At 43.6% G+C, this 144,179-nt stretch overlaps 1 protein-coding gene across 4 annotated transcripts; it reads right to left on the bottom strand.

Annotated features, from left to right (window-relative positions):
- Positions 1–23,504: 23,504 nt before the first annotated feature.
- LOC121284020 (periostin-like) lies at positions 23,505–125,099 on the bottom strand. Of its 4 annotated transcripts, XM_041198945.1 has the most exons (23): positions 124,816–125,099; positions 124,445–124,543; positions 97,220–97,284; positions 93,932–94,089; positions 87,636–87,800; positions 79,282–79,428; positions 76,495–76,636; positions 72,825–73,037; positions 68,608–68,742; positions 66,209–66,357; positions 64,656–64,792; positions 59,361–59,491; positions 58,466–58,596; positions 57,459–57,561; positions 54,572–54,639; positions 45,673–45,718; positions 38,496–38,573; positions 36,237–36,317; positions 32,614–32,664; positions 29,071–29,157; positions 27,505–27,591; positions 26,738–26,779; positions 23,505–24,541 (listed from the first exon to the last, which is right to left on the bottom strand). In XM_041198945.1, the coding sequence occupies exons 1-23, from the start codon at positions 124,932–124,934 to the stop codon at positions 24,474–24,476; spliced, it is 2,502 nt and encodes an 833-aa protein (XP_041054879.1). In that variant the 5' UTR covers positions 124,935–125,099; the 3' UTR covers positions 23,505–24,473. The 4 variants fall into 4 exon arrangements, with proteins under 4 accessions (XP_041054879.1, XP_041054881.1, XP_041054880.1 ...); XM_041198947.1 differs by lacking the exon at positions 29,071–29,157 and having other exon boundaries at positions 124,816–125,098; XM_041198946.1 differs by lacking the exon at positions 38,496–38,573 and having other exon boundaries at positions 124,816–125,097.
- Between the last annotated feature and the right edge of the window lie 19,080 nt (positions 125,100–144,179).

The following is a 144,179-nucleotide window of genomic DNA, read 5'->3' as shown; positions in this document are numbered from 1 at the left end:
TGCCTTTAGTTCATGATTTATTATTACATTTTAATTTCAGATACTTCTAAATGCTTTGCTAAATTAGTTTGCATTTAACTGATACATTACCCATTCAGAGGCAGTGGACTATCATTGTAATTTATTATGGCTTACTGCATGTGGTAAGTGCCTTGAGCTGATTGTCATAGCTGGATGAATTTTGGTGCAGCACACCCTTTCTCTATATTTTTCCCCCCAAAAAGTTGCAGTGCACCCTGCAGAGAATTTACAAGGTTTGCTTTGTTATCATGCGATTGGGTTAAGCAAACAAAGCTGTAAGGACATGTTTGAATTTTCCAGCCCAATCCCTGCTGCTTTAACCTGTTCCATTTAATGTGAAGTACGCAGCCACTACCTCAGTTATGATGGGCTGTTTCCTTTCATTCCCGAAATCTAAGTCAGGAATTAAGAAGGCAGCACACAACTCCTGGCTGCACTATATAAGCATTAAATACTATTTACATTTAATTTTGTCTGTAATCCTGAATGCTATTATAAAATAGGCATTCTGAAACACAGACGACCTGCATTCCAGAGCAACGGAATTTGTATAAGCAGCTCTGGTATATCACTAAATACACGCTGAACAAGAGCTCTGCACCCATTTTGGACAGGCGTTCCAAATGCCACAGGTCTCATCCACTTGAAGACGCTCTGGGACACAAACCCTAGTGGACTTCCAGCCAGACCATTCTCTTCTGATTGCCCCAGCATTGCCCAGGCTCGGGCATTGTAGGAAAATTGTGTCCACTAACTTTGCCTCCACTAGATTATTAAGAGATAATGACATAGTTCTCAATTTAACATGAGCCAGTTAATAGCTACTCTGATTGCCAATACTAGCATTAGCTCTCCTCAAGTCTCAAGAAAACAAATCCAGTCATGCACTTAATTAACTTTTGCTGACTATTTTGTGGGAAATTTTCATTTCTCATGTATGAGTGTGGAGGAGGAATATTTTCCCAGTGATCTGAAAGACACATGAGAAGAGGCAACTAATTAAACCAACAATATAAAGAAGAGAAAGGAAGAGGGGGTCACTTCAGAAAAGTGAACTACTCAACAAACAAGTATGTGCTGAAATTTTCACATGATATACCAGAAAATTAGTAGGCAACCCAAGTTAGTTACTTAGATCTCACATAACATCAATCTAAGTCAGGTCCAAGCAGAAAAGTACATAAATGCTAAATGTCTTTTATAATCCCCTGGAAAAACAGGTTTACTTATTTTGCTCTGGGGACTGTGGACAGATCACAGGACTGATCAGAATCCCACCTGCCGCAAGCAAATGAGATTTAACCAGTTTGGATTTCCCTCCTTTACGACATATAGCCCTCTTCAAAAAATTCATCTTTCTTCCTCTTCACTTCCCTCTGACCCCATCGCTTCCTCCAATTTCACCCTTTGCCATGTACTCATGATACCCTCTGACCTTCCTCTCCCAGACACTGAATGATCCGGCCTGAGCAAAGGTTCAGCAGCTCCCTTTATGCTTAACTTCAATGAAGTTTGAGTTCAGCACAGTGTTGAGCTCTCCCTCCATTGCCTTTGCCTCTGTGCTTACTTCTTTGGTCAGGACTCTTCCCCATGCACAGCATATCCTTTTAACAATCTCCAGTATTCTGCTTCCTCCTCTAGGTGTCTTACCTTCTTTTGAGCCTTTCATTCAGAACTGCCAGCATGCCAGCTACCTCAATTTCTCTGCTCCCCTCACTCACTCACTCTAACCTGCTCCCACTGAACTTGCTGGACTCCATTCTCCAATGTCCAATCCTAACACTGTCATCAAACTTTAAGGATGGTGTTGAAGTTGCCTGGTGAACGATCTCTAACTTGCAGCAGCTGAATATCAATTTTTTGATACTTCTTCCTACCCAGAAGGAAAAAACAGTTCAGACTAGTACTGTTATTTCCCAGTTTTACTGGCATTCCATTTTAAGGTATACAAGACCAGTTTGGACCAGTATTTTTATTTCCCAGTTTTTACTGTTTTTTCCCTTCTGGTTACCTGCCCCTGGATCATGGCTCCACCACCACCATTGTCTCCAGGACTGTCACTGACTTTCTCTCCTCTGGAGATCTTCCCTTCACAATCTTATGGACTCCAACCCTGGACATCCCTCTCTACCTCCTTCCCAAATCCGGTACTGTCCTGTTAGACCCATCATCATCGTGCCCCACTGAACTATTTTCTTCCTATCTCAACCCAATATTCCCCCCTAACGAGCCTCTTCGTACCTACATCTATGACTTTTCCCATATGCTGTCTGTCACTGTAACAGTTTCCAATTACCTGGCTCTAACCATTTCCTCTTCACCATGGATGTCCAATCTCTCTACACTTTCATCCCTCATCTGCACGCTCTCTGCTTCTTCCTTGAATGGAGAGCCTGTCCATCTCCGTCCACCACAACCCTTCCCACCTGACCAAACTTGTTGTCGCATTGAACAACTTCTCCTTCAACTCACCTGACTTTCTCCAAATAAAAGGTGTTGCTATAGGTACCTGCATGGGCCCTAGCTATACTTGTCTTTTTGTGGGATAACTGGAACATTCCTTGTTCCACTCCTACTCATGTCCCTTCCCTCACCTCTTTTTCCTGGTACATTGATTCCTGCACTCACCTTGAACTGGAAAATTTCATCAACTTTGCTTCCAATTTCCAACTTTCACTGGCCTCACATGGTCCATCTCTGAATCTTCCCTTCCCTTCCTCCACTTTTCTGTTCCCATTTCTGGTGATAGTTTATCAGCTATTATTCACTGTGAGCCCACTGACTGCTGCAGCTACTCTAACTACAATCCCTCACACCCTGCTTCCTATAAGCATTCAATTCTATTCTCCCAGTTTCTCTGTCTCCTTTTCTATCAAACCTGTTCTGATGATGCAACCTTCCATACCAACACTTCTGATATTTCATCATTTATCCTCAACTGAGGATTGCTACCCACCGAATTGACAGGGCCCTCAACAATATCTGTCCCAGTTCCCACATTTCTGATCTCATCCCTTCCCTTCTCTTCCAAAACCATGATAGGGTTTTCCTTGTCCTCACTTTCCACCCCACCAACATCCTTGTTCAATGGATCATCCTCTGCCATTTCCGGCATCTCCATGGAGGTGCCACCACCAAGCATATCTTCTCCTCCCATCCCCTTTAAGCACATTGTAGGGACCATTCCTTCCACAATACCCTGTCCGCACTTCAGTCATCCCTAACACCCCCTCCCTTTCCCATGGCATCTTTCCATTGCTCAGCAGGTGCAATACTTGCCCTTTCACTTCCTCCTGCCTTACTGTCCAAGGTTCCAAATGTTCTTCCAGGTGAAACAGTGATTTATGTGTGCTTTTTTCAATTTAGTATATAGTATTCATCATTCACAATACTGCCTGCTCTATACCAGAGAGACCAAATGCAGATTTTGTGAACACTTTTCAGAACACCTAGTTTGCTCCATAAGTATAACCCTGAGCTCTCTGTCATTTTAGTTCTCCATCTCGCTCTCATGCTGAGCTCTCTGTTCTCAGTCTCCAGCAGTGTTCCAATGAAATGCGACATAAGCTCAAGAAATAGCACCTCATCCTTCAATTAGGTACTTTAGAGACCAGACTCAACATTGAGTTCAACAATTTTAGACTGTATTCGCTGCTTCCCTTTTGTTTTCTTTATCTTGTCAGGTTTTAGTTTTAGTCTCATTTTTGCTTTTGGACTGCATTCAACGTTCTGACATTCACACCTCCTCTAGACACATCTTTTGTTTCTTTACTTTATTACCACTCCCTTTTGGCCTTGAGTCACTAACCCTTTTGTCATTTATTCTCTCCTGTGTTACACCTTATTACAGACCTTCCCTTTTATTCTTTTCCCGTCCCCGACCTTCACTTGCTAAACACCAATTACAGTTCTAATTTTCCCGCATTCGAATAGAAGATCATCAACCTGAAACATTAACTCTGATTCTCTCTTCACAGATGCTGCCAGAACTGCTGAGTATTTCCAGCATTTTTTGTTTTAATTTTTTTTTTAAATAATGCCTGGTAAAATAGGTGTTCATGTTTGATAAGCAGTAATAGACAGGTGGAAATACTGCTGAAGGCTTTCTGAATAGTATATCTGGTCAAACCTTGCTGCCAAAGAATTGTGCGTTTTTTGCTAAAGTTTTGGGGCTTTTTGTATGAAGCCTACAAATAGCTTTGGCGTTATTGTTGGTCCTGTGAAGGGTTTATTTGTGCCTTCAGCCATAAAGCACAGAATGTAATGTTGTTTTCATTAAGAATTCTCTGGAATACTGAAGCTTTGACCTGGTTTCGAGTAGAATGCGAGAGGTTGGTTGGGAGTTACTACTGTTGAAGTCAAGTTAGACAATAACCCACTGATGTGAGGAAATGTGGTTTTTCATTATTTGCTTTATTATTATGCAAAGACTGATTCAATGATGTGAATCTGAACTTAGATATTGCTTTGCGTGTTTACTTATGTGCAATAAAATACTTGAACCATTCACATCTTGTCTTGCCAAGTGTTTTTTTAGCTTGACTTTGCGTGCGGGTAAAATGGTGTCCTACCTACTGACAAAAATGGCAGGTTTTCACGTCTTATTGTTCCAAGCTCGCCTCTTTCTTTATTCATTCCTGAGAAAATCGTCATTTCCAGGGCGGGCGGTCTCTCGTTTGCCTGCCCGCTATCACCCTGCTATTGCATCACGCCGGTGGCCATCTTTAAAAGGCAGCAGCCAGCAAAGCACTTATCACCACCAGCTCACCACTGCTGGCTGGGAGACACGGCCAGCAAAGGAAAAAAGACTGCAGCCCCCCACTTCAATGCCAGATCCCTCGAGTGACTGATGGATGCTGGGTCTTCCTGCCAGGATGTGCTCCACCCCTGTCTGGTCATAGGATGGGCAACAAAGTCACCAACCCGGCTTGGGATGAGGTAGCAGCGGTGGTCACTGCAAACACCCTGCAGAGGAGAACAGCCACCCAGAGCTGCAAAAGGATGAATGATCTCCTCTGTTCCACTGGGGTAAGTCATTATTTTCATCACTCCCAACTCACACTCACAAACCCATCACACATCCACAGGGCCTTCACTCACTGCCAGTGCAAGGGACATCACCATTGACACTTTCACATATACCATCATTGTCTTCATCCTGTCCATGGGACCACTCACCACCCACACAGGCTGGGCATACTTATCATCTGACCCAGCAGGCATCCTGATACACTCTCCCCATCTCTATCCATGCAGGACAAACTGCCTCACAACAGGAGGGAAAAGTCGCAGACAGGTGGAGGGATGCTAGAATTCAACGTTCTGACAGAATTCGAAATCAGAGCCATCCAGCTGGCCAGTGAGGATCTGGACCAGTCCTGTGCTGATGGTGAGGTCGGCGCTGCTCTACCAAGTGAGGATCCAGCACTGCAACATCCATCAGACAACCATGCTGTGAGTGATGTGTCCTCTTTCACAGGGCATTGCCATGCACTAATTATCTCCCCTTGCTTTCGCAGGCACACGTGCCAAACTATCGACAGAGGCCATGACCCAGGGCCTCCAATCAAACCCCGAAGAAACCTCTGAAGAGGAACCTGGAGGCATCCGCCCTGAAGTCCCGTCACAGCGCTCACTCACACCCTCCACCAGTGTGCATAGACACACACCTCGGTGGGACCTAGCTTTAGAGTAGCCTCAGGATCACAATCTAGTGAGTACATGACAGTGTCTGATTCACAGCAGATAGAGGCAGGGACTTCCCAGTCCCCGACACTTGGAGGACTGCTGGAGGCCAGAACTTTGCTGAGTCCAAGTCACATGACGCGCCTTTGGACTCAGTCATGTCACAGTTGCTGGAGCTGAAAAGGCAAGCTCAGGAACAATAGGAAGGGATGTCCGCTGCACTCCTCAGATTGCAAGGTATGATAGAGGAATCCATCCATCTTCAGGCTGAGGTGATAGCGCTGGCATTGCAACACACTGAGGTCAACACTGGCAGGATGGCAGCTGCCATGGAGACCTTGGTCCAGGGCATCACTCCTGTTCAACTGTATGGGCTTAACTCCATCGATGATGCCATAGTTGGCCTCCAACATTGTGTACGCGAGAGGGGTGCTGGACAGCTCGATCTCACTCCAGCTACTCATTCCACGCAAGGAGTCAGCCAGGGGCCCTTGGGCACCCATAGGCAGGAGGATCAGCAGGTGTATGCTCCGGGGTCATTCACTCAGGTGACTCTGGGAGTGACCAGCCCAAATGAATCCCTTCTTTCTGTGACCTCAGCAGCTTCAGCTTCACAGGCCAAGGATGGTGAAACTGCCACACAACAGGACCCCAAAAGCAGGCCAGGGCCTTCTAAGTCTCAGCCCTCCAGTGGACGCCTGCCAAAGTCATCACAAGCAGGGCGTCACAGTCAGCAGGTTGCCTCCAGCTCCGCTGTGGATGTCCGGGGAGCAGCAGGGTTAGGAAAGTTAGGTAAAAGTAGTTGCACAGCCTGGGCACGGATGTTGATCACTTGTACACACTGTTCACTATTGTCAATAAACTCCTTAGAATGTCTCCCTGCCTGTGGCTCCTTGTTCTGATGAGCAGTGTTCTTGACACTCAGATGTGAAACTTTTCTGCGCAAAATAAAAGGCAGGTGTCTCAGTCCAGGACTTCTACTCTGTGCTCTGTGCAGTCTTCAGACCAAAGTGTTGGGCCAACCTCACACTCTATAAGAACATTACAGATGCCTACACCTCAGCGGTACTTGTCTTTGCTGCCAGAATGTAGTGGGCAGGCACCACAGAGTTCTCTCATACTCTCTGTGTGCTCTCAGCACCTTTAAGGTGGGGCTGGCCCCCATCACACTAGCATCTGCAACCAATGATGCTGTAGACCAGCTCCTGAAGGGTTGAGTTGCTGAAGGCGGACACAGCATCAGATGCGTCTAAAGTTTCATGGCTGTGTCTCTGAGATGGCCCTGATCATGGAGCGCACACGAGCTGCCCTCAGCCAGATAGGAGTCAGACATTCTTAGAGGCTATGTGAAGATCTATGGAGTGTCCTCATTGCATGTTGTCATCATCCTCCTGTGATCGAGCGACTATTAGGGCCTCCACTGCATCTCCATGACAGGAGCATTATCACAGACGGTATTGGCACTGCCATAAGTCAGGCTGGAGTCAAATGTTCACAACTGCAATGTGAGGATCTATGGGGACACCTCACTGCATGTTGTCATCATCCTCCACAGATCTGGCGGCTATGAGGGCCTGCACCAAGTGCGCCTGCCTTGTCTAGCCAGTACAAGAGCCTTATCCCCTTCATCATCACCACCGAGGACCTCCTCATCCTCATCCCTGTCGGCATCCTCCTTATCTGAGGAGACTTCCAGCTCCTCCATCTCCTCCTCAGCCTGTTCATCTCCCCGTTGCAGCGCCAGGTTGTAAAGGGCACAGCAGACGACGGCGATGTGTGACACCCTCTGTATGGCAGGGCTCCACCAGACCGGTCCAGGCACCGGAACCTCATCCTCAGCATCCCCATGGTCTGCTCCACCAAGTTGTGAGCTGCTGCATGAGCCTCATTATAGCGTCGCTCTGCTGCAGTCTGAGGCCGCCCCACGGGTGTCATCAGCCACAGCCTCTGCAGGAAGCCCTTGTCCCCAAGGAGCCAACCCTGCAGCCTCTGTGGCCCCTGGAAGACTGCAGGGATCTGCGAGTGTCTCAGGATGTAGCAGTCGTGCACACTCCATGGAAACCATGTGCATACCTGCAGGATGTGTTTCTGATGGTCACATACCAGCTGCATGTTCAGTGACTGGAAGTCCTTGTGGTTGATGAAGTCCACTGAGTGTAGCAATGGAGACCTGAGCACCACATGAGTGCAGTCAGTCGCACCCTGCACCTATGGGAATCCCGAGGTCAAGGCGAATCCAATGGCCCTTGTATCCTGGCTGTCCCGGCCCTGGGCAAAATGTACAAATCTGTGTGCCATGGGGAAGATGGCATCTGTGACCTCATGGCATAGAAATTGAGCACCATGGTCACTTTCACAGCCACTGGCAGTGGATGCCCTCCATGCCTCCTTGGCACCTTGCAGTGAGTGGCAGATGTGAGCCTCCAAGTCCCTAGACATGGGCAGACATTGGCGACACTGGTCCTCAGTCATCTGCAGGAATGACAGGCGGTGTCCATAGACCCTGGGTGTTGTTAGGCGTTGACCAGCCACAGCGTGGTTATCATGGCTGTACTTAGCACCTTTCCTGGCCCTGTGTGACCGTCCCTTAACACTTTCTGGAGAGTGCTGGTTATCACAGGGGACACTGGTCCAAACTGGGATGCTGAGATTGCAGCTGGTGGTGGGCGCCTCCAGCAGTGACTGTTACATGGCCAGCGTTGGAGAGGAGATTGTACAATGTGTACAGTCCAACTGCCCCATTGTCCAATAAAGTGGTGGCGGACTCAAAATCTGTGCCGGGTGTGGGCGGGGTCGTGGGGGTAAGGTATGGAGTGCTTGGTGGCCCTTTGATGCCACTGTGTTCCTTGCATGGGTGGACAGGCTAGGAGCCCGACCCCAATCATATCACTGTGGCTGCACCTGATCTGTCTCAGCTGCAGAGGCATGGTCAGTTTATACAGGGGATCTTGCTTACCCTGACCCCCACCTCGGTTGCCTGTGCGCAGGATGCAGCACCAGGGCAGCACTTGACCACCACCCGCACTGACAACGGTTGCCTCCGAGGCTGGCCAGCACTTGTCCCCAGACACCCACCAGTCACCTCCGGGGCCAGGCATCAGTTCCCCCCGTCCCCCAGCGCCCCTGAGGCCTGTAAACAACAAGGGAGCAGTAGAACACCGCTGCTCAATCACCTCCATTCCCCCAAAGTGAAGGCTGCTAAGTGCACATCGCCTGTGTGCTGTTGTGAAACACGTCGGTGCGCTTTCCCGTCGACATGGATGGATAATACTGCAGGGTTCCCAAGGCCTGGCAGTATGGCCTTTTAATTGTATGCTAACGTATTACAATTAGCTCCCTGCTGACGTATGGTGGGAAACGTGGCCCCCCGTCGGTAGGTGGAGCGGATGATCGCGGCCTGCCTTCGTGCCATCATGAACAGGTCATACCATGTTATCCACGCATGCCAGCTATCATGCCCACCTCCAGCGGGCTCAGAAAATTCCACCCATTGTTTCCTCAAGGTGCAGTGGGTCTCCAACATTAAGCAGCTCATTATGCATGTGAATGTACAGTAGCCAGGATGCTGCCATAACCCTTTTGCTTTAAGCCAATACACAAACCTACTACTGTTCACAGATCAAAGGCAGCCATCTGGTCAAAGACCAAAGCTAATCTCCATAGCACTGAATCATGATGCTGTTTGGAATCCAAAAACCCTTGAAAACACCATTACAGTGACATCAGGATTGACATTAAGCAGACTGTAGGATTTTAAAACCTTTAGAAGTGCCTGGATAGATTCATGGGTGCGCTTCACTATAGTCCTACTGAGATTTCCTGTATCACTGTCGCCTGCTTTGTGTTACACAATGTTGCCATCTGCAAAGAACTGCAGATTGATGTCCGAGAGTACAAAGTGGAAGATGACCAAAATCTAAAGCATCAGCAAGCTGCTGAAGCCTTGTTTGAGGCGGGCTCTACATGAAGAGGATGATCTATATCCCCTTTCCCATTGCCAGAGCAAAGTAAGGTTGTGGAGAACCAAGCTTCCCCGAATGGCAGGTTTTCTCAGGGTGCAAGGTAACATAGACTTCACCCATAGTTTTTCATGTTCCCATTGCCAGTCTGACATTTTTATGAGTAGCAAGGTGTCTTGTTTTTGCTTCTTTTTTCAATAATGCATACGGGCCGTCGTCTTTCTAACTGAGCTAACTTTATTGGTAATACATTTTCCTACATGAACACATATCTGCAGTGTTTGAATTCTATCAAGACAGGCTCCAACATGTGCTATCTGATCTGCAACACCTGGTCAGGCGACCCCGTGTATGGTTCGGAGTACCATATATTAGCTAATACTGGAGTCCACAACAACAATCAGCTATTATCATAACAATTCCTTTTTTTAAAAAGAGCTTTTATACAACTCAAGTACACAAAGCCTTTTATCTATTCTTTCTCACTCTGTTTTGGTCAGTCTGTTTTGTCTTTCACTCTTCTCTCTATCTCTGTGGATTTTTTTTCACAGTTCTTCCACTGGATCTTCCGAATGGTGACAGAGGTGATTTTGAAGGACAAGGGGCCTTCTCCAGCTCTGTGTCGTGTCGCTATCACTCCTTGGATAGTTTTCAGGACTCCCAGGCTTTGTCTCATTCTGTTGCTTCACTGGTACATTCTTGTTTCAGAGTAGGGTTATGTTTCATTTGTTTTCCCTAAGAATTTACGGTTTCTCCCGTACTGTTGCCTATTTGGAGTCTGCGCTATGTAAGACCTTGGATCTCCTGTGATTCCTGTGACAATAGCAGGATTCCAGATTCCTTCATGCTCAATCCTCATTGTCTCTCCCATGCTCAGGTCAGGCAAGGATCGAGCAAAGTAACTGTTTCTGCTTCTGCTGTCTCAGTTTGGGCAGGTCCTGCACTGGCTGTGGAAATAACAGTTGAGGCACAGTTGGAAGTTTAGTTCTTAGTCCTCTCCCCATCAGGAGCTGTATTGGAGATGATCCAATGCCCTCTAATGGAGTATTCCTGAAACCCAGCAGAGCCAGGTAAGGGTCTCTTCCGTCCACCTTTTCCTTCTTCAACAGGTGTTTTAAGGCCTGCACGGTATGTTCCACAATTCCATTGGATTGTAGATATTTGGGACTTGATGTAGTGTGACAAAGCTCCCAGTCCTGTGCACATTTGAGAACCTCAGTGCCTGGGAATTGTGGACCGTGGAGAGCAAAAATGGATTTTAAATGATTTATTACAGTGATGTTCTTACTATCATTTCTCAGCAGCCTGTTGTCAAATGTGAACAAGTTCACTCCAGAGAAAGGTTACATATTTGGTCTTCTAACTCCCTTCCACTATTTGGAGGTCTATAGTACACTCCTTTCAGTGTGGCTGCCCCTTTTTATTTCTGAGCTCAACCCATATGGCCTCATTTGATGCCTCATTTAGCGTTTCATCCCTCCTCACAGCTGTAATTGATTCTTTAACCAATAATGCTACTCCCCCACCTTTTTTTATCCCTCTCCCTTATCCTGCCTGAAAACCCTATATCCAGAGATGTTAAGCTGCCATTTTTGCCCCTTCCTAAACCAGGTTTCCATTATAGTGATGATATCATGTTGCCATGTGCCTATCTGTACCCTCAGCTCATCGAATTTATTTGCTATACTCCTTGCAATTATATATATACCTTCCAACACTGCCAAACTCCTGTGCTGTACACTTTTGAACCTGAGCTTCTTCTGTCTTTCAGAGTCATTCACTAATTATCCATCTCCTGTTCCCTGCTCTGACTTTGCCCACAGGTTCCCTGTCAATCTAATTTAAACCGCCCACCCTCCCCACCCCCAACAGCACTAGAAAACCTCCCTGCAAGGATATTCATCCCAGTCCTGCTCTCCGGCTTGTACAGGTCCCACCTTCCCCAGAACTGGCCCCGATACCCCAGAAATCTGATGCTCTCCCTCCTACACCTGCTTTCCAGCTACGTGTTTAATCTCTCAGCTTTCCTATTTCTATACTTGCTTGCTTTTGGGACTGGGAGTAATCCTGAGATTACTGCTTTAGAGGTCCTGCTTTTCAATCTCCTTCCTAGCTCCCTAAAGCTTGCTTTCAGGACCTTACCCCCATTCCTGTCTAAGCATTGGTACCAATGTGGACCACGACCCCTGGCTCATCACCCTCCCCATGTTGGGTTTTTTATGTGTCTTTTCGGGGTGTTTGCCAGACCCTGGTTGAAGGATGTGGGAGGATAGATTGCACCTGCATGGCGTGTGGCGCAAAAGGTTGCTCAAGTGACTGGGGTTTTGGTGCGAAAACCCACCATGGGATCTGGGGACAGTGCATAAACTAACCCATGAGAAAGGACTCAGGCAAGCAGTGGCAGTCGTTAGCTGTGTGCAGATAGAGGAGTTTGGGCACAGAAAGGCCTGTGAGGAATGGTCGTCTGCTCAGTGCAGCTAGGGAGATGAGATTCTGCCAGTGATTAAATGTTGGGGTATAGCCTGCCCAAGCCAGTGGCAAGCAATATTGGGTAGAGAGATTGAGCAGCTGGAAGGTGAGCAGTTGTTGGGGCATTCTGAGTTTGAGTCTTGTGGCCTGATAATTCATTGCGAGCAGAAGAAGCAAGAACAGCTCCAGGCTGAGTTGGGACTGCTATTGAAGGGAAATAAGAGTCTAAATCCACAAAGCAGAGGAGCTGAAATCCCTCGTAGGGAAGAAAACATTGGAAGGACTTTGTGACTTAAAGTGATCACTGACGTCTGGACGGGCTGCTGAGAAAATTCATGCTATATGTCATGGTTGTGTCTGCCAGTTAGCGTGCAGTTTGCGGCTTCTGTTTAACCACAGTTTGCCAGTTAGTTCATGTTTGGCTTATGTTAATTCTGGACGTTAGAGTATAGGATAGATAGTGTTGACTGTTTGCTTTGTTGAATCTTGTGTGGTAAAAATCATCTGTTTGTTTAAAAACATGGAATCTTGTGGCTTTATCCTCTTAGTAAGTACCTGGGATTTCAAATTTTGTCTACTTTAAACAAAAGTTACTGGTCCCCAACTGGATGATAGCAATAGGAATTGCCTCACCTTTTCTAAATTCATTCTGCCACATCTCATCAATGATAAAAACAGATGCAGTGTTTTACAGTGTTTCCTCTTGGTACCTATATTGTGCAGGCTTTCAATGCTCACCACTTGCTTCTTTTCAATGCTTCCTCAGTAACGTGATTTTGAAGTGTCTGGCAGAGGCTTTTAGGGCAAGTAGCAAGTTGTCACTAGGCACTGCTATTGTGCTGATGAAGCATCTCTGCAGCTGGATCCATTTCCCTGACAGGTAACGGCCACTTAAAGTTGATTACATTGACCCTCTGGGGGTTCTGCTGATCTGCAGAAGTTACTGCATGTGATTGGGAAATCCCCCATATACGTTCAAAGTCAATGGAGGGAGTATCAACTACCTTCACCAGCTTCGAGCAGTGTCTGAATTTTACAGAGATGCCTGAAGCCCCCCTCCAGGGTTGGAAGCTGGTTCTAACTTCGCATTGGCTGGCAGTGGGAGCTGGGCAGGAATATTCCCAGTGGTGGCCAATTAAGTGGCTACCAGTGGGGCTGCCAAGCTTATGAAGGATAGCTGTCTGATCCCAAGAGCTGCTGGCCCAATCAGAGGACTGGCAACTCAACTGCCTCAGCAGTGTCACCATTAGCAGTGGCCATTGCTGATGCTCCATGGACAGGGTACCTCAATGACCTCAAAGAGGGCTAGGTAGTGTCGGGGATCGTCGGGGCCAGGCAGACAGGCCTCAGGGATCGGGGGTGGAGGGACTCAGTGCAGCCATTGTCACCAACGGGCCCCTCCATGGGCCATGGAGTGCCCAAAAAGAGGTCGTCCCTGCCAGAAGATGAACTCCCCTTGTGACAGCGGGCTGCCCAGGATGCTGGCAAAATTCCCTCAGAGGCAGCAAGAGACACTTCATTGACCACTCAAGTGGCTCATTTTGGCTCCCTCCAGCAGCATACCTGCCCAGCCACTGGCAAATGGCATTGTAGCAGGGAGGCGCCCTGGGGAGGGGCATGTCCTCCCCACTCACCCACCTTCCCATGCTATTTTGCTAACCTTTGTGCCTCCCAGCCCATTGCCAAAAGGATGGTAACATTCTGGCCCTGGAGTCAAATAGACCATGGAAAATCTGGAATCTTGGAGTCCCCCGTAAGCTGTAATGTTTCAACTCCACAGCATGAGTGTGGTATTAGTAGCATTATTGATAGGTTCCTCATCCCAAAGTCAGCACCACAGAAGCTGGTAGGTATGTCTCCTAACTGATGGTGGGGTGAGGGTGGGGATAGGGGGCAGTGTGGCTGATTCTGGGTTGAAGGATGTCGGGGTGGGGGAGGAGGGTTCCTGGGTGAAGTGGGAAATGGGTGGAGGCCAGTGACAGGGGACAGATGCCTTGGGGGGAAAGCAGGCCTCAGTGGGAGAGCGGGGGCCTGGTTGTCGGGGAGGTTGGAGTCAGGGGAAAATCAGAAGTGTCAGCAAGGTGGTTGAGGTCCGGACAACAAGGGTTGTATTTCAAATGGTGAATGCAAATGAGGCACCCGGCCTTATTATACTATTTGAAATACAAGTGGTTTTTCTGTAACCCACCCCGCCTCTGTTAAAGAAGTTGCTTTTTTTAATAGGTTGGTTGGAGTCAGGTTTCAGACTTTTAACATTTTAAACCCCTCCTACTCCACCCAAACCCAGATGATCTTTGGTATCAAAACTACTCAATGGCCTGAATTTTTCGCTCGTCGGGCGCGTGCGATCAGCGGGCCCGGGAGCGGACGGGATAAAGGCCCTCAACCACAATCGGCCCCCGACCGCAATTTCACACTTGCTGGTCAGTTAACGGCCAGCCAGCGCGAAACATGCGCTGAGAAAGGCTCAGCATTGCTGGTGGGTGCTGGTGAGCATTTCCGGTGAGCTCGCTGAAGGTAGACAGCTGCCTCAGGGAGCTGCAGACCTCCGCAGAATAAACTGAACAACAAAAATGCTGCAAAAAAATCGCTTTCAACTGCTTCCTTTATGGTCTTACTTGCCCGCTTAATTGTCAGTGGGCGTGCTTCTGACTGCTGTGCATGCCTGCTGAGCGAGGTATCACACGAGATATCGCAGGAGTGTGCGATGAGGTCAGGATGCTTGCCCGATGTCACCTCACGCAATTTCGCGGCCCAACGTAAAATTCTGGCCCATGTCTCTTCTGACTAAATTAGCCTACAATGAATATTTCACCAACATTGACTGAAAACAAATGAGACCATCGATATGGGTGGCCAAGATGATTTCCAGTTGCATGATCATTTCAGATCTCGCAGCTCAATCGTGGCCAGAGCTTCCCCCACTCCTCAGTCATGTCTAAAGCCTCATCTCTCTGCCAGGAATTCTACATCTTCCCCCACTGTCCCTCGATCCAGATTCCTGAGCTTAAGGCCAAAACAACTGGAGACACAGCCGCCAATGGTGGAGTGATTAAAACTGGGAAAACGCAAGAAGCACAAACATCTCAAAGGCTTGTTGGACGGGGGAAGGGACCATGGAGGGATTTGAAAACAAGGATAAGGATTTTAAAATTGTGGTGTTGTTGGACACTAAGTCAGGGAAGGTCAGCGAGCATAGGGATGATGGGTGAGTGACATTTGGAATGAGTTAAGCTATGGACAGCAAAGTTTTGGATAAGCACAAATTTATAGAGGCTGGAAGGGTGGAGGATGGCCAGGTTGGAATATTGAAGTCTAACAACTCATGGATATGTGTTTTAGCAATAGATGAGCCGAGCCAACGTTGGAGTCCAGTGAATGTTACCGAGGTGGAAGCGGACAGTCTTGGTTATGGCGCAGATATGAGGTCCGCAACTTATCTCAGGGTCAAACAAAACACCAAAGTTGCAGATGATCTTGCTCAGTTGAAGACAGTTGTCAGGGATGGAAATGGTTACCAGCGAACAGAATTTGCAGTGGGACCCACAGACAATGGCTTCAGTCATCCCAATATTTACTTGGAGGAAATTCCTACTCATCCAACATTGCATGCTGAACAAGCAGTGTGACAAATCTGAGGCAGTGGGGTGGTCCAAAGAGGTGTTGATGGATAGAGGTGAGCATTGTTTGTGTACATGTGGAACCAGATACTGGCCTGGATTTTTCCATGGCGGGCAGGCTGGGCAGGAATGCCCGTGATCGGCTGTGCACTGCCATCTTATGCGGACAGGACAATTAAGGCCCGCCCAGCGTAACGCGTGGCCGATAGTGCTGTGTGGGCCGGGGTAGGAGGGAGAGTTGGGGCATGCGCTCCTCCGCGCCTGTGCAAATGAGCACAGCAATTTCCCCGAGGCATGGAGCTGCCTCAGGGAGATTGAATAGACAATAAAACAGTTCAATAAATGATGTAAAAATGTATTTAAACATGTGCCCTCATGTGGCAACGTCACATGAGTTGGGACATGTTTGTAAAGGTGGAAAAATTAATTAATTTATGTTATAAAAGCTTCAGGAAAGCTCATCCCGCCCGTGGATGAGGTTTCCTGAGAAATGTGAAGGCCGCTTGAGCTTTTGCCTGCCCGCCAACCTTAAGGTTGGACGGGCAGCTTTCTTACGTACTTTAATTAATCCCTTAATGGCCTTAGTAGGCCCTTAACATTTCGGTGGGCGTGCAGCTGACTCCGGTGCATGCCCGCCAAACGAAACATCACGATGACGCGCAATGATGTTGGGAAGCATGCCTGATGTCATCACGCATCATTTTACACGTCAATGTGTCGGGCCAGCCCCCCCACGCCGACTGGAAGATTCTGCCCATTGTGTTTTCAGGTGATACTGCCGAGTGTAGCATGTAGTAGAGAAATCCATGGGGAGCTCCAGATGTAACCGAGCAAAAGTGAGAAGAGAAGCCATTGCAAGTGATTCCCTAGTTTTGATTAAAGAGATAAGGGTGGGGAAGTTTGTCCTGAAAAGCTAGGGAAAAGGGAAGAAGCAGTAGAGGAAGTTGAGCAGATTATCAACCGATCCTACAGCACCCCTATTTGCTCCTTTGTGGGCACTTAATTACTCCTAAAGAACTGCCCACCACTACCTGGTGAGTAGCTGATGCCAGTCTCACCCTGCCTCCGACAAGATCACTCAGAGGCAGGAGTGCATCAGCTAGACAATCTGACACACATATTTCATAACTTATACGCCCTCCCACCTCCAAAACCACCCTTGTGCAGCTGATAAGATTCCATCCAACAACTCAATGAGAAATTTGAAGTGATATTTGGATTGGTGATATAGAACAGGGATTTTAAATGAAAGACCTGAAAGGTGCAACAAGGTGAGATGCTCAAAAGGAAGTGAAGTTGCCAGAGGAATAAGGAGACAGTCCAAGGTGTGACTTGGGCTAGATTTTATGGCCCACAGCTCCTCATTATTGTCCAGACTTGAGTTGCTAGATCCGTTTGAAATCTATCCCATTTAGCACAGTGGTAGTGCCACACAACTCGATGGAGGGTATCCTCAATATGAAGGCGGGACTTGGTCTCCACAGGACCTGTGCGAAGGCCACCCCTACCCATACTGTCATAGACAGACTGTCATAGGTAGATGCATCTGCAGCAGGCAAGTTGGTGAGGGTGAGGTCAAGTATGTTTTTCCGTCTTGTTGGTTACCTCACTACCAGCCGCAGATCCAGCCTAGCAGCTCCGCAAGTCATGTTTTTGGTGGGGTGGGGAGGCAGGTAAAATATGAGGGGTTACAAGCTCGCCATGTTCCCGCTCACCCCTGACCCAGTCCCCATAATATGGTGGGTGGGCAGGAGCTGAAATCAGCTGCCTTCCCACCATTTAAAAAAAAACAATTAATGGACAATTAAGTTTGTCACAGAGCCAATTAACTCATATTTCACATTGCCTGGCCATAAATTGTTTACATGGGCAGGCTGTTGGGGGTGGGGAGCATACTTTTGAAAAATCTTTTTGAAACGCGGAAGCAGGGGCACAGCTGTCGGGCTCGTTCCCTTTGTTTTTTTTTTATGCAATCATTCATGGGGTGTGGGAATTGCTGGCTGGTCCAGCATTTATTACCCATCCCTAATTGCCCTTGCGAAGGTGGTGATGAGCTGCCTTCTTGAACCGCTGCAGTCTGTGTGCTGTAGGTACAGCCACGATGCTGTTTGGAAGGGAGTTCCAGGATTTTGACCCAGCGACAGTGAAGGAATGGCGAAATATTTCCAAGTCAGAATGGCGAGTGGCTTAGAGGGGAACTTCCAGGCGGTGGCGTTCCCATCTATCTGCTGCCCTTGTCCTTTTAGATGGTAGTGGTTGTAGGTTTGGAAGGTGCTGTCTAAGGATGGTTGTTGAGTTTCTGCAGTGCATCTTGTAGATGGTACATACTGCTGCCATTGTGCGTCAGTGGTGCATGGAGTGAACGTTTGTGGATGAGGTGCCAATCAAGAGGGCTGCTTTGTCCTGGATGGTGTCAAGCCCTCTTGAATGTTGTTGGAGCTGCACTCATCCAGGCAAGTGAGGAGTATTCCATCACACTCCTAATTTGTGCCTTGTAGATAGTGTACAGGCTTTGGGGAGTTAGGAGGTGAGTTACTCATTGCAGGATTCCTAGCCTCTGACCTGTTCTTGTAGCCAAAGTACTTATTTGGCTAGTCCAGTTCAGTTTCTATTCAATGGTAATCCCCAGGATGTTGATAGTGGGGGATCCAGCGATGGTGATGTCATTGAATCTCAAGGGGTGATGGTTAGATTCTCTCTTGTTGGAGATGGTCATTATCTGGTACTTGTGTGGTGCGGATGTTACTTGCCACTTGTCAGTCCGAGCCTGGATATTGTTCAGGTCTTGCTGCATTTGGACATGGACTGCTTTAGTATCTGAGGAGTAGCAAATGGTGCTGAACATTGTGCAATCATCAGCGAACATCCCCTATTCTGATCTTAGGATGGAAGGAAGCAGCTGAAGATGGTTGGGCCTAGGAGATTACGCTGAGGAACTCCTGCAGTGATGTCCTGGAACTGAGTTGATTGAGCTTCAGCGACCATAGCCATCTTCCTTTGTGCTAGGTATGGCTGCAACCGACAGAGAGTTTTCCCTCTGATTCCCAATGACTCCAGGTTCGCTAGGGCTCCTTGATGTCATACTTAGTCAAATGCTGCTTTCATGTCAAGGGCAGTCACTCTCACCTCATCTCTGGAGTTCAGCTCTTTTGTACATATTTGAACCAAGGCTGTAATGAGGTCAGGAACTGAGTGACCCTGATGGAACCCAAACTGAGCATCAGTGAGTAGGTTATTGCTAAGCAAGTGCGACTTGACAGACAGCACTGTTGATGACACCTTCCATCACTTTACTGATGATGGAGGGTAGACTGATGGGGTAGTAATTGGCCGGGTTGGATTTGTCCTGCTTTTTGTGTACAGGACATACCTGGGCAATTTTTCACATTGTGGATAGCTGCCAGTGTTGTAGCTGTACTGGAACAGCTTGGCTAGGGGCGTGGCAAGTTCTGGAGCACAAGTCTTCAGTACTATTGCTAGCATATTGTCAGGGCCCATAGCCTTTATAGTATCCTGTGCCTTCAGCCATTTCTTGGTATCACGCAGAGTGAACTGAATTGGTTGAAGACTGGCATCGGTGATGCTGGGGACCTCTGGAGGAGCCACCTTTGGCTGAAGATCATTGCGAATGCTTCAGCCTTACGTTTTGCGCTGATGTGCTGGGCCCCCCCATCATTGCGGATGGGGATATTTGTGAAGTCCCCTTGTCCTCTAATGAGTTGTTTAATTGTTCACAGCTATTCATGGATGTGCTAGGACTGCAGAGCTTAGATCTGATTCATTGGTTGTGGAATCTCTTAGCTTTGTCTATCACTTGCTGCTTATGTTGCTGGCATGCAAGTAGTCCTGTGTTATAGGTTCACCAGGTTGACACCTCATTTTTAGGTGTACCTGGTTCTGTTCCTGCCATGTCCTCCTGCACTCTCCATTGAACAAGGGTTGATCCCCTGTCTTGGTTGTAATGGTAGAGTGAGGGATATACCAGGCATGACGTTACAAATTGTGGCTGAATACAGTTCTGCTGCTGCTGCTGATGACCTATAGTTCCTCATGTTTGCCTGGTCTTGAGTTGCTAGAGCTGTTCGAAATCTGTCCCATTAAGCATGATGGAGAGTATCCTCAATGTGAAGACTGGACTTTGTCTCCACAAGGACTGTGCGGAGGTCACTCCTACCGATTCTGTCATGGACAGATGCGCCTGCGACAAGCAGGTTGGTGAGGATGAGGTCAAGAATATTTTTCCCTCTTGTTGGTTCCCTCAACACCTGCTGCAGACCCATTCTAGCAGCTATGTTCTTTAGGACTCAGCCAGCTTGATCTGTAGTGCTGCTACAGAATTGCTCTTAGTGGTGGATATTGAAGTCCCCCACCCAGCGTACATTCTGCGCTCTTGCCATCCTCAGTGCTTCTTCCAAGAGGTGTTCAAAATGGAGGAGCACTGATTCATCAACTGACAGGGGTGGTACATGGTGACCAGCAGGTTTCCTTGCCCATGTTTGATGCCATGAAACTTCATGGGGTCTAGATTCAATGTTGAAGAATCCCAGGGCAACTCACTCCCAACTGCATACCACTGTGCCACCAACTCTGGTGGGTTGGTCCTGCTGGCAGGATGTCTGGGACATTTTCTGTAAGGTATGATTTCGTGAGTATGACTATGTCAGGCTGTTGCTTGACTAGTCTGTGAGACAGCTCTCCAAATTTTGGCACACATCCCCAGATGTTTGTACGAGGGACTTTGCAGGGTCAACATTGTCTTTTCCAGGGGCTTGGTCAATGCCGGGTGGTCTGTCTGGCTTCATTCCTTATTGACTTTCTAGCAGTTTGATCCAACTGAATTTCTTACTAGGCCATTTCAGAGGGCATTTAAGAGTCAACCTGTGGGTCTGGAGTCACATGTAGGCCAGGCCAGGCAAGGATGGCAGATTTCCTTCTCTAAAGGACATTAGTGAAGCAGATGGGCTCTAAGGGCAATCCACAATGGCTTAATGGTCAGCATTAGACTTTCAATTCCAGATTTTTATTGATTGAATTCAAATTCTACCATCTTGGACAAGGTTTAAATCACTGCTCAGCCAGGTCTCCATCAAGGCCATAATAATCAGTGATCGTCCACAATAAGCTCATGGATGGCAAGGGCTATATTCACAAGTGAACGTACATTCTGGGTGGTGATGCAAAGTGGGGCAGTGACAACCGCTATATTGGCAGAATCTGCAGTGTCAGAGCAGGAATACTGATTGAAAGTGCTGATTGCTCAAACTCCAGTGAGAAATGAGTTCATAGTCAGCACAACCCGTGAAATAGTGGCCTGCAACCTCAGGTTTTCAGCCCACTTAAATGATAGACAAAAAAAGTTTGGACTTCAATTCCACAATGTCCAAAGCACCATTCCTTGCATATGCTGCTCTTCCCAGAGTGTGCCCAAACGGGAAATCAGTTCTTAAATGTCTTACAGCTTTGTAAGCAATACCTCTATTTATGAAGCCCAAGATCCTATATGCTTTGCTAACCATGCTCTGAATATGTCCTGCCACCATCAAAGATCTATTCACAGGAATCTCCAGGTCCCTCCATCCCTGCACACTCTTTAGAACCCTGCCACCATCAAAGATCTATACACAGGAATCTCCAGGTCCCTCCATCCCTGCACACCCTTTAAAACCCTGCCACCATCAAAGATCTATTCACAGGAATCTCCAGGTCCCTCCATCCCTGCACACCCTTTAGAACCCTGCCACCATCAAAGATCTATACACAGGAATCTCCAGGTCCCTCCATCCCTGCACACTCTTTAGAACTATGCCATTGTCTATTTTGCCTCTTCCTATCCCTTCTGCCAAAATGCATCACCTTATACTTCTCTGTATTAGATCCCATTGTCACTTGTCTGCTTATTCTGCTAGTCTATCTGTTAGCTGTTGCAATTATTTGTTGCACCCTCACAGTTTGCCATTCCTCTAAGTTTGGTATCATGGACAAATTTCGAAATGTTACTTTGTATTCCAATATCCAATTCATTGATTTATCCAAAAAAGCAATGGTCCCAGCACTGAACCTCGGGGAACACCACTGTCCACAATTCTCCAGTTTGAAAAACAACTATTTACCACAACTCTGTTTTCTGCCCTTAAGCCAATTTTTTGATCCAAAGTTGATACTGACCCTTCAATTCCATGAGCTAAAATTTTGTTAATCAGCCTTTTCTGTGTTTTTTTTTCCAAATCATTTCTTAAAATCCATATGGACAACATCCACTGCATTCTCTTCATCAACCTTCTCTGTTACATCATCAAAAATGTAATTAGATTAGTCAAGCATGATCTGCCTTTTACAAATCTATGTTAATTCTCCATAATTACCTCAAACCTCTCCAAGTGCCAGTTATTGTTTTTTCCTGATTATTGTTTCTAAAACATTATCCACCATTGATGTTAAACTGACCATGCTGTAGTTACTAGGACTCTCCTTACACCATTTCATAAGGGTGTTACATTTACCACACTCCAATTCCCGCACTTTCCCTGTTTCTAGGGAAGAGAGGAGGTTATGGCAAGGCCTTCCAGTTGCAATCTTATAAACTCAGTACTGACCATCCCTACCATTGGTGTACTATGGCTGCAATGTGTACTAGCAACAAAATGCACTGCTGCAATTTGTCAAGCTTACTTTAACAGCAGGTCAAACAGCATCTGTGGAGAGAAACAGAGTTAATGGCTGGGATTTTCCAGTCCCGCCAGAGGTGGGCATCGTTGTGGGAAGAACAGGAAAACCTGGAGAATGGCAAAAGACTAGAAAATCTCATGGAATGTTTCAACTTGTGGTAACCCTTCATCAGAACCTGCAACATTGGGCTGGATTTTATGGCTCCCCGTCCAGCGTATTTTCAGTCAACGAAGGTGGGGGCACGTAAAGTACGAGGGGTGCCCACCCTTGAGCTGTCCCCCATTAAATAGGTGGGCAGATACTGAAATCGGCAGTCCGCATGGCTTGTTGCCAAGCCAATTGGCTAGGATATTAAACTTCCCACGCCATAATACGGTTGACATGGGCAGGCAGGCAGGACTGGGCAGTATGTTTTTTAAGCCTGAATTGCGAAAGGGTGTTAAGAAAGGGGGGCACATCATTTGGGAGTTGACCTGTGTGCATTGGGGGTGTCCCTCCCGTTTTGTTCCTCCCCACCAAAACCCAGACCCCCAAACACCTCTACACCCCTCCCTGGGCTCTCAGATCCCACCCCACCCTAAAAGCCCAGGATTTACTTGTCTTTGGCAGCCATCGCTCTTCCTCTTGCTCCTCCTTGCAGCTCCGGCAGGGCCCTCTACTGAGCTCTGGTGCTGTTGGAGCTGTGAGAGCTATCAGCTAATTCCTCCCACTGAGAGGTGGAAGTCCCACTCTCTCTTAGTTTAGCCCACCGGCAGCGTGATATGGCTTCAGGGCTGTCTTCCTCCTGATTTCCTCCAGGGCTGTGAACAGTTCTCCCTGCCATAAAATCCAGCCTGTTTACTCTGGTTGTCTCCACAGATCCTGTCTGATCTGTTGAGTGTTTCCAGCATTTTCTGTTTTTATTTTAGATTTCCAGCACCTGCAGTGTTTTATCTTTGTATACTTTATCAGTACCTCCCAGACCCAGAACCATTACTACTGGGAGTGGCAATATTCTGGGCACGCCATTACCATCCCATGGAGCCATTACTACATTCAAATGCATACACATGAGAAAACAGAGTTAATTAAAATTAAAACCACATATGAGCAAGTACTCTTTAATGAATAATTGTTTCTCAGGGAAAATACAGAAAAAAAAGCACCAAATTCAGCAAATTTTCAGGCATGTAAAGTCTTGGTTTCCCAAAAATAGCAACAAGGTAAGATTTAAACTGCAAAAAAGCAGGAACAAAGAACAATGATACAAAACTCGAGTTATAAAAAAGTGTTCAGAAAAAAGATAATACCATTCAATTTACAAAAGTACGAACAACTTGAACTTGTTTGTGGACTGCAAAGCTTTTTATGTCTTAGTACAAAATACATGTTAGAAATAGCCCATAGCCTCACTAGAGCAAGCACTAACTTTAATATTTTTTTCTTCTTAACCACATGGACATATCAGTTTCCAAGCATTGGCCAAACCCCCACTTGTAATTTATTAAGCCCAGCTTTAAAAATGGAAACAAACATATAACATAAAGCAACTTTTAATCTTTTTAAACTGTTTACTTTGAAAAAATTCTAATTGTTATGTCCTAGAATAGATTCCTGTTGAGTTTATGATAATCTCAATACTGGGAAAACCAGAAGATACGTATTGATTCAATTTTTCCAGATATACCATGATTTAACCTAGCAAAACCAATGGCTGTTCCAGGGAATAAATGGAACAAATAAATTTGACTGTTTAGTAAATTATTCATTTTATATTCTAAAAGATCCCTGACTTAATTTTCCAATAGTACCAAGGAAATGCCTCCAGAATCCACCCAATTTTGATTCTCAAATATACTAGCATTCAATGCGAAACATAAAGAAATAGAAAGTTAATATGCTTTGACTTTTCCTATTCAACAACCATGTAACCTGACAAGAGTCTGTGACATGTGCAAAACTGACATCCATATCATTTGTGATTGCCATATGCCAGGCCTCAATTTTAAATTAAACCATTTGTCTTTAGTGGGATGTCCTGCATTTTCAGGAAGCAAAATGTTTCAAATCCTCCTCAAGCTCGAGCAGGTTTTCTTTTTACTGAAAGTCTCTTCAATGCTTGTCTTGCCCTTCTTGATCCAGCTGAATGCAGAAATTATAAAAATTAGTAAATGCAGCACTTAAACTTCTAGGACATATTTGAAAACAAAACAGTTAAGTGTGTGCGAACTATGCACTAGGGAGCTGTTTGTGATTCTTTGACCTGTTCTAATTAATGTTATAATTATTCTAAGAACTGTTCATTGAAAATTCATTTGGATGAGAGCTTTTATTAACAATTTAACTGCCATATCTCTGTTAATCTAGTGTCAGGATGTTACACTTATTGCGATAATATATTCCTTGAATATATAGTTTGCACACTGTAACATGCCTTTTAAGGAAATTTCCTTCAGCACCAAGCTCCCTCATCTGAAAGGCTGTCTCTTGAGTGGACCCTATCTTGGCAAGACCTAACTCAGCTGGAGTGATGACAGACATCCAAGTAAGCTACAATGTCAAAATAAATACTGCATGGACCCTAGCCACATGAACTTATTGAAAGGAGAATCGGAGGTATTATAGATAATTATAAGTATTATAGGTATTATAGGGCTGGTGGGTATTTTCCCCCAGGAGAGATAGGAGAAGGAAATGAGTGTTTGTTGAAGCAGATGGAGGTCGACTGTGGCAATCAGGGACGAGGAGGGAGAAATCTATGATAGATGAACACATCCCAATATTGGATGGAGTGGGCTTGATGAGTTGTACAGCTTTTATATTCTTTGCTTAGTATTAACCAGAAACTAACAGGTGGAACAATTTAGATAAAAATCTAATTTTAAGCCTTCTATTTTATGCTCGAAGGGAAGGTGATATAAAGATCTGGCTTTGTGGCCTTGAAATTTGATGGCCCTGCCTTTGTTTTTCAGCTGCAAAACAGGTGCATGAGCACCCAATTTGGTGGGTGGTCCTCTTGTTTGTTATTTGCTGGAAGTGCGCCACTGACCACATTGACAAAGGCAGATAAAACAGTGTCCTGAGCAGACATCTGAACCTTTGTTAGAACATTTGCATATTCAATTAGGGCTTCCAAGATCTTTTTTTGAGGCCCTTGATGCAAAATTGGGTTCCTCTGAATGCAGCTGGTACTGATCTTGAAAGGGATTGCTGAGGCTGCCACAAGAAAGCAATTAAAAATAATACTTTCATGAGAGAAGTGCAAGCGCAATGCTGTGTAGATAGCTGTACACACTTCTTATTATCTTACGTGTTAAGATTTATTTAGAATCTTCTGTGAATTCACACTACCTTCAACAGTATGGATTGCTCCCAGTAACTGATAGATAGCTTTTAAACACAATTTGTAAAGATGCCAAAAAAATGAATCCTGTTTCTGGAAAATGCTCAAGGTAATCACTTCATAATATATATTGAGCCCTAAAGATATCAGTTATGTTAATGTTAAAATATCTTAAAATGAGATGAGCAAAATGTCTGAGTCAGGTTGAGAGTCATTATTCAAAAACAAACACTTTTTGCTTATTTTATGCGCAGCTCATAAGCTTGTGTTTCTTATGAAATTTGATAATGATTTATAGCACAGATTTTCAAACTGGGATTCTGGAACTTGAGGAAAATTCCAAGGGGGCCCCTGAAGGTATTTCATTTCAGTCCCTCTGACAAGCAATCTATTAATCTTTTGGCTTATCAGGTAGCTATTTCTGATCTAGTATATTACATAGAATTAAATTAAATTTACAGCATAGAAATAGGCCATTATTTTTATGCTGGTGGCTCGTCCCAATATATTCACTTCATGTTACTCGCATAAATTGTCCACCTATTCCTTTCTCCCTCATCTAGCTTCCTGTTAAATGCATCTATACTGTTTGCCTCAACCATTCCACTTGGCAGCGAGCTTCACATTCTTCACCATCACTTCAAAGCATACTGGGAAGGGTATATAATAGGTGACAGATGAGGTTAGGCCCACATTGCATTATCGCCCATAATGAATTTCTAGCTCATTCCCTTTTGGAAGTGAGGGTAGGGAGGGTTCTCAGGAATGTGAAAATAATTGCAGAAAAACCTATGGATCACTAATCTATAATCTTCCCACATTTACTAAATAGCATAAACTGCCTTGAATCACCCGCCTCAAATTTCCAATGATAAAGCTGGTGTCTCTGTTACAGTTGGAAAACCCAGGCATTATGTCCAACACTGAAAAGTTATCCAGGTGGTAATTAACTGAATGCCTCACATCTTTATAATAAATAATCAAGTCTAACATACCTGTCATTCGTCTGTTACCATGACTGACTCTCCATGATGGTTCTTTAAAAAAATACATTTTATTAGAAATAAAAACGGAAATTCGGGAAATGTACAGTCAGTCTTGAGCCATAAAGAGAAAAGGCAAGCAATTTTATACTCATCATTAGAATTTTCTACTGGTGTGCTTAATTGGGTTAATCTAAATAGCTTCAGGGTGTAAATATAGTTGTCCCTCTACATTGAAGATTTATTTATAAATGAAGTTAACCGCACAAGAATAATATCACCGCAGTTCATGCTGTGACAGATATGACATTTGCTTTATGTGAGTCCTTGCCAGCAGTCACTGTGATGGTTCTAGTGTGTAGTTTTAGAGCCAGTTCAGCTTTCCTGAAGCTTCAACAAACTATAACCAGGCCTCAGTAAAAGGTCTGGAAAAACTCAGCAGGTCTGGCAGCATCGGTGGAGAAGAACAAAGTTGATGTTTCGAGTCCTCATGACCCTTCAACAGAACTGTTCTGCTGAAGGGTCATGAGGACTCGAAACGTCAACTTTGTTCTTCTCTGCCGAAGCTGCCAGACCTACTGAGTTTTTCCAGGTAATTCTGTTTTTGTTTTAGATTTCCAGCATCCGCAGTTTTTTGTTTTTATCTTAGTAAAAGGTCATTATGCAAATAGATCACAGCTGTCGCCATCAGTATAATTTTGTTTCCTGTATCTTTCTAGGTTTGATAAATGAGTAAATGCAATTGCTAACATGGTGTGATTTTCAGAGGATGCCCTTACCTGAACGAATAAGCTTTGTGACTTCTTCTTCATGCTCACTCAATGGTTCACCCTCAATCATAATTTTAGTGAATCTGGAAGAGGAGCCTGCGAAAGTAGCAGTTAATGGCAGCATTAGTATTTGGTACACAGCAGGTGTCAATACAGGAGTGTACCACTTCCTTTAGGAAGAATTCTGAACCAAGCTATGCTTGGTTGAATGTCAAAATATCCACATTTATTCCATGAAGCACGGTGTGCCAGTTGTTTAATTATTAAGAGTTAATTAACTAAGTTTTCTGCTTTCCACTGCAATGTTACTGGAAAGATTGAAGCTTCCTTCAATCAGATATGTTTAACATAACACAAATTTGTAATGAGGGCATTTTTATGTGCATCTGAGATATAAAAAACCCAATCATGCTTGGTGAACACTGCAGCCATTTGAAGACGACATAAATTTGTCAATATTGGAAATCTGTGAATAACAACTTGGTGAAATACTTTAAAACCTCAGAAGGCCAAATTGTATTCATGATTGTTTGAAGTGCTTTATGAGATCAATAGACAATGAATGGATCTTGCAATCTGCAACATGTTCCCTCTAAATAGAGCACTGCGTTGCTAGCTATGGTAGATGACTTGCGACATCACTTGTGAACTTGAGCAATATTGCCAGCTCACACTGTGGAATAAAAACCATATACCACCACTAATAACCATGTACTCTCTAAGTTGACCATGTTTGGCATCATGATATCTCGAATACAAATGAAAGCGCCCTTAGGCTGTTAATGGGAGGGGAAGAGGTAGGGATGGTTATTTGCTATTCAGAACACAATAATTTTGATGCCGAATATAAAGATTGCTAATGAGGAGGAAAATGCAGGGGAGGAGGTTTCCACTGGCTGCGTTTGAGTATCCAGATCTCCACGGAAAAGAACCATCATGATTAAGGCAAAAGGTTGTACCCATTGATAAGGCTGGGAAGGGGGTCGGGGTAGGGTCTACAAGTTGCACTTGAGGTGACTATCCAATATCAGTTGTAAAACACCTTTGCTAATGAATAAAAGTAAATTCCCCTCCCCCCTCAGTTCTTCATCAAGGGCAATGGTGGCCTCTGGAAGTTGTGTTCTCCACTGTCCAGAGTAAAAAAAAACCTTATAGCAAACACAGGAAAATGTTTCCCTCTATTATTAATTAATTGGAGAATACAGATAAAAGAAAGCTTCCTCAGGTGTGAAGTGGACATAAACAAATGCAACCTTGGATTGTTAATGAAGGTTAGGCAGAGTTCTTTTAGGCTGGATTTTGATATGCGGCACCAAAGAACTTTTCCGAGTAAACACAAAGAAGTGTTTCCTTAGATTGTTAATGAAGAAGAGGTCTTTAAATGTTGTGTTTGAGTAACAAATGTCCAGAGAAAAATAACTAACACTGGACACAAAATATGATGCGAATTCACATGTAGGGTGACATAGGGATGGGAAACACAGGCAATTAGTTGGTTGGAGTTGTAAATAGGGAATGAACATCCTATGAGTCCATGCCTCAGGAGGCAAAGGGCAGAGCCACCAGCTCACTAACCTCCGTGAAGGAGTTTTTGGATTTCTTCATCCTCAAGTAATTTGGGATCACCCTCAATAATCCTGGTAACCTTGGTGTACTGTGTTCCTGACAAGATACATGTCAATGGTGAATCTTAAATATTTTCACTACTTCCATCACAGGAGGACATATTTTATGTTTAGAAAATACAGAAAGATTATTGGATTCAATGATTGTAATTACCAAGATGTTTAGTGAAATGATTTTTTAAACCGTGTCTGATGAAAACCACTTTATTAGCCTGAATATTTCTTAAATCAGATTCATACATTTTATTAATGTAATTGAGTGACCAAGACACAAAACAAAAAATGTTATGTGATATTATTTAAATACTTAATATGTTCATATTAAATTCCTGTAGCATATTTTAACAGGTATGTTAACCCAGTTATGTTAATAGCTTTAATGCCTCCATTAAAGTACTAGACAGAGGGCTTTGAGACAATTACATGAAGTATTTATACGATAGTATCTCACTGGATAATTTCTGGGTAATCATTTTGGTTGAGGAAATGGAACAATTTTCAAAATAACCAGTTCCTCCTGTGATCTTTATCTAATCATCAAGCTAAGAGCTGATGGAAGCATTCCATCTTTTTAATATGCTTCTGTAGTTTTAGGGGAGTTGATTCAGATTTGTCCTCTGAACTTACATCAATCTCAAACAAAATTATCTAATTTAGGCTCCTAACAGCTGTCAGAGCAGAGAGGATTTTATCCCATCAGCTTGAGTCAAATAAAAATCCACAATTCAATTGTCCAATGAGCACTTCTGATCTTATACCACATAAGGCACAGCCCTGATATATTCACAGAGGAATATGTTCGAGACTGCAATGCTATTCTTCACTATAATGAGCCATTTCCCCATGATTATCATAACGCTATAGTTGTTCTTTGAGACAGTGATGCACATCAGCAGAGTTCCACTGTTTCTGAGCAAACCTCAGGGAACATTTAAAAGAGTAGTGTTTTACTAATTTGTTGAAGTAACTTTTAAGTAGAATTTTGTCTTTACTACCTGAAAATTAGGCAGGTTTGGACTTCACTTAAATATTTGGTGCCTGGTCAGCGAGGGAAATTCAAGCTGGCTAGGCCAAGGACCTGAAAGAAAAGACTCCTTCAGTCAAGTAGGTGGTGAGGGAGTGGGAATCCAAAGGTATTCAAAATCAGGGCATGGATAGTCTGGGTGGTAAGCCTGGGCCGAAGGAGGCGCAAACACTCCTAATACTCAAGGTCTACAAGGAAACTCCAAAATAAAATTAAACTTTCTGGATGTCCTCTAGCCCTTGATCCAGCTCTGGGCAGGTTTGACCTGGAGGGAAAGCCACAAGTGCTTCGTTGCCAAGGCCACTGGTTGAAATCACAGATCCAGCCCTGAAGACATCATCAGAGCCTGACCAACCTGTATAAAGAGGATCCCACCAGCCTGGGGTAGGTGTGCAAGCCTCCTTCAATTTGCAGTCAGTCAGACTTGGGAGGTAGCCAAGAGTGATTAAGTCCCCTATTCCATTTTAGCTGCCACCCCTACCTGATAGGGGGAGATAAAATTGAGGACATTAAGTCAGGTCTCTGCCCACTTTATGTAGGCCTAGCATTTTTGGTGTCCAAAGCAGAGTGCAACTGTGAAATGGGTGGAAGAACAGCTAATGAGCTGGGCGTTCCTGGCTTCCTGCCACTGTTTCCTGCAATTGTGAACATTGATTAGCTAAAAGGGGCAGCCAAAAGGCTGGTATCTGGTTCGCAACTGGGTGCCTCCTTCAACCTGAAGCGTGTCCTGAGCTTCAGAAAGTGCTGCATGCCACATGCTTTACTTGTGCCAGATTCTGTGTGAGTGGGAGAGGGGGGCTGGGATGTGAGCCAGAACATTAATCCTAACACTTGCCCCTCACAAGCCAACATTAACAGAAACTTTTAAAGCAAGTGATAAGCGCATGCTGTTGGATTAAACCTTACATATCTAGCTCACAAGATATTATTCTAGCTCATTGGCAGCTTGTTCTCTGAAATGTCTTTGGATTACATTGTTCCCAGTCACTGCCAGTTGCACAATTGTTACCAACTGTACCACCACCTCTGATAAAATCAGGCCATTGCCAGTTTATGGTTTCTTTTCTTCACCCTTTCTAGTGCCATCATTAAAGTTTCCTTGGCAACAGAATTCTGTGTATAAATGGGTGCGTATGAAGGTTGAGATAAGGATTTTTACCACTGTCAGCAAAGGCAAGACTAGTTGAAAGCTTATCAAGTTCATGAAAATCATTTCCTTTACCGCCTTACTTTTGTTTAAGAGCACTGTAGCCTCAGATTGCTGCTTTTTGCTATTTACAATTAATCAAACAACTAACTTATTCAAATTGCATTCCCAGTGGTAATTGATAATAAAGGCAATGCATAAACTCTAATAATCAAGACCTTCAATTTTTACCTTTTATATTTGTCGCTTCAATGTTAAAACAACTGAGACTGGCCAAAAAGGGGTATTCCATTTGCACCATCTGAGTTAAATTTACTGTAGAATACTTTTTTTTTATTTGTTCATAGAGTGCGGGTGTCACTGGCTAGGCCAGCATTTATTGCCCTTGTTCAGAGAGCATTTGAGAGTCAACCACATTGCTGTGGGTCTGCAGTCACATGTTGGCCAGACCAGGTAAGGACAGCAGATTTCCTTCCCTAAAGGACAGTAGTGAACCAGATGGTTTTTATAGCAATGATTTCATTGTCATCATCTGGCTTTTAATTCCAGATTTCTTTTTTGATGTCAAATTCCACCATCTGCTGTAGTGGGATTTGAACCCAGGACCCCAGAGCATTACACTGGATCTACTGGATTATCCAGTCCAGTGACAATACCACTACGCAACCACCTCCCCAAATGCTTGCATGAATAGTTAGCTCAGTGTTATACTTGCAGAATAATCTAATCACCTTGTGAGGGAATGAGGCACAATTATCAAAATAGAACCTTCTTTTTGAATATCATTTGACATGCTGCTCTGTAAATATTTAAAAATTTAAATATCACTGAACAGGTAAACAAATCTGCAGAAATAAACGCCCCTTTATTAAAACGGCCATAAAGGGTTATCAAGCATTCCTAGGATTCTGGGGTCTTAGGAATATTTGACAATGTAGAGGGCAGCAGATCCCCTGGGAGAGGGGAAATACTCAATTTGAAGGTTGGGGAAACTGGAAAATCTCTCCTACTGCCTTAATTAATCAAAACTAGTCCACGATGTTAAATCAATCCCAAGCTAGTTAGTGAAGTATGAAACTAGACATTAATATTTTTCTTGATAATAGGTGTATTTAAAGAATGCAACATTACATATGTCTGCTTCCTACCACTGTATCCTAGCAGTCTCTCTTTATAAGTGTTCTAGGTGTTTAAACAATATCCTTCATTTTTGTATCTTAACCAAACAATTAATATACCATTGACACAGGACTCCTGCTTGACTGTCAACTATAGAATTACAAAATTTCTTGTAAATGTTTTTAATAATATAAACTACAAACCTCCTCCTTCAATAAACTTGGTCAAGGCCTCAGCATCACCTTCAATTGTTCCTGAATCACCAATGAGAGAGAGAATAATTAGATTATATTAAGTCTCTGCTGAAAATATATCAATACTGTTTTAGGTATTATAATGTTGTAAATCAGCCAATATACACAATTAGGAAATTCATTCTGAATTTCACCTGCTTTCTATTTCCAATCTTGGCATATCTATCATCATAACTTTAAACTGTAGATAATAATTATTTAGAGTAAAACATTAGTGATAGATATGAATTTATACTGAATGATCCCTGCACTGAAACAGGTAAGCCTGATCCCCACCTAATATTGATCAACTAGCCTCATTTACATGATAACAGTGAGCTGGACGTTTCTAGGTAGCTTGCCTAGTGAGTTGAATGTCAGCCCTTTGCGTCAACTGCAGTGTCCCAAAGGTAGATCTAGTATGAGAGGGGTAAACAATTGGGAGGGAGAAGGGCAAGAGGGAGAGGGTAGAGACAGCAACCGGCAGGGGGAGGGAGGCAACAATCATTTTTTGGGGTAGGGATGGCTGTGTTTTTTTTGGAAAAATATACTTCATTCATAAAATATCTGGAAGAACATACCAAACCATTTCAAAATCACCATCACAAAAGTACAATCAGGTTCAACTTTTACAACATGTATCACGAAATGCATCAATACAATAAATGAATATTACAATCATTTGCAGACCTTCATTTTGAGCTGTACAGCCCAAGGGGTTCTAAACAGTTCCCAGTCCCTCGGTGCACTGTGACAGAAAGGTCTTAGACAGCGATCTTTCACCATTGCACCTTTGCGGTGGCTGCCCCAAGCTTTAGTGCGTCCCTCAGCAAGTAGTCCTGGACTTTGGATTGTGACAAGTCTGCAACACCCGGTCGGGGACAACTCTGCACTGGAAGACCAACAAGTTTTGGGCAGACCAAAGAGCGTCTTTCACTGAGTTGATGATCCTCCAGCTGTAGTTGATGTTTGTCTCTGTGTGTGTCCCTGGGAACAGCCCGTAGAGCACAGAGTCCTGTGTCACAGAACTGCTCGGGGTGAACCTCAACAGAAACCACTGCATCTCTCTCCAGACCTTTTCTTGCAAAGGCACAATCCACAAGGAGGTGAACAACGGTCTTGTCCCCACCACAGCCACCTCGAGGGCAACATGCCGAGGGGGTGAGACTCCTGGCGTGTAGGAAAAATCTGACGGGGAGGGCCTTTCTCACCACCAGCCAAGCTATGTCTTGGTGCTTGTTGGAAAGTTCTGGTGATGAGGCATTCTGCCAAATAACTTTGACAGTCTGCTCGGGGAACCATCCCACAGGATCCACCCTCTCCTTTTCCCACAGGGCCTCTAAGATGTTACATGCCGACCACTGCCTGATGGACTTGTGGTCAAAGGTGTTTCTCTGCATAAATTTTTCCACGGGGTAGGGGTGGCTGGTGGCTGACAGCAGTCCATGGTTTTAATGTTGAGCCGAGAGGAGCAGTCCTGCACCTCACGGTTTCATATTCAGTTAAGTATTTTTAAGTACACATACTTTATGGTAGCAGGCTGTACTGGTTTCTTGAAAGACGGCTGGTCAGTCTGCGCCTAGACCTTGGGTTTTCCTAAAAGCTGCTGCCAGCTATGTTCAAGGCAAACAACTTTTGTAAAATAGGCATCATAAAGGCATTAGGACCCTTATTTGCTTACGCAAAGGGCCTAATATCTGCTTTGGGCCCGTTCCTTGATCAACTCTTTTGAAGTATATCCCAATTAGGCAGTTGGCATAAAAATGTGCCATTCCTATGCCTCTAAGGCAGGCATATCATTGAATTTGTAGGCCAAGCAAAGATGCCTGGTGATAGCATGGCATTGCTGAACCCCAAGACATACATTATCCACTTATAATACTAACACATTGCTGTGTTAAACAACAGATAAATGACTGATAATAAAAAAAATCCTGAAATCTGTTTAATATTGTTTAAATGCTAATTACCATTAGCTTGGCAAAATTAATATAAGCTTTCAAATAAAGTGGCTTAACATTTAAAAAGTAATTTATTAATTTTCTACAAAAGCTGATCTTATCAGAAAAGCTTCAGTTTGCTTCTGTCCTCATCAAGATATATGGTGAATGGAAACTTTTTTTCTATTTCTTGCACTCTCAGTTTGGTATATTTTGGATCAGATGGATGGGTGGTGGGCTGACAGGATGTGTGGATGAATACATGAAGCTCTCTGTGCTTTGCCCCATCAATATCCTTATGCTAACCTCAGATCCATAAGAACACTGAATCTAGTAGCCTCTCAGATTATTAGGTGGTCAATTCAATGGCAAATGGTCACTAGGTAATAACATTAGTCCCAATCTGTGGGGACCATTTCTTTTGGGCTCCCTTGTCCTGGTCAGGATTCTTCAGCAGCATGACCATTGAGGTAAGTATTTTTAAAATATATAAACTCTTCCTGGGGAGCCGCAGGAAAGATAGGGTTGTCCTCCTGACTCCATAGTGGGTCTTGAAGCTCACTGCTGGACCCCTTCCCATGACCTACCTGCAGGCCACAGCTGCAGTGACCCATAATTGTGTCTGCTTCATTGATGAGCTACCGGGGGACATGCAGTAGGGGATCTGTGCTTCATGTGTCTATAATTTAAATAAGACCCGATTTCAATCAGCTCTTTGGCTTATGTGCTGTAGTACATGGATTGTTCCCTGCACACAGTTTGCACTGGTAGGCCAGTGCTATGCACTTTCTGCCCTGCTTTACTCACTATTATTTTCCATACCGATCTCCAAACACCAGGTAGCAATATTGCTAATCCAAGGTCCCTAATTTAAGCATGCTACCATCTTTTCCAGTCCAGCTACTGCTGAATCCAAATTCATCCTCTGTTTCCACTTTGTCCACTGCTGTGGTTTAAAAGTTCCCTCCTTTTCCCTGTCACTTCCATTTGTTCAATGTTCACTCCTCTCCACCTTGGCTCAGTGTCTTCTTCACTTTATTCCCTGCTAGTCTGCAGCCACTATTCCTGTACTGGTCCCTGCTGCTCCCATTGCCCAACACCCCTCAACCATCTTGCAGAGTTTGATCTCCCATTCACTTCCTTCGGGTATCTGTAGCATGCTATTTCTCTTTCTGCTGCTCCGACTGGCCTGATGTTCCAGTCCCCCCTACTGACATAAGTGCTACAGCCTCTGTCCTATTCCCAGTCTCATTCCCACCTAATGTCCCATTGACCATAGCCTCTTCTTATGCCTCCTCTTCACACCTCACAGAAATTGCAGCTGGAGGTCACTGTCCTCAGCTTTGTCCCCAGCATGCCCGCTGGACTGACGTTTGAGTCTGCTTCTGTTCTGGGTTCTCTTCGCCTACTCATCAACTTTACAATTGCCATCAACACGTCTCTTCCTCTCTAGCGCCATTCATGAGTTACTAATTCATAATTTACTTTCATGCAGCAACAAATTGAACTGCACTCTATCTAACATGTATATATGAATAAGTGTATGAAATAAATGTTAAAAACATTTTTCAATTATATTAACTCATGAAAACTGCTTGTGAGAAAGGCACATAACTAGATAAAAATAATCATGATAAATTATGAAGAACTCACCGCTTTGAATAACCTTTCCATGAAGTACTTTTATTTCTGGTTTACTTGTAATAATTCTTGTGATTTCTGTGACCTTAGTTTCTGAGAAGCAAAGATATTTATGCTGTTATTTAACTAGAATTCACTCCTTCAGATTCAAGTCTAGTGGACATAAGAAATCTTGAAAGTGATAAGCAAATGAAGGATATCCTTTGTTGAATTGAGCCTAACATAAAATTGAAACTTCCTTACAAAATACAGTGTTACCATTCATATATTTGTATCAAATTCATTGGACCACTACGTTATAAGCAAATGTGAACTCATTTAAAATAGCTTTCCTAGTGTCAACATCTGGAAAACCAATTGTTTTCTGTGGGTCTTAATCCCTATCTGTACAGTTGTGCAACTCAGTTCAGATTTGCAGATTTACTGCTCATCTCTTGATTTTCCATTTCTGAAAGGTCAACTGAGGTAAGGGAAACTATATACTCGTTTTATTTTTAATCATTTTAGTTTTTAAAACATGCAGATTGGTTGCAATCCTGTGCTTACCAGGACAGGCTTCCAAATGGAAATTCAAATGATATTGGGGTTTAGTTGCAACAAATGAATTGGGCGTCAAAATGGAATCTGCCTTCTTATTACTGCCAACTGTGTTTCTGTCCTGAGCAGTAACAGGAGATTAGTTGAATATTTAATGTTTTCATTAACACTAGGCAAAGCAGGAGGTGGTAGAAATGTAAGGCTTTAACCCCTATCCTACTTCTCACCATGGCTGCAGGAGCGTTTGTTGCTTTACCAGTGTAACTAGGTAGCTCAAGTACAGCTAACTTATATTCAGCAGGTGTGAAATGGGCAGAAAGCATATTCATTTACGAGTAGGATGCTATGCACCTAATCTGTTCAAGCGCTAAGTTTCAGATGTCTTAAGCCCTTTCCAACCACTGCATCTGGCACTTACCTGAGGGCCATTCTTCAATTAGGTGAGTGAGCTCCCTTTGGAGATATGATGAGGATCCGAGGATCAATTTTCATTGATTCTCATGCCTCTTGGTTTGGTCTCAGGCTGTTTTGTAGTGTCGATTCTACTCAACGGACCCAAAACAATGATGATTCCATCAGACACAATTTTCAATTGCTTCCAGGCAGTTATTCAGCAAAATCTGAAACTGATGATTTTGCAATGCTGCATAGCCCTTGAAGCTGCTGCAGCCACCAGATTCCTGCTGCAGCAGCCAATTTCCTTAACTTCAGCGATGAGGTGCAATACATAGATGGGTATTTAGGCTGGAGGCTGCTGAAGTTATGATATTAACCTGACACCTGGAAATACATCAGGGCCAACACTGACTACAATGGGTGAGGGACAAGACCAGAACCCCCTTGCCCCACTTCCATCAGCTTAGATACTGGCAATACAAAATACAATACAAAAAGTAGCTTTTTGTTTATAATGTCATTCAGATTTTTATAAAAATACTTTTCATGCTTTTTTTCAAGTTTTGACATAAAAAGGTGTCCGTTCCATTGAAAATGTACCTTTTCTCACTGGGTTAACATTGGCACAGGTAACTTAACAACTTCACATTCCCGGCGCAAATCGATGGTCTGCTGCGTGCAAATATTAAACATTCAAGTACATGCTCCTCACGATTTTAGATCCGTTAATCATTCCTTATGCTTGGGCAGTCAAGAACTGGGGGGGATTGTCATTATTGTAACATTGTTATTGTGAGTAAGAATAGAGGTTAGAAGAAATTTGTTTACACAGAGGTTATTGGAGAATGTGATGCTATGACACAGGGAGGTAGAGGCCATAGCATCTTTTAAAGACAAATATTTGAAGCAGTGGAAGATACAGGGCTATGGGGAAAATGTGGGGGCAGTGGAACTAGTTTGAGTTTTCTCCATCAAAGAGCAGCATAGACAACAGACACTGAATCTCCTGTACTGTAACTGTCTATGGCCCCATTGCAGGCAGGTGAGGCAGGCAAATCCTCACTCCTTAGATCGCTGCCAAGATATGTGACCCTTTAACACAGTAAAAGATCTTATCAATGCATTATTTGGCATTCATTTGCACCACAAATATCTGATGGTGCTTTATAGCCATTAGCTAAGAAGGAAAAATAATTCAGTAGCTCACACCTCCACAAAGCCCAGGTCCCATTGGCTTCAAGAGACAAGGGTAAAATGAGGAAAGATTAGAGGAGGAACAGTTAGGTTAAAAATACGGAACAGTTGTTGCAAATACAGTGCATGTGAATGTGTATCTACCATATGGAAGCACTCGAGTAATGGTTGTTCCAATCTCTCTGGTAATGTTTGGCTGAGAAATGACCTTGATAATACGAGCTGAAAATGCAAGGACAATATGATTTAAATGCAGGTACCCTCAAGCTATAATACATTAATTGATCATCACTTCCTCCAGTTTAACGACAATCTGTGATCTGCGTTATATTCCCATGGCTGTGGAGAGACAGCTGTAAAGTGATTAAAATGCAACAAACTTTGTAGTGATACATTTCTGTCTCTGCAATTAAATGGAATTTAAGATTGAGTTTGTTGTTCTGCAGAAGTCACTGTCATAAAATAAATTCTGAATAAATGATTAGCTTGTAAACAGTTGCACCATATTTTATCAGACTCATCATCATATTGGATGCCCCTCTTTTGCTGCACTGATTACTGACGTAAGCTGATTTAATTATTTATTTTTCTGCCCTGCACAGTAATTCTGCATGGGATTTCAGTGGACATTTAGGCTGGGATTTTCTAGCCCTGCCACGGCGGCTTTCCCCGCAGCGGATGTGGTGGGTGTGGTGAGCCATTCAAAATTCTGTTGACTTCAGCAGGGCCGGAAGATCCCACCCTTGGTTAAGTAATTATGTGAGATAATTGTCAATCAGTAGTTATCAGAACCAAGAAGGCCAAAGGTACTCTAAATTGTGCTGGCATGCTCCAGTCAGCTATCTTCCATTGTCCTCCATTCTGGTCTTCCATTACACAATCTCTTTGTCTACAAAACCACTTTCCATCAAACTATGATTACTTCTATTACCTTTGGTCCCTTCCATCAATCTTCAGCCATATGGGACACATGCTGTAGCCAACTCAAATCTCTTGCCATTATTGATTCTCTCTGGCATATCATTGCTTCTCATTACTTCTTAGCTGATGATAGTTATCTTCTTTGCACCATGTGCTCCAAAAATTTCTTAACTTGCTTGTCCTTTTGGCAGGGTCCACCTTTCAGCACCATAAACTAGCATTGCTCATTCTCCTTTCTACTTCCTCACACATCTATCTTCCATGGTCTGTCAAAAAAAAACGTCCCTCACCACATTAATTTATTTCTTCAATATTTTGTAGTATCTCTCTTCATCTTTGAAGGCATATAACTCGCCCACCATTTCCATCACCTCACCACTGATGTCCACTTTTTTTAGACTTTCTTCAACCTTGTACTACCAGTATAGGTCTATAGGAAGATGATGCTGAACCCTCTTTCTTTCACTGCAATGATGTACCATCGTTATGATGGTGCCAATCGATTCCAGCCATTGCTTTTCACGCCGACTTCATTTAGGATCCTTACTTCACATTGCCTCACTCATAATGTGGCCCATGACAATACTGAACATGATGGGTGATGTCAATCCAGAAGGGAAAAATAGTTCAGACTAGTATTCTTATTTCCCAATTTCTGCTGGTGTTCCATTTTAAGGTATACAAGACCAGTTTGGACCAGTATTCTTATTTCACAGTTTTTACTGTGTTTTCATTCTGGGAAAGAGTACATTGATTTTGATTTCAATTCTCAAGATAAGTGGAATAGTAAAGTGGGAGGAGGACACAAAAAGGCTACAAGGGGACCCACAGACGGATTGAGTGAGTGGGCAAGAACGTGGCAGATGGAATATACTATGGGCAAATGTGAGGTTATTCACTTTGGTAGGAAGATCAGAAAAACAGAGTATTTTTTAAATTATGAGAAATTTTTAAATGTTGATGTTCAGAGAGATGTAGTTTTTTTTTTAAAAGAAAAACAGCTACAGCAAGCAATTAGAAAGGCAAATGACACTTCATTGCATGGAGGCTGGAGTGCAAGAGTAAGGCAGTCTCGCTATAATTGTACCAGGCTTTGATGAGATCACATCTGGAGTATTATTCAATTTTGATCTTCATATTTAAGGAGGGGTACACTTGACTTGGGAGCAGTGCAGCAAAGGTTGATTCCTGGGATGAGAGGGTAATCCTATGTCGACTGGTTAAGTAGATTGGCCTATGGTCTCTAGAATATAGAAAAATGAAAGAAGTTCATCTCATTGAAACAGATAATATTCTGACATGGCTTGACAGGGTTGATGCTGTGAAGTTGTTTCCTCTGGCTGGAGAATCTAGAATAAACAGACATAGTCTGACGATAAGGGCTTGATCATTTCAGACTGAGATTAGCAGGAATTTCTTCTCTCAGAGGGTTGTAAATCTTTTGAATTGTCTACCTTAGAGGGCCATGGATGTCCAGTCATTGAATATGTTCAAGACCAAGATAGTTAGCTATATTTTTGGATTCCAGAGGAATCAAGGGAATATGTGTATTGGATAGGAAAGTGGAGTTGAAGTCAAACAGCATCCAAGATTCTATTGGATGACAGACCAGGTCCTATTTCTTATGTTTTTATGTACTCAAACTGATAAGTAACGAGAAACTTTTTTGATCACTTCCCAGGTATGGCGAGAATTATTTGGTGGACGCATATGATAATTGAATTAGGCATGCTTCATGTGTGTCACTCAGCAGTGATTAAGGGTTGGTGCCAGCATGGCCCTCAAGATGGATGGTATACATATAACCAGTCTAGAGAAGAAGAAAGGGTGAAAGAAATCACAGAACGACTGAGTCAACAGTGGAACTGCCATTGGGAGGTGGCAAGCCCTGGTTACATGGAAAGAGTGCTGTATGGGAATCGAACTATTGGTGCACGTGTGGAGGAAGGGAAGGGTCTTCAGATAAAATGCATCTGTAACGGGAATGGAACAGCAGTAGGGATCCAGTGGCGGTGGTTTCAAGACGAATTTGGCATGTTTGCCCCTTCAGTAGGGGATGTTGGGGTGCCATATAAAGGAAAAATATCCCAACAACCTGATGGGAAGAATGGCCTGATACTAATTCAAACATTAAACTGGCCCCAGTTCTGGGAGAGGCACAGCGGTAATGTCCGTTGTGAACCAAGTGATGACAGTGCCTATGGCAGCTCTCATGTGAGGTTAGAGGCTATCAGGAAACCAGATAAAAATGCTGCCAGGAGTCTGGGTACCCCTTGCCCCATGTTACTCAATAATCCACAAACAAATGGGTTAGAAGTGATGGAATCAGGAAATTTTTTATATAACGATGTGCGCTTTGAAATTGTTCCGGTTGTTTTTAATCTGACCTCTCTGCATATGCCAGACGGATTGTGCCATAGTAGCTATCTGAATTTGTTTCACCTCATGTTGAAGGAATTGGTAGGAGACTCGCAGGCGAGGAACCAAAGGACAGATTGGCAGAGCCCTGACCCAGACACGGATGATGGGCTGAAGACCCTACGCAAACGAAGAGGCCTGGCTGAATGGGTAGGGATAGGAGCTACTGCAGGTGTGGCTGGCTTGAATCGTATAGATGTCGAATCTATGTGGGAACATGATGAAGTCATGCGGAGGCAACTGAAGGGGCTTTTGACTAAATTAAATGACCAAAGTGGGGACCAAATTCATGAGCAGGGTAAAACTCTGTTATCCACCCAAGAGATTGTGACAGCCATGCAGACCATTGCAAATAAGGTCAATGAGATCATTGGGGAAAACAATCAGGAGTTTGCACAGCAGAACATCTCCAAAGCAGTCACCTGTAGTATGTATGGAAACTTTATGCTCACATTACTGCAAAAGGGATTATCTGACCTTGAATCTAATCGCATTCCAGCCTTTGTCAAGAATCACCACTTGGCCGTGTGGTTAGGGGCCAATAAGACAGAAGAAGAATATAATCGAATCAGGCGGCATGGCCTGGCCTTTTTTGCCTCTCGGGCTCACTCTCAGGATACTGATGGCCAGGTCCCAGTGATACTGGCAGTCCCAATTGTCATGAACTTCACAGCCCCTCCTGTGCGATTGTATAAGGTAGAATCCATAGGAGTCATTGAACTTTCCAATGACAATGCCATCTTTAAGGAATTTAGGGACCATCCTCGATGGCTGATTAACAAAAAGGGCACATGGCTGGCCCCAGACTTAGAATGTTGCCGACAAGTTGGAAATGAGTGGGTGTGTAGGTGTGATGTGTACCAGCATACTACACCCGCGTGTGGGTTCACACTGGATGAACATTCGCCAAACTGCACAGTCGCTGTAAACCAATGGAGCCCTGGGCAGGCAAGATCTGCCTACGTGGGCAGGGGAAGGTACTGTGTTACAACCAGTGCCTCACACCTACATCATGGGGTAACGTTATGCCCGATTAATACCCCTATGTTTTGTCTCTCCCCAGTTGAACCAGTCAAAGTTGGAGGTAAAATGTTATTACCGGTTCACCTGCACAATGTTACAGAAATACAGTTGGAGCTGCCTCTTCAGGAGGAAGCTCTAAAGTCAGTGGTCCATTTTGGACACCCAATTCCCCCTCTGTCCATTAGTCTGAAGTCAATCCTTCAACGTACAGCTACCTCGCAAGAACATTTAGTTCATATGCAACAGGATAATAAAGATATTGAGAAAGGAATCAAAACCTTAGGAGACCACAAATGGTGGGACGTAGTATATAATGTGGGACAATCCGTCTGGGCTCGTATGGCCTCTTATGCTTTCTTAGTCGTTCAATTTGTGTTGACCATTACAGTCATTATTACTTTGATATATTTTCGTGGCGTTTGTCACCGGTTGGAGAATCAGCTGCATGAGCGGCAGGTTCTGCCTATTTATATGGGCCTTTTGGAAGGTCCCCGTGAGTATGTATAGCTCCCATAAAATTAACAAAATCCACAAAATTATCAGTAAATATGGTGTAATTTTTAAATTTGTAAACTCAAGGTGAAAAAGCTGGGAGGAATGCAATTGGAAGGGAAAGGGAAGAAAAGAACCAGAGTTTAAAAACTAAAGCTCATTAGGAGGAAAGGCTAGAATTTGCTTTGTGCCAAATATTCCATCAAAGTTAATCAAACCTTGAGGACATTGTCCAATTGGGATGTGCTAATTTTGGAGAGTAGTTGGGTCAATGGGAAAACAAGAGCAATCACTCAGATCAGCAACATTCCATGTGAGATGTTAATATCAGATTGGTCAGAACAGTAGAGACTCTGCAGCTAGCATATGGACTATCAACCATCTGGAACAGTCCAGGGATCTTCTTTATAAAGTCAGAAAGCAAACAGGTTAAATCGATTAGCAGTTAAACCATGTCACAATCTGGTGGTTTTGTGAGAAGGAACCTCACTTCAATATAAATTTTGTATGACTTGTGTCATTTATGATTTACTTTAGAGGGGAAGGTCCTTTAAAGATACCTGGAAGGTCTTATGGGCATGTGATAGATGAGTAAAATAGGATACATAAGAATGAGTAACAGCTAGTGTGTAGTTAGAGGTCACGGGACAGTCAGATGTCCAATACCTACAGGAGTCAAGCTTGATCACCTTGAGTCTGCAGGAACCCAGGTTCTATGAGTGTATTGTATAACCATAATGATTATTATACTATTGATGTCTGAGCCTGAACTACAAGGAATTATTCAATTGCAAGATTTCCCAACAGAGTTCACTGATTCCTTCAGCACATTCAGGTTCATACTGTGCCATTTTAATCTGCATCAAAGTGACAGTCAGCTCCAGTATTAGCTCTGCCAAATACCTTTTTCTTTCTTTCAGAGGCAATGTCCTTTTGTCACATCTAATTGATTAATCTTTCAGTCATTCACTTGGTGAACTCCAGGTTGGTTTCTGGCCTTGTTTCTGTTGCCAGTGGGTGTTATGTAAATTGTAAACTGTTTTTGCGTACAAAGGTTGATAGGCATTTTCCATTGTAATTGTCCATGTCAATTGCATGTTAGCTGAAGAGCAGTTGATATACAAGAGTACATTCCCAATTTAAAACAAATCATAAGCAGAAGAAATGCTGCCAGGAACTTGGTATAACAACTCCAGCAATTTGTTATAAAACTGTTCCTTTCCTATCTCTTGGCTATTTCATTTGATGCAAAGGCCTACCGAGGTTATCATCATATCAATTCCCATCAAAGTTACATCATGGCTTCTAAATTGTTTCTCAAATTATTCTCTATTAACAGTTTATTAATCTCTCAGGGGAATTCATTCTGGCCTTTGTCCAAATAATCCTTTGGACCATGGCTAACCCAAGGTTTTTGACAATCTTTGGAGACCCTCCCTATGACATGGGGATGTCAAGCCAAGGGAAAACAGCACTGTTCAACTGGAGACTATGGCCCACGTTACACTCACATACTTGAATGACAACATACTCAGTAATTACCAAACTTGCAGGAATACACTCCATAACAGGAAAAATCATAGAGAAATGAGAAGTTTCTGATAAAGAGTCATGGCCAAGATTGTCCTCCGAGTGGTGAGGCAGCATCAGAAGAAATGTCCAGAAATGCAAAAGTATAGAAAAACCCTGAAGGTCCAGAAATTGGCATCCTGGTAGGTCAAGGACTACATAATAAAGGAAGGGGGATAAGATTTGATAGAGAGGAAGCTGGCACAAAGCCCTTTCCCTCTTCAGGAAGACTTCAAAGTTGTTACCACTGCTTCCCAGAAGTTTCCATCACCTACCCCATGGCAGCCTTAGGAAGTAATGAGAACAGGAATAATTTGGAGGGAAATCGTCTGGGGGTCTGGGTTCTGTTGTCCACAACAATAATCACCCCCCACCCCCTCCACTGCCCTTCAGCAATCCACTTTCATTCATCGGGCAAAGAATGGAAGGCCAGAAGCAATCCCAATAGGAACGCGATGAGGAAGCAGCAGCCTCACTGTCAGCATTTTCCTTTTCTCTGTTGCACGATCCTGCCCGATTTTAGATCTGATTGTGTAGGGGGGTCCTGATAACTCCTGAAAAATTCTCTAAGGAAGGTACAGAGACTTGAATTTGGCAGTAGTCTCAGTTTCATTGGAATTGAAAATATTCTGGGTTTGACACAGTCCACCTTGAAGACAGGTGAGTCCTGACAACCATGACAAATATATATTTCAAGGGCAGATCTCTTGAATGACATCTTCATCTTCTGATCCTTTCTGTTTTATCATCTTGCTTTTTGTTTTATTTATTCCACCTAATGCCTTTTACATATTTCAAACCTTAAACTACTAATTTCTATAAAAAAAATGTTTTATAGCAAAAAACATTAACAGCAATACAATTTCAAACTTTCAGAAATACTGCTTAAAGAACTTACTGATGATGGGCAGTCTGATTTCTTTGTACGTGTAACCCGGGGTGAACTATCCAAAGAAAACAAACAAAAAAATCTTCTATCATTATGTTTTACAATACTCCATTCAATCTCCTTCCTTATAAGAAATTATAGAGGTTTACGTTCCACTGACTAAACAACAAACTCCTGCAGGTTAATGTTATTCCCAGTCTCTCAACCAGCATGGCAAGATAATTATGGAAGCAATGAAAGCACAGTTTTGTTCCACAGTCAACCTTTTTACTTGGATACTTTCCAATGGGACATCATAACTGATTGCCTCGGTTAGTCAAACTGAGATTAGAATTCATTAAAAATATATTCACAATCACAAGAAGACAAACTAAAATGAAATTTAATAATTCAACAAACTAGAGAGACACCTCTCCTTTCCCCATTTTGAACATTAACAGTTTCATTAGGAATTATTTTGGATGTTAAAGATCATAACAGCATTGAATAAGGCAAAAGAAAAGAAAACTTATGTCAGACATCATGTATTCAATGCTGCAGGAGGCCTTGAGGGATACAGAAAGTGCAGGGGATGAAATTAAAAGGAAATTAGGGCAGGAAAGAGAGGAATATGAAAAAAATATTGGGAAGTAAAATCAAGGAAAACCCAAAGATGCTTTCTAATACATAAAAAGCAAGAAGGTGACTAAGAAAAGGTAGGGCCAATTAGAGATCATAAAGGTAACTTCTGGGTATGGTTCTCAACAAATACTTTGTGAACGTTTTTAAAAAAGAGAGATGAAGCAGACTTTGTAGCTAAGGAGGAGGGGTGTGAGGCTGAATTTTACACTCCAAAATTGGGACCCTTTCCTGCTTTGCAGGGTGTATTATGGGGTGTGATGACATCGGGCACCACTTACGATGTCATTGCGCCAGTTTCTGATAATACTGCATGCGGGCGAGTCAAAAAGTCAGGAACCCACCCACGTTATTTAAATATCAGTATAAAAGGCAAGTCAGCTAATCAACTGTCCATCTCACTGCAATAATATGGTCAGAGGGCAATAATACACCTTCAGGGTGAGATGTGCGACAGGTGGGGAATCCCTTTTTTAAGGGCAAGCTTGTGTGGGCGGGTTTTGAAACTGCAGCTGAGACCAGAGTCTCAGTTTTGCAGTTCAAACTCTACTGACCGCAGGGACTGCTCAATTGAGTGGACAGAAAAACCTTTTAGATATTTTTCATGAGGAGAGCTCTCTGATTCAGAGAGCTTTTGATGGATTACTTTCTTGTCCTTTACCCAGGGGTGAAAAGTGTCTGAGACAGATGGAGATTGTTGCCTCAGCTGGAGACAAAACCTCTGGTGAGGAAGAGAGGATTAGGAGGAGGAGGAGAAGAGTGAGAGAAAGAAGGGAACTCAGGGAGGCTCAGGATGCTGCGGTTCCTCAGGAAGGGGACAGATCCTGAGGGTCCTCCCTCACTCTGATGGTGCAGAAATCTATGCATGGCAATATGTAATAAATGTACAACTCCTCAATACCAAGAGGTATTGCAGAATTTTCAAACTTCTGCCGCCATGAAGTTTGACATGGTTGGCAGAGATTGGCTAAAATTTAAAATTAAAACAGAAAATGCTGGGAAATACTCAGCAGGCCTGGTAACATCTGTGGAGAGAGAAACAGAGTTAACGTTTTGAATCCATATGACTTCTTTAGAGCTGAAGAGAGGTAGAAATATAATGGATTTTATACTGTTGAAGAGAGGGGTTGGAGCAGGTGGAGCAAAATAGAAATTCAGGGATGGGTGGGAGTGCAGGAGAGGTTTGACAAAGATGTCATGGACACAAGACAAGGGAGTGGTAATGATAGTGTTAAAGACTAAGGCAGTTGTTAAAAGTTGCAAAAGATCAGATAGCAGAATGTGTTAATAGCAGAACAAGGGTCATGGCTTCCTGAAGACAAAACTTAAGAACAAGTGGCCTTGTGGGGGAGAGGGTTGGGAAGAAATATCAACATGGAGGACAGAGTTCATGGTCTCATGTTGAACTCGTTGGTAAGTGCAGCAGGCTTTAAAGTGCCTAATCAGAAGATGAGGCGCTGTTGCTCTAGTTTGTATTGGGGAACTCGAGGAACAGCATCCCATCTTCCAATAAGAAGTCAGAATACCACTGGCATTCGGGTGCATAACCCGCTGTCGGCAAGCGACTGTGTTATTCAGCCCATTGGATGGGATAAGCATAGTGAGGGAAGAAATATTAAGGTGTTTTTGCATCCTTGAAAGTGGATAAATCATCAGGCCCAGATGAAGTGTATCCCAGGCTGCTAAGGGAACAAGGGAAGAAATAGTGGGGGCTTTTGTAACTTTTGTCCAATGCTTTCTGGCTCCAGACAAGGTGCCAAAGGACCTGAGGACAACTATCATTGTACCACAGTCAGATTAACCTCAAGGATGGGAAAATTATTGGAAAAATCTCTGAGGGACATTGTAAATTGCCATTTAGAGAGGCACCCATTAATCAAGGATAGTCAACATGGATTTATCAAGGGAATTTCATGTCTGGCTAACTTGATGAAGTTTTTAAAGAAATAACAAGGATGGTCAATAAGGTTAGTGTGTTTAGTGTAGTCAAAATGGATTTTAGCAAGGCTTCTGACAAGATCCCAGACTGATCAGTAAATAACAAGCTCATGGGATCCAAGGAAAGGTGCCATATTGGATCCAAAATTGGCTCAGTGGCTGGAAGCAATGTGTTGTGGTCAACTGGTGTTTTTGTGACTGGATGATTGTTTCCAGAGGGGTTCCACAGGACTCAGTACTGGGTCACTTTTTGTTCAAGGTACATATCAATGAAAGGCTGAAATGTAAGGAGCATGATGAAGAAGTTTTCAGAGCTTACAAAGATTGGCCATGCGTTTGATAGTGAGAAGGAAGCTGTAAACTGCAGGAAGTTATCAATGGATTGACCAGGTGGATAGAAAAGTGGAAAATGGGATTCAATCCCAGAGAAGTGTGAGCTAAGGACAAACAAGGCAAGGGAATACACAATAAATGGTAGGATTTTGAGAAAAATGCAGAGGACCAGAGGAATGCATGTCTACAGATTCTCGAAGATAGCAGAACAGATTAGATAAGATGGTCAAGAATGCATATAGAATATATTCCTTTATTGGCTCTGAGGGCTACAGTATAAAAGCAGGGAGTTGCAAGAGAACTGTGTAAAATACTAATTAGAATGCAGATAGAGTACTGTATGCAGTTCTGGTTACCACATTAATGGAAGGATATGATCATACTAGAGAGGATACATTGTAAGGCATTGGGCATAGTTCAGTTGGTCTTATTAATGTATTCATAATCATATGTAGTTCAACAGTAAGTATTTAATAACTGCTAGAAACTTTATACATAGGTACAGGAAAGGTCCAAGCTAGGTGTTCTCTCCATGTTTGCTTCTACACACGGCTCTGTCCAACACTACACTGATCCCCAGGTGCTAGTCATGTGTTCTCTTACATCACTGTGTGGGTGGTATTGTACTCAGTCCCACATTAATCCTTTATGTGCCAGACCCTCGTACTACAGATACAAAAGAAATTCACAAGGATGTTTTTAGAAATGGGGACTTTTAGACACAAGGAAAGACTGGGTAAAGCAGGGTTTATTTTCTTTGGGTCAGGGGAGGCTAAGGGGACTTTTATTTGAGGTGCAAAAAATTTGGAGGCCTAGATACAATGGATAGGAAGAACCTATTTCCATTAGTAGAGAGTTCAATGACCAGAGGCATAGATTTAAAGCAATTGGTGGAAGGATTAGAGGGGCATCAATGGAGATTTTTTTTCACCCAGCATATGGTTGGGGTCTGAAACTCTGCCTGAAGGAATGGTAGATGCAGAAACCCTCATCAGGTTTAAAAAACACTTGGATATGCATGACAGATACCATAAACTATAGGGCCACAGCCTAAGAGATGGAAATTGGAATTAGGCTGGATAGCTCCTTTTCAGCTTCAAACATGATGGGCTTTGCTCTGTGCCATAAATCTTTCTATGTCTCTATGTTTCTATTTTGTGTTTATCTTAGTTTCAATTCTATTTGCATCTTTTATCATTTTTAACTCTCCTCTTCACTACCTTCTTACTGTTAAGCTGCTGATAACTATATTTAGCCTCCGCAGCTATTCCTTTCCTCGGTCTCTCAATTCAATGCTGTATTCTTCATCTTAACCTGTTTCTGCCTCGATCCCCTTCCCTTTTCTTTTGCTTGGATCTGTGGAGATCATTTTCCTCTTCATTTCAATTTGGTTAACTGACTTTGGGTTTGCTTCATTGGTTTGGTAAGTTTTGGAAATGCATTAATCCTGCAGACCTAACATTATACTTTCAAAGGCGTTTCACTTTCCTCCAGTGAATTGTGACTGAAAACATTTCTGCCAATCTATTTAGTGTTGTTTCCACATATAATTGCACTTAGCCCTTTTAAAATTATACTGGCTCTTGTTCTTAGGCATTTCTGACTTCCATATTATTATATACTTATATATAATTTTGTAGTCACTTTTCCTCAGGGTGCTAAGTATGCTATTTCCTGTACACTGGGTGGAATTTAATACTCTCTCTCCTTTGGCAAGTTTGAAGGTGGGTGAAGCATTACATTGTGCAGATGGGAGGGTGGCGAGTGGGAACCTTGTTTCCTTCCTGTCGCTGTCCCAATTAAGTCCATGGCAGCTATTAATGCTGACTTATTAACCCCGCAGGGGTGGGGGACTTAACATGCAGGAAAGACAAAAAGCAAACTGGGCTTCCCGAAGGCCCCTCATTGTCAGGCACTCAGTGCCTGACTGAGTGACCAGGCATGGAAGGGAGGGCCCGCTGAAAGCCACCCACTCCTGCTCTTGCTGTCGACTCTCCTCCCCAGCCCCCCCACACGGCCCCCACTCTGTGACCTCAACTACCGCCACCCCACCCCACCCCACCCCTTGCAGTCACGTGTGCCTGGCTCTATGGTGCTCCTAGGCCTCAAGTTGGCATTGTGTCGGTAGCAGCCACCACCTCCCTGGTGGCGCTGCCAAGCAATGAAGGAACGTCAGCCTCTAATTTGCTGGCAGCCCTCAGTAGGTGGGAGATCCACCCCTGGGAACCCTGATCCCGGGGGAGGCCCACCATTGCCCAGTTAAATGCCTGATCAATATTTAATGTGGCGGATCTTCCCGAAAAGAGGTGTGTAGTGCTCTTGCCAGCTCTCCAGCTGCCATCGCCTCCACTCGATATACTGCCCACTATCTGGATCATTTACCTGGTCAGGATGAGCACTGCTTCTGCTGCTCCCTTGATGTACTTAGGTCATAAAACAGACATGCATTGTATTTTTCTTCTCTGATCCTAAAATATTTGTGTTACACCAGATTATATCTTGTTGATTGAAAGAACGGGGCGGGGTTTTCCGCACCCACCCCCTCCCCCGCCGCTGCAATCTTCCAGTCCCGCTGTAAGTCAGTGGGCTTCTGGGCGGGGGGCCGCCTCGCCAGGGGCGGGTCCCACCCACCACGGGGCCGGAAAATCCCGGCCAACATTCCAGTTCTCACCAACTCTTTCTATCGCTGCGTAAAGCAATTTGTTCTCCTTCTGGTGTTAACCTGGGGCCTGCAGTATACCCCGTGTATTATGTGGGATTTTTTGCTCTTTGTAGATGTAGCTGTAGCTCCCCACCTGCTGCTCGAACAGGATCGAGTTTTTTTTTCCTTGCCGGCACTCTCATCTATAGGCCGGGGGACCAGCACTCAGGAAATAAAATAAGGGACACTTCATCTGGAGGGCTGGGGGTGGGGGTGTGCTGATGACTGTGGGTGGAATTCTCCCAAAATGATATTGTGTGGTGCCGGGTGGTTTCGGCAGCCCCCAGCCCGCTCTCGGTAATGGCGTCAACTCGCGCCCGATTCGGCGCTTGGAGCCTCATTAATTATGCTGAGGCGCGTTTTGCTCCGAATCACCTGGCGGGTCAGGAGCTGGTTCATCCGCCCGCCATCAACTGGTGGGTTCACTGGTCCGGGCTTCATATTTAAAGGCCAGTCCAACACACAATATCAATCTCTCCAGACCACCAGAGATGTCTGCAACCCCTAAGAAGAAGGCTGAGAGCTTCAGGACGAGGTCTGCACCCCGCTTCACCCACCGGGCCCTCCAGGCCTTGGTCAGAGGGGCACAGGAATAATGACACGGGTGCCTGCAGGAAGCACAGGAAACTAACTTTTTGCATCCCGCTGGATTTTCTGCTCCCACCGCCATGAAACCCGCTGCGGTTGGGGAGCAGAGGTGGAGGTTGGTAAGTGTGAGACCTCAGGGGGAGGGGTGGGATTTTAACATGAGAGTGGGTAGGGATATGAGTCTTGAGACCATAATAACAGGCGGGGTGGGGGGGTGTGGGGGGGTGAAGGGATTGGGGGGGGGTGGGGGGGCGTGGTATTAAAATCAACTAAAACTTACAGCTTATGTTGTTGAGTCACAACATTTACCATCTCTCTGCTGGCTGACTCACTCAATTGCAGTCCTGCTCAAATCATTTAAACTCACCCTCAAGACTCCCAGGATCCATCTCCCGCAGGCTGTCCAAGAAATTCAGGGCAAATTCAGGGACACTGAGCAAACATTCTAAATAAGGACCAATCCCTTAAATTATGGGACAATCAGGTCACCCTGCGTATAGACTGCATCATCTTCTCTTTTCTCACCTCCATTCATCTAAACATCCTACACCTCAGAATGTTACATTCACATCCAACTTCAGTATCTCACCATGCTTCTGGCATTCCCATTACATTGTAGTTTTCAATTGCTACAACAGCTTCCAGATGGTGGGCTTGATTTTGATTGCTTTTGCCTGACGCTACCAGGGTGATAATGGAATCAAAATGGGGTCGGTAGCATTACTGTTCCACCAGCATTGGCAATACAGCCGGCTCTATTTTGAATGAGCTCTACCATCTGGTGTCCAAAGCACCCACTGGTTTCAGGCAATAGGCCCATTCTAATATGTATATAGGTGTCTTATGACATAAATATAGCCCTTATTTTCAATTTAGGGCAGGGCTTGTTTGGAGTCTGCACATGTGCCAAGGATGACGGAACCAAAGAGGACACAAAAAAATGGTGTTGATTTATTTTTGTAATCTGCTCCTTCACAAATCTAACCTGCACTCCTATCACTCTGGCACCCCCACCCTCTGTGATCTCAAGCCCTTTCCCCTAGCGGGCACACTGATCTGATTTCGAGGCCTCAATCCTGCAAGCTGCACCAAAACATCTGTTTAACACATCATATGTTGCCTGCCAGATTCAATTGAGCCGTTGCCTCAAAATCCTCGAGGCCTCTTTGTCACCTGAATTGGTGGCCAACAAACACACTGGTTGGTCACCTAAAAGTCAGAATCAATCCCTTTCATTCCTAGTGCATCTAGTATTCATGTATATATCGTTTCCTTTCAAATTTCCGCTTGTCCACCTATTACCGGTCTCCAGCTCCATATCTGGGTATTAAGTCCAAACCAACCTTCTGGCTACTTTGTCTGCTATGAGAAGTCTGATCTGGGATCGCGTTTTCTCCCTGCCTTTGCCTACCCTTCTCCCATCCTCCTCATGACCTACGTAGTTTAAAAGATTTTCAACCGGTGCTTAACTATTATTTGCAAATCTCTCTGGCCACTTGCTTTAGGTACAGTTCTCGCTCTGTTTTGAAAAATATTCCCAGTTTTATGACTGCATAATTTCAAGGTCACAAAGTCCTAAATAAATCATAGATAAGGATAAAAATCATGACTACTAGCTAACTTTCATGGGCAAATGCAAGATAGTGGCCTGGGTTTTGCAGGTACTAATAACAGTGAAAATGACAGCAACTTCTGGAGTGTGTAGTGAGCAGTAAAACATGAAAATCCGCTAACTGTGGTCAAGTGATTCTGCACTTCTCCATTGGGTGAGCTTTTGGAATCCCCCCAGAATGCAATCAATTAGAAATCACTGAACTGATAAGAACATGTCATTATTAAACTTGCTGCAAAATCTCTTGAAAAGATTACACTTATTGAATGAAGTGTAACTGGGTTTTTAGTGGGGGACCAAGTTCATAATTATTACTGAACAGCTTCACTTGCCCTGAAAAGCTAATTTTGTACTTGTGGAAAATCAAATTTCTCCATTGTGATAAAAAATATCAACATTTAGAAAATAATAATCTTTTTAGTTGGTTATGATATTTCAGCTTCTACTTTAAACCCATGTGTTTGTCCCAATCTTTATTCCACTCTCTGTAAAATGATATTAAAAAGTGAAGAATAATCAGGGCTTTTAATGTCCCAGTTTGCTGTCTATGATAATGCTCCAATGTGATTGGCTGCTTAGCCTGCTGGATGCCTGGAGACCTCTCTGACTTGGTGCCAGATTCAAACAAAGGGGAAATATACACCATACTGATTGCTAAATCTTTGTGGGCAGCTTTCTTTGAGGTCAGCTGCAGGTACCATCACTTTGCCACTAACTGTGAAATCCAGCTCATTGTATTATGTTAAGCCATGCTAATATACTGTGGATTGTAGAAATATATTTGAAACCACAAATTTGGAACATCATAAAAACATAAATTAATGTAAAAATATATCCAAAGTATATCATGTAAAGAGATTATTTTTGTTAGCCTAAATATATGATCAATATATGGCCAATATCTCCACCAAAGGAATGAGCCATAACACACTTGTGACTTTGCTGCTCACAATTTATCTGGCCACCTTCCCCATAATACTATTGCTTGTATCTCACTGTTGATGGTTATATATTGCTTATCTACACAGTATTTATTATTACTAATTCAAAATGTTATGCAATACATATGCTTGGCTCAAATGTTTTGATGCTCCAATTTTAAATTAAAAGAAACTTACCTTAAACTGAATGTACTTGATTATTTTTGTAAGAATTCTGTACAGGTAGTCACTTCCTACAGGAAGATCTGTTGAAGTAGATTCAAGATTCAAAGTCATGACCTGAATGTTCATAAATCTTCACTCTCGCAACACTTTAATAATCAGCTACATTAATAATTAAGCTGAAAAGCAACATTCATAATTGGCTATGAAAACATAATGCTGAATTATTTTGAACAAGAATGTGGTGGCGCTCCAGCATGACCAGGATGAGAGCCATCAGAAAAGCATCTCTTTTGAGTTTCAGAAGATTAAATACTGGTTTGATGAACATACAAAAGAGTTCCAACCAGTGGCTTTCCCAGTGACTTTTCAACTCTTAGCTTGCAGTTTGCCCACAGTAGAGGAAAATACTATTAAAAAAATGACATGCTCATCCAGCTTCCATTGGTCATTTTGCTTTGGCCTGCACCATACAAAGCAGCAGGATTTTAGGTTCAATCCTTGGGACTGAGGCAGCTTGGGTGATGGTGAAGATCTACAATTAGCCTTTGCATCCTTTAACTGAAGCGGGGAAAATACTAGCCACACTCCTTTTTACTGCACACTCATGGCCTGATGCTGAAATAATGTGCATGTGCAGTGGTCGGGATTGAGCAAGATTTTGATTTGCCCTTTTGATTGAGTAGAATGCCAATATTCACTGTTCAGGGTCATAAGTCAAAAATGACCCCTCTTGTTTCAGTACTAAATTGTGGATTAATCCATATTAATTCAGAAGGGAACTGGATTGTGGTGCGATCCATATGGCGATGGCATCAGCTCATCTCACACAAAGTAGAATTTACACAGGATGACCATTTGTACAGATAACTTAAGTACATGATATTCTTTATCCAGCGAAAGGGAACAAGGTGAAATACGGGTACTGGACCTCGTACCCAGGAAGCTGGACATGGGGATTTTCCAGATTTTGAGTCCTGGAATTCAGGGGACTGGGGGTGGGTTAATAGAATAATTTAAAGCTGGGCTGATTTCTCTGCAAGGTAGATCCAGCCAGGATGGGGAAAGGAAGGGATGAGGGGCAGACCAGGCTGGCTTCTGCTGTTAATCTCAGACCCAGAGAGCAGGGGATCAACGCATCACAAAGTGGATATGATGGACAGCAATGATTAATGGGGATTGCATTTTCCAGGACAGGACCCAGTTTTTGGAATGCTGGATAAGGCGCCCGGGACCTGTACTTCATTTCATGCAATTAGGAGCTATGAATTCTGAAAAATGTCAGTATTGAAACATCTTAAACCCTTCAAACGCTTTTGGAGGGAGGGGGTAATATATGTTGTGATATCAGAAAGGAACATATTTTAATAGATCATGCTGAACCTTGAAAAAATATATTTCTTGGATTGGAACAGCTGGATTTTTATCAATATCAGCAAACAGTTTGGGCTGGATCACAGCAGCCCTCTGGGAATGGGGATGGCGGTGAGAGGGAGCCATAAAATAACAGGGGAATGCATGGGGTTGGAGTGCCTATTATCTCTCTGCCACCATGCCATTTTGCCAGTGGCTGGGAGGGTGGAGGATGACCCTCCCATCCAGAGGCCAAATGAACCACTTAAGAGTCACTTTCCACTACTGCTGGGATTTTAGCATGTGGAGGCAGCCAGATGACCACCTCCCTGCAGGCTCATGGTGCTTTGGCCAACTGAGGGGCCTCTGGTGGCAACGGCCATCTCTATGACAGCTGCACCACCTGACCTCACAAACCCCATCCTCACCTTTCGTCGGGGCCTACCTGGCTGGCCCTGGACCCCGCTTACCATGTTGGAGAGGCACCTTCCTTCTATGGCATCCTCTTCGCCCAGGTGCAATCCCAGCTATAGCTACCACTCCTGGTGTCACTGCTGAGACTGTTGAGCTGCCAGCCCTTCAAGTGGCTGGCAGCTCCTGGGGTCGGACATCCCCAACAGCAACCATTCAGTTTCCTGAGCCCCAAGGAATGCGGCCATGTGTCCCACGAGCAGCTGAAGTGGGGTGGCCCCAGCTTTCCAGCCCATTGTCCGGGATGAGGGCAGCTTCAACATCACTCATGGAGCTTGACAGCATTCAGGAAAATGCAGCCTGCTTTGTTTGGCACCCCATCCACCACCTTAAACATTCATTCCCTCCACCACCAAAGCACAGTGGCAGCAGCATGTACCATGTATAAGAGGTACTGCAGCAACTCAAGGCTCCTTCAGCAGCACCTTCCAAACCCATTAACTCTACCATCTAGAAGGACAAGGGCAGCAGATGCATGGGAATGCCACCACCTGCAAGTTCCCCTCCAAGCTACACACCACTCTAACTTGGAACTATACCACTATTATTTTACTGTCACTAGGTCAAAATCCTGGAACTCCCTGCCTGACAGCACTGTGGACGTTCCTACACCACATGGACTGCAACGGTTCAAGATGGTGGCTCACCACCACCTTTTCAAGGGCAATTAGGGATGTGCAATAAATGCTGGCCTAGACAGCGATGCTCACATCCTGTGAAAGGATATTAAAACACCCCGCCACAAGAACAAAAATTCCAGTCTTTGTTTAACTTCACCTGTGCTGAGTCAAGGTATTAACACTAAAAATTTCCTCTGAGGTTTTCCTAATTGGCTGCTCTAAACCTGGCAGGTGATAAAAGGAAGCCCCAGGTAAACCATGTAAAACGGGTTTGTAGTAATCCACCATCAAAGGTACAGCAACTGAGGGAATTGCCAATGCTACTGTTCTGAAAGACATACAAACAGACAAACAGGCAGCAGACAGATTGAAAGGGTCCATTTAGCATTGAGTCCTTTCAGATTTCATTAATTGTAAAACTGGAAGAGATTCAACCGACTAGAAAACAAAAAGCTTACCTTTTGGAAAGAGTAAGGAATTAACCACATGGATAACACCATTGTTTGCCATGAGATCAGATTCTTTGGACTTCACGTTATTTACTAACAGTGTGTTGTTCACCTGAAAGCAAAGAGGATTGATGACTTGAGTGCATTCCCAGCCTTTTATCAATAATCTTTTTTTACAATAGATGACCCATGTACTTTTAATTTGTGAAAGATGAACTTCCTTGGTTTCATGTTTTAAAGTTAAGTAAGTTCCCCCTAATGGTTAAGTTTGTTTATCCAGTGAACAGCCATGCCATACAAACACTAAAGGTCTCAGAGTCAATCCCCAGTCTGTGCAGAATTAGTTAATCCCAGCCGGGAGAGCAGTTGAGTGCGGCAAGTGCCCACAGCACCTCTGGGTCATGGACAACAAATAGCTTAGAGTTCTCATTCAGCAATCCCTGTTACAAATACAGGTGAACAAAATTGTGGGTGGGAGCTTGGCTGCAAATTCCTATCTTTCCTTTCTCACGATAGTTATAAAGATTGTCGACATTCACCGACAAGGTTCACACGTGAATAATGGTCACTTAAGTGAAATACTAAGATTGTTCCATGCTGATGGAACAATCTTAGTGCTTTTCATTAACTTGCTGAAGAACATGAAACAGATGAAGATATGGTGACCCTGACATTACCCTGTAAGAAGGTTAGCTGTTCTGTGCATTAAGGACATATGCTCTATCGAGGCCTGTATTATCATTTATTCTAGTGAAAACATTGTCTGCGTTTCCTTGCTAAAATTTCCCCTACATGGCAGAATTCTGGCTGTCATTTAATCAGAGATGATTTTGGCCAGCTGATTTTTAAAAATATACATTAGAAATAGATGCCTAGAATTTGAACATATAAGTGTTAATTTGGGGTAATAACATCTTTTCTCAATGTGTAACAAGGATTGGAATATACATGCTGTGGAATATTCCAGCTTTAAAGTAAACTGGCTGAAAGGTACATGTAGTCAAGGCGAAACTCACCAGTTTTACCATAACTCTGCTGCCCTGGTATGATTTCAGTACATTGGTGACTCCATATTCAATACCACCTCCGACGTAAACTCCTTTGAGGAGGTGATACAAGAGGATGTGTCTCAGAGCATTTTTATCATCTGTAAAATAGAATGGCAATTTTCATCTGATTTTCTCTTTGTGTAAATTTCTGAGAATTTCCTAATAAAAAATAAATGCTAATATGTGCTTACACTTTAACAGAGCCATAAAAATAAAAGAAAATGGGGACAAGTTTCCTTTGTGCCCCAAACTGTATGCGATTCCAGGTTTAAGCAGTGACAGAGAGACCCATGGTCTGGATTTTAAAAAGCCGACTAGATCAAGCAAGCTGCAGGCACCAATCAATTCATCCCTCATAATTAAGTCTGGGGTGAGTGCTCAGTGAGGGGAGGGAGAGTGAGCCGTAGGTAGCGTACATTTGCCTTAGGGAGCCCGGAAGAGCATGCCTGTTTCTTTGGGCTCCACAAAATGCAACATTTTAAAAAAACGTTTTGTGCCTTTTTTACAAATAGCCTTCAGCTGTCGCTTTAAGGGCCACTGGTCAAGATGTTCAAGACCCTTGCGTTGCAAATTCTGACTGGAACATACAAAATTAGGAGTGCGTGTCTGACATGAAGGCTGGCATCTCGTTTCAATATTGAAAACTAAGCCTGTGCTCATTTCAGGATATAATCAGGGCCACCTAAAAAAGAGACCCCAACCAATTTAGTGATGGCCTCACCTCATGCAGATAAGGACAGGAGCTCTGCATTGATCAACTAGTTATTGTCGCATCTGCTTTAGGCTCATAAAATTGGTGCAAAAATGTTAAATCTAGAATCCATTCTTTAAAATCTGAAATCTTGGATTTTTGATTTCTTACTTGTCAACTCCTTTAGCTCATCTGATGAAAGACTGTCAAATACATCATTGGTTGGAACAAATAAAGTCCAGTCTCCCTCTTCAGTAAGCAGTTCTGTCAAACCTGCAGATTCTGCCAGAGTCAGGAATATGCTGATAAGAAAAGTAATCATAATTTTAGTGGAAGTGCATTGACAAGAGAAAATTCTGAGTAAGATATAAATAGGAAAAGAGCAGTCAACCCCCTTAGCTGGCCGTAATATGAAGATTCAAGTTGAGCACCCAGACAGAACAGTCTCACGTTTCTTCTGCATTAACAAGGATTCCGTATTCTTTTACTCCCTCCTGTGGGAATTTACTATATAAAGTGGAACTATATTCAATAATTTGAGAACTGTAAGTTCTCTTACTTTGTAATGATAGCTAACGTATTTCTTCTGGTTCTACATTGGAGTGCTGCATGGGGCCCCAAAAAATTTCAACTGGGCTACTGTCTCACTGTACTACCCATTCCATGGTCATAAATCCCCATCCTTGCTGCTAACTGTCACATTCCAGCCCAATTGACTTTGTGCCAATCCAAATCCAGCAAGCTTTATTGTTTATTCATTCGTGAGATGGGGGAAGCACTGATATGGCCAGCATTTATTGCCCCTCCATAAGTGTCCTTGAGAAGGTGATGAGCCACCTTGTTGACAATGGGGTGACTTGCTAGGCCATCTCAGAAGTTGGCTAAGGATCAACTACATTGCTGTGGATCTAGAGTCACATGTAGATCAGACCAGGCAAGGACAACAGATTTTTCTTCCGGAAGGGATATTAGTGTACCAGAGGGATTTTTACAGTAATCCAGTATTTTACTAGTCACCATTAATCACATCAGCTTTGTATCCCAAATTTAATTGAATTTAAATTCCCTAACTGCCATGGTGGGATTTGAACTTGTGTATCCAGATCATTTGTCCAGACGTCTGGGTTACTAGCCCAGTAATTGAACCACTGTGCTGCCACTGCATCAGAATGCCCGTGTGACAGCCAATACTCAGCGGTTCTGTTTGGACAAGGTCTGGGCCTCAAAAGGGCTCCAACCTCTTCTTTGCCAGAAATGGCCAGGTGGCCTGGCATAAATTCAGCAGGTCTGCCAGCATCTGTGGAGGAGAAACAGGGTTAATGTTCCCAATCCAAGATGACTTCTTCGGAACCTGGCAGGTGATCTGGCATACCCTGCTAATCAGTTAGCCAGAAGTTAAAATCTACTGCTGTGTCAGTGGATGTTGGGTGTGTTTTTTCAGCTTTGATCAGTTAGATGCATGTCAGTGCAATTGGCAGTTGAAGCAATTGACCCACTGGTACTCATGAAATAACTACAGCCAGTATTTTTCGGCACCATTGGCATCAGGTGTCATGGAGGATGGGAGGGAGGTGCAATATGACGAGAAGGCCAAAAATTGGTTTCACACCCAGTGTGAACCCACTTTGTATCCCGCTAATGGGATGCAAAGTAAAGGCAAAGTAAAGAAACTTAACGATGACTCTGGCTGTCGAAATCGAAAATGTTGGACAAGCGCATGTGCTGCATGGGATTGTGATCAGCGGGTGGGCGGAGATGCAGGTCAGCTCAGATGGACAACTGAGCAGACAGCATTGAAAATACTCGGGACAGTGAGATGAGTGTGATGGATGAAGGCTCTGTGTGCGTGGGAGTGTGCTTGCATGACCGTCCGTTACGCTGGCTGGAAAACACACCAGTCCAGAACACATCAGGACAAGTGTGACGTGCAGAAGTCGGGCCTTGCTCAAATTGCGGACATCCACGGAGCAGGAGGTGCTGGAGACCTACAGCTACCAGATCCTGGAGGAGCACGTGCATCGCATGCTGGGTGGATCCTCATTTGCATGGCATCACCCCAAAGCAGCTCACGGAAGGTGGGAGGTCTCCGTTGATGTCTGGGGTCTGCTTCAGAATATCTTGGCCATGGGCTGCTATGGATGATCAGCGGGTGAGGGGGTGGGGGAGGGGTTGCTGTGACTGGCAGAGGAAGGTGTACCGCGCGGGGGTGGGGGGTGGGGGGGGGTTGATGGTGGGAGAAGGAGCTCTAGATTTGACTGGGGGAGGAGGGTATACCAGGGTGAGGTGGGGTGGGTATTGGTGAGGTTGGGAGGAAGCAGATGAAGATCCGGGGTGGCAGGGATGAGTGAGTGTGGGTTGAGAAGCGTGTAATGGGGGAGAATGCAGAAAGTGGAGAGGTAGGTGTAAGGGGAGAGGAAGGTTTATGGGAGGGAGTTCAGGGGTGAAGGAATTTAGTGGTTAGAAGGTGTCCGGGCCGGAGGAAGGTGTTGGTGGGGCAGGAAGGATTTTGGAGGGAAAAGGAGTCCAGGGGGAGGAAGGTGCCCAGGGGGAGGAGGGAGTAAGGGTGGAGGAGGGGGTAAGGGTGGGGTTATGTCCAAGTGAATGTGCAAGGGAGATGTCTGTGGAGTTAATGACTGCCTCCTGGGGAGCAAACTGAGGGTGGACGTGGTAGGAGGGAATGGTGAGCATGAGATAGGGCAGAGGGAGCCGGAAGGCTGGTGGTTGAGGGTGCGATGGTAGCGGTGGAAAGGATGGTGAGGGCGGTTGGTGGGGATCTGGAGGCAGACGCAGACCCTAGGGGTGGGCAGGAGGGGGTGGGGAGGTCAGCATGGATGGGAGTGGGATTCTGAGGAAGGTAGGAAGTGTGCACATTCACCTGGACATCCTGGAAAAAAAAGGGTTTGGGTCAGTAGGTGATGGTGGGGAAGTGGGAGGTGATGCAAGGCGGGTCAACAGTGATGGGGGAAAAGACATGGGTGAATGGGAGAGGGAAAGGATTGGGGAGCTGATCAGAAACTTAACAACGACCAAGGCTGTCAAAATCAAAAATGTTGGATAAGCACAGGTGCTGCATGGGAGTGTGATCAGTGGGTGGGTGGAGATGCAGGTCAGCTCAGATAGACAACTGAAAGAGAACCCCAGCAAGCATCATTGAAAATGCTTGGGACAGTGAGATGAGTGTGATGGAGGAAGGCTCTGCGTGTGTGGGAGAGTGCTTGCATGAGGGTCCAAAAGGTCCTGCCACACACACACTTCTCCCTCCAGAATCACTCGTGGGCCGACTTTGTGAAGCTGAACTGCTAGTGGGGGTGAATGCAGTGGGAGGACTCACGAAGGCTGTAAATAAAGCTGAAAAACAACATTACACATCAGTCAGTGAAAGTGAAGATTTTTTCAGATTACAAAGTGACAAAATGTGTTCACCTGTGCAACCACTTGTTATCAGAATTTCTTAACTTTTCTAGACCTACTATTTCTTCTAGGTGCTGTCCTGACATCCACAGCGGGGGTGGAGACAGCCTGTGCAATGGCTGGCCCTGTTACCTCTGATGACTTTGGGTTCATCCTCTGGGGATCCAAGGTTTTGAGGGACCCAGCTTGCTTTTGCTGTCCTCCTATGGGCAAGATGCTCCCTCTGTGATGGCAGAAGACGAGATTGAGGGGCTCACAGGCAAAGGGGACTCGGAGTGATCAGTAAGCTCATATTCCTGAGTGGATGACCCAGGGGTGTTCAGCTGCCACTCCACCTCCCTTCAGGTGCTCAAGGGTCCTAGCCTGATCCTTGAGGTGGGGGGAGCACCTGGTGTCGAGGTGCCCTGTTTCCCTCTCACATTGCCACTGCAGGAACTCACTCATGGCTACCGTGATGGAGTGCAGGTCTGCGCGCATCTCTGCGTTGTGCTGGATCAGAGTTTCCATGGCATCCGCCAACCTTCCCATGGAGACCTCGTTACGCACACATGGGCACCACTTCATCAGAGAGCAGGCGAACACACTCCTCAGACTCACGTGCCACTCTGCTGAGTAACAGCTGTGTGATGCTTCCCCGTCTTCTGCTGACTCTCCATGAAGAGCTGGAAGGCAGAAACCAGAGGTTCATCATTTGACTTGGACCTCACAGATGCCTCTTCCCCAGAAGTCCTCCGAGTGCTGGGGAGCTCGGCTGAACCTGCCTCTTCCTGCTGCGGACACATGTCCGTGCGGTGACCACCAGATTGTAAACCCGAGTCTGCTCTAGATCTAGGTCCCACCGAGGTGTGTGTCTCTGCGCTGGTGCAGGGTCTGGGTAAGCGCTGTGATGGGTCTTCCAGTCTGCTTATTTTCAGCTCTTCAAAAGGAGAGGTGTCCTCTTGGCTGGAGGTGAGGACCTGGATGGAGCTGAGGGACTGTCTGGCCGAAGGCATTTGTCACTTGGCGGAGCTCCCTGTAAACCATAGTAGAGATAATTAGTGCATGGCAGCAGAGAAAGAGCACTCATAGTTGCATTGAGGGAGGGGTGATGTGGTGCATGATCCTCATGTGGGTTCTCGCTCCGACCTCACCGTCACTGCAGGCACAGTCCATGTCCTCACCAGTCAGCGTGATGGCACACTCCTCAAAGTGACTGAGGCGCCTTATGTGGGCCACTCCACCCAGGGTCTGGGACCTCTCTCTGCTGTTGTGAGCATGCTTCTCCTGCATGAAAACAGATGAGGACGGTGTGAGCAGGATACGTGGCGCTGCGTGGAATGTTTGTGTGGTGAGTGGAGACATGGATGGGATGAGGACACGAGCTCCAGAGGATATGAGCCTGATGGAGATGTGAGGGTGTGTGTGAGAGTTAGTGGTGTCGTCCCTTGATGTGTGAGATCCCTGTGGATGTGTGTTGAGATTGAGAGTGTGTGAGCTGACAGCGATGAGGTGGTTGACTTACCCTGGCGAAATGGATAGAAGCATTCATCCTCTTCCTCCCCTGGATGGCTGACATCCTCTGTGCTCCAGTGGCGCTGACCACTGCTGCCACCGTCTCCCAGGCCGGATTGATGACACTGGTGGACCTCCTACAGCCAGACTGGGGGTAGAGGACATCATGGTGGCCTTCCACTGCATCTAGCAGGCACCCCAGAGTGGCGTGACTAAGTTTGGGAGCTGCCATCTGCTTTTGTCACCTGGAGCAATCTTGGTCTGTAGGCATGCATCTGGTGCACTTTAAATATGGTACCCGGAGTGAGGAAACGCTGAGGTCAAGGAGTGGCGGGCAAATCGAGCCGCCAGCCAGTGATCAGGAGTGTTTCCCGTGAATGCATTATTAATGAGCCGAGGCTTGTTGGGAATAGCACGATACAGCGTGAAAACCCGCCATTGCGGCTGCCGGGTAAAACATCCTTTTACCTGCCTGCCACCACACTTAGTGCAAATCTGGGATGATTCCACCCCACAACAAAGAACTTTCTTAAACCCCAACAGCTGGAACAGCTCAATACTCACCTAAAGCGAGGATCCTCTCTCAGAATTTGCAGCAATGACTTCTCCGCAGGGACGATGACCTTTCTGATCATGTGAATTACACCATTTCTTCCCTCTTTGCTGCCTCTGAGCATGCAGGAATTCTCAATGCAAACTGCCTGTCAGAAAGTAAATACAAGCTAACTTCAATAGCCTGACAATGTTAACTGCATCTTATTGCAAAACAAGTTATTATTCTTTGGAACATCAGAAAGAAATGTTTTAATCAGGGAAGACGTTCTCCTTGATTCCTTGCTCCCCCCCCCCCCCACCAAATAGTATAAAACCCAACCCATTTCTCCTTCTCTCCAGTTCTGAAGAAGAGTCATATGGGACTGGAAACATTAACTCTGTTTCTCTCTCCACAGATGCTGCCAGACCTGCTGAGTTTTTCCAGCATTTTCTGTTTTTATTTCGGGGGCGGAATCTTCTGTTTGGCCTGCGAGTCCAGACCCTGCACACCAACGCGTAAAATGACACGCGGTAGCTTCGGGCGTGCGTCCCCCGATGTCACCGTGCGTCAACCCGATCTTTCGCTTGGCGACCATGCACCAGAGTCAGCAGTGCGCCCGCCGAACTGTCAAAGGCATGTTAAGACCATTAATAAACTACTTAACCCCATTGAGAAAGCTGCCCGTCCAACCTTAAGGTTGGCGGGCAGGTGAAGAGCCCAGGCAGCTTTCGCATTTTTCATGAAACCTCATCCACGGACACTGTCACATGAGGGGACAAGTCTGAATAATTTTATTTTTTTTATTTTTTCTAAGTTTAAAGCTTAAGCTAATCTCCCTGAGTCCCTATAGGGACCCAGCATTGGGTAGGCAGGCCTGCTGAGAGCCACTTTCCTGTCCTTGCTGCTGACCTCTCTCATCCTGCTCGCTCTGCGCCCCCCCCTGCCCACCCGCTATCCCACAACCCCCTCCTACCTGCGCCTGGACCCCTCCTCCACCTGAAGCTTCAGGTGGGTGTAGTACTAACAGCAGCCACCCCTTCCACGGTGGCACTGCTGAGTACAGAAGAGCTGCTGGCCTCTATTTGGCCAGCAGCACTCGGTAGGCAAGACTTCTGCCTGCTGGGTCCTTGATCCCAGGGGAAGTCCTGCTGCTGGCCTGTTAAATGCCTGATTTGCACAAGATATGGCGGGTCTTCTCAAATGAGGCAATGCGTGAGTCTTGCTGGATCTCCAGCCAGTGGCCAATACCACTGTTGCCTCCCCAAGGTTCGGCCCAATTTGTTTGAACAATATGGAGTTACCAAACTTCAATTTTCCAAATTCAGTGCCCCTTCTAAATTACCCTTATATGGTTTTATATTAAAAACAGTACTTAAAACAGAAGGGAAATAAAACTAATTTAAATGAATAGGTTGAGAGCTGATTATTTTTAATTTGACAGTCTTGGGAGACGACTTTCCTTCCAGGACATGTGTATTGGGAAATCATAATGGAAAATCATGGGGACTACATCTCAGACTGTCACCCCCGCTGGATCTACCCCAGGAATATACATGTGGAAATTCTGCCCTTGTGTACTTACAGTGCGATAGATAAAAACTCTCAGAAAATTTCCTCCTAATGTCTCCAGCTTTTGCCCATTGTACAACTCATTGAGGACCACTTTCAGTTTCAGAATATGGTTTTTCAGGATTAGTTTCAGTAATCGTTGATCAAGTCCCATAATGTCCGCTGTCAAATAGAAAAGGAAAAGATAAGTTCAAAACTGAATAGTCTGATGAGGACACCTATTGAAGGAAGGGGTGCCATATGTATATACTTTTAAAAAGAATTGTTATTCCTTTCACCCCTATTACTGTTTATTCAACATATATCACTGACTACTAAAATATTTTTGCTGAAGTATGGACGATATCTGGGAACTTGTTTACCAGGTTTTCCAAGTGAGTGAACTACATTAATGTAAGTCTGTACAATCATCAACTTAGGCTCCTTGGTGACATTATCTGCTAACTTGACCTCTTTACTTGTCAAATTCCAACTGTTCAAATCAATCACTCGCACTTTTTTTTAACGAACAAGTCATCAAAACACAGAAAAAGAAGCTAAAGGATATCACCCTGGTTAACAGGACTCTTTTTAAAGGTTGATTTTTAAAAGCAGTACTGATGATGGAAACACCTCCTCCTTCAGTTAATCTTACCATAGACTATGCATTTCAAACAAAGAAATAGGTTAACAATGGAAGCAGATTACAATGCGGATAGTGATTAATTCCAAGCATCTGTGTGCAGACTATGTCCGAATTGGTGTAATTTTAACATATCGACCCAGCATTCCTCACCACTCTGCCCAGGGACACTAAACAAGCAGAGCATAGCCAAAGTATAGTTGGTATATCTAACCCAGTACTTAGGACATTAACATGGCCCTGACGTACTCATTTCACTGGCAACTCCTGTAACCATAATGAGGGGCAGAAAGTGGAATAAGAAGCTTGTAAACGCACTAATGGCTGCTCATCGTGGTGCCTTTTATATGCTTGCCAAAAAAGCACCCAAAAGACCTTCAGCTCCAAAGAACTCTGATTTATGTTATATTTTGAGGTTTGTCACTAGTAAAGAGAAACTAACAATATACAGTCATTTTGAATATAGATTCACTGAGATAATATCAACAAGCAACAGAAGATACAAACAGTGACACAGAAGCTTTTTGCTGTCTCACTGCATGCTGCTATGAATTAATAAAGGCTGCCACCTAGCAGCTCTATACTAACTCTAAATTAAATAATTGGAAGATTGGCTATTGTCTAATTTGAAACTTGTCAAAGAATTGTTTCAGTCAGAATTTACTGGACCTAAAGTGTAATAAGGATAATTCAATGTTGCCAGATAGAAATAAAGGTGAAAATATTACACCCTACTGGGGATGGGGCTGGTGGGCAGAGGAGTGGAAAATCAGGCGGAATGCATGCTGGCTGGGGTTGGGGGGGGAGGGGGTGTTGGCGGAGGAGGGTGTCCCTGTCACTTACCCACTTCCGTTAGTATTTTCCCAACAGCATGATAGGTGTGGCTCATGTTTGGGTCAATCGAGGCCCTTAAGTGCCCAATTAATGGCTCTTAAGAGCACCTTACCGGAGGTTCGTCTTGTTCAGTCACCCTATATCCACCAGAGGTTCTCCCCAACAGTGATCACTGCCTCCCCTTGCTCCTCCCCACTGGCATCATGATCACAGTCACCATCACATCCCCCAACCTGCCCTCTCACTGCCCAGAATGAAAAAACAGTAAAAACTGGGAAATAAGAACACTGGTCTTGCATACACTAAAATGGAACACCTGGGAAATAATGTTACTGGTCCAAGCTGTTTTCCCTTCTGGGTGGGGCCTGCCTGACTGGCCCCGGCAAAGCAGCCCCGACTCACCTTTAAATCCGGCCTCCATGTTGCTCTTTCTGGTGGATAGGTTGCAGTCCCAGCAGTAGCCACCGCTCTCAGTGGCGCTGCTGGGACTGGAGAGCTGCCTGTCATCTGACTAAACCAGCAGCTCTCAGAGGCAGGACACCCTCCTAGATGGGGTGGAAACACCAAGACCTTAGCCACTTAACACTTAGGGACCCCAGGCTGGACCACCTCCTCCTGCCAAAGTGTTTAAAACAATTATCCTGATCAGGATTGTCTTTAAAAATAACCGATTGTATTAGCACTCAAGTGACAAAGGCGCCACAATAACCTGAAAATTAAAGTCCACAATATTCTTGCACTATTGATTAACATACTTAGGTCAAATTCCTTTATCAGCTATTCTAAAAGAGGCATTAAGCCATTTAGAATATCCAGCTTAAAGTCCCTATAGATGAGCAATCAGAGAAATGACATCTGAAAGCATTAGGCATTTGTACCATAATACCACAAAGTGTCAGCTTGTTTTGCAAAAGAAATTAGCATATTGCAAGAAATATTTGACAGTAATTATTTACCATCGAAGGCATCATTCATGGGAGCAAATAACGTGTACTCATTATCTTCAGTGAGAGTAGCAGAAACTCCAGTTTCCTTCACTAAGTCATAAAATGTGCTCTGTTTGCCATTAGCCAGCTCCAAGACCTGCATAGCTTTAAATGCAATAAGAAAAGGGTATTGGTAATGGTACAGTTTATCAGTCATTTATCCGATTTTTTAAACTCGTATTAAAGGCAACCATTCTGCTCAATACAACTCTTTAAACAATTGTATGAATCCAGCTGTGGGGTTCTGATTATTAGGTATATATGAATGTCTATTCATTAAGCATTGACATTTTACCTTAGAGAACTATAAGTAAATATCACTTTTCGTTTTTATTGTTATCAATATAGAGCTATTTTATCCTCTCAGAGCAGTTATTTGAAGGTGGGAAGATAAACATGTGATTAAGATGATCCATGCCCAAAGACATACACTTTCTCTTCAAATTCAATTCAACTTCAGATTCCAGACCTCCGGAAATAAACAATTCTATTAGCACTCAAGAGACAAAGGCCTGAAAATTAAAGCCACAATATTCTTGCAATGTTGATTAACATGCTTAGATTAAATTCGTGAATGGCACATTAACATCATTCTACTGGCAGATGTTGCACTAAAAGACACTATAAATATTGACTCCAGAGCCAAAACAGGAAATACCAGAGGCTCTGATAATCAATTTCCAATCGTCTCTGGCTACAGATGTGATGACAGAGGACTGAAGGACTGCTAAGATTGTACTATTGTTTAAAAGGGTGAAATGAATAGACCAATGTAATTGCAGACAGTGAAAATTATTGGAAAAAATTCTGAGAGATAATACTCATCATCACTTAGAAAGACATGGATAAATCAAAGGCAGTCAGCACAGATTTGCTAAGGGAAGGTCATGTTTGACTAACTTGATTGAATATTTTTGAGGAGGTTACAAGGAGGATGGTGCCTTTGATGAAGTCCATATTGATTTTAGCAAGGCCTTAGATTCAAGTTCCACACAGCAAACTGGTCATAAAAAATAAAAGCCCATGGGATCCATGGCATATTGGCAAATTGGATCCAAAATTGGCTCAGCAGCAGAAAGCAAAGGGTAATGGTCAAGGGGTGATCTTGTGACTGGAAAGCTTGTTCCAGTGGGGTTTCAGGGGGCTCAGTACTAGGTCCCATTCTTTTTGCGATAATTATCGATGATATAAACATAAATATAGGGGGCATTATCATGAAGTTTGTAAATGATACGAAAATTGGTCAAGACGAAGAAGGAAGACTGCAGGAAGATATCAATGGTTGGGTGGACAGAAAAGCAGCAAATAGAATTCAATCTGCAGAAGTGTGAATAATGCATTTGGGGAAGACAAACAAGACAGGAAATACACAATAAATGGCAAGGTACTGAGAAGTGTCGAGAAGCATAGAGACCTTGGAGTGCATGTCTACAGAACCTTGAAGATCTCAGAACAGGTAGTTAAGGTAGTTAAGAAGGTACACACCATACTTTCATTTATCAATGAAGGAGGAAAATTATGCTGAAACTGTATAAAACACTAGTTAGATCAGAGTTAGAGTGCTGCATATAGTTCTGGTCACCACATCATGGAAGGATGTGATCTGATTAGAGAGGGTACAGAGGAGATGTGTGAAGATGTTGCCAAGAGTGGAGAATTTTCACTGTGCAGAAAGATTGGATAGACTGGATTTGTTTCCATTGGGATAGAAGAGGCTGAGGGGAAATTCGATTGATGTGTATAAAATTATGCAGAGCCTAGACGTAGTGCCTAGGAAGGACCTGTTTCCGTTAGCAGAGAGGTCAATAACAGGCATAGATTTAAAGTAATTGGTAGAAGGATTGAAGGGGAGTTGAGGAAGGTGTGAGAGTCTGGAACTCACTGCATGAAAGGATGATGGAGGCAGAAACTCTCAGAACATTTAAGGAGTACTTGGATATGCATTAAATTGCCATAAACTTTTGGGCACAGATTAAGAAATGGAAAGTGAGATTAAGCTGCATTGCTACATTTCAGCTGGTACAAACAAAATGGCTGAATGGCCTCTTTCTGTGCTATAAACTTCTGAGATTCAATGATTCTCTATGATGGTAGCATCATCAACTTTGCCAACACAAATAAGATCTGCTGATGGTTTCACATTGTGTCATTATGTCATATTGACAGCAAACCCATTTTTGTAAACTTAATAATTAGCTATAATCTAACGTTTGGGTCAACAGTGTGTTTAGGCACACTGGGTGGTCTAGCTTTCTCAGTGGCTTGGATCAGCACCAGAGATGCAGATCTGATATGTGACAGTACATCATTCAGCAGAATGTAGCTACACTTATAGTGGAGGGAGTCAGTAGATGAAGACAGCACAACGCCCAGCACAATCGAGTCATATTAAAAAAACTGTGGACTGCACGTCAGCAGTCAGGAGTCAGGAGTCATGCTACAAGCTAAGTTTGATAACAGCATACGGAAATCTAAATACCTAGTTACCCAACAGAATCCTTTGAGAGGAAATTCCATACAAATACTGGGGATTAATGGGACCCATATTAATAGTGATAAAATCAATAAAACTAAATATACAATACTGTGGGCTGAATCTTAACTGTGTTGGGCAGGCTGGGCGGGAGCAGGCTGGCGGGCACACAGCTGCTTGCCACCTGCAATCAGCTGCGCGCTGCCATTTTACGCGGGCGTGCCAATTAAGGCATGCACAAGAAAGAACGCAGCGATCTCCCTGAGGCAGCTCCATGCCCCAGGGAGATTAAGTTCACATTAAAACTTTTTAATAAAGGAAGTAAAAAAATTATTTAAACATGTCCCATCATGTGACAGTGTCACATGATGGGACATGTGTGTGAATTTTGCAAAATGTAACTAATTATTTTATGAAACCTTCATGAAACCTCATCCCGCCCGTGGATGAGGTTTCCTGAAAAATGTGAAGGCCGCTTGAGTTCTTCACCTGCCCACCAACTTTAAGGTTGGACGGGCAGCATTGCTAACAACTTTAATTGCTTTCTTAATGGCCTTAATATGCCATTGACAGTTCGGCAGACACACAGCTGCCTCCGGCGCGCACCTGCCGAATGAAGTATCGAAATGACGTACCATGACATTAGGACACACGCCCAACATCATCGTGCATCATTTTACACTTCAGCATGTGGGGCCCACACCTGCATGCTGACGGCAATATTCTGCCCTGTGAATATATGAAGTTGAAATATTTTTCTGTTTATTTTAATATGTTGTAATTTAAAGAATTGTGATTTTTCAAATGAGTAATTTTCCTAATGAGTAAAAATGTGTCCATTGGATGACTGAGCATTATACAAATATGGCTACATTAATGCTTTTAATAAATTAGCTTTCTAATATAATAGTTTCACTGGCTCTCTTGTAGTTGTAGTGGGTATTTGGAGTGTAACACTCAAGTAAAATAATGCATTGCTCTATTGAAAATGATTGTGGTAAATGTATTCTTTGCAATACACTTGCCCTGTTTTCAAACCTTTAAATTTTCCACAATTTGAATGCTTGTGTTGAGGAGCTGTTAGATTAAATGGAAAATTGTGCTTGTGTGGATGTTGGGGGAGGATATAATCAGGCTTGTTTGTGATAGCCTTTTATGATTGTCCTTGTCTATCAAATCAGTTCCTCCAGGAAAGAAAATTATGTACTAAAACTCACTGTGTCTGTGAGATTGTGTGTACTTAATGACTGGTACAAAGCTCATTTTGGGGTAAGGTATTCTTCCCATTCTAAGGGTGGGACTTTCCAGCCCCAACTGCTGCCAGGATCATCTGGTTCCGTCGAAAGTCAATGTACTTTTGGCTGGGCCGCTGCAACCCCTGCAGTGTGTCACATCCTGGCGGGGCCGGAAAATCCCAGCCCAAGGATATTTGTGTTTTTATAAACAAGGGTAATTTCAGCATCATCTGCATCATAAATTAGTTCCTGGTAATAAGTTATTTTTGGATTGGTACAAACTCACATGCTTGTTCCTTATACAATAAGCACTGATTTGTGTAAGAAAGGTATAGATCTTTTATTTGCTTCAAATCAGATCAAAGAAATATGTTTGGCAAAAGCTAGAAATGTGACAGTTTCTTTGGAAAGTGGACCAGGAAGACAATAAGTACATGTAATTTAATTAATTCTGTCACCCATAGACTTTCATCAATTACCTGCATCTGGAATCAGCACTTTATCAATTAAGTGAATCACACCATTGCTTGTGACGATGTCTTTGCGATTGACCATCTTCTGCCCATTAACAGTGAGGCTATCACCATCACATCCAATCTCTATTTGTGTTCCTTCCAAGGTAGCATAGGTTGACCCAGACATAATGGCTTCTGAACACTGAACTGAGTTGAGAATGTGGTAGTTCAACATAGCTGCAAGAAATTGACAAGATTAATGTCTACAAACTGACTAGATCATATTCAACATAATCAGATACTGAATCCCAGCTGAAGGCACTGGTGGGAGTTGAAGTTTGTTCAGTGCGAGGGGTGTGTCACAGCATTGTCAGAGACATAGGGAAATGGTTCTTGATAGCAAAGATCAGGAATGTGGAGAGGGATCAGGATAGTCTGGCATTGGTTGATTCAGCACCAGGAGAGGGTGGAAGTCCTAGGCAAAGAGGTCCAAAATATCCTTGCATGTCAGACCTTCATGAAGAAAAAAGAATGTGACTTACCTGGGCCTCCTATGGCCTTTTGCTGGAAGGATCGGGACTGTAGGGTGTAGTCAGGCCTGTATAAAATGGTGTCGGTGGGACACAACTCTGCCATTTAAATTAGGATCTTGCTCCACTGAGTCAGGGAGCTATCCAGTCAGGTGAGGAAACATCTTGGGAATGGGATCTTAACCATCCATTTACTGTTACTTCTTTTTTTACTCATTCATGAGATGTGGGCACCACTGACTAGGTCAGAATTTATTACCCATCCCTATTTACCCTTGTTCAGAGGGCATCTAGGAGTCAACCACATTGCTGTGGGTCTGGAGTCACATGTAGGCTAGACCAGGTAAGGACATTAGTGAACCTGACAGGTTTTTATGACAATTGACAATGGCTTCATGGTTATCATCAGACTTTTAATTACAGATTTTTATTGAATTCAAATTTCATTTTCTGCTATGTTGGGATTTGAATCTGGGTCCCTGGGGCATTACCCCAGGTCTCTGGAATACTAGTCCAGTGACAATACCATTATACCACTGCCTCTTCCATGCATTTCTAGCAAGACTGATGGGTAGAAAGGGGATATTAAAATCAGGCAGATCTACTATTTCAATCAGAGCCAACAGAAGTAATAATACATTCATTAAATCAACATTTCACTAACGTATGCAATGTACCTCATTTTTAATCATGACCAATATTGCTGCCAAATTGGCGATATCAAGAAGAGATTGGCAGGAAGTGTTTTAAGGCTAAAAATTAAAAGAAAACAACTTTATATAACTGAACTAAAAATGAAAATTGAAATCAATGGAATGAAATTGGAATAAAGGGTGGCTAAACTGGTAGGTAAATTTTGCCATTTCTATCGAGTTAATTATCAAGTGTCAAAAGTATAACTGGTCATGGAGCAACAGATTTCCTAGGGATAACAGGAGAGATGGAATGGTGGGCTGCCTATCAGCAATGGGGGATGAATTATGTTCCACTCCAGATGTCTTCTCATCATCTGCAAGGGATGCCTATGCAAGGAAATATGTGACTGGAACAATATCAACCATGAATGTATTGGTTTAGCGATGAGTGTAAAAAATACAAGCAGAGGGATAAATTAACCATAGTTTGGGTGTCTGTCAAAATTTGAGTAATTAAGCTGTCCTCAGAAAAGTCTGGAGACAGTAAATTCATGAAGTCTGCAGGTAATAGAACATGAGCGAGTCAGACATGTTGGTAATCCAAACCCGATGTTACAATTTTTACTATATGGATTGATCACCTGAGCCGGATGAATAAAGTCTGTTCTTAAACTCGATCATGTTGTGAAAATCTTACTTGAAGCGCTTTGCTGACAAACATAGAAGGAGGGAGGTGGATTCGACATGTTTCCAGCTCGCTATCCCTTTCACCTGCTGTAGGCATCTCATACAGCAGCAACGACTTCCCACCTCTCCAAAGAAAAAAAGACTTCCAGGGAAGTTACGCTGAACTTTTATAAAACACTCGTTTGGCCTCGACTGGAGTATTGTGTCAAATTCTGGGAACACACTTCAGGGAAGATATGAAGGTTTTTACAGAGGGTGCAGAAAGGATTTATGAGGATGGTCCCAGAGATGAGGGACTTTAGTCAAGCTACAGCTATTCTGCTCGGAGAAGAGAGGTGTTCAAAATCTTGAGGGGTCTGGACAGAATAGAGAAAAACTGATCCCATTGGTGAAAGACTCAAGAATCAGAGGACATTGGATTTATGATGTTCGGCAAAAGTACCAAAAAAAAACGAAGATAAACTTTTTTTGCTTGAGTGGTTAAGATCTGGAATGCAGTACCTGAGAGAATGTGGTAGAGACAGGTTCAATCATAACTTTCAAAAGGGAATTGGATAATTATCTGATCTGGTTATTATCTGGTGGGGGAGTGGGACTAGCTGAGTTCTTCTTGCAAAGAGTGGGCATGGATATGATGGGCCAAATGGGCTCTTTCTGAGCTGTGACCTATGATTTTACGATGTTTTTGGGCTTTTCACAACTTCAGGATGTCCAAGACACTTTACAGGCAATAAAGTACTTTTAAAGCATCCTTCCACCTGCGTAAGACGATGGATATAAATGGAAGCAATGTGAAAAGGTAGGAAATGCACAGCAAGCTCTCACAAACAGCAATGATCAGATCATTTGTTTTAGGGATATTGATTGAGAGATAAACATTGACCAGGACATCGGGGATAAATCCCCTGCTCTTCTTCGACATAGTGCCATGGGATTGTTTTCGCCCACCTGAAACAGGACCTTGGTTTAACGTCTCATCCAAAAGACGGCACCTCTGACACTCCAGTGGTGGGCCGTCAAGTGCAGGTAAGAACTCAACAGACAGCAAGTAAAACATTTAGCCAAGTCTCTTTGTGAGCTTCAACTGACTGGGCACTATGCTTATTGCATCACACTTGGTCATCAGTGCAGGCTGGGGAAGAAAATCTTAGCATACAGAGAGAGGTACGTAAAGTGTAAGAAATCTTGACAAAACTTGACTTTACTTTGAATGAAGTGTGATTTTTATTCCACTGGGATTTTTAAAAAACCCATATTTATGTGATGTCCAGAAATGCATGATCAGACAAAATTAAGTATTCATATACATCTGTCTGTACATTCAAAGCTTAATAAAATGATCAGCTAAACCCTTGTGAAAAATATGGGTTTGCTTTGAACGTAGTTCCTAAGTCACTAGTGGATACAAAGCTGTTTACTTGCAGCCCCGTGGACTATTCTGCCATTCTTTAAGCCATGTTTACAAATCGTCAGGATTCGTTTTATGACCAACAGGATATTATTTTAAAAACTCTTTGCAGACTGAAGCCTGCAAGCATATTGGGACAGATCTTTGTGTGATAGAGTGAATATCTTACATCCCTCCTGAATTTTGTTTCATTGACCTCAATGTATATCTGACTTTACACTTTTGCACAAAATCAGGATCTATGACCTTGTGCCTACTAAGCCAGTAAACCATTTTAACATATCTGAAACGCAAATACTGTCGCAAAACAAAGCAATTCATGGAATGCACATGTAGCATCTGACAAAAAGGGGTCATCCAAATGTTTGCTTTGAGCTACAGGTAATTGACTTTGCTGAGTCATTTACTGCACTACATATTATTTAACAAAGTACCTTTCAGTGCCACAGGGTCACTTAGAATGCGTTCCAGAACATCTCGAGAAAGTTTGTCAAAGGCTTCATTGGTAGGAGCAAAGATTGTGTAATGTCCATCGTTGCCAAGGGTTTCAAACAGCCCTGAGGCAGTTGCAGCAGCCTAGTGGGAAAGCACATTAGGTAGCATCCACTAAATTACAATTCTTGATATTTTAGGATCCCACAAATGGACATTTATTCAAGTTAAAATGCAGCTATGAAATAAAAATAAGTAGAGATACTAGAATTGTGCAAAAAATCACCAGAATTTTCCATAAGGTAAGCAGCCTTCAGGCTTGTTAATAAAAACATATGGCTAAATGGTCTCTGGTCTACAGTTAAATAGTCCCATTTTTAATTACATAATACCATTACATTATACAGTATATATTTTCTGATTAGTTTTCTCTTACAAATCTATGTAAATTGAACAAAAAAGGAAATTTGAATGACAAGCCATTACCCTGGATATTAGGATGTGTAACAAACTTTGGAAAGCCACAAACTATGAAGTCTATCTCTTTAAAGTGCTGTAAAATCTTTAAATCCATTCTACAATAGGCAACCTCCCAATCAGACATTTGCAATGCCGAGAGTTCGCACTAATTTGGCAATGAGGCTGATTTATTAAAAGTGATGTTTGCCCATTAAAAGGCGAGACGCATTTTTCATAGTCACCTAATTGTCAGTTGAAATTCAGCCAGTAAGGAAATATAGGTATATGGGTTTATAAGTGATAATAGTATGGTATATGATCTTACTGGTATTTAGATGATATGTTAACACAATGGTCCATTTATGCTTTTTCCATCATCAGCAATGTATGATTCCCATGCTGTGCAACCATGTTGGTTACAGGGACAATTGTAATTCACTTATTGGTCATTGTAAACATCAATATCACCGGCTCCAAATTTTGTTGGGGTGTGATCTCAGCGGATCCACCAGGGTTATGCTTTATGGTCCTGTACTAACCTTGCTGAAGCTTATGGAAAAGACAGTATGTACCTCAATACCATAGGGCAGATGGGACACACTGTAATGCCTCCTGCTCAATGCCCACAGTAACTCTGGCTTTGTGAAGCCTTGGGATTAGGGAGCTACCTGCCCAATGGTATTGAGGTACATACCCACTTATGCCATAAACTTCAACAAGATTAGCACAGTAGTTAGTATAAGGCATAACCCTGATGAATCTGCTGAGATCACACCCCAACAAAATTTGGAGATGGTGATTGATGCTTACAATGATCTAGTAAGCGAATTACACTTGCCCCTGTAACCAACATGGTTGCACAGCCTGGGAATCATACAAACCTAGAAACATTCTCCTCAGCTCCCTTAGTAAAAATGATGATTTGCATAATTTTTAAAAGAAGATTCTTTTAAGGTCAAAGGTGCTTGCCTGGCTTGAACACCAGCGATGCTGCCCAATTCACCACATATGAGGCTGTAATACCTCCACTCTTTCAACAATGCCATGCTCTCACTGAGGATTGATGGTGGAAAGTTGCAATTAAAGGAAATCACTGCCCATGGCAGGTATTTGCTTGGCAAGGGTAAGGCACGAGTTTGACCCTTTACAAGGCATTGAGGAAACTCTCTGAAATAGTAGATAGCCAGCATAACTAGATCAATACCACTTCCAGGGGGTTCCACTGGTTTCCTGATATAGAGATAGTTGAAGATCAGTAGAGTCACCACAGAGTTTGAGGGAGGCCTGCTGTCTTTATGATCCCGCACACGCAGCCTTTTACCTGATGGTGACAGAATGCTAATTTTGACTGAATACACATTCTTTCATGCAATACCATGTAAACAATGGCATGCTGTGACTGGTAACTTCTAAAGAATGTTCCTGCATAGAGTTAGAGAGGACTCTGCATCTCATTGTGATGCCACAGCAAGGTCTGCTGGCACAGCTATCTTTGGGAAGAGGAGGCTTTACCAGCAACAGCTGCAAAAATGAGGTTTGCTACGTCTCTCTGCAAAATGTTGGAATGTGGTTGTGGGCAGCACATCAACCTGCCTGGCATCCCCCAACTGGCTCCCTTCATTAACTCAAACAATGTCTGGTGACAGTCCTTCTGAAGTCACAGGAGAGAATAAATAAATAAATAGCTGAACCTGGCACATGGAATTCTAAGTGCGAGAAACAAAGAAAGATACCAAAAAAGGGTCTTTAAAAAGCCAACTGCACTTACCTTGATATGGACCAGGTCCTGCAACCCGCAATTTCTCCTAATTTCTTGGCCTGTCAAGTTTCACTGGCATGCTGGAGAATTAGTGAGCAACAGGCCTTGGGCCTGTAAACAGTATGCAGCCCTTTCGCTTGCCCTCTGAATACATTAATTAAGCTCCCATCTGCTTTGGTTGGGGACTTCAAACACCCACACAGGCCCAACCCAAAAATTAAGCAGGACCTTAATCGAATGGAAATATGATTTCTGTCTGATTTTCATTCCTCTACTGCCCAGAATTGGTATGGGAGACAAAAATCGCCTCCAATGTGTTCATTCACAATGCCACATTTTAGCTCAGTCACTCAGGTTTTCCAGGGAGAATATCACGCATTTAATAAAGAAATATTTAAACCTCAGTGCTAAAATATTTTTGTATGTTCATAACCCCTTAAATTAAATATTTAGTCAGTATTGACAAATTCAATAATTGTCAATATTTAATGTGCTGACAATCAGAGATCAGGAACACTTTATTTTGTTGTGATGATGCTTAATGTGGATTATGGGCTATACATCAATTTACCCTGAAAGATGAAAGCTCATCAGTTCCTTCAACGACATCCGCTATAGTGTTACCAACTGCCGTGATAACTCGGTCAATGACATGCACAATGCCATTGGTTGCAATCTGGTTTGCATAAAGTACTTTAGCACAGTTCACTGTAACAACCTGCAAAGGTAAAAAAAATATATTCTGTCAGTTTTTTGAAATTGGTGGGTTTTTTAGCTCAGTTTTCAAACATTTCAACCTTAGCTCCACATTTTTAAGACTCTGCTGACAGAGGAATATTATAAACAGTCCTTTTAGCCTTACATCAATAGTAGGAAAAATGCTAGAATCTATTATAAAGGATGTGATGATATGATTGGGCAGAGGCAACATGGATTTATGAAAGGGAAATCATGTTGACAAAACTGTTGGGGGTTTTTGAGGATATTACGAACAGAATTGATAAAGGGGAGCTGGTGAATGTAATAAACTTGGATCTTCGGAAGGCTTTTGATAAAGTCCCACACAGGAGGTTAGTTAGCAAAATTAAAGCACTTGGGATAGCAGGTAATATACTGGCATGGATTAGGGATTGGCTAACACACAGTAGGAATAAACAGGCCATTCTCACATTGGTAGGCTGTGACTAGTGGGGTACTGCAAGGATCAGTGGACTTGGGCCCTAGCTGTTTACATATTGTTTACAATATACATCAATGATTTGGATGTGGGGACCAAATGTAATTTTTCCAAGTTTGCAGATGGCACAAAGCTAGTTGGGAATGTGTGTTGTGAGGAAGATGCAAAGTGCCTTCAAGAAGATTTGGACAGACTTAGTGGGTGGAATTGTATGGCCCCAACATGGTGGGGGCAGGGCCAGAAAATGCAGTGTGCCGTTCAAAAGTCCTTTGATTTCCATGGCCACGTAGTCATTTTAAAATTCCATCTTATCCCAATTCTTCTTTTTAATTCACTGACAATTAAAGTTAGACTGAAAATTGTGATATTATATAATCTACACATTTCAAATGAATGAACATAATCACTGTGGCTACAAGAGCAGGTCAGAGGCTGGGAATTCTGAGGCAAGTAACTGACCTCCTGATTTCCCAAAGCTTGACAGGCATCTATAAGGTACAAGTCAGGAGTGTGATGGAATAATCTCCACTTGCCAGGATGAGTGCAGCACCAACAGCACTCAAAGCTCAAGGCCATCCAGGACAAAGTAGCTGGCTTGATTGGCATCCCACCCATTACTTTAAATCTTCACTCCCTCCACTACAGGGGTGCATAGTGATAACAGTGTACACCATCTACAGGATGCAACAATTCACCAAGGCTCCTTCAACAGCACTTTCCAAATCCACAATATCTAGCAGCTAGAAGAATAAGGTCAGCAGACCACCACGACCTACAAGTTCTTCACAAGTCACACACCATCCTGACTTTGAAATACATCACCGTTCCTTCACTTGTCACTGAGTCAACATTCTGGAACAACTCCCTAACAGCACTGTGGGTGTACCTACACTATGTAGACTGCAGTGGTTCAAGAAGGTAGCTCACCATCACCTTTTCAAGGGCATTAGGGATAAACAATAAATGTTGGCCTTTCTAACAGTGCTTGCATGGACAAATTTTAAAAATGGCGGGGATGCAATAATTGATCAGAGCGCTCATGGGCTAGGAGAGGGGACAGCCAACCAAGCGTTTGCTTCTCATCTCTATCCCAGCAATTACCACCCCTGAAAAGCAGATAACAAAAGGTAGTGATGGTCTTCAGGATTAATACTCAACAACATTGGCTGGAAAAGCTCATATATCAAAGGTAGGCACTTGGATGAGGGACCGATCCACAGCAAGTCAATAGGAGCGAGACTGGATAGTTCCCAAAAGTGGGTACTGGGGTGGTGATGTGTGATTTTGTCACACCTGTTCAAAGTAGTGCAAGGAGCGTGCTATCTTCATGATATCTGCTCATTATTATGATTGCTGCCTGCAGCCAGTGCTAACCACACAGTTCATTGACTGCACCTTTCAACAGGGTACCCAATATTGTGACTTGGTAGCAGTATTTTAAAATCAGCCTCTATCTCCTAAAGGGAAGAGTGATGCTGGAGGTGCTAAGGTCATTCAGAATAGTGTTGTTCAATAATGGCTAACCATGGGGGAGAGCATGTACCAAGGTCTTTGAAAGTGCGAAGAAGGAGGAGTGGTCTGCACTCCCAGAAAGCCCTCCAGACACACACTGAGAAGTCAGCAGGACCAGATAGCCATGAACCATTACTTCAGCCATCATTGCAGTGAGTCTGGCATGATAGGCAGGACAGCAGGTGTCTTTCCCTAATGGACATTTTTATTTACAATCCAGTAGTTTCATGGCCATCATTACTGATACTAGCTTTTTACTCCAGATTTATTAATTAACTGAATTTAAATTTCCCGACTGATGCTGATGGGATTTGAACTTGGATCACTAGTCCACTAACATAACCACTAGGCTACTATTTTCAGCAGGGCTTCTACCACATTTGAATTCATTTTTCACATCAAGCCCAGGCAGAAAGAGGAGCTTCCCTTCCTCTTCCTCATCTTCAATCACCTCCTCATTTTCTTCAGCTGTTTGCTATATAACCAATAACAAGGGCTGTCCCCTCATAATGGTAAGATGGTGCAGCTTACAGCAGACCACCAATAATCTTGACACCTAATCTGTACAGGCTGGTCCAGAGTAGTCCAGGCAACAGGATTGTTGCTTCAGTACACCAATGGTCTATTCTATAACATTGCTCATGGCAGCAGGATCTCATTGCACGCTCACGTGTGTGTGGGTTCCAAACCAGAGTCATGAGTTGAGTTACAAGTGGCTAGCCCTTGTGGTCCAGTATGCAGCCTTTAGTTCGCAGTAGTGGCTGGAAACCAGCTGGCACTGCAAGCTGCTGCAGAATGAAGGCATCAGGACTGTTGCCAAAATACTTGGGCATTGGCCTGCATGATGCATTGCCGATGGTTACACACCAGCTGGACATTGAGGGAGTGTAATCCCTCTTGGTTCCAAAACAGGGCAGAGTTGATTTGGGGTGTCTCCAAGGCAATGTGCATCCAGTCATGGACATCGAGCACCTGCAATCCAGGCAGAGCCTCATGCTCACTTGATCCACTTCCTTTTGGAAAGAGGCAATTAAATGAAGTTATCCCTTTTTGAACAGAGAACCTCACTGGTCTCCTTTCCAGAGGATGCCAAATTGTGAAATGTTGCTAATATCACCAGCTCTTGCTTAGAAGGAGCCAGATGTAGAAAAGTTCATAACCACAGTTACCTTCATAGCGATGGACAATGCGATCCTTACCATGCTCTGGTGTTGGTCTTGTGGCTGCAGCAGCAGATTTCAGTGAAGCAGCGACAGCTAATCATAGTCATCACTGAGGCTCAGGTAGGGGAATTGCAGACAGCCCTTCTCCCCTCTTCCCCCTCCCACTTCCAGCAGTTTGTCTTGCTGTGTGTGACCTCTGCTCATTCCTCCAGTCATGTTCAATCCCAAGATGAATGCTTACTATTGTACCCACACCAGGAGCAACTGAAGTAAAATCCCAATTAGTTGAATCCTAGGAGGTCTACCCACAAATTTGTGTTAAGCGGAGCTTCTTGATAGCTGAGAAGGCCCCATTCCCACATGGATACATCTCTATGCAGCCTGATATGCCTACACAAGGTCTATGTCAAAAACAACAGATCCAAATGCCAAATGCAAACACAGTAGAGCAGTAAACGTGTGAGAATCTTTATTCAATTTGTTCAAATCTTACAATGGCCTGACCTTGTAAATGACCAGAGCTTTGCATTGAAAAATGTCAGGAGTTAGTGCCGAAAAATCTCAGTAAACTTTTTCTGATTAGCATGCTGCCTTTGGTACAGTCCACTGTGTTGTCAATACAGTCAAACATGTTTCGGTGCTTTTGTGCTGCAGTGCGAAATCCAGAAGCATCCCTACAACCTTTGCAGCACCGGCTAGGGAAGCAAGTGGGAGAGCAGGCGGGCATTCATCGGACTCTTTGGGGTCATCAGCCTCCTCGGGCTCTTCAGCTGAAGAATGTACTGCATCAACAATGGCATCATCTATCAATTCCATCATGCAAGGTACGGCATCATCCACCTCTACACAAGTTTCAGTGGTTGCCTCTGCTGGAATTTTCATGCTGGTCTCCTGCAGGTGAATGAAAATCGCCTCATCATCGGGTTGGTAATCCTCATCCTGCTCCTCCTTGTTCTTGACATCATGTGCAGTTGTAAGCTGTTTGAACCCAGCATGGTGGAAACAGTTGCTAATTGTGACTTCTGTCACCACCTTCCACACCTTCTTCATCATTAGTATCACCTCTAGGTCAGTTGGATTGTGCTTCTGCTTCTTATCAATGGCCTCTATAAGCTGAGAGATCAGCTGCCACCGGTAGCGGGCTGTCAGGTTCCTAATTACCCACTGATCCATTGGCTGGATCTTGGAGGTGGTGTTGGGAGGCAAGAACATCAGCTTGATGCACTTGAGGCCAGCGATGTCGGGATGTGTGGGGCAGTTGACAATCTTCCTTTTCTTTTGCTGATACGTTTTGTCCACTTTCCTGATTCACGGTGGAGGTTATCCAGGCCGTTTTGTTAGCCTCGTACTGCAAAGCAACATGGCTTCTTTGGACTTTCCTATCACAAGAAGCAGCAGCCTTTTGGTGCCATCGATGTTGATGCAGATGATAGCAGTAACATGTTCCTAGTTCTGATTTCCACCGTTGCACATTTCACCTTAAACATCAAAGAGTGGTCAGGCAAAAGATAGTAAAAGATAGTAAAAGTTTCATCCATGTCTCTTGGTGCATACTTGTTCAAGACCTGAGCGAGACCATTTTGAAGCCAATCATCTCTCATTGCTGCCGGACAATTAAACAACTCACTGGAGGAGGAGGCTCCAAAAATATCCCCATCCTCAAAGATGCGGGAGCCCAGCACACCAGTGCAAAAGATAAGGCTGAAGCATTTGCTACAATTTGCAGTCAGAGGTGCCAAGTGGGTGATCCATCTTGTCGTCTTCTAGAGGTCCCCAGATTCACAGATGACAGTCTTCAGCCAATTTGATTCACTCCATGTGATATCAAGAAAAGGCTGAAAGCACTGGATACTGCAAAGGTTATGGACCCTGACAATATTCCGGCAATAGTACTGAAGACTTGTGCTCCAGAGCATGCCGCACCCCTAGCCAAGCTGTTCCAGTACAGCTACAACACTGGCATCTACCCAGCCATGTGGAAAATTGCGCAGGTATGTCCTGTACACAAAAAGCAGGACAAACCCAACCCGGCCAGTTACCACCCCATCAGTCTACTCTCAATCACCAGTAAAGTAATGGAAGGGATCTTCGACAACACTATCAAATGGCACTTGTTTAGCCATAACCTGCTCACTGATGCCCAGGGCTACTCAGCTCCTGACCTCATTACAGCCTTGGTTCAAACGTGGACAAAAGACTTGAACTCCTGAGGTGAGATGAGAGTGACTGCCCTTGACACCAAGGCTGCATCTAACTGAGTGTGGCATCAAGGAGCCGTAGCAAAACTGAAGTCAATGAGAATTATGGGGAAGCTCTCCACTGGTTGGAGTCATACCTAGCACAAAGAAAGATGGTAGTGGTTGTTGGAGGCAGTCATCTCAGCTCCAGGACATCGCTACAGGAGTTCCACAGGTAGTGTCCTCAGACCAACCATTTCAGCTGCTTCATCAATGATCTTCCTTCCATCATAAGGTTAGAAGTGGGGATGTTGGCTGATGATTGCACAATGTTCAGCACCATTTGTGAATCCTCAGATACTGACACAGCCCATGCCCAAATGTAGCATAACCTGGACAATATCCAGGCTTGGGCTGACACATGGCAAGTAACATTCATGCCAAACAAATGCCAGACAATGACCATCTGCAACAAGAGAGGATCTAACCATTTCCCCTTGATGTTCAATGGCAATACCATCGCTGAATCCCCCCACTATCAACATCCTGGCGGTTACCATTGACCAGAAACTGAACTGGACTAGCCATATAAATACTGTGAATACAAGAGCAGGTCGGAGGCTAGGAATCCGGTGACAAGTAACCCACCTCCTGATTCCCCAAAGCCTGTCCACCATCTTCAAGGCACAAATCAGGAGTGGGATACTCCCCACTTGCCTGGATGAGTGCAGCTCCCACAACACTCAAGAAGCTTGACACCGTCCAGAACAAAGCAGCCCACTTGATTGTCACCACATCCACAAATATTCACTCCCTCCACCACCGACGCACAGTAGCAGCAGTGTGTACCATCTACAAGATGCACTGCAGGATTTCACAAGGCTCCTTCGACAGCACCTTCCAAACCCTCAACCACTACCATCGAGAAGGACATGGGCAGCAGATAGATGGGAACACCACACCTAGAAGCTCCTCTCCAAATCACTCACCATCCTGACTTGGAAATATATCACCGTTCCTTCACTGTTGCTGGTTCAACATCCTGGAAATCCCTTCCTAACAGCACTGTGGGTGTACCTATACCACATGGCCTGCAGCGGTTCAAGAAGGCTGCTCACTACCGCCTTCTCAAGGGCAACTAGGGATGGGCAAGAAATGCTGGCCCAGCCAGCGAAGCCCACATCCCGTGAATGAATAAAAAAACACCACCCTCTCACTGCTTATCACATGAAACAATGCCGTGACTTGTCTTGAATTGGCCCAGCCATCTGTGACTTCAGGTCAACTCCATCTGGCCCAGCTTCTTTGCTAGGGTGACTCCCCTTTCCTGCAGGATTGGACCAGAGATGGGAATGTTCTATGCTCGAACTGCCTTGAACCACATTAGCAGAGCACCTTCAAGTTCAAGATAAGCAGCTGTTCTCATCCTCTTCTTTGCTGGAGAGATTGCCCACTTGTTGAACTGTTCTAAGATGTTTGCCTTGTGTTTCATAATGGTGGACAAAATCGATGGTGGAATCTCTGACTCCTAGCGATGCCTGCTTTCCGCTTTATGCCACAGTTTTTGACTCAACTTCATCATCCCTCTGATCGACAATACTTGTAACTTTCCCACAGGTTTAGCCATACTCATAGGTTTTCACAAGGAGATCTTGATGTCAAATGGTGGCTTTCCAGTGCTCCGTGATTTCACACCCTTGTGCAGCTTCGTTCTGACTGGTTAACCTGACCAGTTTAGACAAATTTGGCTAATCCGGAGTTACCAGTGAAGAATTTCAGTTTATCATGGGTTTTGTTCCATGAGATTTACTATTCTGCTGGCGGGATTGGTTAACGACTCTGACATTACCGGAATATCATGTCAATGGATTTAACTCATCACAATTTCAATGTGGTTTGTGCAGAAGCCTTGAAGTAGACAAAGTGTGGTTCAGCAGCCACACCACCCCTGCACACTTTTGAAACTTGGAAGAGCTATGGAAGGCACCAAAAATAGGTAGAATTGCAACAACAGTCAGAAGAAATAAACCAGCAGTTAAACTACTTGCAGGTTATGATCCCTTTAAGTAGCTCGGCTTTTGTGGATGGGGGTGGTGAGGGGTGCGAGGGAGGATGGCCCTCCATGCTGTATAATGCATGTTCACTTGTGTGAGTTTAAGAGAGGGTGTGACTGGAGCAAGTCACTCCAAAATGCTAGCACTGGTGTCAAATCAATGTTGCAAACTAATTGAAGACAAGGTCTATCTGTTCTGTATGTTTCCATTGGATATTAATTATGTATATGTAAAACTCTTTACCAAGATGGCCTCTGATGCAATTCACATGCCATGTTGGAAACCTAGAAGCACTTGTAGAATCTCAATGTGCCTAATTTTTCCCTCAGTGCCTTCAGGAAAGAAGGAAGAAAAGCACAAAAAAGGTAATTCTTTGGTGCACATACATCATGCATTGGCACAATTTCTGCATGCAATTTTCTCACTTATAAATGACATAGAATAATTTAATGTTTTACGAGCTGGATCTTTGTTGCTTCAGAATATGTACCAGGTTCCACCACAAATCAAATAACTTTGATCACTGCAACTAACTTTCACACCGAGTAAACACTTATGCGAACTTATTTGAAATTGAATGCATCTTGGCAATTAGCTGAAGTCCATGAAAGACCATAGGCATTTTTCCTATGAAGAAAGAGACAATTGATTACCCAGCTCAAAGGGCACCACTTCAAAGTAAGTGTGGGGCAAGGTGAGGAGGCAGGCCTCCTGGAAACACCACAGCTGTTACGGAGATTGAACCTGTGTTGTAAACATCATTCTGCATCACACAATCTGAGCTAACCAACCCCCACACAGGTGCTGAAAGATGTAAAACTGAGTAAAGGCCACAAACCTACCCCATTTGGATAGTGATTGATTAAAATGCTGAGGTCATTGTACATAGACCGCACAGTCATTCCATCCTTCATATCCTTTGTCAATAAACGATAGTCCACCATATGATAATGCAAGGCATTGAGGAGTTCAATGTTCACATTGCTTAGCAGTGCGTCGCGAATTTCCTGTTAGAGAATAAAAGACAATGTCAGTTACTTAACCAGTTCTTTGTGCATACAAGTAATAATGCTACTTAGAAATATATTGGGTGGAATCATCCGAAAATTGCATCAAGTGTGGTAGCGGGGCATGAAAAATGATGTTTTACACTTGGCGGGTTTTTGCACCATATTGTCCACTCCCCGGTGCGTCCCACCTCACTAATAATGCATTCACGGGAAACCCGCCGAATCGCTGGCTGGCGGGTTCAGATTTGCCCACGATGCCATGACCTTAGCGCTTCCTCGCTCCAGGGGCCATGTTTAAAGCGGACCAGAGCGTAACCTACTTCATATCTACAGACCTGGCTGCTCCAGGTGACAGATAACCCAGAAAGCAAAGGTGATGGCAGCCTTCAAATTTAGCGATGCCTCTCTGGAGGGCCTGCTGCACGCTGTGGGTGGCCGGCACAAACTCCTCTAACCCACTCTGTCCACAGGAGGTCCACCAGAGTCACCAATCTGGCCTGGGAGGTGGTGGCAGTGGCAGTCAGTGCCAATGGAGCACAGAGGAGGTCAGCCACCCAGGGGAGGAAGAGGATGAATGCTCTCATCTGTTCCGTCAGGGTAAGTCAACCATCTCATCACTTTCAACTCACACACTCCCAAATCCAACACACATCCACAGGTATTTCACACCTCAAGGGACAACACCACTAACTCTCGCACACACCCTCACATCTCCATTAGGCTCATATCCTCTGGAGCTCACATCTTCATCTTGTCCATGGCTCCGCTCACCACACAGACATTACACACAGTGTCATGTGTCCTGCTCACACTCTCTCCATCTGTTTTCATGCAGGAGAAGCTGGCTCACAACAGCAGGGTGTGGGTGGAGTGGCCGACATTGCACTGACTGCTGAGGACGTGGACCATGCCTGCAGTGACAGTGAGGTCAGCAGCGAACGCCCAGTGAGGATCCTGAATCAGGTCATCCCTCTCTCACGCCACTGTGAGTGCTCTCTCTCCTGCTTTTGACTCTGCTGCCATGCACTAATTATCTCTACTTTGGTTCACAGGGAGCTCTGCCAAGCGATGCCCTCAGCCAGCCAGTCCCTCATCTTCATCCAGGTCAAGATCATTTCCTCCAGCCAGGAGGACACCTCCTCCATTGAGGAGCTGGAAGAAAGCAGCCTGGAAGACCCATCACAGCACTTACCCACACCCTCCACCAGTGCAGAGACACACACCTCGGTGGGACCTAGATCTAGATTAGGCTCAGGTTCACAATCTACTGGTCACTGCATGGACACATGTCTGCAGCAAGAGGAGGCAGGTTCAGCCAAGCTCCCCGGCAGTCGGGGGACTGCTGGGGAAGAGGCCCAAGGTCTAAGTCAGATGACGAATCTCTGGATTTGGCCTTCTAATTCATCGTGGAGAGTCAGCAGAAGGCAGGGGGACATATGGCGGAGCTGTTGGAGGCCCTCCACAGAGTAGCATGCAAGCCGGAGGAGTGGGTTCACCAGTTCTCTGATGAAATGGTGCCCATATGTGCACACATGAAGGTCTTCATGGGAAGGATGGCAGACACCATGGAGACCCCGATCCAGCAGAATGCAGAGATGCGTGCAGACCTCCACTTCACCGTTTTAGTCATGGGTGAGTTCCTGCAATAGCAGTATGAGAAGGATATGGGACACATCGATGCCTCTACAGGTGCTCTTTCCCCTCAAAGAGTCAGGCTGGAGCCTCTGGACACCTGAGGAGAGGAGGTGTGACAGCTGGACACACCTGAGTCATCCATTCAGAAATCTCAGAGGCTGTCCTCTCTCTCCAAGGTCCCTTTGCCTGTGACTCCCTCACCCTCATCCTATGTCATCGCAGAGGGAACAGCTGGCCACCAGAAAGACAGGCAAAGTAAGCCGGGCCCCCCAAGGGCTCGGCTTTCCAGAGGATGCAAGCCAAAGTCATTAGAGGCATCAGGGTCAACCATTGCACAGGGCAGCACCAAGAAGGAATGGTAAGCCTAGAAAAGTTAAGAAATTCTGATTGCAATTGGTTGCACGGGTGAACACCTTTTGTCACTTCATAATCTGAAAATATCTTCACTTTCACTGACTGAGGTGTAATGTTGTGTTTCAGCTTCATTGACAGGCCTTGTGAGTCCTTCTCCTGCATCTCCTCCCCCTCCCGCCCCCCCCCCCCTCCCCCCAACACTAGCAGCTAAGCTGCACGCTGCTGACCGTGAGTGATTCTGGAGGGAGATGTGGGAATGTGGCATGGCCTTTCATAGAAACATAGAAACTAGGAGCAGGAGTAGGCCATTCAGCCCTTTGAGCCTGCTCCTCCATTCATTATGATCATGGCTGATCATCCAACTCAATAGCCTGCTCCCGCTTTCTCCCCATATCATTTGATCCCTTTTGCCCCAAGAGCTATATCTAACTCCATCTTGTAAAAATACAATGTTTTGGCCTCAACTACTTTCTGTGATAGCGAATTCCACAGGCTCACCACTCTCTGGAGGAAGAAATTTCTCCTCATCTCAGTCCTAAATGGTCTACCCCGTATCTTCAGACTGTGACCATCGGGAACATCCTTCCTGCATCTCCCTGTCTGAGATCCCCCCTCATTCTTCTGAACTCCAGTGAATATAATCCTAACCTCTCCTCATATGTCAGTCCCTCCATCCCAGGAATCAGTCTGGTAAACCTTTGCTGCACTCCCTCTATGGCAAGTACATCCTTCCTCAGATAAGGAGACCAAAACTGCACACAATATTCCAGGTGTGGTCTCACCAAGGCCCTGTATAATTGCAGCAAGACATCCCTGCTCCTGTACTCGAATCCTCGCTGTGAAGGCCAACATACCATTTGCCTTCTTTACTGCCTGATGCACCTGCATGCTTACCTTCAGCGAATGGTGTACGAGGACACCCAGGTCTCATTGCACATTCCCCTCTCTCAATTTATAGCCATTCAGATAATAATCTGCCTTCTTGTTTTTGCTACCAAAGTGGATAACCTCACATTTATCCACATTATACTGCATCTGCCATGCGTTTGCCCAGTCACTCAGCTTTCGGAGCCTCCACACACACAGAGCCTTCATTCATCACAGTCATCTCACTGCCCCAAGCATTTTCAATGCTGCTTGCTGGGGTTGCCTTTCAGTTGTCTATCTGAGCTGACCTGCATCTCCGCCCACCCACTGATCACATTCCCATGCAGCACCTGTGCCAACCCAACACGAGGCTCCGCCCACTTTTAATTTCAGTGAAATGGTAGTTGTCAAGTTTGAGATAAGCTCCCCCCGTCCTTTCCTCTCCCCCAGTCGCCCATGTCCTTTCCTCCATCACAGTCCACTCCCTTGGTATCACTTTCAACCTCGCCACCATTACCCTATAGCTTGAACCCTTCTCCTTCACGATAGTGCAGGTGAATGTGCATAATCCCTACCTTCCTGAAGATCCCACCCCCATCCACATCGACTTCCCCGACTTCCTCCTTCCCACCCCCAAGGTCCATGTTTGTCTCCATGTCCCCACCCCTTCTACTGTTACTAATGCATCCTCATCCTCCCACCCTTCTTGCTCCTTCTGTCCCCTCTCACACTCACCATTGCCTCCTACCACAGCCACACTCATATCATTCCCCTGGAGGCAGTCACTGACTCCACAGACCCCTCCCTTGCACATTCACTTGGACATTCCACCTCCACCCTAACACTATTCTCCACCCTTACACTTTCCTCCACCATTACTCTGAATTCTCTCCTCGCTCGGACGCCTTCCCCCCTCCGAATTCCCTCCCCCCCACCTTCCCCCCCCCACCTCGCCCCTGGACACATTCCCCTTCCGAACTTCCTCCATTACTCCTACTTCCCCACTTGCACCATTCTCCCCATTGCAACCTCCTCCCTCTTGTACTCCCTCCTCCCCCCATACTCCCTCCCCCCTATGGATACCTCCTTCCCCATCCCAACCTCACTCCCCCAACATCTTCGCCAACCACCCCAATGTCACCAACCCTGACATGTTCGCCACACCCCACCCCCAGCCTCAACTACCCCCCCAGTAAACCTTCCTCTCCCACTCACAACTAGACCATCCTCTCCCACCCACTTCGCTGATCATCCATACCAACCCATGGCGAAGTCCATGAAGATCCAAAGCATCAAAGGAGACCATGGGAGATTGTGCTAGCCCATGGTGAAGATTGTGCTAGCCCATGGTGAAGTCCGTAATGTTCCAAAGTCTCAGCAAAGTTGAAGCTGGGTGAGTTCTCCTGGTGTGCTCTGATGCAAAGCAGCTCTCTCCACCTTTTGAGAGCTGCTTCATGGCTAAGCTACGTGCATGAGAATCCACCCAGCTTGTGCTGCATGTGCTCCCCCAGGGGCCGGTAACAGTTGGGCTCCAGCATCTTCTGCACTTCAGATGGCCCACAATCTGAGCAAAGTCCTGACTTCCGCACGTCACACTTGTCCAGACATGTTCTGGGTTGGCGTGTTTTCCTGCTGGCACAAGGGTAAATTGGGCGTGGGGGGACGACTCCGGTTCAACCTTACTTTGCGCCCCATTAGCGGGGTACAAATCTTGCACATGCCGGCCTCCAGTGAGGTTCGCAAACCGCCATGGCGGACACCATCGGGTGACCCCGCTGTGATTTCACACTGGCATGAAACCGATTTCTGCCCCTCCTGCCGAACTCTCCCCCATCCCCCCATCACCTGCCATGTTGCCCATTGCCAACAGGGGCAGAAAATTCCAGCCATTATGTTACCATATGTAAGATTAAAACTTCACTGTTGAATTAATACGGTGAAATATCATCGTCTTTTTGTAAGACCTGGAAATTTCTATTCTTAAATGTCTCGCAATTTAAATGTTGAGAACAGTCATGAATAGAGAAACATTTTTAGCTGATGCCAAGCAGTTGTTTACGAGCTCAGCTTTTTCATTATTATATTTAATCCTGATGTGTTGCTCCCTTGCTAGTCTTCTCTTCCCCCACCACCAGCCCCCCACCACCCCCAAGCCCCAGCACAGTTATTGCTTCTGGATATCTTTTCTCCAGCTGAGCGAATCCTAGGACAGAAATTTACGCTGAGCGGATGGGTGCGTGCCTGACCCACTCGAGTGTAAAGTGACGCGCAAAGATGTCGGGCGAGCTTCCCAAAGTCAACCCGCACCCGCGCGATATTTCGGTCAGTAGGCACACGCAGGAGTCGGCAGCACATCTGCCAACAATTAATAGGCCTATTAAGGCCATTAAAAGGGTAATTGAAAGAAATTTTTCGCTGCCCATCCAACCTCACAGTTGGCCGCTGGGCGAAAAGGCTCAGCGGCCTTTGGATTTTTTAGGAAACCTCATCCACAGGTGGGATGAGGTTTCCAACAGCAGTTAAAAATTAAATAAAAAACTTTTAATTTCATTTGCAACATATCCCTGCTCATGTGACAGAGTCACATGAGGGGACGTGTTTTTTAACATTGCTAAGTTTTTTGTTTCCGAATTTTCAAATCTTCAGCTCCCTGAGGCAGCTCTGTGCCTCGGGGAGTTTTCATTGCGCGCACCGGTGTGCATGTGCAAACTTCCGTGCTCGCCCTCCTCCCGCCCCCCCACCCCAGCGGCGCTCAGCTTTGCAACGCACAGTTCATGCTGGCTGACCGGTAATTGGCCAGCCAGTGTAAAATCAATGTCGAGGCCTGATTGGGCTTCATGGCCGCTCCAAGACCCACCCGCTGGGCCTGAATGACAAGGGGAAAATCCTGCCCACAATCTTTTTTTTAAATTCATTCACAGGATATGGGCGTCGCTGGCTAGGCCGGCATTTATCACCCATCCCTAATTGCCCTTGAATCCGATCAGGCAATTCTTAACTCTGTAAGCTTCATGTTTTCTTTTAAAATGAATCATTTTTACTTTGAAGAGAGATTTTCTGAGCTGGGACACTCACAAGGCAGAGTGACTGACAACTCATCACATCCACTGATTACTACCATCAGTCAGCAGTGGAATTCAAAATATCGCCACAGCTGTTCAAATTGACTGTCCTCAAATAACTAGTAATTTGCTACCTTTGCTGAAGTTTCCTGACCTTACTGCCTATTGAAGAGGGCCATTTCTCTTGCAGGTCTTTTATGGACAACTTACGGCATCCAGCAGCATCCAAGCTTCATCACTCGGTGCAAAGAAGGTGAAAGATCCGACTCCTTCAATCTCTTCTTTTAGATTAGATCTGTCTGCATAACTCTGTGTACTTTTGGCCCCCACAATACCCAAAGTACCATAGACATGGTCAATAGGGGCGACTAAAAAGAGAAATAAACAAGGAAGAGTTTTAGTCAAAACTGATCTCTATAGGAATATACAGCAGCAAACACAATGTAAGCCTTTGTAGTTCTGTAAATTAAGAAACTGATAATCTTAGCATTAATCTTGCATTAAATTATATTAAAAGTGCAAAGTGCCATGCTATCACTATTTCCATTATGGACATTTACAGCGTTGTAGTGACTCAGAAGAAGCTGGACATTCAATATAAGATTAACTAGGAATGACATAACATTTATCTATTTTCTGAGGCAGGTGTACATGAAGTGCACTATACTTTTATCAGTATTGTAAAATGTGTCATCTGATTGCTTTCTCACAAGACTCTCAAAATGTCAAAATGTGTTGCAAAGTAGGATTCCAAATTCTGTGAGTTAGTTACCCACTGAAGTGAAAATGTTTAATTTATTTCTGCATTTACATTAGATCAAGGGTGTCAGTTCTGGGAGAAAGCCTTGTAGTGCAGGGGATTGAGTCCCTGCCTCTAAGCCAGCCAAGCTTCAGGTTCAGTTGCACCGTAGAATATTAATGGCTAAGGAAGGGGCATTCATAATATGGCCAAACAGGTCGCGTATCAGCCTGCAAATTCTTCCAACATACACCAATGGCGGGCGGCAAGAGTGGAGAGATTCCTGAGCAGCCATGCGATGGAAAGGAATCACAGCCTCTACCATCATTATCCAAAGCTCCAGTTTACAACATGCAAGTAAAATGCATGTTGCCAGAACAACTCAGACTCAGTGACCTGTAACATCCCACCACCATCTATTTTGGGAGTAAGCTCTCTTAAATGTGGCTGACTCTTCTTCCACTAAGACTTTGTTACATCTGTGAAAACTAGCATCCTAGTAAGTAATTATATCTGAGAAAAATAACAAACGAAGCAAGTCTCATCTCACTTAAATAACATTGGATTTCATGGGGGGCGCGCAGGCTCACCCCAACAAGCCCATTGCAAGAGTCAGCCATTTGCCAGCACACCTAAAATGCCTTCCCCTCAGCGATAGTACACTGAAGGCAGGCTAAACAAGCAGAGAGTGAGATTTCCACCCCTCTGTGGGAGGATCAAAGTCCTGCCCTCAAGCGCTGTGGGCCAATCTAATTAGCTGGCAGCTCCAGCAGTCCCAGCATTACAAGAGCTCAGTAGTTGGCATTGCTGGGGCCGCAAGTAAGTCCACGAGGAAGAGCGATGGTGTCTGGAGTGAGGTAAGCCCTGGGCTTTTCACATGGGAAGGAATCTGGCAACCCGAGAAAGTTTGGGTTTGGGGGCAGGGGGGCAAGGAGGGTGGGAGGTTGAGTTTTAGAGGCCAGGGCAGGGTGGTAGGAGAGGAACAAAGGGGTTGTACATCTTGGCGGGGGGAGGGGGGGGGGGGCGGTGACGGCGGTGGGTGGTGGTACCCCCAGTGTACACGGGGCAGCCCCCAAAGGATGTACCCCCCCACCCCCCACCACTTCCTTCCCACCTTTTAGGTAGTTTGCTTAAGAAATCGCCCTGCCCACACCAACTATATTATGGCATGGGCAGCATGTTATCCAGGTCAATTGACTTGGTAACAAGCCCTAAAGTAGTTATTTAAAAATGGCGGGTGGGCAGGCTGCTGATTTTTGAGTCCATCAACCTATCATGTTATGGGGGAAAGCTCTGGGGTGGGCATAAAGGTGGTAAGCTTGCCACCCCTCCATTCCCCCCAAACCCTCAATCACCCCACCCCCACCGCTGAAAATATGCCTGGCAAGGGGGTCATAAAATCCACCTCATGGTTTTAAAATGCCTTCAGTTGGTATTATTTTAAGTATAATGTGGTATAATAATTAGTGGATGGAACTAAAACATTCACACTTGAGAATGAAAGTGGAAATTAATGAAGTGGGATTTTGCTTTTAGTAGTGATGCATAAACTAACAGATTGTTTGCTATCTGTTACACAGAATTGATTAGTTAGAAGTTTTTAGACTATGATTGATAGATTGATTAAATGTTATGGAACAAAGGGAACTATGCTCTCTAACTCCTGTTGTACTATAGCAAATGATTTACATGACAACTCAAGACTTCTAAGCTCTCTTTAAACGATTAACAGCACGATACAGCTCCCCTGATGGCTTGTCAGGCTTATCCAAGGATTAACTGCAGCATGCCGAATGGGAAAGCTGCCAATGTTGAATATGCTGATCCCAAGCAGACCAACAACAGAGCATTAAAATTACTTTCTGCACTTCTGGATGAGCAGAGCAGAAAGCAGAAGCTCTGCAATTATCCTCAGCATCTGTGTGTGGCTAGAGGGGCAGCAACACCTTAATTAGGCTCTCAACATCTCTAGGGGGAGAGGGATGACAGCATTGAGGGAACCACATGGCCCTCAATATTTCTGGATGGATAGTAGAAAATTAATCAAATATGAGTAGTTAATTACAAAATGATTACCTGACCATGGGTTTAATCTGAAAGGAAAGTTTGTGTAGTAAATAACGATCTTCAAAATCTGATCTTGAATTCCAGATTACCTTTCTTCAATATAATATATTTGTGTGAATAATCTTGAATGGTAGAGGAAGCCAATACTTCTATGCTCTGTGCTATTGATGCGTGATGATAGATTGTTAGTTATTATTTACTAAATAATCAACACAATACATCAGCTGAAAATCAACCTCCATTGTCTCGATTGAATTACGTGCCTTCTTAAAATTCTGCCTGGATTTTTGCAGGAAAAAGCTTTGTGCAAGATGCCAATTTATTGTACAGATTGCTAACATCAACTCAGTTTGTCTGTAATAGACCAAATATTTCACACCAGAAAGCTTAAATTCAATACCTGTTATTTGCACTGTGTCTTCATTGCAGTACCTAGGGTATTGCTGCAAAATATATTATGAAACTAACATATAGGATTTCTAAGTTTATATACTAATTTGCATTATCCACAGGCAAGACCCCTGGATGGTAGGAGATGAAGGAGGTGCAATTGCATGAAGAGAAAATATAATTGCCATATGTTGTTATAATGAAATCAAATTCCCTATTCTTTAGTGATTTTGGTATGTGCAACAATTAAAATAGCATCTAATCCAATGTTAAAAGTGATTAAATCAGGACATCTTAATTACCTGCTGGGCACCCACGCCCTCCATCAAGTCTCATGTAACCTGGGCAGCATTCATATAGGACCAACCTGTAGTCAAACAAATGAAAATAAACATATAAGTTAGTCAAAAAAAAATGCCAAGAAGGTGTATACACAGACTGAGAACAAACAAGTCTCTTGAAAATGAGTTATGATTGAATTGTTCACAGCTCTCAACATAGAACAATGTGCAATTCTCTGTGGTTGGTAGTTCAATTTCTCCTCCAGTCCACAACCTTCCGAGCTATCTGAGCTCATCTAATTTTGACCGATTTTAATGTTGCTGGTGATACACATATCCCATGAATGTATATAAAAAAATAATTAAAATTCACTCCACTATTGGTGACTGTGAATTCAAGTACCCAGGACCTAAGCTCTGGAAATCCCCCCCTACAGCTTGCCTTTGCACTTCGATTTCCTTCTTTAAAACACTCATTAAAACCTAGCTCTTTGACCAAGGCTTTGGTCATCTGATCTAATATCTCTTTCTGTGGTTCAGCGTCATATTTTGTTTTCTAACGCTCCTGTGGGATGTTTGACAATGTTGTTGTTCTTTTCACAGCTCACAAATGCCAATTAAACACTGCAGCAAATCACAGTGTCTTTGAATAAATGAGCCGGTGACTGTGTAGCAACAAATGTGTATTTTTATTCATGCAATTCTTCTCAGTTCTAAATTATAAGGGGTTAAGATTCAACTTTGGTGGGATGCAAATTGGCCCATCATGAATCAGCCAAGCATTATACACATTACCTTATTTTCCATTCCTTTAGAAAACTGGCTGGGGTATATAAAGGGGAGGTGATCTGCTGTTCTTTGTTGAATTTTACCTCCATAAACATACACATCTTGATTTGTTAGCATGTTATGTAGAAAGCATCATTTGGTGTACATGATACAGTATAAACAGTTAAGAAATTCTAATGACTCTATATGTATTGGTTAATGCAAATTTTCAATGTTACTGATATTCAGCTAAATATCTACCAGCATAGTAACAACTACATTGATTTAGGAATCAACATAGAATATGACAGGCCCAAGAATAATGGCATTCAACATAATTTGGCAGCCATGTGTGTCCCACGTACACTTCACTAATGGTCCTCAGCAGACCCTATGTTTGTGAAGATGCAGGTGCACTATCATTTTTGGAGCCGATTTGACAAATGTACTTTTCTGACATAAAGCTTTGCCCACTGGCAGCTCGTATCCTAAGATTGCAGGCTTGTTATAGAATCGTTGAATGGTTACAGTGCAGAAGGAAGCCATTGGTCTTGTCATTTCTCTGCCAGCTCTCTGCAAGAGCAGCTTAGCTAGTTTCACTCTCCTGCACTTTACATGTGGCCCTTCAATTGTTTTCTCTTTAGGTATTTATCCAATTCCTTTTGCAAACGGTGATTGAATCTACCTTCATCACACTCTCAGGCAATACATTCCAGATACTAACCACTCGCTGTGTAAAATAGATATTCCCCAGGACACTTTTGCTTTTTATTAATTCACCTTAAATCGATGTTGTCTGGTTCACAACCTTTCTGCCAATGGGAACAGCTCCCTATCTATTCTGTCCAGATCCCTCATGATTTTAAACACTTTTGTCAAATCTCCTCTCAATCTTTTCTTCTTCAAAGAGAACAGTCCCAGCTTCAGCACATAACTGAAGTTCCCCATCCATGGAATCATTCTCGTAAACATTTTCTGGATCCTCATTAATGCCTTCACACCCTTCCTAAAGTGTGGTTTCCAGACCTAGACACAATACTCCAGTTGAATCCAAACTAGTGTTTTATAAAGGATCATCACAACTTGCTAGCTTTTGTACTCTATGCCTCTATCTATAAAGCTCTGGGTCCCCTATTTCTTACTAACCACTTTCTCAACTTGCCCTGCCACCTTCAACAGTTTGTATGCATATACACCCAGGTTCCTCTCTGCTCCTACACCCCTTTTAGAAATGTATCCTTTACCTTATATTGCCTCTCCCTGTTCTTCCTTCCAAAATGAATCACTTCACACTTCACTGCATTAAATTTCACTTGCGATATGTCCATCCATTCCACCAGTCTGTCTATATCCTCTTGAAGTCTATTAGTATCCTCCATACAATTCACAATACTTCCAAGTTTTGTGCTATGCAAATTTTGAAAGTGTGCCTTCCCACTCAAGTCTAGATCATTAAGGAGATTCAAGAAAATTCAAGATCAAGAAAAGCAGTGGTCCTAGTACCAATCCCCTGGGGAATCCCATTGTATACCTTACTCTAGTCTGAAAAGCACCAACAACAACTACCCTCTGTTTCCTGTCACTCATCCAACTTTAGGGTCATAGGAATAGGAGTAGGCCATTCAGTCAGTTGAATCCATTCAAACAGATCATGGCTGATCATCACTTTTTCCCTACTATCCGCATTTACCATGATGCCATCGGTATCCAGGAATGATCTATTTCTGTCTTGAACATGCTCAGTGATTGAGCTTCCACAGCCCTCTGGAGAAGAGAATGCCAAAGATTCACCACCCTCTGAGTGAATAAGTTCCTCATCTCAGTCTTAAAAGGCCTGCCCCTTATTCTGAGACTGTGTTCTTTGGTTCTAGATTCACCAGCCAGAGGAAACAGCCTATCTACATTTACTCTGTTAGAACTTTGTATCCATGCTGCCACCATCCTTTTCATTTCATGGATTTCAAATTTGCTGACAAGCCTGTTATATGGCACTTTAACAAATGCCTTATGGAAATCCATCAACTGCATTACCATCATCAACCCGTCACGTTAGATCATCAACAACTCAATCAAGTTGGTTAAACATGATTTGCCTTCAGCAAATCCATGCAGACTTTCCTTAATTAATCTACATTTGTCCAAGTGACTGTTAATTTTGTTCCAGATTATCATTTCTAAAAGCTTTCCCACCATTGGGGTTAAACTATAGTTTATTTTTAGACCCCTTTCTTGAACAGGTGTTCAATATCTGCATTACCCCTGTACCTAAACAGAACTGGAAGATTGTGGCCAGCACCTCCACAATTTCCATCCTTACTTCCCTCACTATCCTTGGATGCATCTCATTTGGTCCTGGTTACACATCAATATTAAATGCAGCCAGCCTTTCTAATACCTCTTCTTTATAATTTTTTAAATCTCAGCTAACCCCTTTTTCACCATGACTTTGGCAGTATCTTCTTCCTTGATAAAGACAGATGCCCTCTGCCTCCATGTATAAATCACCTTTTTGGTCCCTAATCAGCCCTACCATTTATAAGCTGAAAGAAGGATTTTGCATTCCCTTTTCTGTTAGCTGCCAAATTCTCTCATAATTTCTTCTTGCTTCTCTTATTCCTTTGTTTCCACTTGTCCTCCAAATTTTCTACATTCAGCCTGGTTCCCACGGGTGTTATCAGCTTAATATCTGTCATACGCACACTTATCTTGCTTCGCCTTCCTTTCTGTTTCCTTCGTCATCCAGGGAGCTCTGGCTTTGTTTGTTTTCTAAGTTTTTTTTGGCCATTCATCTTAATTGTCTGGAAGCTGTCAGGAACATGCTCACCATTTCCCAGTGCATACTCTTGGCAGGCAAAAACTGCCCCTCAAGACCATGCGTTAGTCCATGCAGGGGAGGCGATGGCATAGTGGTATCGTCACTAGACTAGTAAGCCAGAGACCCAGAGTAATGGTCTGGTGACCCAGGTTTGAATCCTGTCACAGTGGAATTTGAATTCAATAAAAATCTGGAATTAAAAGTCTAATGATAACCATTGTCGATTGTTGTAAAAATTCATCTGGTTCACCAATGCTCTTTAGGAGAAGGAATCTGCCGTCCTTACCTGGTCTGGCCTACGTGTGACTCCAGACCCACAGCAATGTCGTTGACTCTTAAATGCACTCTGAAATGTTTCTCTGTTGTATCAAACTGCTATAAAGTCTCAAAAAAAAAGAATGAAACTGGATAGACCAACTGGCATTGACCTAGGTACCAGAAATGACAACAGCAAGCTCAGTCCTGTTGACCCTGCAAAGTCCTCGTTACTAACATCTGGGGGCTAGTGCCAACATTGGGAGAGCTGTCTCACAGACCAGTCAAGCAATCAAGCAACAGCCTGATGTAGTCATCCTCATGGAATCATACCTTACAGATAATGTCCCAGACACTACCATCACCATACCAGTAAAGGTGGTGGCACAGTGGTATACAGTCAGGAGGGAGTTGCCCTGGGAGTCCTCAACATCGACTCCGGACCCCATGAAGTCTTATGGCATCAGGTCAAACATGGACAAGGAAACCTCCTGCTGATTACCATGTACTGCCCTCCCTCAGCTGATGAATCAGTGCTCCTCCATATTGAACACCACTTGGAGGAAGCAATGAGGGTGGCAAGGGCACAGAACATACTTTGGTTGGGGACTTCAATGTCCATCACCAATATTGGCTTGATAGCACCACCACTGACCGAGCTGGACGAGTCCTAAACGACATAGCTGCTAGACTGGGTCTACGGCAGGTGTTAAGGGAAACAACATGAGGGAAAAACCGTACTTGACCACATCCTCACCAACCTGCCTGCTGTAGAGGCACCTGTCCATGACAGTATCGATAGGAGTGACCATCGCACAGTCATTGTGGAGACGAAGTCCCGCCTTCATACTGAGGATACCCTCCATCGTGTTGTGTGGCATTACCACCATGCTAAATGGGATAGATTTCAAACAGATCTAGCAACTCAAGACTGGGCATCCATGAAGCGCTGTGGGCCATCATCAGCAGAACTGTACTCAAACACAATCTGTAACCTTATTGCCTGGCATATACCCCACTCTACCATGACTATCAAGGCAGGGGATCAATCCTGGTTCAAAGAAGAGTGCAGGGGGGCATGCTAGGAGCAGCACCAGGCATACCTAAAAATGAAGTGTCTGCCTGGTGAGGCTATAACACAGGACTACTCCAGTGCCAAACAGCATAAGCAGCAAGTGAGAGACAGACCTAAGCAATCCCACAACCAATGGATCAGATCTAAGCTCTGCAGTCCTACCACATCCATTCGTGAATAGCAGTGGACAATTAAGCAACTCACTGGAGGAAGGTGCTCCATCCAATGATGGGGGAGCCCAGCATATCGATGCAAAAGATAAGGCTGAGTTTTTGCTCCAATTTTCAGCCAGAATTGCCGAGTGGATGATCCATCTTGGCCACTTCCAGAGGTCCCCAGCACCACAGATGCTAGTCTTCAGCCAATTCGATTCACTTCACGTGATATCAAGAAACAGCTGAAGGCACTGAATACTGCAAAGGCCCTGACAATATCCCGGAAATAGTACTGAATATGTGCTCCAGAACTTGTCACACCCCTAGCCAAGCTGTTCCAGTATAGCTACAAGACTGGCACCTACCCGGCTATGTGCAAAATTGCCCAGGTATGTCCTGTCCACAAAAAGCAGGATAATTTCAACTTGGCCAATTACCGCTCCATCAATCTACTCTCGCTCATCAGTGAAGTAATAGAAGGGGTCTTCAACAGTGCTATCAAGCGGCACTTGCATAGCAATAGCCTGCTCACTGACGTCCAATTTGAGTTCCGCCAGGGCCACTCAGCTCCTGACCTCATTACAGCCTTGGTTCAAACATGGACAAAAGAGCTGAACTCCCAAAGTGAGGTGAGAGTGACTGCCCTTGACATCAAGGCTGTGTTTGACCGAGTGTGACATCAGGAGCCTTAGCAAAATTGGAGTCAATGGAAATCAGCGGGAAAACTTGGAGTTATACCTAGCACAAAGGAAGATGGTTATGGTTGTTAGTGGTCATCTCAGCTCCAAGACACCACTGCAGGAGTTCCTCAGGATAGTGTCCTTGGCTCAACGTAGGGCTAGGGTTAGGGTTAGGGTGCTTCATCAATGACCTTCTTTCCATCATAAGTTCAGAAGTGGGGATGTTTGCTGATGATTGCACAATGTTCAGCACTATTCGCGACTCCTCAGATACTGAAGCAGTCCATGTCCAAATGCAGCAAGACCTGGACAATATCCAGGCTTGGGCTGACAAGTGGCAAGTAACACTTACACCACACAAGTACCAGGCAATGACCATCTCCAACAAAAGAGAATCTAACCATTGCCCCTTGATGTTCAATGGCATTACCATCACTGAATCCCCCACTATCAATATCCTGGTGGTTACCATTGGCCAGAAACTGAACTGGACTAGCCATATAAGCACTTTGGCTCCAAGAGCAGGTCAGAGACTAGGAATCCTGAAGCAAGTAACTCACCTCCTGATTTCCCCAAAGTTTGTCCACCATCTACAAGGCACAAGTCAGGAGTGTGATGGAATACTCCCCACTTGCCTGGATGAGTGCAGCTCCCACAACACTCAAGAAGCTTGACACCATCCAGGACAAAGCAGCCCGCTTGATTGGCACCACACCCACAGACATTCATTCCCTCCACCACTGACGCACAGTAGCAGCAGTGTGTACCATCTGCAAGGTGCACTACAGGAATTCACCAAGGCTCCTTAGACAGCACCTGCCAAGCCCACAACCACTACCACCTAGAAGGACAAGGGCAGCAGATAGATGGGAACACCACCACCTGGAAGTTGCCCTCCAAGTCACTCACCATCCTGACTTGGAAATATATTGCCGTTCCTTCCCTGTTGCTGGATCAAAACCCTGGAACTTCTTCCCTAACAGCACTGTGGGTGTACCTACACCACTGGCACTGCAGCGGTTCAAGAAGGCAGCTCACCACCACTTTCTCAACTAGAGTGGGCAATAAATGCTGACCTAGACAGTGAAGCTTACAACCCATAAATAAATTTTACAAAGTCACAGTCAGGATTTAGTCAGTTAGTTCCCACTTACAGCTTGCCAAGCTGGAGGATATTTCAATAACTGAACTCAGCATCATTCTCTGCCTGCAGTCATAATGGAATTATGCAGGGAAATGCATGGTTTCTACTGTTGAACTGCTCAGCATGGTCTATTTGAAATCTGCAACTCATTGTTTAAGCCATCACTGATAGGGACCAATATTCCATCTCACTGTAATGCAGAGTTTCAGACCATTGCTGAAGTTGGCCTCACAAAAGATGCTGCCTGAGATTGCAGCCCTTAACAAAAAGTTAATAAATAATGCAGCAGTAAAACATACAGGGAAAATATTTCCCCTGGTTTCCACGTGTGACCTTAAACATAAACACAGCAGGAAGATTTCCCGTGTTTATTCTCTCCAGTAACATCATTGTAAAAATACCAAGTTTATGATTTCACTAGAAACAGCAAATGGAAGAAATCTTCCCACCACATTTATGATTCCCAACATAGGAGGATTGAGAGATAACGTTCATCTTCGTTGATAATCCACATGCAAATTTTAGACGATGTGAGTTACTTATTTTAGAGTCAATACAGCTGGTAGCAGTAAAGCACTCAATACATTAGCGACTGTGAAAGAAAGAGCAATTGAATCATTCCATTGAATCATTTAAGCCAGACAACAAATAGAAGCGTGTATTATGTCTACAGCAGTAAGCCAGACAGGATTTCGTTGAACAGACATCAGATAGCACGTTTGCAGATTGAACATGTTTGGAATTAAGACAACCGAGGGTCCTCAGGTCCACTGTGACTGCACCTGACTGTTGCACAAGCCTGTGAATCATGTTACATTGCTGCAAAGCAAATTGAAATCCACACCCTGCAGGTGGGAGCTTGTCCTGCACAACAAAGCCAAATCAGGCCACTTTTAATTGCTATATACACGAGCACATGCCTAATTCGGAACAGCTGCTAACCTGATGAAGAAAGAAAAGGCAGCTGTTGGCTAACCGGGGTAGGAGACAAATAACTTTACTGTGGAACCAAGTGATGTAAAGAAAGATCAATGTTAAAGTGTGCAAACAAATAGACTTCTTTGCAATCATTTAACAGTAATTGATTAGGTTCACTGACATGTCACATTCCAGACAACTGAATGTTATTGTGGGAAGATCGAGGTAATGTGGTGCTCCCTATGCTTTATTTTTTCAACTGGTGTTTGATTTAGAAGACACGGAAAATAAATGTGCCACATCTGCCATTTGTCTGGATCAAGGAATTGGGCCAGCATGTGTCTTCTAGCAGCAGGACCATGGCCAACTGGTATCGCTGGCCTCATTTCTTTATTGCCGGTGAGCTGAGCAGAGTCGGTCTACCTCAGAGGTCATGGGCACAGAGGTCAGGGTCACACAAGGGGTGTAAATTTGTCCTTGTCACATGCCAGCCAATATCCAGACAAATATCCTGGATGTGGAGGCATGCAAATGGTCAGGGTGGGAGTTGAGTGGTGACTAGCAGGGGCCTGTAGATTTAACATGAAGCTTGGAGCAGTATTCCTTCTTCTTCCGTCTCTACAGTTCAAAAAATTCAAAATTACATTTTTGTGGCAGTCCCAATGGTCCCTGAAGGCCTGCCCATTTGGTTGTCAAATACTTGAAGAAACTAACCACAATAGGGGGCATGCTGAAGACTGCTGCAATCAGATATTGCAAGCGGTATCAAACATGCATTATGTTTCACATTTGTATATGCATATTTCTGACAGCCATTTCAGGCATTTTCCATGAATGCCAATGGAAAAGCCTTTACCAATATGGTAAGTGGCACATTTCCAATGAGAAATGAGCATATGCATGCCACCTGCCATTTTGGACCCATAGGCATAGGTGTAAACCAGGCAATGCAACTTCTAACTTCTATTATATGGATTGATTTGTCATCAGTCTGCACATCCAAAAGACAGCACAGCACTCCCTCAATGCTATGTTGAAGTGTTTGTCCAGATTATATTTAAATCACTGGAGTGGTATTTGAACCCATAATCTCCTAGCTTAAAGACAATGAATGCTATCAACTGAGCTAATACTGACAGTATGGAAATTCATATTACATTATAATGGTACTGAAGAAGTTGTACTTCCACATAACTAATATAAAAATGTTATATATCTTTCCAAAAATAGTTGACAAAAATAGTCAAAAATAGTTCAAATAGCAGGTATATGATGACCAGCAGTGCAATATGGGTTATGTCCCATGAGCACAATACATAATTTAGGAGTGACGCTCTCACAAGTCAGTCATGATCCTGAATGGAATATGGAACAGATAACCATTAGATGCAGCTGCAAGCTTCTCAGGCCCATGGCTGTTTCTCAGGCATTGGAATTATTGGCAGCCTATTGGACAAAAAATGATTGGGCTGGGGTGGTGGGGGAGGGGATGGTGGAGTAAATAATGGCAGTAACTTTTAACCATGGTTTGGGTGTAAAACTGGTTTCGATGGTATGGAATAGGAAATTGAGCAGGATGTATTACCACTGATCTGATAGTGTTAGTTTTGCACTCAGAAGTTCAAAATTACAACCAAAGTCAGAGTCCTAGCATCGATTTTTCCAACTACCCTGGTAACCCACAGACTTTCCGGTTGGTTAGGTAATGGCATGGTGCCATCTTCTTTGGATGATCTGCACTGGAGACTCCTACAAGCAGTCGACCAAAGGAAGAGGCTGCAAGCCAGGAATGTATTTTGCTGCCTCATTCATACAGCTCAACTTGACATGTGCCCACTGCTGTGCACCCTGAAGAGCTTGGAAAAATAAGGTCACAGATCAGTTAGATCAGGAAGCAGGTTCCTTGCCCTGAAGGGCATCAGTAAACTAGGTGGGCATCAGCTGGCAGTTGCATCTATCTTATCTGTTCCATATTCCATTCAGAACCATGACCTATTTGTGAGATTGCCACTCTCAAATTGTGACAAATCGATAGCAAATTATCAGATCAGCTGAGTTTAGTTTCACAATTCATAACCTCTAGGTTTCCAGTTTGGTGCCATAATCACTAGACCCCTATACTCAGTATGCTTGGTACCAGAGAAGATAGCTGTTTTTATAGGAATTCCAAAACAAGTGTTACACTTACTTAGCTCAAAGCAAACCACTTCGCACTGTGTAAAAGTTATTAGAAAATAAACCAATACAATTAATGACTGAAGTAATACTTTGGACTTTGAATTCCTGAGCAGTGGATTGGTAGGAATGATCTGCAGCCTTTGAGTGTCCCTATGTATGTACGTGCTGTATTATACATAGAACTTAGGAATGTGATGTCTGCGTACATTATGTGACTTATCGAAGAAAGTGGAACACTCCTGTTTGCAGCAGTATAATCTGGCTGACATGAGTAAGGCTTATTTAGTGGGCTTCATTTGTGATCGCCCAGTAAATACAATAAAGGCAAATGCATACGTGGCTTCAAAATATTACAAACCGACTAACTACTGTCTGCATTATCTGTTCCCAGCAGAAATGATCTTCTCCTGCATTGAGACTTTTGGAAACTGAATTTACATTTTGGAAGGAAGCCATCTGGAAAAGTAAACATTCTTTCCAGCCAGGATTACAAGGCATCTGTACACTTGGGACATAATATTAAGTTCAATAAGCAACACATTTCCACTTGGTAAAAAACTTTTAAGGGAAAAAAGTATCACCAGACTGCAGTCTAAGTGGCCAATTCCATATATTCCACTGAATGGCTGCGCACCAGAAAATTATCTCAGCAGAGGTCATTACAGAATACAAGCCCAGAACTGCTTCTGGAGAAATCACTGGACAACAACCAATGTCAATGAACAGAGAAACTTATGGGTAGAATTATGCCCTTGATGGGCCGGCGGGTCCCACCAGCTCGGTGGTGAGCGGGCAGCTGATCGCCGCTGCCAAAAAGGGCCCCACCCCCATTTTAAGTGGGTGGGTCAATTAAGGGCCACCCAACGGAAAACGCCTTGCGCTTCCTGTTCGGGGGGGGGGCGGTGGGGGATGGGGAGGGGTTCCCCAACTGTCAGAGTGCACTCTTTCTTGCATGCACGCAAAAGAGTGCATATCTCCCTGAGGCAAAGTACTGCCTCAGGAAGATCGTTGAAAGGCTGGCAAATATAAAAAATAGAACAATAAAAAATTCATTAACATGTCCCCCTCGTGTGAAAATGTCACACACGAGATGGGACATATTAATGAAATAAACAAAAACTTTATCAAACTTTTTTTAAAACCGCTATCAATCCTCATCCCGCCACTGGATGAGGTTTGTACAAAAATCTCCTACCCGCCTGCCCGCTGGGTCTGTGCGCCAAGCCGAAGTTCGCACGGGGCCCTCAAAATCCTCGACGATTGGCAATTTAAGAGCCTTAACGAGGCCTTTAATTAATGGCGGGCACGCGTCCCACTGCATAGCGGGCCCGCCGACTGAAATATCGCGATGCTGCACGCTGACGTCGGGACGCTCACGCGACATTTTAAGCACTAGCATGTGGGCTCCGCCACCCGTACGCCAGCCAGAAGATTCTGCCCAAATAATGGGCCAGACTGAATTAGTATCATGTCTTATCTCTGAAGCAGGTGACGTACCTCTCAAGGCTAGAGTTTCTTTATCAGTCACAAGTCAATATTCCCAGTGAACCGGAAAGTAGGTGCCAGCTTAACAATGAAGAACTTTGAGTAATTTACCTCCCTGATTAGCCTGCAGTAAAAATAAATCACTTGATTTTCACAAAAACTAACATTTGCTGATGTTAATCTGATTGTTAGGACTGATGAATAGTTAACACCTGGAACGTTAACTTGTCTGTTCTCTCCACAGACAGCATTTGACCTGACTGTTTCCATCTGTTTTTATTTCAGATTTCCATTACCTGCTGCAATATATTTTTTAACTACAGATAATTTGTACAAAATCAGGAACTGCCTCGAAGCTGATTTCCCATCATGCCAGTATTCAAATGTCAAAGGCTTAACAAAGTCCAGCTTTTGCATGTACACATCTCTTCAGTGTTATCTAATGTAAATATACACTACCACATCTAAGGTTAGTAATGCAGATTCTTCAAAAACTGAAACTCGTGTACACTTTTTCCTGTAAAGGCAATTTTTTATCTTGAGACTCAATAGTAAGCTCTGCACAAAGTAAATTTAAAAATATTTTCTAAAAATACATAGGACCAAGGAGTGACATTGCTATCCACTCAGCCTCCTCTAAATGGGTAATGTAGGCTCTATTCACTTTTTGTTACTTTCTTACCCTGTAAAAGGAACAATTTTACTCCTAAAGAATAGGCAGACAGATTATCTATCCCTCAATTTCTGTAACGATGCCTTATAATCAGAAACTATGAGATGAACAGGCCTCCCTCGGGAATGCTTGGCTGCTGATTGCTCCTCCCAGCGATGGAGTAATTTATCGCATTTTGTGGCTCCTTCCTAAGCTAGTCAACATTAGCATGGCAATCTTTTTGCAAGTGTGAATACAAGCTTGTGTCTTTCTTCCCCTTAATGTGTCAACATGACTCATTTTTCTTTTCAAGCCGGAAGCTCCAAATTTTCAATCTTTTTATTGCCATCCCCCTTCCTTGTTTTTTCTTTCTGGCCTTTGTCAATGCTGCAAGGACATACTTGAAAGTAACTGAAGATGTAAATTCCTCTAGTTTTCCCCTCTTTCTCCAGTATCTGTAGGGAACTGCCTAGTTGGCTTCCCTGCACAACCGTAAGGCTGACATTGAGAACTTGATTCGTGCAATGTGAATCTCTATCTTGCTCGTGTGGCAAAGCACATTGAGATCCAAGTCATGCCGTGGGACTGTGCAAACTCTTTGCCTTCTTAATTGTCTTTTTTTATGCTCATTCTGATTAAAGATGATACCTCAGAGTGATAGAAAACTTTCAGCTCGTCAAGGTCTGACAAGTATCCAACATTCTACAGTCTGGTATGTCATGGGTCGAAGGAAAGGATACAGTCTATCTACATTTGTCTGAGCCCCTTCCTCTTCCACAAGCTTAGAAAAGAACCCTTTATTACACGACTGGGACAATTCATACCCTAATATTTCCTATCCTTTTGGTTTAATTCTAAGGGTGGGATGGATGGGGGTATTATTAAAATAAAAATTATTGCTGAATTGTGCACTTTTGTATTCCTTTCACTCGGAAGAGAATTACGGTCATTGGAACTTGAAAACATCGAAGACGTCATCCCACATGCCTGAACTAGATTCCAGCTTGCTAAAAAAACACAGCCCCCAAGATCTTTTTGTATTTCACAGATGTTTATCTAATTATTGTAAGACTGGATAAATGAGTGCTTTCATCATTCTTATTGAGCCATTATATATAACAAATACATGCTTCACTGCTGGATTACCAAATGTTTTACTAATAATTCTAGTTAAAGCACTTCTTTGTTGCTTGGGAAGTATTAAAGGATCATTATTATAACTGCATGGAAACGGCAGATTCTTGGTTGTTAACATATTCTATTTAATGAAATTGCCAACAGAAAAATCACCCACAATGAAGGACAATTAAACTTTTTTCAAAAATAAAGGAGATACAGCCCTTAGAGAAAAAACTGGCTGCCTAAGACATTTCCAATATCACTAAATCAAATTACAGACTCTTTTGGGATAGAAGAAGATCATTCAGTCTATCGTACCTGTAGCGGCTCTTTGAAAGAACTATCCAATTTAGTCCCAGTTTTTCCTCATAACTGCAAATAAATCAACCAATTGCCTTTTGAAAGATCTTGAGAAAATTGATTCCACCATCCTTTCAGGTAATACATTCCGAATCTTAGCAACCCCCTGTGTGAAAAGATGTATCCTCACTGGTTCATTGCCAATTGTTTTAAATTTATGACCTCTGTTTATCGACCCACCCGCCAGATGAAGCAGTTTCTCCCTGTTGGTTCCAACAAAACCCTTCATAATTTTGAACACCTCTAATAGATCTCTCCTTAACATTCTTTATTCTGACGAGCACACAGCCAGCTTCTCCAATCTCCCCATATAACTGATGTCTCTCATCCTTGCTATCATTCTGGTAAATTTCCTCTAGACTCTTCAAAGGCCTTTATAATCCTTATTAAAGTGTGCTATCCCAAATTGCACACAATACCTGAGCTGAGATCTAACCAGTGATTTGTAAGGTGAAGCATGACTACTTTGTTTTTACATTCAATGTCTAGATTTGCAAAGCCAAGTATCCTACACAATCTTTTAACTGTGGGGAACAGCATTGCACATTTTCCTTCAGTCAGAAAAACTTCTATTCATAACCACTCACTGCCTCCCATCCCTTAGCCAATTATATATCCACATTACCACTGTCCTTCTAAAAACATGTGCTTCTATTTTCTGAATAAACCTGATTTATGATCATTTATCATGCCTCTTGAAAGTTGGTATACATGACATCTGTTAGTTGTATATTAATTCTGTTTAAGTTTATACAGTCAGCGGGCATTAACTGAGGATTCACTTGAGCCCCTATAAGTAGACACAGACTAAAAATTTGGTTATTGGGGTTAAGAAGTGTATGCTTGCAATGTGTAACTCCATAAATAATGCTCAAGAACTGTGTACATATTGGCACCAGATCCATTATTTACCAATTGGCTTTCTGGAATAGACCATAATAGCAAAGATTAATTGCCCAAAGATGAAGTTTAGAAGCTAAGAAGACATTTTTCAGACAGAAAACTATAATCCGAGTGGTGTTATAATTATGATGTCTATAAGGTTGTTATGTTTTAGGACTGTGTCTTTAATTTAGGGTAAAATGAAAGGGGTCATGTGACCTGTTCTGAAGTCTGCCTGACAACAGACCTGGTTGAGAGGGTTGTTAAGGATTAAAGGAAGGCCCAGATTATTTTTTCTAGAAAGAAGATGCAAGGTGTTCACACTGGGAGACAATAGCAACAGCATTTGCATTTACAGTATTTACAGCAGAATTTGTGTTTACTGCTAGTTTTCAAAGTCCCAGGAGGGTGTTGAAAGTGTCAGGTTGTATATAGTTAAGCTTTAAACTGTCCATTTACTTCCATGATAATAGAGAGTAGGGATCTCAAAGATAGATAATCAGCATATCTATCTGGATACAGGGCCCATGTGATTCATGCTGCGATGTGTATGGGCTTTGGGAGAGGAAGGGTTTCTAAGATATCCCTGAAACTCAATGATAGAGTTAGGCTGCCAGGATCCGGGAGAGAAGAAGCAGCTAGAGGCAGAAAGTCTCTATGGTTCATGGCGCAGGGATGTGGGCTGCACTCAAATTGAAAAGACCAAATTCATGAGGATTTGAAATGAGACTAGAAGATTCACCTAGCTTGTGCAAGGGGGAGACTCACCAGGAAAAAACCCTCATCGTGAATGGCAGCTCTAGGGTTAAAGGTTACCAGGCTGGGAAAGGAAAGTAATATAAGTAAACCCTCAAGACTAAAAGTCACTTTGGAGTACGTCTGAGAAAATCAAATGACTACTTAAGGGACAGCGTAAAGTGTGAAGTGGGTTTTCAGCTGTGTTAAAAGTAAAAGTGAAAAGTTCTCAGTTTAAAGTATAAGTCACCTACAAAAACAATGTTTAGTCAACAGTGCTTTTGGCCAGGTATAGTAAAAGCCTTAAAACATGAAATCCTGTCATGTCATCCTTTCAGCCTTTCCAATGTTCTCTGAGTCTGAACCATATGGCCAGTAGAAGAATAAATTGGATATGTGGACTTGGGTTACATTCCTACCAAAGGGGGAACATTGTCATCTTTGACCAGAAGTAAAATCAGAAGTAAACTATTCTACAAGCTGGGTGTTCATCAGTTGGATAGCTTTGAAGGTTTGGGCCTTCAGTTAGAGGTTTTGGATGAATTCTACAAGAAAGTTTGCCTATGGGGCAGAGTCAGACTGATAGATTTCAGAAAACAGATGGGACTTCCATGGAAAAGTATATCATGGACTTTAAAAGATTGCATTAAAGATTGATGAAGTTCCATTTTGGGATTCCTGGATCAGCACTAACATTTAAATTTCTGAATTGTGCAAAGTTGTCTCCTAATGACAAGCTCCTGGTTCTGACTGGTGTTTGGTTCTTGGAGAGGGAGACCTTGTTGGATCTGATATCTGCTTCCTTGAAATAAATTCCCAGGGAAACAGTCATTTCATTTAGCCTTCATGGAGTAAGTGGGACATTTCACACTAATACAATAAATAGGGGATTCAATATTTGCCAGATTTTGGAATGGTCCAGATACTGGATACAGACATTAATACAATGGAAGGATTAAAGACAGCAGAATCACGATGAACCTTTAGCAGATCTGGACACCACCGGAGAAGACAGAATTGGAACAGCAACAATAGGCGAATGAATCCCAGGAATGCCAATGGAACAATTAATAAGTGCTTCAGGTGTGACTTGAAGTATCACTATGTGATTGATCGCCCAAAGAGGAAAGGCACGGTCCTCTTAGTGACACATGATGAAGAGAATTCTCAGGAAAAGGATAAGAAACAGAGAATCCAAGCAAATTATAATGGTCACAAGGAGTTTTAGTCCTGTAATGAATGTGTTAATCTGGGACTGATTTAATTGCAGTGCTAGATAGTCTTTGTACTTTGACAACATGTGGAGCAGACTGATTGAAATATTGCTGAAGTACAATTACTATCTAGCACTGCAATTAAATGAGTCCTAATTTACGAGGCTAATGTAAGAAATTAGTGAAAAACTTGAAACCTGTTAAATATCAAAGGACACAGCCATGCCCCATTGTAAGCCTTCATTTGGCACATGACTTTATTGAAGTGTTTGCCATGGATCTAAAGGTGTGAGTCAAAAATAGAAATATTTTCATTTGACATTTTATAGACCTGGTGGCCAGATTTTGTCATTCTACAATACTACTTAATAAGGAAAAAGGGTTATTGTAGACCAAATCCTGGAGAAATGAATAGGGATCGGGCTTGGGGCACCAGCCAAGTTTCTGAATGATAATGGAGGGGAATTTGCCAATACTGAGTCAAGAAACATGTGCAAAAACATGAATATCGTGGTCATGAATATCGCAGCTGAAAGTTCTTTGTGAAAGTTTTTCTGTGAAAGGATTCCTGTGGTGAACGATGCAATACTGCATAAAATTTTAGCTGATCAACCAGACTGCAAGTTGACAACCACTCTGGCATGGGCAGTTTATGTAAAGAATTCACTCTTGATGGGTGGATGGTACAGTCCCTATCAATCAGTTTATAGACCAAATCCCAAATTGCCTTCTGTGCTGTGTGATAGTCCTACTGCTCTAGAAAGCACTACAATTAGTTTCATTTTCTTCTGCACATTTGAATAACTTACACACAGGAAGACAGGGCTTTCATCAAGGCTGAGGTCTCGGGAAAGATCCAGAGAGCACTTTGGCACTGGAGGAGACCACCTAAGACAGAATTTAACTCAGGTGATTTGGTGTATTATAAAACAGAGAGCTATAGGGAATAGAAAGGCCCTGGCATAGTAATAGGTGATGTTGGTAAGATAGTATTTATCAAACATGTCAATCAAACTGTTTAGATGCATTCCTCACAATTAATCAGAATTAATTACCAAATCTCACACTCCTGTAAAAAGGTACATTGAACTTCATATACTCATGTGTTTTGTGATGAAGGTCCTAAGGAACCAAGTATGTTAAAACAAGGGTTGGATAATAGTGATGTGAATGATCATGACACACTGGACAGAGCTGCCATATCCAAAGGCTCAGAGTGGGTACTTGGGTGATTTAGAGAAGTCCAGTGAATGAAGGGCTGCAGTAATTATGGCATGTGCATGCAAAGTTACTGACAAGTTTAAATATTGGTTGAATATTCAAGATGACCACCAAGAAGTGAGGTTCATGGACTGGCAGATAGGGGTGAAAGGAGTGGAGAGTAAGATCAGTGCAACTACTGACAACTGACTTTCTGGAATAGAATTCATTACTGCACTACCTTCATCACCCCTTCCTGTTACTTCATCAAGGAACTTAATAAGGTTAGTCAGACACAATTTGCCTTTAACATATTTATGCTGGTTGTCCTTTATTAACTCTTATTTCTCCAAAGAAAAAGTAAGTTTATCTTTGAAAATGGCCTGTTAAGAAAACAAGAAATTGTAATATTTTCCTTCTGGTAATAGCCCTGGCATATTTTCTTATGTATTGGAAGCCAGGCTGTTTGGGTTGTAGCTATGGTAATTGGATTAAGGGCTAGAGTGACTGTAAGGGTCGAAAGCCAACAGTGGATTTGATATGTTAGTGGACCAAGTGGAACTTCAATCAGAGTTTTAAATAAAGCAATAGCAGGAATAGTTTTGACTCGAGTTGTTTTAAAGGTGGTACATGCAGGTTGTAAAAAGGTGTAAGGAAATAAGATAAAGATAGGGCTTGTTTGTTTTTACTAAGAGTCAAAGTAAAGAACAATATAATCATTTCTGAGAAGAAAGCATTTCTGAAGGGATTAGTTGAGATAATAGAGAGATCAAAGGTAAGGAATGCACTTAAGGAAATACTGAAGCCTAAGGGGGTAGCTGCTTAGATCTCCCAGAAGACACCAGGCTAGCTGGTCAGAACTCCCAGAAGACATTGTGAACAAGGCCAGATTAAAAGAATCAGTTGCTGTCAGCCTCAGAGGGTACTCCATGGAAAAAGCACTGTGTGGTAAAAATTACTGGACTTCTATAGATTCTAAAATCTATAAGGATAGTTGCTAAACAGAAAAGGGGAACATTAGTTCTTGACAATAAAGTTAATATTTGTGGAACTGTTTTAAAGTACTGTTTGCTGTATGAAGCCATTCATGTGTTTTAGCGTCATTGTGTTTTATTTGTTTTTTTCTTTTTTTAAATATATTTTTACTTTACTATAAAATCATCACATGTAGTTGGAGACAGCATTTCCTGATTTCACAACCACTCCTCATAGTATAAAAATTGCAAAAAACATTTTGGTAGCTGTTTAAAGTTTCCCTCTGGGATTTGAGCAGCTTGGTACTTACTATCCACTGTGCCATACCAAGTTTCTCATAATTTCACCCCCCACCCCACCCACCCCACTGACATTAAACTGATTGGCTTATAGTTTCTAGGTTTATCCCTCTTTCCTTTATTGTAAAAGGAGTGGCCCTCTGACACCACTCCCATAAACAAGGAGGATTGAAACATTGTGGTCAATGCTTTTGTTACTATCACCCTAGCTTCTCTCTGCAAGCTAGAATGCATCCCACCAGGACTGAATAATTAACTTTGAGTGATGCCAGCCTATTTAAAACCTCCTTTCTACCCATTTTAAGCCATTGAATATTTCTATTCCCCATCCTTTACTGTGACATTATCATCCTCTTCTTTTGTGAAGACAGGTACAAGCACTTATTCAGTACCTCATCATGCCCCTGCGCCTGTGTTCACAAGAAAAATGTCCTTGTCTATCTCTAATCCCTACCACTCCTTTAACCAATCTTTTATTTTTGCATGTTTGTAACATATGGTTAGGTATCTGGGTAGGTTATCTGCTAATCTTTTCCCATGCTCTTTCTTTGCCCTTCTATCCTTTTTCCATGTCCCACTGTGGCGAGTAACTCACCCCCTGACTTCCCAAAGCCTGTCCACCATCTACAAGGCACAAGTCAGGATGGAATACTCCCCACTTGCCTGGATGAGTGCAGCTCCAACAACACTCAAGCTTGACACCATCTAGGACAAAGTAGTCTACTTGATTGGCACCCCATCCACAAATGGTTCACTCCCTCCACCACCAACACACAGTTAGAGCAGTGTGTACTATCTACATGATGCACTGCAGAAACTCACCAAGGCTCCTTAGACACCACCTTCCAAACCCACAACCACTACCATCTAGGACAAGGGCAGCATGAGAAGACCACTACCTGGAAGTTTTCCTCCAAGCCACTCATCATCCTGACTTGGAAATATATCACTGTTCCTTCACTATCACTGTGTCAAAGTCTTGGAACTCCTTCCCTAACAGCACTGTGGGTGTAACTACACCACATGGATTGTAGTAGTTCAGGAAGGCAGCTCACCACCACCTTATCAAAGGCAATTAGGGATGGACAATAAATGCTGGCCCAGCCTGTGATACCCATATCCCACAAATTAATTTTTAAAAACTAGATCCAGCACTGTTTCTAGTTCTCACTGAACTAGAAATATACAGATTAAGCAAGTGCCTCTATATGCTTTTAAGAAATTCTTCTCCCTCTCTGCTCCTTGTACTATATTTCCCTCTCTATATTAGGATAGCTGAAGTCCCTTACTATTACTGTTCTATTATTTTTACATTTCTCAAAAATTTGCCGACAGATTTATTCCTCCTTCTCCTTCTTCAGGGATCTATAGTAAACACTCATAAATGTAACAGCTCCTTTTCTGTTCCTGAACTCCAATCAAATAGATTCAGTCTTTAAAGTTTCCAGTCCCTCTGTAGGATTATAATATCATCCTTGTTCACTACTGCCACACTCATCCTGACCTTTCTCCTTCCTTAGCGCTCCTGAATTAATTGGATCGAGGAACTTTCAATTCCCACTTCTGGCCATCTTGAAGCCAGGTCTCCATGATAACCATTATATCATAACCCCAAATGGCAACTTGGGAGTGGACCACGTCAACTTTATTTATAATACTCCTCACATTCACACACATGTAATCCACATCATGAGTTGGCTTTGCTTTTTTCTCCTTTCGGATTCCTGCTCTAGTTAAAATTATTTCTTTGATGGTTAAGTTTCACTTTGGAATCTGAAATAGTTAGATGCCTTTGCTACAAATGCTCACTAAGGAAGAGAAATGTTAAGTACTGTGGATGCTGGGAACCTGAAGTAAAAACAGAAAATGCTAAAGATACTCAGCAGGTCTAGCAGCACCTATGGAGACAAAAAGAGCGGGGGAAATTTAATGCTGACTCTGGAAGTGGGCTGGGTGTGGGGGGTGTAAAATAGGATAGAAAGTGTGGGTTGGAAACCCTATTGCTTTCTCGACTCCCTCCAATTAAGTCTAGGATGGGGAGGATCGAGGATGACCTTCCTGCCCCAAGGTCATTTGAGGCCCTTAAGTGGCCAGTTAAGGGCACCATTTCACTGCCACTGGTATTCAACCAGCAGTGGGTGAGGGCCACATCATGTGGGTAAACTACCAAGTGAACCCTGGCAGGCATACCTGCAACATGGGGGTCGGGGTTGTCCCTCCTACTTGGGCATCCTGTGCCAATGGATGGAGGAAGGGACCCTTAAGAAGACACTACCCTTCCCGTCACAATTACCCCCTCACTCCACCCATTCCTGCCTCTCCCTTGCTGGGACCTCACTGACTGGCCCTTGCGATCCCACCTCATTCACCTTCGTCCACGGGCTCCAGACTTGACCTTCATTTTCTGGCCTCCTACAGTACTGGCAGTGGCCATCGCTCCCAGTGACACTTCCGGTACTGGAGAGCTACCAGTCTCTGATTGGCTGGCAGTTCTCGGAGGCGCAATATTGATCTGTACCTGGAAGTCCAGTGAGAAATTGTCCCTGGTGGAGTTAGGAACACTGGGCTGCCTAATTGGATTTAAAACCAATGGGATTCACAAAAATGGACACTGTGGTATGGCCATCAGTTCTCCAGCTGGTGGATGGGCCCGCCACTGTGACCATTAAATTCCACCCAAAATCAACGTTTCAGGTCGATGACCTTTCCTCAGAAGTGGAAAAGGTTAATGATGTAACTGGCTTTAACCAGGTACAGAGGCAGAGAATGGGGGTAGGAGAAGAAGGCCACAAGGGATGATGGCACAAGACAAAAAGAGATGACAATAAGACAAAGAAATATAAGATGGTTCCAGAGGAAAAGGGGAAAGCAGAATCATCAAAAGCAGCTCCAGTTTGAAACAATAAATAATCCAATAAATAAATGGGAGGAGAGGTAACGAAGTTAAATTGTTGAACTCCATGTTGAGTCCAGAAAGCTGTAAGGTACCTAATCAAAACATGAGGTGCTGTTCTTAGACTTATGTTGAGCTTTATTGGAACAGTGTGGGAGGCCAAGGACAGAGAGGTCAAAGTGGGAGAGGGACAGAGAACTTTCTCAGAGTTTTATCTCAGTAAGGAATCCCTGACTAAGAGTGAATTTCACAAGTATGATTTATTGCATAATTATTTTAATTTCTAGTTTTTAAGAAATTCAATATGCAGATCACAGTTGCTTGTTGCTTCAATGTATTGTTGAAAGTATGGGACAATAACTTGATTGGCAATTTAAACTTTTTACACATAGGTCAAAAAATATGCTTGCTTTGATTTCAATGACTATAAACTACAAGGAATTGTTTACATGCCTTTGAATTTGACTTAATACTAATGCCTTTATGAAGAAACAGTTTTGGAACTCCTTAATTAGTGGAAGTCATAACATACATTGTAAATATTAGACAAAAAGAAACATGTCGACATACTTTAATTTTGTTTAATCAACCAAATTGATAGCGTAAAAGCTCAGTATAAAGTTTATGAACCAAAGCCATTGAGGCTTTGAAGCCTTGAGCTATGCGCCTCAGTCTTCTAAAACCACACCGTGTGCAGATTATTGCTGAGAAGAGAGACACATCTGAACTTTTCATCTTGCACTCATCAGGACCTGCTCAAGACTACCAATATAAAGGGAAAAACAACAATTTACACTGGATGTGAAGAGAGTGCTGATTGGTTGGCAAGTGACATTGGCATGGAGAATGCACCAGTGATGCTGAATAACAGTTAACCGTCAAGCAGTTAACTGTTCTTTGCAGACAGAAAGAACATGCACATACATGTGCTTGCTTCAGCTAAACAAGTGACAGCCATTAGCTGACTCATTCCTCAGGGCAATGCCTTGACCAATCAGGGTCAAGCTGCCTGGTTTAACTTTCAAATAGTGCATGGGTCTCTGGAATACTAGTCCAGTGACAATACCATTATGCCATCACCTCCTCCTGAATATGTGCATACATCTGATATATTGGCATTAGTTTGTTACTTTCCTTGTAGGAGTTTAGCATGTGTTGTGATACAGTGATGCTGCAGCTACCTAAGATTTGTATTAACACAGTACAGTGCCAAATCATCAGGTCATATTATATTGCGGAATATGTGTCAGTCTGGGTTCAGTGAACTACACTTGCTGTTGTCAATGAATACTACTTGTTCTTTACATCTTTACATCCTGAAAAATTATTGTTCTGAGGGAGTATTGCCTTCTACATAAGACTGAAAATGATTCAACAGTATGTTGCCAAAACTTTTTAGGACACTTTTAATATTTAGTTTTGCACTAGCCTGTGTTTATTGGGGCCAATTCTCAAGTATATGGTGTAGTGGGATATCTCTTTCATAGGGTCATATATAGCAAAATCACGGGGAAAGTGAGACAACCTCTTGGAGTTGCGGATCACATCTGGGGATCAAGACAATCAATTCAACCGGAGTTGTATTTCCATCTTTACCTCAATATGCTAAACATTGCTTTATTTCAATGCATATTTGGTTTTATCATTGTATTGCTAAAAGCCATTCACAATATTTGGGTTCCAACTAGACAAAGTTGCATTTATTGCAGGAATTGGTAGCATCCTCACAGGAGGGAACTTTATCCAGGATAAAGGCAAGGGCAGAGCACTTAAGATTTAAATGCTTAGAAAATGGGATGGGTAGATTTTCATTCCATGAACATTTAACTGAGGCTAAGTGGGTGTGCACATTTCCTTTGTAAACCAGGTTTGACACCACATTGAATTTATACTCCATGCAGTGTTCAACTAAAGGAAATTGAGACTGTGTGGTTTGAGGGGTGTTATTCCACTTCTCCCTGGAGGCAGGTAGGTTTACATTCCCAGTTCATGTTGGTCTGAAGCTCAAATCACTTCACCAAACCGGAAGTTTTAACACACCTTAGTTATAAAGACAAGTACTGAATGCACTAGAACAATTTCACTATGGACTCTGAACAATTAGGACAAGAGAGTATTGTTGGCAATATTAGTTAACCTGTTTATTTTAAATGCAGTGTAAAATTAGCAGGGAAATGCCATGTAAACATGTTAAGCATTCATCCACTATTATTGGAAACAGAAATTTTTCAGTCTTAATGATTCATTATAAAGGCACAGGCAGAGCAGTTGGTCTAAGATGGTCTATTACATAGACCAACTTAGACCAACTGGGCACTTCTACTGCTACATCAGCCCATCTACCACTGAAAGCTCATTCATGCCTTTGACATCTCCAGACTCATCAGTTTTAATATTCCAGCCAACCTTCCTTTCTACACCTCAATAAACTCCAGTTCATCCAAAATCCGGTTGCCTGTATCTTATTCCATACAAGTCCTGCTTGCCCATTACTTGTTGACCTACACTGACTACCAATCACTTGGAATGCCAACTCTGGTTGGGTCTATCTTGAAGACTCAATCACATGACATCCAATTGCATGACATTAATTAATCTCAAAATATAGAGCAGAAATTAATTGTCTACCTTTAAACGTTATTGATATTCCCTCATTTGGGTATTGGTCATTAGAAGTTAATTTAACTATTATACCTCATCTGAATGGTTGGCTGGGAAAGAAAGAAAGTGTTCCTCTCTTTAGCACCACCAACTCTCACCTTGTTCAAAGTTCATAACAAAAAAGTTAAAATTAGATGTGCTGACTTTTTAAATTCATTTATGGGACGTGGGCATTGCTGGCAAGGCCAGCATTTATTGCCTACCCCTAATTGCCCTTGAGAAAATGGTGGTGAGCATTTACCAGCTCATTATAGTTCCAACTTCCTTTTGTGATATGTACTTTTTTAGTGACTAGAAATCAGTAGCATTAAATATCATGCTTTTGAAAATTACTATGCACTTCTGGTTATGATTGTCTCAATTACACTTAACAGACATATATAAAATGAGAAAAAAAAGCCTTTGGTATGCACTGTGGACTTTGTCCAAACCACATCACAAGTTGATTGATGTGTTCACTAGTGTTGCAAAATACAGAAACAATTGTCTAGATGCTATGATGTGAGTTTGGTAGACCTTAATTGGGATGGGCATGATACTAACCAACAAATACACAATTGATGCCCAGGCATGAACCAATGCACGACCTAAGATTTCTCCAGGTTTGCCAGTAGCGTCATTGAGAAGTTCATTCCAGGAAACTCCTGGACACTCCAAGGGGATTAGCAACTCTCTCAGACTCCTACATTTCAAATTTAAATTTTTCATCCTTGTTCTTAATTTGTTCCATGGCTGTGTCCATCCCTATCTCTGTAACCTCCCAACTTTACCACCCTTCACACAAACTCTCAGTTCCTCTGATTTTGACATTGGAGAAATCACATAAAATTTATGACACAGATGAAGGCCCATTGTGTCCCTGCTGGTTGATAAAGATCTGCCCAGCCTAATCCCACCTTCCTGCAGTAGGTCCATAGCTCTAGGTCATGGCTCTTCAAGGAGACATACAAGAACTTAAATATGGTGAGTGCTTCTGCCTCCACCACCTTATCAGCCAGTGATTTCCAGGTCCCTACCACCCTCTGGGTGAAAAAATGTTTCATTTCCCCTCTAATCCTTCTATCAATTATTTTAGATCCATGCTCCCTAGTTTTTGACCTCTCTGCTGAGTTAATAGATAATACCTAATCAATCTATCTAAACCCCTCATAATTTTATACATCTCAATTAAGTCACCCCTCAGCCTCCTCTGTTCGAAGAAAAATAACCCCAGCCTATCCAATCTTTTCCCATAGCTAACATTTCCCAGGCCTGGCAATATCCTTTTAAATCTCTTTTGCACCCTCTCCAGTGTATTCACATCTTTCTTGCAATGTGGTGATCAGAACTGTATGGAGTACACAAGCTGGAGTCTAACTAATGCGGTGTACAGCTCTAGCATAACCTCCCTGCTCTTATATTCTTTGCCTCCGCAAATAATGGAAAGCATGTCACTATGCCTGCCTTACTACCTTCTTGACCTGCCCCACTACCTTTAAAGATCTATGGGTATGCAATCCAAGGTCCGTCTGTTCCTTCACACTGATCAGTATCCTCCTGTGCATTATGTATTCTCTTGCCTTGTTACACCTCCAGAAATGCCTTCCTGCTTTCATCTCATCATTGGCAGCTGTGCCTTCAGCCACCAAGACTGTGCACTCTGGAATTCCTTCCCCAGCTCAACCTTTGAACCTTACCTCTTCGACCAAGTTTTTGTCTGACCCTCCTAATATCTTCTATTTTGGTTCAAGCATTCATTTTTTGACCACATCTCTGTGGTGCAATTCCCATCACCGCCCCCATGCCCACTCCACCCCCAGCATCATAGGTGTTATATAAATGCAAGTTGTTATGATTTAATGCCAGGTACTATATGTCCCAAACTTTCCTAACAGTTGCTCCACTCATGTAGAAATTCCTGTTGAAACCTTCTTTTACCAGTATAAACAGGCTCTTGTCATAGAGTAGCTGTCAGCAAATAAGATTTTGTAATCACATTTGAAGGGAGTTTTTTATAGATAGGGAAATTAGTTTTTAAATTTTGGGGGTCTCGTGGCTCAGGCAATACACTCCTGCCTCTGATTGAAGATGTTCTGGGTTCTAGTCCCATGCCAGCACTTGTTGGCCATGGAAGTACCCAGCCACTGGTGCAGGCAAGCCACCATGTATCGATGCTAGCTTCGAGTCCAGATAAATGGGGAGGGTGAGTGGCAGAAGGGATATGAGGCTGTAAAACCACCTGCCAAATCAAACATGAAGGTGGATATTACTGGAGATGGAGAAGGGCGATCGAACAGTATTGTGGCGACCCCATGTAACATGGGGAAAGCCCAGGGTTTTTAAATTTACAAAATATCAAAGTCATTCGAATACCTGGATCTAGAAAAGTTCAACTAATGTTAATTGGGGTCTCATTCCTTTTCCCAATCTGTGGCACCTCTTAAATATCCTGATTTCCAAATTTCAAAACATCCCTAGCTGACTCTAGTAATGCAATATCCATCGAGAAAGTGAAATCGACCTGCTCTGCAATCAAGATAATAAACTTTCTTATAATCCAAGTTTTGAATGCAATAGATTCAGATCGAAAAAATCCAACCAAGCAAACCAGGCTCAAAATTCACACTTGTAAAAAATGTATTTATAACTCCTAATCCAAGCGTAAATCGATCTATCTGTTTCCCCCAATTCGGAACCGTGACACAATAAGTTTGCAGCTGGCTACAAAGTTTCAGAGTAAGCCAACTGTAATTTCATTATCCTGCTCCTGAATTGTTTGAGTGAAAGGTTGCGATGGAACTTACGCTTTTTTGCCGCAGATGGACTTTCGATACCAGTTCCTACAAGTGCTGAAGTATTTCTTTTTAGTCCCAACCACTTGCTGAAGGGCACACACATTAGGTCTGCAAACAACAACAAAAAAGAAAATGAAGTGAACAGAGCGACTGAAGCGGTGTAATAATGTTAAAGAATGAATAAGGTGGTTTGCAAGTAAAGCCACTTGCTAAATTAGTCTGAAAAGTTTTAACATTGAAACTGTCTCGGAAGTTTATTTTAAAGTTGGTAAACGCTGTTTGCTGCAAGTAGATTTTTATTGTACACATATTCGCAATGTATATTTTCATTGTTTTATGTTACTTTTATATTCAGTTGAAAACTAAATGTATTTACTTACCCCTTATCCTTTGCTCTGATTCGACTGTGAGACAGTATTTTGTCATAGTAAGATGACTCGGCTTGATCAAAGCATGTTAAAACAAAGAGGCTGAATGTGCTTAAAAATAAAAGCTTCATCTTGGCGGCTGTACCACCTTCGCAGCAGTGAAATTGGACTGGACAGGAGAAAAGCAGCTTTTATACAACAGCTGAGCCCGGAGGAGGACCAGCCCAGACAGACTGTACCCACCCCGAAAAGAAAAAGCGAGATCAGGGAGCAAACTGACTGCCGTTCACTTCCAAAGCAATAAAATGCAGACTGCCAGACCAAACTCCTATCGGTTAACCACAGTCATGAAAGTTATCGAGAAAGCCCCACTTCCATTTAAATAAATATAATCGTTCAATTTAACAGCCCAGACAAAAAAAAATCACACTTTTTAAAAATAAATCCAAAACCAAGTGTAAATTGATTCATCAGTTGTACACTTCAGCAAATTTATAATTACATAAATATGGTTGTCTTCCGAGAGGCTGAAACGGGTTACAAAAGTTCTCGTGTGTGTGTGTGTGTGCACAGCGCTAACCTCGCTGAGTCTAACCGTTGTTTTACTGCGGCAACCATTTAGATTTGATGCTGACTAACTTCAGCAGACCGACTGACCATGTTTTTTTTTATTCATTCACGGGATGTGGGCTTCGCGGCTGGGCCAGCATTTATTGCCCATCCCTAATTATCCTTGAGAAGGTGGTGGTGAGCTGCCTTCTTGAACCGCTGCAACCCTTATGGTGTAGGTACACCCACAGTGCTGTTAGGAAGGGAGCTCCAGGATTTTGACCCAGCGACAATGAATAAATTTCCAAGTCAGGATGGTGAGCCGCTTGGAGGGGAACTGCCAGGTGGTGACGTTCCCATGTGTCTGCTGCCCTTGTCCTTCTAGATGGTAGTGGCCGTGGGTTTGGAAGGTGCTGTCTAAGGGTCCTTGGTTTAAGAATCAAAGTCTCACTCTCACTGTTTTCACTTCTATTTTATTTCATTAACCGAAAGCTGACTAATTTCAGGAACATGATACCATGTCATGGGGACCATGGGTATAAGTATCCATGCCCTTTCTAACCAAAGAAATTGAATATAAATCTAATAGGGGAAATAAAATGTCATTAACTGAAGATCCAAGTAACACTAAAGGAGGAATGTAAAGGCTTTGGAATAATTCTATTTTTTTGCACTTGACGTACAGCATTCTCAGCATGAGATGTATTATGAATGTAGAAGTAACATACAGTAAAAATCTGTCCTGTTCTGTATTTTTTGCGTGTTATACAAATATTACATTTTATTTTTGGACTTTCCAAAGGATTCATTTGCCTCCGAAGCATTTTCAATATTTTTTTACAGCAAAGATGCTAAAGAAGTGTAAGTTTAGATATTATTTCAAAGAATTATTTCAGAATCTTACTGGAATTTTATTTGTTTCCTTGTCACAGTTGAAACATGGTTGTAACTGAACCCTTTCATCATCACTCTCTGATGGTTAACAATATCCATCTCCAAAGTTTGAAGCTGCTACCCTCTACTGGCTGAAATCTATGAGAAAACTTGCTCCTCGGCAACAATTAACATTTCACACTGTGCTTTAAATGCTCGTTTACCAAAAAAGTACTCCCCTTTCCAATTAACTTTATAAGAAAGATTAATGTCTTTTCTTAGTTTAAATTAAAACATCTTAGAGCAGACATGTGTGGGGGAATAATACTGTAACAGTTTCATAGTAGTCCAAGCTGCTTTCTTTCTGCTGATGTTATGATTTTAGGGAAACAGCATGGGCTGGGTTTAATGCAGCCCCTTGCGGTGGAAACCATGTTGGCCAGACCTACTTAAACCAGGGGGAGACCCCACGCCTGTCTCCCAGTGGTGGCAAAAACCTCCCCCCAATTAATTGGAGGGTGGAGGAGCTGTTGTGGGATTTCTGCCCATTTGCAGTGGGATATCAGTTAGGCAGATCACTGGTGGCTCAGGGATTAAATGGGAGCCACAAGACGTGCCCATGCTCTCCAAAGGTCAGGCTTACCAACAGTCTCCTGCGGAGGTGCCTCATTATAAGACAATCGGGAAGTCAGCTCCCCTGCTGCCCACACGACCCCCACCCTGCCATTCCCATGCTGCGCCCGCACACTTTTGGCCTGGGGTCCCTTGGCGATTCTGGACCTTTGCTGGGTGCATTGCCGGCAGCTGCCAATGTCCCTGGTGGCACTGGAGAGCTTTCAGATTCAAAACAATCGGCAAAAAGAGTGAATGTGATGTGAGGAAAAATGTTGTCGCCCAGAGGGTGTTTAGAGTCTGGAACAAACATCCTGAAAGGGTGGTGGAGCCAGATTCGATTGAGGTATTCAAAAGGGAATTGGATTGCCACCTGAAAAGAGAGAATGTGCAAGGTTACGGGGATAAGGCAGGGGAATGGCACTAGGTGAAATGCTCTTTCAGAGAACCAGTGCAGACTCAATGGGCCAAATGGCCTCATTCTACACTGTAAAGATACTATAATACTGAATAGATCAATGTCAGACTGACTAATGGACAGTTACTGGGAGGGTTTGGGCAGTCTGTTTGTTTAAATTAATCCCTCCATTGAGGTGACATTATGATTGTTCTCTCCATTCCAGTGCAGCTTGACTGTTAAACCTTTAGCTTATGAGCTTGTCAGAATTATGTTCAGAGGCTCAAGAGATGTAATAGTACAATTGCCAGCAAGGAACAGCATTTACAATTCCAAGCATACTGAAGTCTTAATGTGTGGAGTGTGGAGCAAACATTCAGCATGCATCAGAAAATCTACTATATAAGTCAAAACATGAGCAACTTCACACAATAAAGAGTATTTTAGTTTGCTTTTTCTCGAAACCTTCAAAACAAGCCAAAACAAACATCAGAATCTTCTGAGGCAAGTTTTGAAAGATATACTATTTTCTAAGGGTTATTTATTAACTGACAGAGGAAATTACAGGGAAGTGATGAGATATAAACAGATGGGCCAATAGTCAGGGTAGAGAAAGAGAGAGAAAAACTGACAAGGAGCCAAGCTGAAATAGATAGAAAGTAAGAAAAATAAAAAAAGGATGTAATTTTGCTGTCCTTATCAGTCCAATTCCACTTTTAAATTGAGCAACTGGGGGAGAGAAGTGTTCTATTCCTCCTGATCATTTATTGTTGATTTTGCAAATGTCTTGATATTTTGGATAAAATTCTTGGTGTCCAGAGATCCCATCCGAAACAGACAGGAAACAGGGAATTACAAAGAGGCAGAAGTACTTACCATGAGAGATGGTATCATGTTCCTGTTCCATTCCATGATTGCACATGGCACCTGACTACAGTTCAGCACCCCTGCTCATTTTCAGGAGAACAGGGTCTAGATCAATGATCAAAATGAAGTCATAAACTATCTCTTCTTGTTCATCTCAACTTGTCTGCAGCCTTTGACATGATTGACACACCATCCTCCACTAGTGCTTCTCTTCTGTCATCCAGCTGGGTGGAACTCCATCCACCTGGTTCTATTATTATCACATGCAATGGTGTCTCTCCTCACTCCTGCAGCATTACCTCTGGTGCCCTCCAAGGATGTGTCTTTGCCCCCTCCTAATCCTCATCTACATGCTGTTAGTTTTCACATGTATGCTGATGACACCATGCTCCACCTCATAACATCCATCTCAACTCCTCCACAGTTGCTATGCTATCAAACTGATGGTCCAACACCCAACCTTGGATAAGCAGAAATTTATTCCATCTCACCATTGAGAAGAATGAAGCCATTGTCTTCGGTCTCCTCTAGAAACTTCATTTCTTAGCTACTGACTCATCCTGTTGTGCTTTATGCTTTGGAGAAATGCAAAGATGACACACCAGGTTCTATGTGTGCAGGAGTTTTATTCAATGAGTTAAAATGCCTGCTTGCATGCTTACAGCTGCTTGCCTACAGTTAGTTTCTCTTTCTCAGTCATCACAGCCAGCCTTAAGTAATCACACGCAGTGCAGAGAAGAGTCAACAGACACACACAATCAAACACTGAACAAGTGAAATGGGCAAAGCTCCCACCAATCAGTTGGGTGGAGTGGGGCATATGAGATGGGGTTTTGGGCAGCCATGCAGTGCACTAATCTCTGGCCATCCAAGTGGTGGCCAGCATTCTCCAGGTAGCATTAGGGGACCTTCAGACTTAACCTGGACAGGCTCATAGTACATCCATGCTAACCACATGTTCTGTGTCTTTCATCATGCAGGCGGAGTACATCAGGATTATGGAGCCTGGTGAACTAGCTGTATGCCTAATGGCCTACAGAGAGCAAGGACAATGGAGGAGAGAGCAACTGAGGCTCCTGGTTGCACAGAGGGAGGAGTAGCACCCTCTGGAAGAAGGGATAGCTTGGGCTCCCGCACACGGCATTGAAGAGCCACAGTGAGTCATGGCTGGGCGGTGCCAAGCAGCACCCATGGTCTACAGATGCCGCCTGTCATTCCTGTAGATTACTGAGAACCAGTGTTACCAACGACTACACATGTCTAGGGAACTGGTTGGTCATCTCTGCCAGCTACTGCAGGATTTGGTGCCATGGGGAAATGGAGGACATCCACTGCTAGTGGCCAGGAAACACTTAATTTCTACGCCAATGGCTCCTTTCAGGGCTCTACAGGTGAGCTCTGTGGGATATCACAAGCCTCAACCCACAAGTGCACCCATGAGGTCATGGATGCCATCTTTGTAAGGGCACACAACTTTGTGCATTTTGCTCGGAACCAGGACAGTCAGGATGCAAGAGCGATTGGATTTTCCCAGATCTCAGGTTTCCTACAACTGCAAGGTGCCATTGACTACACTCACGTGGCTGTCAGGTCTCCATCGCAACACACAGTGAACTATATCAACCACAAGGGGTTCCATTCGCCAAATCTGCAGCTGATGCGTGACCACAGAAACGCATTCTGCAGGTATGTCCAAGCTTTACAGGGACTGTGCATGACTCCTACATCCTCAATCGGTCACAGATCCCTGAAGTCTTCCAGGGTCCACAGAGGCTGCAGGGCTGGATCCTTGGGGACAAGGGCTACACGCAGAGGCTGTGGCTGATGACACCCGTGCGGCGGCCTCAGTTTGCAGTAAAGTGATGGTATAATGAGGTTTAAGCTGCAGCTCGCACCTTGGTGGAGCAGACCATCAGGACGCTGAAGATGAGGTTCCAGTGCATGGACCGGTCTGCAGAGAGTGTCACACATTATTGTTGTCCGCTGCACCCTTTACAACCTGGCACTGCAACGGGAGACGAGCTGGCTGAGGAGGAGATGGGGGAGCTGGAGGTCTCCTTCGATGAGAAGGACGCTGAAGGGGGTGAGGATGAAGAGTTCCTCGATGATGGCAGAGATGAGGCTCTTGCACTGGCTAGGCGAGGCAGGCACACTCGGGAAGCCATCATAGCTGCTAGATTTGTGGAGGATGCTGACGACATGCAGTGAGGACACTCCATAGATCCTCACATTGCATCTGAGAATGTCTGTCTCCTGTCCGGCCAAGGGCAGCTCGCTTGTGCTCTGTGGTCAAGGTCATATCTTGGAGACACAGCCATGAAGCTTTAGAAGCATCTGATCCTTTGTCTGCCTTCAGCACCTGAGCACTTCAGGAACATAGCATCAGTGGTCATAGATGCTGTAGAGATGGGGCCCAGCCCCACTTTAAAGGTGCTGAGAGCACACAGTGAGAATGAGAGAGCTCTGTGACACCTACCTACTACACTTGGGCAGCAATGATGGACACCATCAAGGTAAAGGCATCGGTAATGTATCCAGGTAGTGTAAGGCTGTATCATCACTTTGGTCTGAAGGCTGCACAGGGCACAGGGAAGAGGCCCTGGACTGAGACACCTGCCTTCATCTTGTGCAGAAAGGTTTCACATTCTTGGGAGTTTATTGCCAATACCGAACAGTATGTACAAATGATTAACACCCATGCCCAGGCTGTGCAACTAATTCTCCTTAACTTTCCAACCCTGCTGCTACGTCTTGGTGCTCCCCTAACATCCATGGCGTAGTTGGAGGCAGCCTGGTGACTGTGACTGTGCTGAGGTCACAGGAAGAGGGAATTCGGATGAGCCAGACACTCCCAGGGTCACCTGGATGGATGGGCCCAGATTTTGCACCTGCTGATCCTCCTCTCTATGGGTGCGTGAGAGCCTCAGGCTGACTCCTTAAGGAGAAAGGTAGCTGGATTGAGATCGAGCTGCCCATCAACCCTTTTGTATACACATCGTTGGAAGCCAACTATGGCATCAGTGATGGAGCTGAGCCCAAGCAGCACTGCAGGACCAATGTTCTGGACCAAGGTCTCCATGGTGGTTGCCACCTACCAGTGTTGCCCTCAGTGCATTGGCATGCTGGCGCTATCATCTCAAGAGTGAAGGCGGACGGACTCCTCCATCGTGCCTTGCGATCTGAGGAGTGCAGTGGACGTCCCTTCCTGATGTTCCTGTGCTTACCTTTGCAGCTCCAGCAACTTAGGTACGACTGAGCCCAGAGCTTGTCAACTGACTCAGACTCAGCAACGTTCTGGCCTTTAGTAGTCCTCTGAGTGCCGGACACCAGGGAAGTCCCTGCTGCTGCCTGCTGTGGATCAGACAGTGCAATGTTCTCACCAGATCGTGACCCCAAGGCTACTCTAAAGCTAGGCCTCACCAAGGTGTGTGTGTCTATGCACACTGGTGGAGGGTATGGGTGAGCGCTGTGATAGGACTTCAGGGAGGGTGCCTCCAGATTCCTCTTCCATGGCTTCTATTGTGGCTTGATTAGAAGTCCTGGGTCATGGACCCAGTCAGCTGCCTCCCAGACGTGCCTGAAAAGCAAGGGGAGATAATTAGTGCATGGCAGTGGCCTGTGAAAGAGGACACATCACTCACAGCATGGTTGTCTGATGGATGTTGCACTGCTGGATCCTCACTTGGTTGAGCATCTCCGACCTCACCGTCAGCACAGGACCAATCCAGAGCCTCGCCGGCCAGCTGGATGGCTCTGTTTTCAGAGTCCATGAGGACCTTGATTTCAGGCATTCCTCCACCGGTCTGTGACCTCTCTCTCTTGTTGTGTGCCAGCTTGTCCTGCATGAATAGAGATGGAGTGTAAGCAGGACGCCTTTTAGGGCAGGTGAAAAGTATACCTGGCATGTGTGAATAATGAGTGGTCCCATGGACGGAATGAGGACAATGAGGGTGTGTGTGAGAGAGTGAATGGTGATGTCTCTTGAACTGGCACTGAGTGACAGCCCTGTGGATGCATGATGGGTTTGTGAGTGTGTGAGTTGAGAGTGATGAGAAGAGTGACTTACCCTGGTGGAATGGAGGAGATCATTCATCCTCTTGCAGCACTGAGTGGCTGCCCACTTGAAGGCCATTGGCGCTGATCACCACTGCCACCACCCCCCAAGACTGGTGGTCTCGCCGTGCCCATCCTGTGGCCAGAGTGGGGGTAGAGGACATCCCAGACGGGACTCTACGGAATCCAAAAGACATTCCAGTGATGTGTCGCTGAACCCGGGGGGGCTGCAGTTTTCTTGCCTTTCAGGGCTGTCTTTTCTGCAGCAGTCATAGTCTGGAAGCATTGAGAGGCATGCGTGCAGCTGGACTTTAAATAAGGCATGATGAAGCGGTGTGTTGATGATGAGCGGGTAAATAAGACCCTGCCCACCATGGAAACAGTGTGTTTCCCACCCACTACCACACTTAGTGCAAATCTGGGACAATTCCACCCCTTATTTTAAGTTAACCCATCTTAAACAAGGACCATATGTACATTGAGTCATGTCTTAGAGTACAGCATATCCATTTTCCCTGAGTGCAGAAATAGTCTTTGCAATATGAAGGTCTCGGATGATGACACAGATCTACAAATTTGAGGCTGTAGTTCTGCAAGATCAAGTCGTTCACAGTCATTCATCGGAAAAGGAAATGTATCCATATAATTACTCTCCTCAATATCTCCTTGTCTACTTGCTATCAAACATTTCACATTCCATATTTCTTGTCATCTAACAGATGAGCATTGGCACAGAGCAATCACTTGATCTGCTTTGGTTCAGATGGAGACAATGCGAATTTGTGGTCGTGATTTGGTTGTTTGATGCAAACCCAATCTCCAACTTCAAATAATGGTTTTCTTCTAGGTGTTTGCTTGTTGAAGTATGGTTTTGCTTTACCCTGTTGCTTTGTGATCTCTTCTGCTTTCATTCTGACATTCTCGTTGGACGGCAATGACAGCTTAAGAATTGTCAGTGCATGTGAAAGTTATGACCAGTCATAGGTTTGGCCGGTGCCTTTCTGATCAGAGACTATGAGATAGATCGATATGTGCAAAGTAGGATATGAATGGATTGTGCAAACATTTTCCCTTCAACGTACTAGGTCTCAGGCTATCCTTTATCACTTTGTTGAATCATTCGAAGCCACTTTTTGATTGCAGATTGTATCTTGATGTCAGAAGGTGATGAAATCCATACCTTGCTAGGAATCCTGTAATCTGATTGGAAACAATCTGTGGTCCACTGTCTGGAGTGATAGTCTCCGACAAACCCTATTTTGTAAACATCTTATTTCGAATGTCAATGATTGAACTGATGGTTATAGAATTTGTTGTAGTAATTTCCAGCCATTTGCTATGTAGATCATGAGCAACAAACTAAAAGTATTGATTCCTAGAGGCTACTCGCACTTCCCCAAAAATGTCTACTTGGAGAGTTGTTGCTTTGGTTTTTTTTGGCAAGTGGTCAAGTGTATAGGTGCAGGACACGGTTTAAAGGATTTTTCACTGAGTGTACAGGCTATGCAGTTCCTAATGAATTTTTAAATGCAACAATCTATTACTGGCCTCTAGACTGCTTCAGGGGTTTGTTATTTCATCTTAATGACACACAATTGTCCTTCATGGGCAAGATGCAATACACGTTTGTGCAGCAGTTTTTGGGTGATTGTTCGAGTTTCTCGTACGATGCAGTTGTCACCAAATGATGCGAGTTCAATGCATATTGGGTAGTATAGGACCAGTGCTTCCTCTATTTCACCAGATCACTCAGTTTTTACCTGCTGGCTGATTTTGTGCCATCTGTTACTCTGTCATCAATTCTGCCCTCTTGCATAACAAGATATGTGATTGTGTGTGAAATTACTGTGATCACATCAGCTTCAATGTTGCAAGTTGCTATTGCTAACACTGTCTGTGATAGTAATATGATTAAGCACATCAACTACTCAGTTGCATGAACATGCGAGATACTCAACCTCAAAGTTGTACTGACCATCTGTAGATGAGTAGAGGTCGATGGCCAGGTTTTGACTTGGAGTCAGCACTTGGTGATTTGTGTAGAGAGTGAACTTTCTACTGTAGAGATATATGTGCCAATGTGCATAAGCAGGCTAGGGCTTCCTGCTCTCGAGTAGAGCATTTGCTTTCAGTTTCTGACTATAGACATGATGCATAAGGGATTGGTTGTTCGTTTTCTTCAATGTCCTGTGAGAGCACAGCTCCTATTGCATTTCCTATTGCATCTGCTGTGACATACGTTTCTGCATGTGGGTTCAAATGCGTGAGGATGGGAGAGATGTCTTCTTTTCCTTTAATGTGTCAACCTCTGTGTAGCTTTGCACAATAGCTTCTGAAGAAACTTCACAGTCTCTGCATATGTGGAATGAATTTGTGATAAAAGTTTGTGGTATGAAGGAAATGATATTGATTCTTTCACATTAGATGGGTTCAGAAGCAAATGAATGGCTTTGATGTTGTGTGTAGGTTTTAGTCTAGCTGCTGTAATTTTGTATTCTTGGAAGTCAATCTTGGATGCTGCAAATATGTATTTGTCCTTGTTGAATTGTCAAATTGTGTTGTGTGAGTTGAGTGAGCATGACTGGTATCCACTGATTGTGTCCTGTTTTGCACTTTTCATGAACAATGGCATCATAAGGTTGAGCGCCCCTCAATGTTTCAACAAGACTGATGAAATAATCTTCTGGAATGCGCTAAGTGCTGAACTTAGTCCATAGGACATTCTGAAACACACCTTCATGAGCAATAAAAGCTGTAAGGTATTGGCTTTGCTTTGCTTGACATGTGGAGGTTCCTCATTTTAATGTCAAGTTGAATGAAGACTGTGGAGTCATGAATTGATGCTGTTAGCTCTTGGATCATAGGAGGTGGATACTTGTCTGAAATGATTGCTTTGTTGACTGCATGTTCTAAGTTTGCAATTTTTACATCGTGCAATGACCAGGTTCAATATCCACAATAGTGAATCAATTTGCTCAATGATACCATCTGCTTCAAATTGTTGCAGCTCCTCTGACACTTTGGCATGGATTGCAAATGGCAACCACCTCAAGTTTTGCAAGACTAGTGGAATTGATGCATTGACCTGAGGAAGATGACAGTACCCCTTAATCTCCAAATCCAGTAAATAAGGAGTGGTACTGGCACGTATAGTCTGCATCATTAATCACATTAATGCGTAATCCTGAGGGATCTTCAAGTTTGAAGCCAAGCTTATCAAAAAGGTTTACCCCTATAATGCTTCCAGCATCCCTGGTGACCATGTGTGGAAGGTGTGTCCAAATGCAGCTTCTAGCTAGCCGGATTTCGGAACAGGAGCTCCGGATGGACTCATTATGGAGCATCCACGATGCTGAGCAAGTTGTGGATCACACGTTTAGCGAGATGGTCACACCGCAGGTGAAGATTACACAGGCAGAAAGGGAATGGGTGACCATCAGGAACAATAAAAGGCTCAGGAAGGTAGTGCAGGATTTCCCTGTGATCATCCCCCTCTCTAACAGATATATCGCTTTGGATACTGTTGGGGGGGATGGCCTCTCAGGGGAAAGCTGCAACAGCCAAGTTCACGGCATTTTGGGTGGCTCTGCTGCTCAGAGGGGCGGGAGGAAAACAAGCGGCAGTACAATAGTGATAGGGGATTCAATAGTTAGGGGCACAGACAGATGCTTCTGTGGCTGCAAATGTGAATCAAAGATGGTATGTTGCCTCCCTGGTGCCAGGGTTCAGGATGTCACGGAGCGGCTGCAGGACATTCTGGGGAGGGAAGGTAAGCAGCCAATGGTTGTGGTACACATTGGTACCAACGGCGTAGGTAAACTAAGGGATGAGGACCTGCTAGCTCAGTACAGGAAGTTAGGAGATAAACTAAAATGCAGGACCTCAAATGTAGTAATCTCAGGATTACTCCCAGTTCCATGTGCTAGCGAGAACAGGAATAAGAGGATAGACCAAATGAACATGTGGCTGGAGAGATGGTGTAGCCGGGAGGGATTCAGATTCTTGAGGCACTGGGACCAGTTCTGGGGAAGGTGGGACCTGTACAAACCGGATGGGCTGCGCCCAGGCAGAGCTGGGACCAGTGTCCTTGCTGGGGCTTTTGCTAATTCTGTTGGGGAGTATTTAAACTAGTGTGGCAGGGGGATGAGATCCTAGGAGTAGGATCAGATAGGTCAGATTCAGATCAGAAAAATGGAGGTAGAACATTAGCTAGGGACACTGTGATAGACATGGAGTTACAGGAGAAGCAAAGTTTACAAAGTGTCCAGCAAGGAAAATTGACGGGGTTAAGCTGTTTATACTTCAATGCAAGGAGTAATACAAACAAGGTAGATGAGTTAAGGGCACAGGTAGACACATGGCAGCAGGATGTCATTGCTATAACAGAGACCTGGCTAAAGGAGGGACAAAACTGGCAGTTTAATATCCCTGGTTATAGAGTCTTCAGACATGATAGAGTAGGAGATAAAAAAGGAGGGGGGTGGGGTAGCACTAATGGTTAAAGAATCAATTCCTTTTGTGAGAAGGGATGATATACTAAATGGGTCAACAAATGAGGCTTTATGGATTGAGCTTAGAAATAAAAAAGGGCCAGTCACACTACTGGGAGTATACTATAGACCCCCAAATAGTGAAAGGGAGATAGAAGAAGAAATGTGTAGGCAAATTTCTGCTTGTAAGAACAAGAGGGCAATAATAGGAGGAGACTTCAACTATCCTAATATCAGCTGGGATTCAAACAATATAAGGGGCACTGAGGGAGAAAAATTCATGCAGTGTGTCCAGGAATTTTTTTCAACCAATTAGTGACAAACCCAATGAGAGAAGATGCAATTCTACACCTAGTCTTGGGGAACGAAAAAGGGCAAGTTGAAGTGACAGTTGGCGACCAAATCAGGGGCAATGATCATAATTCAGTCAGATTTAGCATTACCATGGAAAAGGACAGAGATAAAGCAGGAGTAAAAGTCTTGAACTGGGGGAAGGCAAATTTTGCAAAAATGAGAAGAGACTTGGCTGAGGTGGACTGGACAGCACTGCTCGAGGATAAAACAGTAGAAAACCAGTGGGAAGCACTAAAAAGCGAGATCCTAATTGTACAAAGTAGACATGTCCCCTACAAAAATAAGAGTGGTACTGCCAAATCTAAACACCCTGGTTGTCTGGAGGAATACAGGGGAAGATCAAACAGAAAAAGAAAGCGTACGATAGGCACAAAGAACTAAGCACTGCAGATAGCTTAGATGAATATAGGAAGTGCAGGGATGAAGTAAAAAAGGAAATAAGGAAATCAAAGAGAGGGCATGAAAAAAGATTAGCAAGTAAAGTTAAAGATAACCCAAAAATGTTTTACCAATACATTAATGCTAAAAGGTTAGTTAAGGAAAAAGTGGGACCTATCAGAGATGAAGATGGAAACTTGTGTGTAGATGCAGAGGCTGTGGGAAGGGTTTTGAATGAATATTTTGTCTCCGTGTTTACAAAGGAAAGAGAGGATGTAGATATAGTAGTCCAGGAGGAACACTGCGAGATATTGGATGTGATAGTCATAAGGAGAGGGGAAGTACTCGAAGGGTTGAAATCCTTGAAAGTTGATAAGTCACCAGGGCCAGATTGATTGTTTCCGAGGCTCTGAAGGAAGACAGGGAGGAGATAGCAGATGCTCTGAGGATGATTTTCCAATCTTCACTAGATACAGGGGAGGTACCGGAGGACTGGAGAAATGCAAACCTAGTTCCATTGTTTAGAAGGGGATCAGAGGAAATGCCAAACAATTATAGGCCAGTTAGTCAGTATAGAATATAAAAGTAAGGATGTAATGTTGGAATTGTATAAAACATGAATGAGTCCACAACTGGAGTATTGTGTGCAGTTCTGGTCACCACATTACAGGAAGAACGTAATAGCTCTGGAGAGCGTGCAGAGGAGGTTTACAAGAATGTTGCCAGGGTTAGAAAAGTGTAGCTACGAGGAGAGATTGGATAGGTTGGGGTTATTTTCCTTAGAACAAAGAAGGCTGAGAGGTGACTTGATTGAGGTGTACCAAAGTATGAGGGGAATAGATAGAGTGGACAGGATAAAGTTGTTTCTCTTGGTGGAGAATTCTAGAACCAGGGGACATAGATTCAAGATAAGTGGCAGAAGGTGTAGGGCTGACATGAGGAAGAACTTTTTTATGCAGAGGGTAGTGGGTGTCTGGAATTCGCTGCCCAAGTTGGTGGTAGAGGCAGAAACTCTAAACTCTTTTAACAAGTACCTGGATCTGCACCTTAAGTGCTGTAAGCCACAGGGCTATGGGCTGGGTGCAGGAAGGTGAGATTAGAAAGGGTGAGAATAGAAAGGGTGTCCTCAGGCTGGCATGGACAAGATGGGCTGAATGGCCTCCTTCTGTGCTCTAACTTTTCCATGGTTCTTTGGTTCTATAAGGCTTCTGCCTTTGGCTATGTAGATTGTGAACCTGTCTAAGCTGATGTTTTTGTAGCCCATTGGAACTGTTATCCCAAAATCAGGATAATCAAGTTGTCCTAAGTTTGGAGAGTTTCTGTCACAGGAGTGACAGATAGTTGTGAAAAATACCAATGGTAACCTTAATATAGATATTTCTGTACCAATGCTGAGCTGCCTGCAATTTCAACAGAGCATTCTTTAAAATGATCTGGTGTTAACGTGCATGGTGCTATACATACCTCACTCTCAGGAAGGCTCCCCAATGTGTCAAACTGATGAAGTCTTCTTTGTCTACAACCTGCACACCTTTGCAAAGTGATTCCACTTTAAGCATGAGTTACACTTTGTCCCTTGAGTTAGACATGGTGTTGTGAATCAAAGGGCATTTCCACAATTTGGGCACAAGTTTGAGGGTATCTGACCATGATAGGACACGTATTCATGAGGTTGTTGAGGTCCCTTTGTCTATACCCTTATACTTGAACTGGTTGGGCAAGCTATGTCTGTGTCTCTGAGTTTGAAAGTGTAGTTTTATGTAACCTCTTTGAGCCTAACATGGCAGGCTTGGACTCTCAAAGTCGTGGCTTTTTCTAAGATTAGATCACCCATCTCAAGTGGAAATGTTCTCTAATTTGTGGAATTGAAGTATTTTCAATTAATTTGTCACAAATGAGCTCATTAGTCAATGTGCCAAATTTAATGTAGAGACCGATTCCCGCAATGCTGTACATATTATTTTATGGGCTCACTATTTCCCTGGCATCTCTGGCAGAATGTATGTTGTTCGATCAGCACACTTTTCTTTGGCCTGAAATATTTTTCAAGAGCACTCACTGCCATATCAAACATAGACCTGTCTTCTGTGAGCTGCTCGAATATTCATTGGTTTCTGTTCTGAGACAAAGTATGAGTATCGCCTTCTCACTACTTTCAGTGCACAGTGTCAAGCTGGGAGTTTGGTGAGTGAGGGAGTTCAATGAAGAGGAGAACTACAAATTAATAAAGAAAAATAAATTGATTTAATTAACACAATAAACAAGGCAGGGTGGGTGATGTGTCATGGCTGCAGCATGTCGGGGCCCTTGGATACCACTGCAATTCTTGGCAACCACATCTGCAATAAGTGCCTGTTGCTTGAGGATCTTCGGCTCAAAGTTAATGAGCTGGAGGCTGAGCTGCAGACATTGCGATGCATCAGGGAAGGGGAAAGTTACCTGGACACTTTGTTCCAGAAGACAGTCACACCCCTTCGGTTAGTGGCTTCTGAATTGGTTAGTGGTCAGGGACAGGAGGGCGTGACTGTGAGACAGGCATGTAGGTGATTAAGAAGTTGGGAGTGGAGAAGCCTGAGCCATTGCAACTGACCAATAAATTCAAGGTTCTTGCAGCTTATATGGAAAAGAGCTGCAGTGTGGATAAACAGGCTGACCTTGGTACCATGATAGGGGGAGCTGTTCAATTGGGGGAAGTTAAAAGGAATGTAGTGGTAGTAGGAGACAGTATAGTCAGGGGACTAGACCCAGTTCTCTGCAGCTGAGAGCACGAACCCAGAAGGCGGTGTTGTCTGCCTGGTGCCAGGATATCTGTTCAGGGTTAAAGAGGAACTTTCAGTGAGAGGGGTGGATCCAGTTGTCATTGTCCATGTAGCTACTAACAACATAGATAGAGCTAGGAAAGAGATTCTGCAGAAAGAGTATGAGGAGCTAGACACTAAATTAAAAAGCAGAGCGTCTAAGGTAGTAATCTCTTGATTACTATCTGAGCCATGTGCTAATGGGCATAGGGTAAATAAAATTAGAGACACAAATGCGTGGATGAAAGATTGGTGTGGGAGAAGTGGGCTCTGGTTGATGGGGCACTGGCACCAGTAATGGGGAAAGTGGGGGCTATATACCATTGGGACGGACTTCACCTGAACCATGTTGGGACTAATGTTCTACCGGACTGTATAACTCGGGAAATAGAGGAGGATTTAATCTAAATAGAGGGAGGGGGGGAAGGGATCATGTAGGAGTAGACTGAGTAAATTAAAGGGAAAGGACAAGGCAATGGATCAAGGTAGCAATAAAGATAGTGATAATCAGTGTAAGGCAGGGAGGGGCAGTGGTTGCAATCTTAAGAATGTGTCAGCGGATAGGGCCAGAGTTCACAAAAACAGTAAAATAATTGAATTTAGGGCTATGTCTGAATACCCGCAACATTCATATTAAAACAGATGAATTGTCAGCTCAAGTAGAAACTCATATGTATGACCTGAAAGCCATTATAGAGAGGTGGCTAATAATGGGTGTAATAACAGGACACTTAGAAAATAATGGTAGGATTGGACAGAGTCATCATGGATTTATAAAAGGGAAATCATGTTTAAGGAACCTTTTGGAGCTTTTTGAGAATGTAACTAGCAGAATCAATAATGGTGGACCAGTGGATATGGTATATTTAGATTTTCAGAAAGCTGTTGATAAGGTCCCACACAGGAGGTTAATAAGCAAAATTAGAGCAAATAGAATGGAGGGATTATACTGGCATGGATTGAGAACTGGTTAACAAACAGAAAACAGACAGTAGGAATAAATGGGCCATTTTCAGGTTGGCCAGCCATGACTAGTGGGGTACCACAAGGATCAGTGTCCTTGAGCCCCAGCTAGTCACAACTTACATCAATGATTTGGATGTGGGGATTAAAGGTAATATTTCCAAGTTTTCAGGTGACACAAAACTAGGTGGAATTATCAGTTGTGAGGAAGATGCAGAAACAGTTCAACGGGATTTGGAGAGGCTAAACAAATGGGCTTAGCAGAATTTGGCAGATGGAATACAATGTGAAGAAATATGGGGTTATCCACTTTGGTGGGAAGAACAGAAAGGCAGAGTATTTCTTAAATGGTGAGAGGCTGGATAGTGTTGAACTTCAAAGGGACTTGGGTATCCTTATTCACGAGTCACCGAAAGGAACATGCAGGTCCAGAGAGCAATTAAGAAGGCAAATGGTATGTTGTCATTTATTGCAAGAGGATTTGAGTATAGGAGTAAAGATGTCTTACTGCAATTATATAACACCTTGGTGAGACCTCACCAATTGTGTGCAGTTTTGGTCTTCTAACCTAAGAAAAGTGCAACAAAGGTTCACTAAATTAAATCCTAGGATTGGGGAATTGTCCCATGAGGAAAGATTAAATAGACTATGCCTTTATTCTCTGGAGTTTAGGAGAATGGGAGCTGATCTCATTCAAACATACAAAATTCTTACAGAGCTCAACAGGGTAGATGCAGGAAAGATGTTTCCCCTGGCTGGGAGGTGTCTAGAACCAGGGACACAGTTTCAGAATAAGGGGCAGGTCATTTAGGACTGAGATGAGGAAGAATTTCTTCACTCAGTGGGTGGTGAATCTTTGGGATTCTCTGTCCCAGAGGGCTATGGAGGCTCAGTCATTGAGTATGTTCAAGGCTGAGATGGATAGGTTTCTACATATTAAAAACATTAAGGGATATGGGGATAGTGCAGGAAAATGGTGTTGAAATAGAAGATCAGCCATGATCTTATTGAATGGTGAAGCAGGCTCGAGGGGCTGAATGGCCTACTCCTGCACCTTTTCTTATGCTGTCCTGGATCGCTACCATATCCGGTCTGTCCATACCTATTGTGACAAAATAGGTCTTGAACCCTGAAATCCATGGATCCCACAGCATGGGTGGATCTCCCAGTATAGAAAGGAAAGGTGTTGGAGCCAGTAAATTTAAACTTTTCGTCATCATCCTCATTGCCAGTTGCGTTTTATGCCTTGGAGATATGTAGAGATAACACACCAGTTCTATGCCTGCAGGATTTTATTCAATGCTTTAAAATGTCTGCTCTCTGCTTGCCTACAGTTTTGTTTCTCTTTCTCAGTCACCACACCCAGGCTTAACTAAGTGAACAGGGTGCAGATAAAAGCCAGCAGACACACATAATCAAACAACGAACAATTGAACATGACACATCCTTCTCTCTGCATATTTCTGAGGCTGAACCAGATTGTTTGCAACATTGGTGTCATATTTGACCCTAAGATGAGCTTCTGACCATCTATCCGTGGCATCATTTGGATTAGCTTTTTCCAGTTCCATAACATTGCCTAACTCTGCACTGCCTCTGAAACATCTGCTCCTGAAACCCTCACCCATGTCTTTGTCATCTCTAGACTTTACTATTCTTCCCACTTTCTACCCTTCTAAACTTGAAGTTATCCAATGCTCTTATGCCTGCGTCCTAATTCGCACCAAGACCCATTCACCTTTCACCCCTCTTTTAACTGACCTACAATGGCTCTTGATCAAACAGTCCTCATCCTTGTTTTTGAACCCCTCTATAGCCTCATCCCTCTCTATCTCTTTAATCTCCTCCAGTCCCATGACCCTCCGAGATATCTGCACTCCTCCAATTCCAGCCTTTTGAACATCCCCGATTTTAATTGCTCCACCATTGGTGATTGAGCATTTAACAGCCTAGGTCCTAAGCTCTTGAATTCCCTCCCTAATACCTTCAAGCTCTCTATCTCTCTTCCCTCCTTTAGGCCACTCTTTAAAATCTACCTCAGATTTATTGGCCATCTGCCCTGATATCGCTTTATGTGGCTAGGTGTAATATTTTACTTTGTAACATTCCTGTGGAGCGCTTTGGGAATGTTTTATTTTATTGAAGGTGTTATATAAATCCAAGCTGTTGAGGGTGTTATGTAAATTCCACACCTAATACCATTGTGGGAACACATTGAACACTAGTTTAGCAGCAGTTCAGTGAAATGGCCTATCACTGTCCTTCAGAGCAACGAGGGATGGGCGATCAGTGTAGCTTTTCCCACGGCCCAAGAACCAATTTTTAAAACTAAAACATGAGTAAACAAATACAACTTCATGGTATGAAAATCTAGGGGTAGGATTTTCCGCTCATCGAGCTGGCACGGCAGGCGGGCCTGGGAGCAGCTGCACCATGGGCAGCCACCCACGATCCGGCCCCAACCGCAGTTTCACACCGGCTGGCCAATAAACAGCTAGGCAGCGTGAATCATGCGCTGAAGCACTCCGCACAGACTGGGTGAGGGAGATGAGGGTGAGTGGGGGAGATGAGGGCGAGTGGGGGAGATGAGGGTGAGTGCGGAAGCGTGCGCATGCGCACGGGTACACTCACTGAAAGGTCCCTGAAGGCACAGAGCTGCCTCAAAGAGCTGAAGATTTTTAATATTAATAATAAGGATTTCAAAAATAAGGAAAGTATGTCCCCTTATGTGACTCTGTCACATGAGCAAGGACATGTTAAAATAAGTTTTAAAAATTTTTATTGTTTTTTTTTATTTACTGTCCAAAACCTTATCCTTGCCCATGGATGAAGTTTTGTTAAAAATGAAAAAGCCGCCTGGCCTATTCGTCCGCCTGCCAACCGAATGGTTGGAAAGGCAGCGAAAAATTCAATTTAATTAAATGAATAAGGGCCTCGATAGGCCTCCAAATTGTTGGCGGTCATGCTGCTTCCACTTGAACAAAATATCGCGAGAGTGCGTTATGACGTTGGGATGCTCGCCCGATGTCATCGTGCACTATC

Source organism: Carcharodon carcharias, chromosome 11 (genome assembly GCF_017639515.1).
Source record: "Carcharodon carcharias isolate sCarCar2 chromosome 11, sCarCar2.pri, whole genome shotgun sequence".
In the NCBI taxonomy this organism is placed as follows: Eukaryota; Metazoa; Chordata; class Chondrichthyes; order Lamniformes; family Lamnidae; genus Carcharodon; species Carcharodon carcharias.
Note: the sequence above shows the minus strand (reverse complement) of the source record. Positions and strands in the feature narration are given on the sequence as shown.

What these genes read in the sequence shown, in the direction of transcription:
- LOC121284020 (XM_041198945.1), bottom strand. Translation starts at nt 124,934, where the DNA reads ATGAAGCTTTTATTTTTAAGCACATTCAGCCTCTTTGTTTTAACATGC. An exon ending in TCAATCACTATCCAAATGGG is followed by an intron (nt 79,429 to 87,635) that starts GTAGGTTTGTGG and finishes TTACCTTTGCAG; the next exon opens with GTTGTTACAGTGAACTGTGC. An exon ending in AGAGAGGATCCTCGCTTTAG is followed by an intron (nt 59,492 to 64,655) that starts GTGAGTATTGAG and finishes TTTTCTTATCAG; the next exon opens with CATATTCCTGACTCTGGCAG.